General features: G+C 39.7%; 1 protein-coding gene and 1 long non-coding RNA gene across 2 annotated transcripts; both read left to right on the forward strand.

The window, feature by feature from the left end:
* Positions 1–33,488: 33,488 nt before the first annotated feature.
* Positions 33,489–105,535, forward strand: LOC311071474. The gene is made up of 3 exons (XR_014603859.1): positions 33,489–33,573; positions 35,924–36,082; positions 105,426–105,535. It is a non-coding gene; the product is annotated as an uncharacterized lncRNA (long non-coding RNA).
* Positions 58,307–95,776, forward strand: LOC311070380 (epidermal growth factor receptor-like). Its single transcript, XM_084094205.1, has 8 exons — positions 58,307–58,597; positions 91,362–91,513; positions 91,750–91,936; positions 92,094–92,213; positions 92,322–92,390; positions 93,855–93,973; positions 94,824–94,965; positions 95,331–95,776. The coding sequence occupies exons 1-8, from the start codon at positions 58,519–58,521 to the stop codon at positions 95,570–95,572; spliced, it is 1,110 nt and encodes a 369-aa protein (XP_083950331.1). The 5' UTR covers positions 58,307–58,518; the 3' UTR covers positions 95,573–95,776.
* Positions 105,536–144,179: the final 38,644 nt, after the last annotated feature.

Consider the following 144,179-nt stretch of genomic DNA (forward strand, 5'->3'; position numbering starts at 1 on the left):
CTATCTCTCTTGCCTATGAGTCATCTGACCTTCCGTGTCCTTTGGAGGTTAGAGCTCATTCTACTAGGAGTATGGCGACCTCTAAAGCCTTGTTATCTGGGGCCTCTTTTCAAGACGTCTGTGATGCGGCAGGCTGATCCTCACCGCTCACATTTGTCAGATTTTATAGCCTAGATCTGGACGCTACTCCAGGGTCTCAGGTTCTTAATGCTTGATGTATTAGTTCTGATCAGGCTGACACTCAGGTTCTTGAAATTATGGCGATTTGGGTATTCTCATTCCCAAAGCGTCATCGACGCATTGCGAGTTCCTCGATGGGGAACGTCTCGGTTACGACTGTAACCTTAGTTCCCCGAGAAGGGAACGAGACGATGCGTCGATGACGCTTTGGGAACGCCTCCTGCATGATTGCGTCTGAAGCATCTATGTCAACTAGTCCAATGGCAGGCGTGAGCGTCACAGGCAGGTGACATCATGACCAGGAAGGGATAAAAGCTAGTTTCGAAGCTAGTGCCGGTTGCACTGGATGTGCTTTTATTCTTTCCTGGTCATGACGTCACCTGCCTGTGACGCTCACGCCCGCCATTGGACTAGTTGACATAGATGCTTCAGACGCAATCACGCAGGAGGTGTTCCCAAAGCATCATCAACGCATCGTCTCGTTCCCTTCTCGGGGAACTAAGGTTACACTCGTAACCGAGATGTTTTATATGATCAGCACATGCTTCACTCTGCATGTGTTTATAGCTCTATGAACTGAACATGACATGATCAAGAGCTCTTCTTTATCAACCAACAAACATGACTTTCAGCATCATCTTCCTCTTGACTCTGGCAGCGTTTAGTTCAGGTTTGAATAATGATTTATGATTGTATTTCCCACCATCAGTGGAGTCCAGACTGAAGATACAGGAGATTATTACTGTCAGAGTTTACACTACATCAACAGTAAATATGTGTTCACACAGTGATAAAAAGTTGTACAAAAATCTGTTTATAAAGAGAATGAGTCAGTGTTTTAATATGATCATCATGTTTTAGTTGTAATATATGATTTCTGTCAATCAAACTGAACAGACTGCATTCAGTCACTTCTGCTGTCTGGACGTGATGCTTTCCATTTGAGACACAGGACCTTTTATAAATTAATTATGTATTAATTTTGATTTTCATAACATATTCATATATATTTACACCATAAATGTAATGATTATGTAACAATTAGTGTCAGAACAACTGATTCTTGATCTTGATCTTTTTTAGGATATTTTTATATAATAAAGTTTTTAATCCCCTATAAATGTAATGATCAGTTTGTCTGCGCTGCTTCACTAAAGCAGAAGTGAAAGTGTTCCAGTCCAGATCATGTAACCAATCAAAGAGTGAGACTGAAAAGCCCATTTGCATTGTCAGGGTGGAGTGATTGTGATCCTCTCAGAATAGAGCAGCTCTGTCTCCAGAGACCATGTTCAAACCCCAAGAGCTTTATTTGACATTTACTGCTACATCAACCTTCTGAAAAGCACCTGCATCTTCATCTGTTAGTTGAATGATGTTGTCAGACACAAAGTGAACTTGTTGAGAAGCTTTATTGAATGTTGCAGCAAACACAGCAGATTGAAAGATCACACACACACACACACACACACACACACACACACACACACACTCACACTCTCTTTCAGTATTGAGTTGTAAATCACTCCAGCTGCAGCACTAGACTCATGTGAATCCTGCCTGACACAGGACACTCAGATACGGCTCATCTTCAGGAGAGAAACATCAGCACTCAGAGCTCTTGTGGAACGAGACCTCATGAGGAGCTCCATCATGTGTTACTCTGCAGACGTACAGCTCTCCCTCTTCCCAGCGTGCTTTGCTGAGGGTCAGGACGCTACTGCGGCTGTAGCGGCCGTCCTGCTGGCTCTCTGCGCTGGTCAGAACCCCCTCGGTGACCTCTGACCCGTCCAGTGTCCAGCTCACCAGCGCCCCCTGTGGAGAGTAAGAGCTGAGCAGGCAGAGCAGTGCGGCTGAGTCTCCAGAGATCTGCAGAGAAGAGGGCGGCAGCAGAGACACTGAGGGCTTCACTGTGGGACCAGCTGCAGGAGACAAACACAACACATTCACACACACACAACACACTTTGTTTAAAGCTTTCATACATATTGCATTAGTATTTTTAATGCATTAATTATGCACTGATATATACATTAAAATGCATGTATGATCTCATAAATAAGTGTAACAGCAGTTATAACACATATTATCTATTATCAGGCCGATCTGACTGCTTTAATTCCAGCAATTATTCACTCTGAACATAAATATCTTACATTTTGAGATATTCACCTGAACTGAAAATGTAACTCAATTTCAAACAGAGTTAAAACACAATTGAATCATACAGAATGAACAAAACACTGAATTATAAGCACAACATGAGCAAAAGAGATTCAGTATCATTGACTGAACTACAGAAAGCAGCAACATTTACATTCTGATGTCAAATCTCTTTTTCCATGTATGATTTCTACAATAAAAGATTAACTAAATATGAACTTAGTGTAGAAATAAATGAAGGAAAAACAAACCTGTAATAAAGTGATTAAACTCATAGTGAGACAGTGTGGAAATATGTTTAGAGTTTTATTATTTTTTGTTGTTGAAAGGAATAATGCTATTCTTATAATAATATCATTGTTTTAGATTAAATAATTCTACAAAAATATCAGTAACACTTTATTAAAAGCCTTTATACATATTGCATTATAAAAGTATATGCATGTGTGATCTAAGGAATACATTGTAATATTATCTATTCATTGTTACACCTTTAGAAATTATAATACATTAAAACTCATGACAAACAACCAATTTCAGATGTAACAAGGAATTTGTAAATATTATAATACATTTTAACTTTGGTTACAATAAACTTTGGTTATGGTTATTTACTAAAATATAAAAGGCATTATGATCTACATTTGTGATACCTTTATAATGCATTATACATAAAGACTTTAAGTAAAGTATCACCACAATATCTAATAATCATTATTATTAATAATTGTTGTTCTTGTTTCAACTGTAAAACACTTTCTGAAATCAAAATTATATTTGTATTTAATATATAATTAAATAGACTTACATTTGATCACCAGTTTAGTTCCTCCACCGAATGTGTACCACAGTGATACAATCTAATGAAACGCTCGTACAAAAACCTCTATTCCACTCGAGTGAACACACACTCCAGCAGAGAGAGAGAAACAACACTTCAACACACTGATATTAGAAGATCCTCAGCTCTTCTCAACACTCACTCATTCAGATTTGACTAAATGCTTTCTGATATAACACTGTTTAAAGAAATATATTTGATGAGCTGTGACCTCTGAGGTGACCTTTGACCTCTTTGATCATGGATGATGTTGTGGAGTTTCTCATAATGATGCTTCTGTTCTTCATATGCAGATCAATCATCATGATTCACAGAAAAACCTGCAGCTTCAAATAAATGAATCAATAATTCTGAACATTTCAGATGCACATTGTTTAATATATAATGACCTGATTATGAGTCCTGATGAACTTCATGCATGTGGAAAATGTGGGAAAAAATAGACATCATGAAAATATTTCCCAGAGAGCAACATGTCAACATTGATTCAACTTTATTACTCTAAATATAGTAAAACTGATTTATTTAGTCAAGTCAAGTCAAGTCAAGTCAAGTCATCTTCATTTATATAGCGCTTTTAACAACGTAGATTGTTTCAAAGCAGCTTCACAGAGATAAGCGTATAATTTAAGGTATCAGAGATTGTTTTGGCTTTATAGCAGAGTTAAGTTATTTTCCATCTAAAGTTAGTTTTGATTGATTTGCTTCCGTCGCAACGATCATTTGTTATTAAATTAGGGGCCGCTAAGATGACACCATTCTCTCTACACAGACTTTAAACGCGAACCTGTGAGAAACGCTGATGGCGTTCACATGCGCATTTAGAACTGGTTCTATAGTTATGTGCATTTGAAAATACACAGGTTTGGAATTCCCTACAAGCCAAGCCTAAACAAAGTACTTGTCTTTCCTTATAAATTTTGATAAAGAATTTTATTTTATTTTGTTGCTTTGGGGTAGGAACGCGAAACAAATTTTCCCGACAACGCCTTATCTGTATAGTGGTAGAGGGATCCTCCATAGGGAGAGACTAGTTGGCACTTCAGCACTGCGTTGTCATCGGTCCAGGCGAAGGTCCTTCGTCAGATCTGGATACGGCCTGGATCCGGCAGGCTGCAGGAAAACCTCGGGATAAACACAGACACTAAAATTAGCGTAGATGCCATTCTTCTCATGATGTAACGAGTACATCAGGAGTTATGGGAAGTGTTCCCGGTTCCGGCTGACCTAATCTATGAAGCCTAACATTAAATTATAGAAGTCTATAATGTATTATGTGAAAGCTAGGTCAAAGAGATGTGTTTTTAGTCTAGCTTTGAACTGACAGAGTGTGTCTGCTTCCCGGACAATGGTAGGAAGACTGTTCCAAAGTTTTGGTGCTAAATAGGAAAAGGATCTACCGCCAGCAGTCGATTTTGATATTCTAGGTATTAGTATCTGGCCGGAATTTTGAGATCGCAATAAACGTGATGGACTATAATGCGTTAAGAGCTCGCTCAAGTACTCCGGAGCTAAACCATTTAGTGCTTTGTAAGTAATCAGCAATATTTTAAAATTGATGCGATGTTTAATAGGGAGCCAATGCAGTTTTGACAGAACTGGGCTAATATGGTCATACTTCCTGGTTCTGGTAAGAACTCGAGTTGCTGCGTTTTGAACCAGCTGTAGTTTGTTTATTAAGCGTGCAGGGCAACCACCCAGTAGAGCATTACAATAATCTAGCCTTGAGGTCATGAACGCATGAACTAATTGTTCAGCATTTGTCAATGAGAGCATATGGCGTAATTTAGATATATTTTTAAGATGGAAAAATGCGGTTTTACAGATACTAGACACGTGACTTTCAAATGAAAGATTGGTATCAAAGAGCACACCCAGGTTCCTAACCGACGACGAAGACTTAACAGAGCAGCCATCAAGTGTTAGACAGTATTCTAGGTTATTACGTGAGGAAGTTTTTTGTCCAATAATTAGAAACTCTGTTTTTTCAGAGTTAAGAAGTAGGAAATTACGAGTCATCCAATTTTTTATATCCGCTATGCATTCCGTTAATTTTGTGAATTGATAAGTTTCATTAGGTTTTGAAGAAATATACAGCTGAGTATCGTCAGCATAACAATGGAAGTTAATTCCATGCTTCCTAATGATATCTCCTAATGGTAGCATGTACAGAGTGAACAGCAGCGGTCCTAGTACTGAGCCTTGTGGTACGCCATACTGAACTTGTGATCGATGAGACATCTCATCATTTACTGCTACAAACTGATAACGGTCAGATAAGTATGATTTAAACCAGTGGTGCCCAATAGGTCGATCGCGATCTACCAGTCGATCGCAAAGACCATGCTGGTAGATCGCACATAATTTTAAAATATGCTTTTGTTAAATTTGTATAAAAATAAATATAGCATTGTCCTTCCTTCTTTTAGTGTTTGTATAACTTGCACTTGACGAATGAATTTTTACCAGGCGCGATTTTTGTTTATTTGGTTGTCATGACAACTAGCCTGCTTCTGCTTTCCAGCTCAAAAGCTTCGGAGAACAGAGCAGGAAAGCAGAAGCAGGCTAGTTGTCATGACAACCGAATAAACAAAAATCGCGCCTGGTAAAAAATTCATTCGTCAAAAATTCATTGGAATTTATGAATGAATGTCATTCATTCATTCATAAATTCCAACCATTTGAATATAAGCTGTTTGAAAATGATCAAAACACCGGTCCACCATGACTGATGACAATGTGGAGACCTGTTTGAGACTAGCTATCAGCAGCTTCTGCCCGGATTATATAAAACTGTCTGATTCCAGTCAGTGCAAGTCATCAGAATAAGGCAAAATGTTGTAGGTATTTTGAGTTTAGTGTTAAAATTGAATATCAACAATGAACATTTATTAATTTTTTTTTTCTTCTTAATTACAAGATTACATGCAGTACTACTACTGTAGTAGCAACAAGCATTTGAAGTGTTGGTTTTTTTTGTTTGTTTGTTTTGTTTTTATTAAACTGTGTTTTTTAGTTGGTAGTTGGTAGATCTCATTGTGTTGATCATTTTAAAAGTAGATCATCAAGCAAAAAAGTGTGGGCACCCCTGATTTAAACCATGCTAGTGCATTTCCCGTAATGCCAACATAATGTTCTAATCTATTTAAAATCTATGACCTGTCATGGCCGCCCATGTTGATGAGCGACAGCTGCAGCGGATAACTAAGCGGCTATTGGAGCGCGTGTTGAGAACGGGGATTTAAAAAGCGGCGTGTTGAAGAGGAGATCGGTGAAGCGGAGGGGCAGAACGGAGGCAGCGGGCAGCAGGCGAGAGAGAGGCCGAAGCGGAGGAGAGTGGCACTGTGAGAAAAAGTTCAGTGTGTGTGGCGGTCTGGTGTTCAGAGTGTGTGGCCGTTGGAGAAGAGAGAAGCGGCAGTTTGAAGAGGAGAGGTGCAGACAAGCAAGGCGGACTTGACCAAAATCGAGGTACGAGAAGACGAGAGGCAGAGGCGGCAGTTTGAAGACACGAGTGTGCTCTGAATTACGGATTATTGATCGAATTTGGTGTCTCCTTTTGAAAGTATCATCATAGTGGATCTGCCGGCCCGACGAGCTGAAGTGAAGGTACACTTTTCACTGTTAAGCGGTGTGTCATTGCAGTGTCTGACGATTGAAGTGAGCACGTGTGAAGATTTAAAGTGGTTTGATACATGCACGAGTATTTGAAAGCTTGATGTTACCAGCACTCTGAAGGCTCAGTCGGAGTTCGTCCAGCCCGGTAGGGAACCAAGAATTAATGTGAACATAGAGGACCTGAGATCCGCCACTGCATTCTGCCATTGCTGACCTGTGGGAAGAAGACTCAGTTGTTAACTGCTGGATTCTATACTCACCACTGTTGTTCTGTGAACATAGAGAAACTGCTATTCGCCACTGCATTCTGCCATTGCTGACCTGTGGGAAGAAAACTCAGTTGTTGACTGTTGGATTCTGAACTCACTATCGTTGTTCTGTGAACATAGAGAAGCTGCTAATTGCCACTGCTGCCTGTCATCGCTGTTCTGTGATAAGAAGGCTCAGTTGGTGACCGTGGGATTCTGTGCTTACCGCTGCTGTTTTGTGAATACAGAGAACCTGTTACCTGCCACTGCATTCTACCATCATTGCTCTGTGAGGGATCCCATTATCCGTCGCTGCATCCTAATTGCCGCGGTTCTGTGAAAGAGAGGTGACACTCAGTTTCTGATGCTGTCCTGTGAGAAGAGAAACCCCACCGTCCGCTGATCCCTGCCTGTGGCCTCCTGCGTCCTGCCCATTACTTACGTAGGCCTGCTGTCTGTCATCTGCAGGTCCTGGCCCCTGGACGAATCCGTCCCCCGTCCCTTCCTTCCTCCTTCTATTGTGGTCCTGTGAGCAGAGTTACCCAGCCCCCGCTATTCAAGGGCGTAACTTTGGGTCTACCATTGGGGGGGTTAAACTCGCGGCATATTTATTAATTAATTTATTTATTGAATAATTTTCTTGTGTAAAAGGTAACATGCTAATTTGCCGTTCCTGTATTAGAAATACATTGTGATACTTTTACTGATTTATGCTACTTAATGTAAATGCAGCTGTTCACTTGACTATGTATGCCATAATGACACAGTAGTTAAATTAAGTGTTTCTCAAACTTTCTCTGCCATTCCCCACTTCGGAGGTAGGAAAGGGTTCCGAGCCCCACCTGTCCCCAATCACCCCAACAAAATGTTAATAAAATAGGCTTTAAGTTTAACTCTTAAAATGTATTTTATTAACATCACATTTTAAAAACTTTCAAATAGAGAAAATGAAAGTGCAATTATATTATCACTTTGCATGAAATAAGACTCAAAAGTAGATAAAAAAAAAATGTGTGTTTGCATTTAGCCTCTGATAACATCAAATTCAGAAACTGAGAAAATACAAGTGTGGACTAACGTTAGCAGCTAACTTAGTTGTGCTTTGATTCATTTTGTCACTTTGCAAACTCCATGCAAAAAGAACAAAATAATAATAATAATAATAAAATTAAATAATAATAATATCAAATTGAGCCGGAGGTGGTAAATTCCTAATAATGTACGTATTTTTTTTTTAGGTATTTTAATAAGATAACGTTACCTAAAATACGCTGCGCATACAGCTCAACTAACGCGATCGTTATAAAGGTGTTTGAACAACAAAACACATCCACTTGCACATATTTGACAATCGGAATATCATATATATCCTGCTATAGCTAACAAATTTGTGAAATGTTGAATAAAAAAGGAAATAAAAGCAGATCATCAGTCATTCAGCGCTATTGTGGCTGCGGTGTGACAAGCAATGAATGACGCGTCTCCATGGTAACCATAAAGTGATACTACGATCAATAACGGTCGCCTTGAAAAACTTTTAAACTTACGTGTGTAAAGGTTAAGTAAGGCTTACATTTAAACGTGTCTTTGTTTTGTTTTGAGTGTATGGTCAATAAATAAAGGAATTAAAAAGTTGGGCACAAATCCTGTTTGTCGCGCCCCACTTGTCATGTCTCTATTCCCCACCAGTGGGCCGCGCCCGCGCCCCACACTTTGAGAAACGCTGAGCTAATATAGGGGTACCTCCGTTTGGTCAGGATTTTTCCTCTTTTTGTCTGGTGTTGACCAACAATGAAAAATCGTTGTCTGGCTGCCTTTCAGTGTCCTTTTCATCTTTCCATCCGTTAGCATGCTTCTCCAACCATTCATCCCAGCGACTGCGCAAAATAGTTAACAAACTTGGTAGAGAAAGCGGGTTGGGTAATACCAAGTAGTCGGTGCGGTGGGCGGGGGTACATTACAGATTTTTTTTAAATATGATACTATCTTTCTTGCTGGCAAATGCAATTAATAAAGAAAACGAACAAAAGTATTAATTCGGAATATTTCATATTTATTTTAATCTGAATGATGTGATGATATTGGGGGGGTTATATTAGCTGGATCTGATTTTTGAGGGGGTCATGATGACCCCCGTAACCCCCGTGCAAATTACGCGCATGCCGCTATTGCTTAAACGAAGGCATCCGTCCTTTAGTAAGTTAAACATTTGGTCACTGCTGAGTCAAATATCCAAATGTCAGTTTTATATATTATATTTCTGTTAGATAAACTATCCTGTGGTGCCAATAACGGTCTCCTCCAGCGGGCGTACAGTTCTCAGAGTAATGAGACATGTGACGCTCTGTCTCAACTGCCTGTATCCACTTTTATGTCCTAAACACTATTTCTGTTTTTTTTTAGCTTGTTTGCTGTACACCTTGTCACACAGCAGCTTTTAGGCATTTTTCTGTCTTTTGTTAGAAGCAAAGAAATGACAAGGAGGCGGCCTCTCGCAATGCAAAGTCAATGGAGACGTTTTGATTGTTTTCCTCCCGGGTGTGGGCGTGGCCTAAATACGCTCTGTCTCTATAGAGCTGGCAAGTCCCGCCCCTTCCGCTAACCCCGCTGGACCTCAAAGTTGAAAAATCGTCAATTCAAGTGAATGGGAGAAAATATTTATTTTCTGGACCCGTTTGAATTTTGCCATGAATGTGAACATATGTTGTCTGTGAATTTTTTATATAATCTTTCGTGTGAAGAATGCTACAATTTAGCGGGTAGAAGTTTGATACGGTTAGACTTTGTGTGAGAGCACTTTGTGGACTACAACTCTTCGCTGCTTTCGACACGTTTGAAACGTCACCACCACTCGCACATGGACACTAGCTCACGGATCCCGCTAAACATGGCTGTGTCTTTGGTGCACTTCATCGCCTTCTTTCAGGGAGAGAACAAAATCGTTGAGGTTGGCGAAACCACGGGTAAGTCAACTTTATGGGGTGACGTCACATAGGCGACATGTAGTCTTTCTCGTTATGTCTTTTCCACAACTGCTAGCCGAAGAATCATACCATATACTGTCAAACTCGTAACATTTAAGATTATATAAAAAATTCACAGACAACATATGTTCACATTCATGGCACAATTCAAACAGGACCAGAAAATAATTATTTTCTCCCATTCACTTGCATTGACGATTTTTCAACCTAGAGGTCCAGCGGGGTTTTACGGAAGGGGCGGGACTTACCAGCTCTTTCTCATCTCTTTCACTCTGCAGTCAGTCTCAGTGTCAGTGCTGTGGGGGAAGGGCGCGCGCGCGATCACAGTCAGTGCTGCTGTGGGGGAAGGGCACGCGCGCTCAAATCCGGCAATATCCAGGCATGGTAAACTCCTGTGTAATTTGATGTGTGCCGGATGTATGTGGGAGAAAGCGGTTCAGAGTAACACGGAACAGTATATTTCCAGACAAACCCGGAAACCTCACACATGCGGACATATACAGGAATCCGTGAAATTTCACGGACATATAGCAGTTCCGCATCACAATCCGTACACTAAATCTCGCTTCCGGGCATGTAAAAACGTCAGAGCAACCGTTAAGGGATTAGACCAATGAACTTTTGATGTGTCATTTACTAGGGGAGGGTCTTATCTTCGTTTCTTAGCTTTGATTGGTTTATTTTTGGTTTATTTTTGGCCTATGAAATGCTCGTAAATGGCGATTTGCTTGAGGCGGCGCTGTGTGGGGAACTATGTTACGCGTCACAAGATTCCGTACAGTCATGTTGGGAGCGTAACATGAAACCGTACAACGGGGCGTCATGATTTCGACGACGTGAAGGTATCGTTTCTATATAAATTTATGTGAATTACCTTAAAGGTCCCATGACATGAAATTGTCACTTTCTGAGGTTTTTTAACATTAATATGAGTTCCCCTAGCCTGTATATGGTCCCCAAGTTTCTAGAAATTTCAGTCGGTGTAAATCGAGCTTTTGCTATCTTTCTCTGCCTTTGAGAAAATGGAAGCTCAATCGCGCTGATCTTGAATCTCCTCTTTATGACGTCATAAGGAGAAAATGTTAACTCCCCTGTCTCTGCTTTGCCCGCCTAGAGAATATTTTTCGCCCATGAGAATATGCGCTAGGAAGTAGGAACGCGCGCGCGCGCGATTTTAGTTTGTCCACGAGAGATATCATGGCTTTTGAGCGAGCGAAGCATAATAATTGCTCAATAATTGGATGTAACTTACAAATGAACACCGAAGGGTCAATACAGAGCTGGGCTTGCTGAACGTCTGAAACTAATGTCTGGATCACTCTCTTTGGCTCAGCTACACACCTCGGACAAGTAAGTCAACTAATGATATAAGTGTGTTGCTTTACTGTTTATGGTTAACTAGATTGTTACACGTAGAATGTGGCTGTAACATTAGCTATGCAGCTATGCAGTTTATGTGTGTGCATACACACACTGTAACGCGAGTGTTGTACACTTCTCTGTTATGTGGATAACCGTTTTCCTGTTGGTTATATGGCGCGCGCGATATCCGCATTTCAAGATCGCAGAGCTTGATGTAATTGTAATAAGATAAATAAAGACGTTACAGATCTCTCATGAAAAGGCAACAGTAGGTTAGCGTTAGCTACATGATAATAACTGTAAACCATCCGAATAAAGTACCGTATCCAGACATAATATTTTAAACTAACCATTCGGAAACGTCCTGCTGGAGCCGCTGAGTTGCAACTTCTTCATCCGTTGCTTCTCCATCCGGATCAGATTCTGGGTCAAACTGAAATGCTCGAAAGACTGCGTGTCTTCGTGCCATTGCTATAACAGTTATCCAACGTAAACATGCATGGTACCGTTGCGCAAGATGGTCAAGGCCACACCCACCCTCCACCTTGCGCCGCCTTTCTCCTCCTCATTATCATTTAAAGCTACAGACACCGAAACGGCCTGTCTGAAGGAAGCTCATTCTGGGACTGGCTTGTAGTGGCTATAATTCTGCACCAAGGCTAAATTTTTGGAAAGGGATTTCAGATACAGTACTAGGGACCACTAAGGCCTATATTAAAGCCTACAAAAAGTAGCATGTCATGGGACCTTTAACTTTTGCTTACCGGTCAAATGTCGTCTTCAAAGGGCGTGGACTTCAACGATGCGTGAAGAAGATTAAAGAGGACAAAAACAGTTTCCAGAGGTATATATAACTTTATTTGACCTGGAAGTGATTCATTGTACATTTGATTCAAAGCGTCACTGTACGGATTCAGGTTACGGAAGAGCCGCTGTACGGATTGTGATGCGGAACTGCTACAGCTGAAACACTGCTGGGTGTGAGAGCCGCAAATGTGGAACTTCATCGCTGAGGAACCACGCAGATAACTGTGGTAACAAACCAAGCAGTTCTGTCGAACAGTACTTTTTCAAATTTAACACTGTTAAGTATGTGTATTTTTTTTTAATATAATAAACGGGCAGACAAGGACAATGCTATGATCAAAGATGCTCGTGTTTGTAGTGTTACTGTGTTATATGACAGTTATTGTGACAACAACGGTATAAGTTAGTTAAGCCCTGGTAAGTAAACAAATGTTTTCTGTAAACTGTAGACTAGTTTAATAGTTAGGTGAAGTTCGATATCTGGCATTAATTGTGACCTGTGTCATGCTACTTAGCAGACAGCAGTATCTATCTGAACCATAGACTGTAAAAAAAAAATAGATCTGAACAGATGTCGTCTATTTTTATTTTTTTTTAACGGATGAGATTCTGCAGGAATCCTGAAAAATTTGACTCCACAACTGGTGTGATTTTCACAGTCCACGACGCAACAAGTAGGCATTTTTTCTTGACGAGAAATTCTCTGGTTAACACACAATTCAATGGGATGGAATTAACTTTCTGACCCTGACATGCGAACTCACCGCACTGTAAACTTAGAATTTTCCTGTGACGTCAACCGTGAAGGGGTCTATAGCCTAAGTATAATAACAAAACATTTTGTACAGGAAGTAGCAGTAGCAGTTTTTGCAGAAAATGATGTCCTCATGTGAGGACAGTGGGTCTATGTGTCACGGTTCATAAATTCATTGTTTCCTTCGTGTCTCGTGTAACTGTTGTTCTGTGTGTGTGTGTGTGTGTGTGTGTGTGAGTGGGCGTGGCACTCATTCCGGAGGATCAGCGATCCAGCTGATCCCATTCATCACCCCAGCTGCAGCTCATTCAGTCTCCTATAAAACCTCACCGCATTCTCCTCTCATTGTCAGATCGTTGGTTGATGTCTCCCGTTTGTGATCCCAGTATTGTCGGCGTTCCTGTTTCCTGTTCCAGTTCCTGTTCTCTGTTCTTTGGATATCGTCTTCACTTGGGTTTCACGGTTACGGCACTTCACCACGGACCTCGCTGACCATCCAGTCCCTGTGTCACCAGCATCTCTCTCATCATCGGACTTTCACCTGTCACCTCATCGGACTTTCACTTGTTATATCTTCAATAAACCTGAGTTACTTGCATTCTGCTTCTGTCGTCTTGATTCACCATGACAGAACGATCTGACCACGCTATGGAAGCAGCAAGTAATCCTTCATCTCTGGAGACCTTTGTCAGCACCAGTATACATTGCATGGATCACCAAGAGAAAAACCTCAACGACACAGCTCGGGCAGTTCAAGCGCTGGTGACACAGGTGTCCGAGCTCACCCAGCAACTTCAGACCTTGCGTAATCCCACTGCGCCACCCACACCGCCCGTTCCCCCCACACCACCGGAGAACACCTCCCAGTCGGAGCCGCGCCTTCCTATACCTGAGGCCTATGCAGGTGAGCCAAGCTTTTGCAGAGCGTTTTTGACTCGCTGTTCGATGCATTTTTCCCTGCAGCCGAGAACCTTCGCCAATGAGTCAGCCAAGGTGGCTTTCGTTTTGACTCTCCTGACTGGGAAGGCAGCACTCTGGGGAACGGCGGTGTGGGAGAATCAAGACCCATGCTGCACCTCGTTCCAGACACTCTCCGCCGAAATGAAGAGGGTCTTCGACCGCGCCAGCACCGGGAGAGAGGCGGCTCGCATCCTAGCTGAGCTAAGACAAGGAGAGAGGTCAGTTTCTGACTATTCTATTGAGTTTCGTACATTGGCGGTAGAGTGTCATTGGAACGAGGAGGCGCAGTGGGACATGTTCCTGCATGGGCTGGCTGACCGCATCCAAAGGGAGATCTACGCCCTGGACCTGCCCACGTCTCTAAACGGACTTATAGAACTGGCACTTCGAGTAGACGCTCGGTTATCCCGTGTGGAGCGGAGAAGATTGCCTGGTCGAATGGCGGAAGGAGTAGAGCTTCCACGGTCCAGCGGCGGGGATGCGGTCAGCCCCGTCTACGATCACGAGCCCATGCAGGTGGGGCGGGCTCGGCTTACTCGGGAGGAGAAGGAAAGGCGGAGGTCCCAAGGACTTGGTCTTTACTGTGGAGCAGCTGGTCACCTTGCGTTCGGTTGTCCGGTAAAAGGGCAAGCCCGGCAGTAATTCTGAGGCTACTGTCGGGTGGGATCTCCGCCGAGAAGACCTCACCAACATCTACGCTCCTCCCAGTAAGACTGAGGTGGTCAGCTCACGAGCACGACGGACAAGCACTGGTGGATTCAGGGGCAGAAGGTAATTTTATGGACTGCACGTTTGCACATAAGTTTCAAGTCCCCTTATTACCACTCAACCGCAAGATAGAAGTCCGCGCACTCAATGGTCAAGATCTACCCAACATTTCACACACCACCGGACCCGTCACGCTCATCACATCTGGCAACCACATTGAGACCCTGTCATTTTACATTCTGGACTCCCCTCTTGCACCCATAGTTTTAGGACATCCCTGGCTCATCAAACATAATCCCAAGATAGACTGGCAGCAGCGCACGGTGTTGGAATGGAGTACTAAGTGTCATGAGTCTTGTCTTGTCTCTGCTTGTCCGTCTGTTTCTGTCTCTGTGTTTCAGGAGGAGGCAGGGGATTTATCTAACGTGCCCACGGAGTACCTGGACCTGAAGGAAGTGTTCAGTAAGTCTCGGGCTGCTTCTCTTCCTCCGCATCGTCCCTATGACTGTGCAATAGACTTACTGCCAGGTAAAGCTCCGCCTAAGGGCAAGTTATATTCGCTTTCTGTTCCGGAGAGGGGGGCCATGGAGAAATATATTTCTGATTCTCTGGCATCCGGGTTCATCCAGCCTTCCTCATCTCCAGCGGGGGCGGGGTTCTTTTTTGTGGGGAAGAAAGACGGTTCTCTGCGACCTTGTATTGATTACCGAGGGCTGAACAACATCACGGTAAAGAATACTTATCCTTTGCCGTTGATGTCTTCAGCCTTCGAGAGGTTGCAGGGAGCGTCCGTCTTCACTAAATTGGACTTACGTAATGCTTATCATTTGGTCCGCATCAGGAAGGGGGATGAGTGGAAGACTGCTTTTAACACCCCCAGGGGGCACTTTGAATACTTGGTCATGCCTTTCGGGCTGTCCAACTCCCCAGCAGTCTTCCAAGCACTCGTCAATGACGTGCTGCGAGATATGGTCGACCAGTTTCTATATGTCTACCTGTATGACATATTGATTTTTTCGTCTTCTCTCCAGGAACACGTGCAGCACGTCCGACGAGTGCTCCAGAGGTTGTTAGAGAATGGGCTTTTTGTCAAGGCGGAGAAATGCGATTTTCATGCACAGTCTGTTTCTTTTCTAGGGTACATTGTGTCGGCTGAGGGAATTCGGATGGATCCGGAGAAGGTTAAGGCTGTGGTGGAATGGCCAACTCCAGATTCCCGTAAGGCCCTTCAGCGGTTTCTGGGGTTCGCCAATTTCTACCGGCGGTTCATTCGCAATTTCAGCCAACTAGCCTCGCCTCTGACTCCCTTGACCTCCCCCAGAACTACGTTCAGGTGGTCAGACGCAGCTAAGGCTGCGTTTGCCAAACTCAAGAGTCGCTTTGTTTCGGCTCCCATCTTGATTACCCCTGATCCATCACGTCAGTTCGTGGTGGAGGTTGATGCGTCAGAGGTGGGGGTAGGTGCAGTGATCTCTCAGCGTTCTCCCTCAGACGATAGAATGCATCCGTGCGCGTTTTTGTCCCATCGTTTGTCTCCTGCCGAATGCAATTATGACATTGGTAACAGAGAATTGTTGGCGGTCAAGTTAGCATTGGAAGAATGGCGTCACTGGTTGGAAGGGTCGGGGGTACCTTTTATCGTCTGGACAGACCATAAGAATTTGGAATACATTAGAACTGCCAAAAGATTGAACTCCAGGCAGGCTCGGTGGGCACTTTTTTTCGGACGTTTTGACTTTACACTCTCGTACCGCCCGGGTTCCAAAAACATCAAACCCAATTCTTTATCGCGTATTTTTGATCGTTCCGAACGCCCGTCTACTCCCGAGTGCATTTTACCCGAGAATCTATTTGTCTCCACACTCGTATGGGAGGTCGAATCGAAGGTCAAAAGAGCCTTAGAAGGGGTAACGCCCCCGGTCGGTTGCCCACCGAACCGCTTATTTGTACCGGAGGGATTACGGTCCGACGTTATTCAGTGGGGGCATTGTTCCAATGTGACTTGTCTTCCAGGAGTTAATCGAACCAAGTTTGTGATCAAGCAACGATTCTGGTGGCCTCTCATGGCTCGTGATGTTCACAGTTTTGTTTTGGCTTGCTCAGTTTGCGCCACTGGTAAGACTTCCAATCGCTCCCCAGATGGGTTACTCCAACCGCTGCCTGTCCCTTCGAGACCCTGGTCCCATATTTCGCTAGATTTTATCACCGCCCTCCCACCCTCTCGGGGTAACACGGTAGTTTTGACCGTGGTGGACCGGTTCTCGAAGGCGACCCATTTCATCCCCTTGCCCAAATTACCTACAGCCAAGGAGACAGCGTTGGTCGTCGTTAATCACGTCTTTCGCTTACATGGCCTCCCGACAGACGTGGTTTCCGACAGGGGACCCCAATTTGTGTCCAAATTTTGGCGAGAATTTTGTAGATTGTTAGGGGCGACTGTAAGTCTGTCCTCAGGGTTTCATCCCCAGAGCAATGGACAAACTGAGAGAGCCAACCAAGATTTGGAGAGAACGTTGCGATGTTTGGTTTCCAAGAATCCTTCCTCGTGGAGTCAGCAATTGTCTATGGTGGAGTACGCACACAATACGTTACCAGTGTCGTCTACGGGCCTATCTCCGTTTGAGTGTAGTGTAGGTTACCAGCCACCTATATTTCCTAGTCTGGAATCCGAAGTCGCGGTTCCCTCTGCCCACGCATTTGTCCAGAGGTGTCGTCGCACCTGGACTAGAGCCTGTGAGACTCTACTCCAGGCGGGAGCGCGCACCAAGGCCAAAGCCGATCGCCACCGGTCTAGGCCTCCCGTATACGTCGTTGGTCAAAAAGTGTGGCTTTCTACTAAAAATATTCCGCTCCGCTCCGTTTCTAATAAACTTGCTCCTAAATTTATCGGCCCGTTTACTGTCACCAAGATCATTAGTCCGGTGGCAGTCCGCCTCAACCTCCCTCCAGTGTACAGGAGGATTCACCCCGTGTTTCATGTATCCAAAATTAAACCCGTGTTTTTTTCCCGTATTAATCCGCCAGCCCCGGTTCCCCCACCGCCGCGTCTCGTAGACGGGGAACCAACCTATTCGGTAGATCGTATTCTGGACAAGAGGCGGAGGGGACGCGGATTCCAGTACTTGGTGGACTGGGAAGGTTACGGTCCGGAGGCGAGAAGTTGGGTACCTGCCAGAGACATTCTGGATCACTCCCTTATTGATGATTACAATCGACAGGTAAGGGAGCCTAGGGACGCCAGGAGGCGTTCTTAGGGGAGGGGGTACTGTCACGGTTCATAAATTCATTGTTTCCTTCGTGTCTCGTGTAACTGTTGTTCTGTGTGTGTGTGTGTGTGTGTGTGAGTGGGCGTGGCACTCATTCCGGAGGATCAGCGATCCAGCTGATCCCATTCATCACCCCAGCTGCAGCTCATTCAGTCTCCTATAAAACCTCACCGCATTCTCCTCTCATTGTCAGATCGTTGGTTGATGTCTCCCGTTTGTGATCCCAGTATTGTCGGCGTTCCTGTTTCCTGTTCCAGTTCCTGTTCTCTGTTCTTTGGATATCGTCTTCACTTGGGTTTCACGGTTACGGCACTTCACCACGGACCTCGCTGACCATCCAGTCCCTGTGTCACCAGCATCTCTCTCATCATCGGACTTTCACCTGTCACCTCATCGGACTTTCACTTGTTATATCTTCAATAAACCTGAGTTACTTGCATTCTGCTTCTGTCGTCTTGATTCACCATGACACTATGATTTACCATATGATGTCCTCATTGTGAGGACATAGTACTAGCAATCAAAAAACAAACTTAAAGGGGTCATGAACTGGATTGTTTTATTATTTTATAATGTTCCCTGGGGTGCCCTTATAATGTTAGTATGATTTTGTATGAAATTAGTATGAAATTGTCATAATTTATAAATAAAAGCCATTTTTCCAAGCCTGATTTCTGCCTCAGATTTGAACGCTCCGTTTTAAGGGGCGTGTCTTCTGTGAGACTGCAGTGTAAACGCCCACTGCTGTGATTGGCTGACATGCTTGCAATGAAATAGCTAGTATTACAGGAACTCTCTCGAAAACTTTTACTACGTTTTTACTATTACAGCTATTGAGATTAACAAATCGTGAAAAGTATCGTTTAGCATTATATTTAAATCTATTCCATCACATGAAAGGTTGCAGCATGATGAGCACTGAGCAGATGACAGACAGTCTGTTGATCGCGTGAATAAAGATCTTATCATTGCAACGCAATTTTTGCACTCTCACAAATGCTTACACCAAATCACAATGCAAACACGATGTGAATACACAGTAAGAGCTTCGTTGTGTAGTGTAACAGTGTCATTATGTCATCACGAGTTTGGTAAGTGTCCAGATAAGCTCTCGCGGCTCGCGCTGTGCTGTTTGATTGACAGCTTGGGCGAAAGGGATCGTTCTTTGATCGCTTTCTGTAGGCTAGGCTATATAATTTAATAACAGTTTAAAAAAAGATTATTTTCATAATACTACGAGAAATTATGTGAAGTTGATCGTTTAGTCACTGATGCATAAACAGTATTGAACGATTTTAAGAGAAATATCTGAACTTGAATAATTACACCGAAATCACTGATCGCAGATCAGGCATTAGAATACACATGGTTACTTACATGTTGCTGGCAGATCCGTGTCGGGAAATTGTGATTGACTGATTTAATAAAGTTTAACCATGCTGGAATCCGAAGGAAGCTTATGACTGTCTTCTTCCACAAACTGGCGCTGCACAATATTTAGTAAACAGCATGTTTATTGCTTGGAAGTAGCTCGATCCGGTAAGCAATCATCATGTCGTCCTATGTTATTTAGCATGTTTGGGCGAATCGGTGGGCGGGGCTAAACAGGCCGTGTTGAAGTAGGCGTTGATCTTCTTTTGTGGAGGCGGTGTTTTATCCTCTTTGACGTCATAGTTCCCCACTTTGAAAAACGAGTCGTTTGCTGAGCCTGATGTCTATAAAAGCTTTTATTGGACTAACAAGGTAGTTTTCAGTTCTGAAACTTACAGGATATTATTATAGTATGATGATCTCTTATATGTCAAAAGCTCAAGGAAACTTTGATTTCTCAGTTCATCACCCCTTTAAATGGTTGTAATTCAAGAATGCTTTGGAATATAGACATATGGTTGGTCTTGTTTTTAAGAAGACAGATTATTGTAGAAGTGAAATAAATTATGAAAGTGAAACAGAAAAAAAGTTATATAAGTTTGAGTTTATGAAAATATAGAATGTAAAAATATAATTATTTATATTTTATATAAAATATATATATTATAAAATATATTTTACTCTAAAACTGCTAGAAAATTAAAGCCAAAAATCTAAACAAGTTGTGTTCCAAATTTTAGGTTGATATCTCAAAAAATGAGCTTTCAGTAAGATTTTATTTGGGCGCAGTACCAAACTTCTTCACTAGATGGACAGCCAGCTTCCTTACTGACCATAAGGGCGTCTCCATTTTCATACAACTTATGAAGTATACATCCTATTCAGAAGTAGTATGGGTGTTTTGGCAGTATTTGATTAGATTTCAACCTCTAATAAACATAAAAAGAGCACATATGTGCGTTATAGCTCGCTGCCGCATCACAAATCGAGAATCCATAATATTTTTCTTTATATTCTAAACATTTTCAGATCTTTTTTTCTCATAACATTTAATTAGTGTTATCTTTTGAACTCTTGGCATGAAAACAAACTGAGGTTTCTACCAATCTTTCATGATTTTTCATGTTTCTATTTCAAAATAAAGGCCTAATGAATATGAAATATTCTTGTTGCAAATTGATAAATTACTGCTCTTCTGTAATTTATTTTAAAGGGGTCCTATAATGGTACATGCACTTTTACAAGTTGATTGTACTGAAATGTGTGTTGGCAGTGCCTGTACACAACCATCATAAAATGATAAAAATCCATCCAGTCGTTTTTACCCTGTCTCAAATCAAGCCGTTCGATTGTGTGACGTCACACAATCGACGCCCCTCCCATGATGGGTGATTGACAGCAGCGTTTCAAACACAGACCCACCCTCGCTCGTGAGCAAGCTGTCTGTCATCATAGTGCATTGATATGCTGGAGCAGAATGGCGTCGTCTAAGCGATTGTGGCAGCAGCGGCTTGTCAATAGAGGGCGCTGGGGCGCCGCCCCCATCAAAATTCCAGAAATATACATGTATACAAAAATGATATAAAAATGAAATAAAAAATAAAATAGTTGACTCATACAATGTAAGTAGTAAGAGCCTCAGCATTTAATAAAAACTGGCTTTAATCGGTTAACTATTTTCTTTATTATGTTTTTCAATAAGTTTCATGAGAGAGGGACGCCGGACTAATAGGCCTATTTCACAAAATGGCGGCCGTGATCGGAAGTAGGGTAACGATACTTCCGGTCGCGCCACCGCCGCTCAAGAGCCCGCTACGATAGCCATTCGTTTTTTAAAATGGACTGTGAACAGCGCGTTTTCTCTCAGTCATTCACGTATTTGCCAAAAGTACATATATCAGATGTTGTTCGTTTTGTTGACAGTTTTCAGGGAGATGTGAAAAGATCAAAATTGGACAAAGGATACAAATTCTTTTTTGAGCAATTTATTTTTGATTACCAAGGTATGTTATATTTAAGATAGACAATTTACAGTTTATCTTTTGTTGATTTAATTAATCATTTCAAAGCGGTGTAATAAAATAAAATCAGTTTTAACCATGTGTGTATGTGTATTTGGACACTTCAGTCTCAAATATTATTGCAGGGACAGTGGTAATTAGGGCCAGATGTTATAGGTCATTAAGAAAGCGTGAGGAACCACATCAGCTTGAGGTAAATACATAACTTACTGGATTTAGCTAATGATGAATGGTATATTTTCTGATAACCAGATAAATTCTAATGTATTACTTGTCTCAGTACGATTCATTAAAATTGCATTACACTTGATGACTAATCTCACTTACTATATCTTTACCCACAAAATAAATAAATAAATTGAAATGATGTCTGATTGTATGTGTGATTTCTAGTAGCTTTTAAAAAAAAATTAAAAAAAAAAAAAAAATTAAATGTTATTTAGTCCAGGAGAGTGCAGAATTCATAATGAATTACACTAGATTATGGCTCATTTTCATGTTACCACCATGAATGAAACTAAGAATTGTACATCTTTCCAGTGAATTTAATTTAACTTAGCTGTTTTATCTAAACATGAAAATAATGAAATTAAGGCAAATAAATAACAATAAACAGATTTTAGACTAAAAACATTAATGCAGTAAGTGATATTACGTTTAAAAAAAAAATCATGTTGCAAAAACATATTTTAGTGTCTCTAGAGACCCCCCCAAAAAACAATGTACACCCTAAATGAACAACACACAAAGGTTAAATGAAGATGTGAAATATATGAGTCTTTCTATCACTTTCTTCAGATCACGCTTGAACCCAACTATCCACCTCAAATGGCAGCTTATACTTGTACTTGTGCTGCTGGAAGAAGTTTGTGCAACCACCTGGTAGCACTACTTTACCAGACAGCACATTACAGTACATTAGGAACCAAAAATGTTCCAGCTGCCCTTGCTTGCACAAGCAAACAGCAGACCTGGCATAGGCCACGCACCCAGGTAACAAAAAAAAAAAAAAAAAAAAACTAAACAGTTTTAATTTTGACAACAGCTAATAATAAATAAAAATGTATGTAAAGTGCATGATATGCAAATCAGATTACAATCAAGTGCAATATATACATGTTTTGTCAGGGCATCACTCCTGAACCAGTGGATGAGCTTGTAGTGCGCAAGCCAAAAGCCTCTGGTAGGAGCTGTGTGCAGTCTACTCTGTACAGAGCATATGGAGGTAATCTCCAAATACTAATAAATACATCTTCACATTAGATAAGAATTAACACACTGAAGCATGAACATTTTTGTTTAAGGACCTTTGCCTGACAAAGACATGATTGCTGGAGCAGCATCCCTCATCTCCTTTCGACCACAACCACTTATAGCCAAAATTATTGATGGAATGTCTGCTGTAAGCATGGTGTCCTCTAAATTTGGAGAGGTCCCAAAAGGTTCACTGCTGTCTTATCAGTGTCCAGCTGTGACACCAAAGGATGTGTTTATGCATCCATATGCTCCACAATTCCCCCCATTACCTGTCCGACAATACACACTTCCACAATTTCATTTTTTCCCTGGTAGCTGGGCTGAACTCCTGCATATGCAGAGTCTGGAGGTGACCCCTGAGATATCAGGCATCGTTGAGGAGGGAACAAGGGGTCAATCCAAAAGCCCACTCTGGTTTAGCATGCGTCGCCTCCGTCTTACAGCAAGCAAGTTCCATGAAGCTGCTCATGTCAGATCAGAGTCCACAGCAAAGACACTTGCTGGCCGGATCATTAAAGGTGCCCCCCAGACCAAAGCAATGCGTAGAGGAATGGAGCTTGAGCCAGAGGTTCTTCGCCGCTATGCTGAGACGTTTGAAGTTAACGTTCTTCCATGCGGCCTCATCATCCACCCCGATGCTCCACACCTCGGTGCCAGTCCAGATGGCAAAGTGGTGGACCCAAACGAAGAACCTCCCTATGGCCTAGTAGAGGTTAAGTGCCCTGATGTGAACGACATTGGAGAGGCATCACACACCAATATTATTGGGGGTCAAGCAAAACTAAAAAAAAAAAACACCTACCACTGGCAAATCCAGGGTCAGCTGATGGTCACTGGCTTAGCTTGGTGTGATCTGGTGACTGATACAAGGAGTGACTTCACCGTGGAGAGAGTATGGAGGGATGATGAGCTGATCCAAGAAATCAAGGCTAAAGCTGATGAATTCTACTTTGGTACATACATCCATGTTTTGCTAGGGCGAAAATAGTCAAGAAAGTGACCAACCAAAGACGTTTATATTATTCACAGTTATGCATGTTGTATGTTTCTAAGCTTAATGATAAATTTTATTTTAAAAATGTTTCCCAAGCCTGACAGAAATTGATAATGGATTGTTTTGCATGTGACAGCCACACAATATTTTATTATAAAATGACCAAGACAGACAAAATCAAGTAATTATATTTAAAATATACCTTCAGTCAGTTATTGCCCATTTGGATCGCACTTAGTCTGGAACCTCACCCTTGAGCATGCCAAACCCGTGGAAAAAGCACCAGAATGACTTACTCTTGGGATCAGGAACACACAAGCCTTTCCACCACGTCAAGGTGGCGATCCTTGGAAAGGACATTCACTCTGCATTCATTCTTATTACTACTCACTTTACCTTGCTGTCTTTTATGTCTTACTGCCGCTGCTGCTCTCGCTGTTTGTGTCACTCCTCCGTCCTTCCTGCTGCTGAGGCTGCTGCTGTACTTTCCTGGTAGCTCAGTGGCATAACACCTACACCATACATACCACAATCTCACCTCAACACGACCATACACACAACCATACACACAAATTTGAATTAATATTTAATTATTATCATTCAAAATGATTTAAGTTAATTTTATCTACACCACAAATTAAGCTAAGTACTTTATCGTCAGCCCCAAACTGCTGCCAAATACTTTATGTAGAACTCAGTGGCTCTGGTGCTGCTAACCTCAAAGTCTGAAGCCATGTGAACTTAACACTCTGACATTTTTCATTTGGGGTGACACTAGTGATCTTTGGGGTCTCCAGAGTCCCCAGGCAACAACATGTATTTTTATAACAGAATAATATTTTTTTTTGTTTTTTTTGTTTTTACAAAAAGTAATTTTACTCCGTTTATTAATGGTTTTACTCCATATTTGTGCAGTTTTTGGAGGATCTATGATATATATTATATATAAATAATTAAAAATGTTTTTTAAATAGGTTTTTATACAAAAACAGTTTATGTAAAATTTACTTTATAAAAGACTCAAATTTCTAAATTTCATTTATGGGGATAACATGGATAATTTTACATGGTTTTACAACCACAGTTATGTACAGTTATACTATATATTGAGAACAAAAACATGACACATGAACATCAAAATGCATTGAACTGAACAGCATTACAAATGAGCAAATAAAAAAGTAACTGTGTGTGTGTGTGTGTGTGTGTGTGTGTGTGTGTGTGTGTGTGTGTGTGTGTGTGTGTGAGAGTGTGTGTGAGTGAGTGAGTGTAAGAGTGTCCACATCACCGATGTGTCAGCATCACCAAATTTGGATGATGTTCCTGGCTGGCATGTTCACTCTTTCCAGTATTTTACCTCACCTTCAAAATCTAAAGGACCCTGGTAATTTGCCATCATGCAACAGCAGGACCACATCTGATTCACTGTGCCTGCCAAGGTGAGGGGAATTGGGCAATCCCAAATGTGGTACTCTTTTACCCGCCTTATTACGCGTTCCACAAGGATGCGGAGTCTGGCTATGGCCTGGGTTCTCTCTGTTTCCTCTCTGCTGAACTGGTCTCTGTGCTTGAAAGGGGGAATGATTAGTTTTGCCCCAACAACCTCCAATAGCTTTCCAATGAGAAAGCCCTTGTCTGCCATAACCTCATCACCTGGCTCCAGCAAGTCCAAGATTCCTGACTGCCTTGTCAACTCCTTATCAGAGATAGAGCCAGTGAACAACTTTGATGCAAATGTGATTGCACCACAGGGTGCAACGCCGATCAAAGCTTTGAAGGTGGTATGGCTCTTGTAGGTTGAAAATGTTTCAGAGTGAAGGGTAATTGCCTCTGGGCTCTCACATCTGAACTCTGTGCAGTCAATAATGACCCTCACATTTGGGCAGTACTGCTGAAATTTCACAGGCATTGTTCGATTCACCTGTTCACGGGTCATCCATATTTGAATGGATCCCAACACAAGGTACAAGTAGTTTGCCCATGTGATGATAATGCGACTCACGGTAGAAGTGCTCACTCCAAATAGCTCAGCTAATACTCTCTCTCTAAGGCCAACAGCGACCCGCAAGCAAAACATGAAGAACTCATCAATGAGTTGCATCTTACGCTGGGGGCTTGGCTTCACGACCTCTTTCTCTGCAGTGGAAATTTCAATCCTCTTGGCTTTGGACCAGTACACGATCTTGGATGCAGAGGGCTCAATAGATCTCCAGAAAACCATAAACATGTTTTTGGATGAGAACCTTGTGAAATACCTGAAGTCTTCATCAGATACACGCCATCTATCCAGCAAAGGTCGGGAGATGGTAAGCCTTGACACAAGTTCTTCCAGCTCCTTTATTTTTTCTAGTGCCTCATCAAGAGCACCTAATTAAAAAGAACAAAAGAAAACATTTTTTTTTTTTGGTGTTAAACATGACACTTTATCAATAGAGGAAAAAAAAAAATCATATTAATTTGGTAAATTGCTATTACATGTTTATGCAGTTATAGAACATCACTATTCTTTATTCACCCCAACAGCCTCACATACCATTTTTTATTTATTTTTTAGTTCAGTTTAATCAATTGTTCATATTGTCTCCATTGTTGCACATTTATTAATAACTAGAATTATCTTGGCTCATGTATGTCCCCTGTCAATGTGCACAAGTGTTCCTGGTGGGGTGTTCCCCAATTCTGCACATTTTGCATGACTCCTTAAATAAACACACGAAGAGTTTAAATTTGAACACGATAAGCTCAAAGTCACGACTTCAGAAGAGGGAAGTTAGTAAGGACGTTTCCGATAGAACGTAAAGGCAGCATCAAATTACCAGTAAGTTAATAGCTATATTTTAAATCGCGGTATTGGGTTGGACTCCGCAGCAGACCCTGCAAATAATTACATAAAACACATTCATCTTACTAACATGCTCCACTGTTAGCAAAACTGCTACTATATGCTAAAATAATTTTTGGATAACAACATGTTACACTCACCCGGGGGAGGGCGACTGTCGTAATCGTGCTCCTGCACCAGCAGCGCGACATCAGCACTCTCCATTTCTGCTTCCTCCTGTACACAACAGACACCTCTTTTTGCCGTCCGTGTCTGGCGTAATTGAACCTCTCCCCAGTTGTTCCATGTAAACCGGGAAGGCACGGCCTGCGGTGTAAGATAATTACGACCGGACTCTCTAACACGGACTTCATCCTCCGTGAAGTGCTTAGAACACAAAAAAGTGCTGCCTTTCCTGACTATAAACGTCGGCCCCTCCTCTCTTCGTATAGCCCAAATCCAACGCCTCTTCAACATATCGTCGCAAGGAAAACTGTGGAACGATAAATAAGGTTGTTTCTTTTTTGAATTGAAACAAAAAGGTGCGCAACAAGTCTGACTGCTTTTTGTCTCCGCCATTGTTCTCCGACTGCTACTGCTAGCGCTCTCACCGGAAAAGAGTTTACCCTACTTCCGGTCTCGGCGGCCATTTTTGTGAAATAGGCCTATTCTGGTTTTCATAGACTGAAGCGAATAAGCTCGTGGCGTGTCACGGCAGGTTACGCAATACTCGTTCCCTCTACTAGAGAGAACCGAGGTTACATTAGGTAACCGAGTACGTTCTCTTACGAGAGGTTCTCTCGTATTGCGTAAGTTGCTTACGCTACGGGAACCCCTTGTCAACGCCGTGCGCGCCGAGCATCCACTGCATGAGTCCCAGGGAAACCCGGGGAAAATAACATGCGAGAACAGGCGGCCAGCAACGCGGGCCAGCACATGTCATAAGCACTTCATAAGGGTACAGAGCGGCACTGCCTCTAAGACCAAGATTATTATAGCCAAAGTCAACAATGAAAATATAAAAGGTATTTTGCATGTTCTACACCAGGGGTGCCCACACTTTTTTGCTTGATGATCTACTTTTAAAATGACCAACACAATGAGATCTACCAACTACCAACTAAAAAACACAGTTTAATAAAAAAAAATAAAAAAAAACACTTCAAATGCTTGCTACTACAGTAGTAGTACTGCATGTAATCTTGTAATTAAGAAGAAAAAAAATAATAAATGTTCATTGTTGATATTCAATTTTAACACTAAACTCAAAATACCTACAACATTTTGCCTTATTCTGATGACTTGCACTGACTGGAATCAGACAGTTTTATATAATCCGGGCAGAAGCTGCTGATAGCTACTCAAACAGGTCTCCACATTGTCATCAGTCATGGTGGACCGGTGTTTTGATCATTTTCAAACAGTTTATATTCAAATGGTTGGAATTTATGAATGAATGAATGGCATTCATTCATAAATTCCAATTAATTTTTGACGAATGAATTTTTACCAGGCGCGATTTTTGTTTATTCGGTTGTCATGACAACTAGCCTGCTTCTGCTTTCCTGCTCTGTTCTCCGAAGCTCTTGAGCTGGAAAGCAGAAGCAGGCTAGTTGTCATGACAACCAAATAAACAAAAATCGCGCCTGGTAAAAATTCATTCGTCAAGTGCAAGTTATACAGAAACTAAAAGAAGGAAGGACAATGCTATATTTATTTTTATACAAATTTAACAAAAGCATATTTTAAAATTATGTGCGATCTACCAGCATTGTCTTTGCGATCGACTGGTAGATCGCGATCGACCTATTGGGCACCACTGTTCTACACAGTTAAGCATGTTTTCATATTCAAGGTCTGTTCTAAAAGTATCTGGACTGGTTATGAATCTAAGAGAATCTAAGGCTCTTGTCTGTAGGCTATATAGATTTCCTCCCATAGAGCATATTATAAAGAAAAAGCTTAAGGTCAATGGAGTAAGACGGTGATATTTAAACTCAGTAGCCAAAGTAGCCAATACACCTTAACGCACGTTAAGCATTTTATAATGGTTTTCTATGGGTGTTGTTCATAATCTGATGTAATCTGTTTGCCTCTATAAAGTATGCTTTATTAATAAGGTAGGCCTATATTGTGTACTAAATTTGGTGCTTCAGTATCACTCTCATTAAGCGTCTTAAATGGGGAAGAACGCTTGATTACGCTGCCGTTGTCTGTTTTAGCAGAATACTGCCATCTAGTGGTAGGAGGTTTTCTCAGACAGCTGTGTGTGGATCGTGCAACGCGAAACCCGTGAAATGAAAGTCTCAAAATCCAAATGAATCAAATAGGATCGACTCAGAAACGAGTCAATGAATGCACGCGTCACCACATCCACAAAGGCACATCTTACTTGTTGCATGCACAAATTCTGGCCAACATTAATACAAAATCGAGGTTTTGTATTAACAACTATGTCTCTATTTGTACAAAATGCTGCACATTCATGTGATTTTGGATTTTGCACACACAAGTTGTATTGTATTAGTTTGAATGTAGTGACGCACATTTGTGAATTTGTCAAATAGATGGGTAGTTGTGCACACATTAATAATTAGCACCAGGCCTATTCATTTGTAGTTGTTTGTGTGTGGGTTGTGAAATGCTTAAAAACCGTGAAAAGAAAGTCTCAAAATCCAAATGAATCAAATGAGATTGACTCAGAGAAGACGTCAATGAATGCACGAGTGTCACCTGATCCACACATGCACATCTTCTGTGTTGCATGCAGAAATTATGATACACTAATACAAAGGAAAACATTTGTATTCACAAAAATGTCTCTATTTGTACAAATTGCTTCACATTCATTCAATTTTGAATTTTGCACACGCAAGTTGAAAGGCATGGATAAAACATTTCTGCAACATGTATCAAGTTCATTGATAAGTGTGCTTGCACGTGTTAATCATTTTGATACAATATTCGTCCCATAGCGGTTCATCTAGTGGAAGTGTAGCAGTGATGATGGTCACATGACTGAATATGGACACAGAGATGGACGTTCATCTGCACATCCTCAGTGTCTCAGGAGTCACAATAAAAATACTAAATAAAGTCATGATTCTGTAACTCTAGTGTATATTAGTTTGTTATCAGCACAAGCTGTTGTAAATCCTGCCCACTTCTTTGCATTGTCAGCACATGCTTCAGTGCTCTGAGAGTGTTTATAGTGCTGTGAGTTTAACACTTCATGACTGAGAGCAGAACAGAACACACTCTTCATCATCACACAAGACTAAACTACAGCAATGAACACAATATACATCTTCATCTGGACTCTCACACTGTTTGCTCAAGGTTTGTGTAATGCAGTTTGTATAATGATTATTGTTTCTCTTGAAATGTTAAATAGTTTTATCATATACTGTACAGTATATCGTTATATATATCATTTCCATTTTTGTTTGTGTTTTCTTTCAGAGTGTAGAGGACAGATCACTGTAACTCAGAGTCCATCAATACCAGCAGTTCAACCAGGAGAAGAAGTCAGAATAAACTGTAAAACCAGCAGTAATGTGCATGTGTGGAGTGTTTATCATTTATTTGCCTGGTACTCACAGAAACCTGGAGAAGCTCCTAAACTCCTCATATATTATGCAACAAGCCGTTATACTGGAACTCCATCTAGATTCAGTGGCAGTGGATCTGGCAGTGATTTTACTCTGACCATCAGTGGAGTCCAGACTGAAGATACAGGAGATTATTACTGTCAGAGTTTTCACTATCCAAACAGTAAAGATGTGTACACACAGTGATAAAGAGTCGTACAAAAACCTCTGTCAGTCAGACGTCACAGTGACTGCACTGATACAGCTGAGAGAAACTGCAGCTGCTGATGGAGGATCACAAACTACACAATATCAAACCTTTCACAGACTTTATTCAATTATTATGATGTAAACATGTAATATAATAATATAATCTAATATCTCTTACTAAACTGGACTAAAATGTGGAGAAATGTGAGTGCTGCTTGTCCCTGTAAAACTTGCCACTACAATATTATCTATACAACTTAATCAAGTTTATTCAGACTAACTGAGTTTAGTTGGATTAACAGTGTTGTTCATCATTATGCACACTGTATATAATGAATCACTATATAAAGTCAGATGTCAGTGAGTATAAAACACTGAGAGTCCACAGTCTGAGCACAAGCGCTACTCTTCAGCACAAACCAAAAAAATAATAATAATCCTATGCTGACTTTTTTTTGATAAATGCGTTACACCAGCATAGAGACCCAGCGCAGACAATTAAGCACAACTATAATAATGGGCCGCCGATGTACGAGTTTTATGGGCCGTTTAGACAAAAAATAAATAAAACAAAGTGTGAGATGTATCGGCCCAAAAAGCACATCAGCCCAGCGGAGAAATGCCATGTCTAGTCCGTGTGGCAGACCCCAAATTTCATAAATTAGTATCATAAGAGGGCACCAATGTTGCTCTTTTTTATTTAACAGAGGGATATGCATGACAAAAATGCATGACAGCAATTCCAAAAATCACCAATTTTATGTATGACCCTCCCAAAATTTGGCGCATCAAGGAATTAAGGTCAGTTATTTCTTTAATTCATTATTTTTGGAACCAAAAAAATTATACTTGGTGATATCTAGGTTGGAATATTGTCAAAACTTACTTGTTTCAATAATATAGTTACTATGATTATTTTTATGCATAAAACGTAGTGGTGTACAGCTTTCACTCATTGTTTTAAACTGAAGACCAGTCTGTATGCTTCCATGTAACAGGTAAGAATGGATTTTGCAATGTTATATATTATACAATTATTGATTAATCTATTATCTATCAAGTCAATTCATTGTATGCAAATTACCATGGATAACTAAACAACAAGTGAAGTGAATCGGGGGCTACCAGACCGGGGGCTTTTGCTTTCGGTCGGGTGACAGAGCATCGGCGTTAGTATGGAGATACGTTAGCTACAGCGGAGCGTGCTAATCTCTCTGGTTAAGTCTGGGGAAACAGTAAACACACTACAAACACGCTCGGGTGGCTCAGATAGTCGTGCTGCACAGAAACTAAAGGATTATCCACTCTTTCAAACTGTCAATCATGCCCGTGTGCTTTGGGATGTTAAGTGCTGCAAACCAAAGGGAATATTAGGCGGACAGTTAAACATACGCAGCCTTATCCCTAAACGTGATCAGGTCTCTGCACTTCTCCTGGACTCAAACTTGGATTACCTCTGTTTAACAGAATCGTGGCTCCACAGTGACATTCCTACTAATATGATTGACATTGCTGGGTATCAGTGCTTTAGAAAGGACAGAATTACAGGCAAGGGGGGAGGAGTATTAATATATATATCAAAGACAAATTTAAATGTCATTTAATTGAACACCCCCCAGGAATGTTTAGCCCTAAATGTAACCCTATCGCCTTGTATGAATTTTAATATTTCTGTCCTCTATAATCCACCTTCTCATAATGTTAAGTTTTATGATGAATTAAATGTTATAGTTAAACAACTGAACTCTTACAGAGAGACAATATGGTATGGTGACTACAATATTAACTGGTCTGACAAAAACTGTAAACATAAACTCAAAGCACTTATGACAAAATTCAACTATCGACAAATGATTGTAGGACCCACAAGAATAACAAGGCAGACTAAGACCCTCATTGATTTGGCATTTACTAACAGACCTGAACAAATAACAAGGATTTATAATTTGATTACTGTACTCTCGGACCACAACATGACTTTGACTGTTAGGAAACTGACGAAGAAGCGCCTGCAGTACTTTGGTAAACCTGTTCATGAAAAAATGCAATTCACTATTCCTAAAAGTAGAATTGTGCAATTTGAAAGAGAGCTATGGTTTATAAAACCATAAACACAAACATAAATATTATGTTTATATTGTTTTAAATTGAAATAGTGAAGTATGTAAATTCTATTGTGTCTAAAAGCCCAACCAGGGACAGAAGTTGAAAATTAGCATTTGCTATAAACTTTTTATGCAGCACTTCAGTGACAAGCTTGCTTTGACACTATGTTTGTTTGCATTATCCCTGTCAAATAAATAAAATAAAATAAATAAATGCTAATTGCCCATGTACTGGTGCTTGAGATATCTTTATAATAGATGCACACTATATGCAGAAACACACATAAGCAGACATTTACTATATTACACTCCTGAAGGCAGACAATAAACATCAAAAAATTAAGGCTCAGGAAGAGAGATCTCCTCAAAAGAAACGGCCTAAAATTGAAAACAAGTGTTTAATACATTTTTAATTAAAATGTCCTTATTCTGTTTTTTTATTAATCAAATCAGAACTATTAAAATGTACAATGTCATGTCTTTGTTATTTACTATTCTATGTTGTTTTTGTTCTTTGTAATTTGTCAAACTCAAATGTAATCAATACTTTTTTTTCATTTAGTATGAACAAACAAATGCTGAAAGTGAGAACCTGTCTGAAGATCTTAGTCTTGAAGTCAGCATGCTTTCCCTGAATCCTGCAACAGAAAAGAAGGACCTAAGTTTTGTTCCTCTAAGTTCGACCTCAACATCAACTCCAACTACAGAGGAAGATGAAGACAATAGTAGATACAAAGATGGAAAATGGATTGTCAATGTGTCCAGTTTGATGGAGCTGTTTAGCAGATGCCATCATTGTGGAGCATCAGTCTTGTGGTAGCCTCATACGTGTTCAGTGGGAATGTTCCAATGGTCATCAAGGAACTTGTGTGATGAAATTCGAGGAATGCCAGCTAACAACCTTCTTGTGGCAGCGTGTACACTGTTCCCTGGGGCAACATATGCGGACATTGATGATTGGGCTACATTGCTCAACCTCCAACTACCAAAGAAAACACCCTTCTACGCTCTCCAGTCCTCTTATCTAATCCCTGTTGCAGATGTTATGTACAAGGAACAACAGGAGGAAATGTTGGAAGGCTTGCGGACGCAAAACATGCTGCAAAACGGTGTGCATTTGTCAGGGGACGGGAGATCTGACAGGTAAGTGTAAATCTAAACTGTGTATAAGTGAAACACATTGGAAACTATTTTAGCTTTGTCTTAAAAACATTTTTTATCGCTATTATTTTTGCAGCCCTGGATTCTCAGCAAAGTACTGTACATACAGTTTAATGGATGATTCAACCAGTCTGGTAGTCCACTACGAGTTGGTACAGGTCAGTGTATATGCAGATATTTTTACCAATTTATCGACATGGATATTTAACATGTTTTTAAATATTTGTTCACTTAAAATCTGTGTAGTATTATATATATAAATGATTGATGATATAATTATATAAATTAAAAATAAATGAATAAAGGTTACAGAAGCAGCAAGCTCTGTTGGCATGGAGCCCCTAGGCCAGGGGTGGGCAAACTTTTTGGCTCAAGGGCCACACTGGATTTCAAAATTTGACAGAGGGCCGGCCCAGTAGCAGATTATGAAACAAATCTCATGAAAGTGCGTATCTATATCACAAATTTTATTTCTCGTGCCATTAATACGCCAAAAATGGTTTTTTTTGCATGCATATGCTACGCACTGTAAACCGCTTGGTTAGGATTGGGGTGCGGAGTGCGTGCCTATTACACGCCATAAAGTGCGTATCATATGAATGCGAAAACTGCGTATCACTACAAATACAGTTCGTGGTATTCGCTTACTTTCATGAGATCGGGCTGAGCAAACACATTTACGTTGTGGCAACGTCTGTGCGAAATTCAACAATTGAGAGAGACATTATGACAATACATTTTTATGCTAGATATCCCCCATTTAGCATGTTATGTTTTGAGGTTAATTTTTAATTAGTCATTCTTTTCTAAGTGTACACTTGCAGGTGTTTTGTTTCTAATTTACTGTTAGGCCCATTAAATAATAATAAGGATAAACAATATTTAAAAAGTATATTCTTATTATTATTTAATGGGCCTAACAGTAAATTAGAAACAAAACACCTGCAAGTGTACACTTAGAAAAGTAAAAATGACAGAAGGTTACGTTAATTCAACTTTATTAAAACTGCATATGGCAATCAATTTGCACTTCCAAAAGTCATACATTTTTGAAAAAAAAAAAAACGAAGTAAATGAATATACAAATTTATTTTAAGAATAATAAAATAAAACATAAAAAGTAAAGGCAGATCAGAACATTTAATGAACAAAAACGGGTTCTGTACATGGCAGACATGGGAGCGTAATAAACGGTCGGTAAACGGAATCAGTCAGGATACATCCACAAATCCAGAGGAGCAAAGAAACTAAATAGCAGACAAAGGAAAAACTAAACAGGTGTGCATATGGCAAGCCGTTTTAACATTTAATCATTTTAACCGACTAGTCTCTATTTTCATGCTACTAGTACTTATTTTTTAGAAACTAGTATCTATTCCATTTAGTAGCCTACTAATACTTATTCATTAGCTACTAGTGCTTATTCTTTAGGTACTAGTACCTATTAAATAGATACTAGTACTTATTCATTAGAATAAGATAGCAACATGTCAACATTGATTCCAAAGACCATAATGGACTTTTTTTTCTTGTTTACTCTAAATATAGTAAAACTGATTTATTTAGTTCTTGATTTCTCATTGTTAACATGCTTTTAAAGGAACACTCCGACTTTTTGGGACTTTAGCTTATTCACAGTATCCCCCAGAGTTAGATAAGTCAATACTGTACATACCTTTTTCATTTCTGTGCATTCTGTAAGTGTTATTTGACGCACCCACCGCTAGCCTAGCTTAGCACAAAGACTGGATGTAAATGGATAATGGTAGCATACTAATCCCAATAATAATAATAATGCAAACATTTTCCTATTTACATGTTGTGATCTGTATAGTCACAGCGTGTACAAATAACAAGGCTATATGAGACAGAGACCATTTTTAATCGTATAAATACTGGGAACTATATTCTCACTAGGCGTAGGAGCACAGCTAACGTTACTTGGGCGGAGTGATTAGCGCAGCATAACTAGTGGTCCATCCAGTAGTTAAGAGCCTGAATTGTTTATAGTAACTCTGAAATTTAGTGCACATGAGTGAAAAAAATTACAGCACAGAAGAATGTCTATTTTTGCGTGAGATTTCTTTGTTGAGCGTGAGATTGAGGCTGAATGCGTGAGAGTTGGCAACCCTGTAACACTTACAGAACGCACAGAAATGAAAAAGGTATGTATGGACTTATCTAACTCTGGGGGATACTGTGAATAAGCTAAAGTCCCAAAAAGTCAGAGTGTTCCTTTAAAGGTGTAGCACAGAACTGAACTCAGAGAAACTGCTGCGTATGACATATGTTTAAAATGATCTACATTCATGATTCTCCAGACAAAACCTAGTGTCTTATCAGCCTGACAAACATAAACTAAAATATTTCACAATTAATAAATATGTGCAATTAATCACTAAATGGTTCAATAACATTATTCTGAAAGTAAAATCTTCTATGTAGAGTTTATGAGTGTGTTATCAGCACAAGCTGTTGTAAATCCTGCCCACTTCTTTGCATTGTCAGCACATGCTTCAGTGCTCTGAGAGTGTTTATAGTGCTGTGAGTTTAACACTTCATGACTGAGAGCAGAACAGAACACACTCTTCATCATCACACAAGACTAAACTACAGCAATGAACACAATCAACATCTTCATCTGGACTCTGACACTGTTTGCTCAAGGTTTGTGTAATACAGTTTTCACAATAATTATTAGTTCTCTTAAAATGTGAAATGTATTTATCATATACTGTATATCATTATATATATTATTTTCATTTTTGTTTGTGTTTTTTTTCAGAGTGTAGAGGACAGATCACTGTAACTCAGAGTCCATCAATACCAGCAGTTCAACCAGGAGAAGAAGTCAGAATAAACTGTAAAACCAGCAGTGATGTGGCTTTATATGGTGGTAATCAATATTACTTAGCCTGGTACTCACAGAAACCTGGAGAAGCTCCTAAACTCCTCATATATCGGACACTAAACCGTTATACTGGAACTCCATCTAGATTCAGTGGCAGTGGATCTGGCAGTGATTTTACTCTGACCATCAGTGGAGTCCAGACTGAAGATACAGGAGATTATTACTGTCAGAGTTATCACTGGATCAGTGGTAGTGGTTATGTGTTCACACAGTGATAAAGAGTCGTACAAAAACCTCTGTCAGTCAGACGTCACAGTGACTGCACTGATACAGCTGAGAGAAACTGCAGCTGCTGATGGAGGATCACAAAGTCAAGTCTCCTTTATTTATATAGCGTTTTATACAATAAAGATAGTTTCAAAGCAGCTTTACAGTGATAACAGGAAAATAATGCAACAAAGTTTGTTTCTTCTGTACAGCAGATCTAGAAGAAAATATCGTCCTAGTCCATCTGAAGTAAGTTCAGTGGTGGTTAACTTTTATTGTAAAACCATTATTAAAGGGATAAAGTTAAAAGTTAAGTTAAAGTATCATTTGTGTAATGCTCCTGTTGTTAGTGTTTTTTAGTTCAGTGTGTTATGAATGACATGTATGTTTTCTGAATGTGAATTGTTGCCAGTGTTATGGAGGAATGAGCTTATTTTGAGACATATACAGTATGAAGTGTTTTGTTGGTCTGAGTGAGATTAACTCTTTGGTCAAGATTCATGTTGGTAATGCAGACTGAATGAAGAGTTTTGAAAATGTGGCTTCAGTATTAAACAATGCTTGGTAGCAATTAAAAAAAAAAAAAAAACTCTAATCAAATAAACACTACCATGTTTTTATTAGGGTTACATGTCCTTGCTGAAGTTGTTTTTAAATGTTTGAAGGTGTTGTGCTGTTTTTTTTTTTTTTTTTCATCTTTCTTAGTTTCCATAAGATCATCTCTCAATGCAAATCAACCCAGTTATTAGGCTAACTGAAATAAAGCCATGCCAATCTCTAGGTATGGTGAAGTCTATGTGATGATGTGGGCTATTTTAATTCCAAAGGCCAAGGAAACTTTATCAGGATGCATAGTATCCTGGATCCATGAAGTAACTGGCCTTTAAAAATAAAAATCTTCCTGTCTCTATGGGAATTTAACATAGGGGTGTCCTGACTTATGCACCCTGTATTTTAAGGAAGAACATTTATTTATTTACGATACATTATTCATTCACAAAGAAAATTGGTGTCCTTAAAGGAACCGTATGTAAGATTGTGGCCAAAACTGGTACTGCATTCACTTTCAAATTACTGTAGAGTGGTATATCCCCTCCCCCTCCCCATTTTTTCACATTAATATTCATTATATGATAAGAATAGGATCTTTTCATTTTACTGACTTTATTACAGAATAAAGAATGAATGAGAAATGCAGCAATTAGTTTTTTTTCTATATCTTTACATATAGTAATTTACATGCAAAAAATAAAAGTCAGCAACGACAAATAACAACAACAACAAAGTCGTGAAGCAATAATAATTACAACAAAATATATAATTAAAAAATAATATTAAATCCACCAAACATGTTTAGTATATGGAAGCCCATTCCTGCCACATGAGAAAAAAAGTCATTATTATGAGATAAATATATATAAAAAAAAAAAAAATCTCATACTGAAAAATCTGAAAAATCTAAATTTTGACATACCAAGTCGAAATTATAACATACTATGTCGAAATGATGAGATTAAAAATAAATAAAAATAAATTATGACTTGCTGCTCATTGATCTGACACGACCCGACACAGGATGAATTGTGAACACAATGAGTATTTTAAACGTGGTTTTAGCTATTAATGATGAGATTATTGCCTTATAAGATGAACGGCATGGAGTAGCTCTGAGCAAACGCACTCTTGAAAGGATTTTAACAGTGTTGGGCAAGCTGGAAAATGTAGTGAGCTAAGCTAGCAGTTACTGTACAGTTAAATAAAGCTTCACCCTGGGAAATGTAGCAAGCTAAGATACAGCAATATGGCAAAAGTAGTTTACTACATCTAAGCTATTTTTTTTAAACGTAATTTTTATATTGAACCAACTTCACTCCAAGTCAATGCTATCTCAGTGATCAATAAAACTGTCAGTCAAACAGATAGGCAGGCATAATTCATCAGTTCAATTGTTTATTCAACAACTGTTCCAAACCAATTTGGCAAAAAAAAAACACACACCTAACTGTATAAAATCATGTAACTAAATAAAACCATAGCTATAATAACTACAACACAACCAGGTGTCGGGAGTGTGTGCATCTTTCCATCAAGTAAATTTCTCCCGTGTCAGCCCAAGGATTGGTGCGTGATGTCACCGTCCGGAGCAGAAAGTGGCGCTAATGCAAATCTGCTTTATCTTTTCCCACAATCCAAATTATTAATTTTTTTTTTCGTTTAGATTTTTCTGTATTCTGTTTTTTTTTTTTTTTTTGGACTCATATTTAAATGGTTAAATTAAATTAAAATCAAAATTTTTGTATTAAAGCTTGTCTAATTAATTGAAATCATGAAACTTATACAATTTAACAATAATTTATTAAAATGTTTAAATAAATTACATGTTTAGGGCACTATGAAATATGTTTTCTTGATTCCCTTTTAATGGTTTAATTACATTTTAATAACCAGTGATTTAAAATGTAATGATTTAAGCAAAATTTGCATTGATGTGCTAGGGCCTTTTGAGATAGGCCCTGTTAGCAGTAGATATGCCATTACATTAATTGACTACCACTCAAAATGGACCTCAGTTCCTGTCATCAGTTCAAACATTTCTTGCAGTTTCGAGCTGAGCGATGGACGAGCCTGGGACGTGTCTCATTTGGCACCACTAAATACAGATGTCACTCTGTCTGAACAATCAGCTTCTGCTCCACCACTGGAAAGTGTCGACACCCAAGCCGAGAGACATCGTTGTAGAAGGAAGCCAATGTGGTTCAAAGACTGTAACTTAGAGTCTCACAGTAAGCAAGAAGAAAGTAAAGGTCAACTAAAAGTGGAAAGAAAAAAAAAAACATTTATTGGTTAAATCTAAGTTGAACTGTATGGATGCACATATAAATGTTAATGTTAAACATTAGAGCATTGTTCTGCATTTGGTGAAACGTAATTGGGAAAAAAATAATCAATTCAGGAAACTTTGAAGTATCTGAAAAATACTGTTTTGTATCTGTGGTAATGTTCAGTGAAGCTGCAGCACAGATGTAATCAATTAAAGCCGGTGCACACTGTGAGATTTGGCCGTCTGAGACAAATTTAGCAAAACCTGAAATAATCCTCTGATCCAGGGACGTGCGGTCAGGGTAGGCAGGGTAGGCAGTGCCTCACCAAAGGAAATGTTGACATTACATTTATTAATTCCAAGAACTTAATTAATTCACTACATTATTAATTGCATTTATTTTATTCCAAATATTAATTTTTGTAACAAAAATGTTCAGGAATACACATATAATATACTCATTTTGCCATTGTTTGCTCCTAAAACCATTGTTTCATGCAGGAAATTCAAGGCCATGCCCATTGAGGCAGAGGTTAGCAGTGCCTCTTTGGTCCATAGAACGTAGTTTACGTAGGTTTGCGCATGCGCAGTCAGTTCTCATGCTGTCTTGAATTATCAACATTGAGGCAGAGACCGAGGCTGCTTCATGTCACGTGATCCACTCGCTCTCACTCAATCCGCGCTTCCCGATCTAGCGGCGCCTAGCGTTGGCTGTCAACAGGCCCGGGGTGGGTAATCGTGAGAATTCCCTTTTGGGCCGGTCGAGTATTTATTTATTTATTTTTTCACATTTGTCACGTTAGTTACAGGCTACACACGTTCGGACGTTCCGCATTCTGACACCGCAGCGCGCAGCCTCTGCATGGGTTGTACCATGTGAGGGAGTTCTCCCCTCTCCTCCTATTGAGTTGGTTGGGTCCATAGCCCGTCTTTTCCAAAACGTTTTCTCAGGTAGGCTACCGCGGCACCGCCGGCGCCTATACAGATAGCTGGGCCGGACCTACCGTGACGGTACGCGTCAGGGATGGATGGGAGGAAGAGGCCAGGAGGTATGGAAGCTTTGTTTCCGCCACAGAATAAAACATAATTGCGACTTTTTATCTCACAATTGCGAGTTTACATCTCGCAATTCTGTCATTATTTCTCAGAATTGCGTGAAATAAAGTCGCAATTGCGTGTTATAAAGTCAGAATTGCGAGATATAAAGTCAGAATTGTGTGAAATAAAGTCGCAATTGCATGTTATAAAGTCAGAATTGTGTGAAATAAAGTCGCAATTGCATGTTATAAAGTCAGAATTGCAAGATATAAAGTCAGAATTGTGTAAAATAAAGTCGCAATTGCTTCTAATAAAGTCTAAGTGAATTATTATTTAACCTTTACATTATTTGTTGAACCATGGCATTAATACAAACTAGTGACTAGGCTGCTTGTCGGTTCGCTGACACCGCGCCGCCTCCCTCTCTTAACGTTACTGTGTCCCGCACAAAACATTTGTTTGTTGTATAAGTCATAAGATAGATGTGTCCATTAATTTGATTATTAGATTTGATTGTGCATTAGCCTCACATATGACTGACTTTGCTGTATGCAGGCAGCGATGTGATGATGCCTGATATGAACTTGGGTTGCTACATTAACTGAATGAATATATGAACATATGCCACATTGATAGGTCACAGCCTACCCATGACAAGATTTCACCGCACGTTACTGCTCTGATCCTAGGATAAAATCTGAAGTCTTTGATAGTTAGCTTGACATGTTCACCGACAGCCTGTTTTTTAACACTAATATGCCAGAGCTAGCCAAACAAGAACTCAAAGAGACATACCGAAATCACCAATTCTATAACGTACTATTTGGCCAAAGATATGATGGAAAAGAAAGGCTTCAAGAAGCTTCTGAATGTACTAGACAAACACTCCCAAATCCCAGCAAATGCCTTCAGACTTCCTACTTCCCCGAGGACCACACGGGACAAAACATCTCCGCTGGCCTAAGGGATGCCCTGGATTCATGGGGTTGTGTCCAGAGCATCAGGTGACTATAACGACTGACAACGGGAGCAATATAAAGACGGCTGCAGAACTCAACTAATGGCAGAGGCTACAATGCTCTGGGCTCCTGCTGCACAATGCTGTTGGTAATTATTATATTCTTTGTAACTTTCATTACATGTATAAGGGATATACTGACATGATATTGTATAGATCTCAAAGCTGACACAATCATATATTTATTTTATACGATACATTTCAATAAAACTGTAAAGATAGACCCATTTAAATAAACCATTATTTCTGTTTCACTATTTGTTGCTATAACTTGTTTTAATAGATACAAAGTGCTAATACATGTATTATGTCAGTGTAATGACCAGTACTTACTCAAGTACTGTACTTACAAATGTACTTTATTTGAGTCTTTTCTTTTCATGCCACTTTCTACTTCACCACATTTCAGAGAGAAATATTATACTTTTTACTCCACAACATTCATCTGACAGTTTTAGTTACTTTTCAAATTTAGATTGTTGCACACAAAATATGATCATCATGTTTTAGGTGTAATATATGATCCTGTCAATCAAACTGAACAGACTGCATTCAGTCACTTCTGCTGTCTGGACGTGATGCTTTCCATTTGAGACACACAAACTTTTACATTCTTACACAATTACTGTCACAACGGCTGATTCTTGATTTGTGATCATGTATTATATTTTTAAAAACATTTTCATATACAGTATATTTACACCATCACCTATAAATGTAATGATTATGTAACAATTAGTGTCAGAACGGCTGATTCTTGATCTTGATCTTTTTTATGATATTTTTATATTTTAAACTTTTTAATCTCCTATAAATGATCAGTTTGTCTGCGCTGCTTCACTAAAGCAGAAGTGAAAGTGTTCCAGTCCAGATCATGTAACCAATCAGAGAGTGAGACTGAAAAGCCCATTTGCATTGTCAGGGTGGAGTGATTGTGATCCTCTCAGAATAGAGCAGCTCTGTCTCCAGAGACCATGTTCAAACCCCAAGAGCTTTATTTGACATTTACTGCTACATCAACCTTCTGAAAAGCACCTGCATCTTCATCTGTTAGTTGAATGATGTTGTCAGACACAAAGTGAACTTGTTGAGAAGCTTTATTGAATGTTGCAGCAAACACAGCAGATTGAAAGATCACACACACACACACACTCACACACACACACTCAGTTTCAGTATTGAGTTGTAAATCACTACAGCTGCAGCACTAGACTCATGTGAATCCTGCCTGACACAGGACACTCAGATACGGCTCATCTTCAGGAGAGAAACATCAGCACTCAGAGCTCTTGTGGAACGAGACCTCATGAGGAGCTCCATCATGTGTTACTCTGCAGACGTACAGCTCTCCCTCTTCCCAGCGTGCTTTGCTGAGGGTCAGGACGCTACTGCGGCTGTAGCGGCCGTCCTGCTGGCTCTCTGCGCTGGTCAGAACCCCCTCGGTGACCTCTGACCCGTCCAGTGTCCAGCTCACCAGCGCCCCCTGTGGAGAGTAAGAGCTGAGCAGGCAGAGCAGTGCGGCTGAGTCTCCAGAGATCTGCAGAGAAGAGGGCGGCAGCAGAGACACTGAGGGCTTCACTGTGGGACCAGCTGCAGGAGACAAACACAACACATTCACACACACACACACACACACACACACACACACACAATTACATTTTTAATGCATTAATTATTCATTGCTATATTCATTAAAATGCATGTATGATCTCATCAATAAGTGTAACAGCAGTTATAACACATATTATCTATTATCAGGCCGATCTGACTGCTTTAATTCCAGCAATTATTCTCTCTGAACATAAATATCTTAAATTTTGAGATATTCACCTGAACTGAAAATGTAACTCAATTTCAAACAGAGTTAAAACACAATTGAATCATACAGAATGAACAAAACACTGAATTATAAGCACAACATGAGCAAAAGAGATTCAGTATCATTGACTGAACTACAGAAAGCAGCAACATTTACATTCTGATGTCAAATCTCTTTTTTCCATGTATGATTTCTACAATAAAAGATGAACTAAATATGAACTCAGTGTAGAAATAAATGAAGGAAAAACAAACCTGTAATAAACTGATTAAACTCATAGTGAGACTCAGTGTGGAAATATGTTTAGAATTTTCTTTGTTGAAAGGAATAATGTTATTTTTATAATAATATCATTGTTTTAGATTAAATCATTATACAAAAATATCAGTAACACTTTAAAGCCTTTATACATATTGCATTATAAAAAGTATTTTTAATGCATTAATTATATATTGTTTTACACATTATGATGCATGTATGATCTCATCAATAATTGTAACCAAGGTTTTAACACATTATAATATTATCTATTCATTGTTATACCTCCAAAAAATTATAATACAATAAAACTCATGACAAACAACCAATTCTAGATGTAACAAGGAATTTGCAAATATTATAAGACATTTTAACTTTGGTTACAGTTCTTTATGAAAACATATATGACATTATAACATACGCTATTGATACCTTTATAATGCATTATACATAAAGGCTTCAAGTAAAGTTTCGCCACAATATCTAATAATCATTATTATTAATAAATGTTGTTCTTGTTTCCACTGTAAAACACTTTCTGAAATCTAAATTGTATTTTTTTATTAGGTGATTAAATAGACAGACTTACCGATCACCAGTTTAGTTCCTCCACCGAAAGTCCACCACAGTGATACAATCTAATGAAACGCTCGTACAAAAACCTCTATTCCACTCGAGTGAACACACACTCCAGCAGAGAGAGAGAAACAACACTTCAACACACTGATATTAGAAGATCCTCAGCTCTTCTCAACACTCACTCATTCAGATTTGACTAAATGCTTTCTGATATAACACTGTTTAAAGAAATATATTTGATGAGCTGTGACCTCTGAGGTGACCTTTGACCTCTTTGATCATGGATGATGTTGTGGAGTTTCTCATAATGATGCTTCTGTTCTTCATATGCAGATCAATCATCATGATTCACAGAAAAACCTGCAGCTTCAGACTTCAATCTTCAGTGAAAATCTCTTCAAATAATGAGTTTATTGAATATTAGAGCCAAAGTCAATAGAAAGTGTCAACAATGAAAATATAAAAGGTATTTTGCATGTTCTACACAGTCAAGCATGTTTTCATATTCAAGGTCTGTTCTAAAAGTATCTGGACTGGTTATGAATCTCCACACAAGATCATGAAACGTGAACAAGCTCTAATATGTCTCCATCTTTAACAGCCTGTTTCTTCTCCATTTGATGATTTCAGACACACATGAGGCTTCATGATAGATGGAGTGACACCATGAACTCTGATTAGAGATTCACAATCAGTCCTGATACTTTCTGAACAGACTCATGATTCATGATCTTACTTTAGTGATGGCGGTTCATCTAGTGGAAGTGTAGCAGTGATGATGGTCACATGACTGAATATGGACACAGAGATGGACGTTCATCTGCACATCCTCAGTGTCTCAGGAGTCACAATAAAAATACTAAATAAAGTCATGATTCTGTAACTCTAGTGTATATTAGTTTGTTATCAGCACAAGCTGTTGTAAATCCTGCCCACTTCTTTGCATTGTCAGCACATGCTTCAGTGCTCTGAGAGTGTTTATAGTGCTGTGAGTTTAACACTTCATGACTGAGAGCAGAACAGAACACACTCTTCATCATCACACAAGACTAAACTACAGCAATGAACACAATCAACATCTTCATCTGGACCATTGCACTGTTTATTCAAGGTTTGTGTAATACCATTTTTACAGTGATTAATAATTATCTTAAAATGTGAAATATATATGTTTATCATATACTGTATATCATTATATATAATTTGTGTTTGTGTTTTCCTTCAGAGTGTAGAGGACAGATCACTGTAACTCAGAGTCCATCAATAACAGCAGTTCAACCAGGAGAAGAAGTCAGAATAAACTGTAAAACCAGCAGTAATGTGTATTATTATAGTTCATATGGTCATTACTTAGCCTGGTACTCACAGAAACCTGGAGAAGCTCCTAAACTCCTCATATATTGGGCAACAACCCGTAATACTGGAACTCCATCTAGATTCAGTGGCAGTGGATCTGGCAGTGATTTTACTCTGACCATCAGTGGAGTCCAGACTGAAGATACAGGAGATTATTACTGTCAGAGTTTTCACTATCCAAACAGTGAACGTGTGTTCACACAGTGATAAAGAGTCGTACAAAAACCTCTGTCAGTCAGACGTCACAGTGACTGCACTGATACAGCTGAGAGAAACTGCAGCTGCTGATGGAGGATCACAAACTACACAATATCAAACCTTTCACAGACTTTATTCATTTATTATGATGTACTAAGTTAACATATAATCTAATATCTCTTACTAAACTGGACTAAAATGTGTAGAAAATGTGAGTGGTGCTTGTTGTTGTAAAACTTCTTGTTCTTGTAAAGCCACTGTAATAATTGCACTTCCATCCTTCACATCTTGATATTACTGAGTTCCCTCTGTCAGCGAGAGAGTTTTCCTGCACTTCATCTAGAAAGAGAAATGTCTCACTTCACATCAGAAGGCCTACTCTCTCATCCCTGCATAGAAAGACACACGTACGAATGAGACGCTAAAATTAAAATGATTAAAAGCACCATTTGTTAGGAAAATGTACTAATCACACTGATGCACATTATGACAGAAACGCTTCACAATGTTTTAAAACCATAAACAGGTCACGCAGGTACAGTTAGTCAGGGTCAGGTTGTGTTTCCGCTTGTTTTCTCCCGCTGCCAGAAGACGGTCTCCCGTGGATTTGTGGAAAGTTTTGATAAGATTTCGTGAAGATTCTGGACAAAGAGTGTTTTGACACCATGCAAGTAAATTTTTTTCATCAGTTTTTTTTCGGTTTCTGAGTTGGGTGTGTACGTCACCAAATCTAACTTTATATTCCCTTAATCACGGTCTTGATGGCTAAAACACCATTTTGAAACATGTCAGCAACTTCTAGCAACTGTTAGCTAGGCTTAAAATATGTTTTTCACAGTGGGTTAGATGTAGCTCAGTGTTACAACTAATCCACCAAGTGTACAACGATAATGAAATGAAAACAGGGAGCCACACAACTTTTCAGGTTTGAGTATTTATTTATTTATATATTTATTTTGCCACATTTAACTTTGTTGGACTTTCACAAACAATGTTGTAATTTAAATATCAAAGTATGATTTTTTCTCACATTGTTTTTTACTTTGCATTGATCACTTGTTTATTTATTAAGAATATAGCCTGTTTTTCATGCAATAAACCCTTTAAAATGTGATTTTAAGCTCATTTATATTATTATTACTGTTATTATTTTTATTAATAATAATTTTGCATGGAGCTGCCACACACAAATATAATGCAATTACAATATTTGATGATTTTATTTATTTATTGCAAAACTGTGCAGCCCTTTCCTATATCTCTATCCATGATATTGATCCATAATAGAAGGATGATTGGATGAGCGATAGATGTATGGATATATATCTATACAAACTATACAGATAAAATAGCACTGAATTATGTGTGTTACACACAAGTGTTCAACTAACCCTCTGTCTGTTACAATTAACCCCGCATATGGGGTAAGCTGAACATTTGCACTTCTGTCACTTTCAGTGCAACTGTATGAAAATGGAAGATCCTAGAAAAAAAAACATTAAATGTTCATTTGTAGCAGAGATGTGTGTGTTGCTTGTGTAAAAAAAAGAAAGAAAAAAGATGAATCTAACTTAATTATTTTTTTAATAATTGGGCCAAACCCAAAATGTGTTAGGTTGTGCCCCGCTCTCCCCTACTAAGAAAAGTACTGGGTAATATAAGGTACACTGTAAAAAATTCACCCGTAAATTTACAGTAAAATACTGGCAGCTGTGGTTCCAGCCATTTACCGTAATTTTACGGTTTCAACACTACTGTAATTTCACAGTAAAGTACTGGCAGCTGTGGTTCCAGCCATTTACCGTAATTCTAGTTTTTAATTTTATGTCTGTGCTTCACAAAGTACTGGCAGCTGTGGTTCCAGCTAAAAACAGGGGTGCAAACACATGTATGGTCAAAAAAGAGAGAGGTAATCGAAGCCCTCGTCCCGCGGCAAATATCCAGATACTACATTGCCACCATCCCCAACCCACCCCTATAGGCACATAGAATCAAATGAAATTTAGAAAAACTATCTTGCGCTTCTTCTTGCTTTACTGCTACTTCCTGAAAACAATTTCACCTGATGATTTGAATAGCTCTTTTTGTAAAGAATTAATAATTCTAGGATGATTGGGGTAATTGTGTAGGGTAGGCCTAGTGCATCTGCATAGAAACTAATAAACAAAATACAAATATAAATACAAATACAATAAAACACAAATACACAAGAAATAAAGCAGTGCTTTATGTTTTTCAGGTAAATTAACTGTATTAAGTATTAATACAGTTTATCTTTTGACAAAACGTGATTTTTCTCTTTCTCTTTTGTTGTTTGATTAACTTTGGTGACACAAACAGCTGCAGGTATATTGGGTGCTGTCCCTTTAAGACGAATGCACGTATCTAATACCGGTAATTTGACTGCGTTTTCGGGAAAACTCGTTGAGACGGACACTGGCTTATTTTTTCGTGCACATGTCTGTTCAAACACAAATAGATAAGAAAGAAAAGGGAATTCGGTGTTCACGAACTTCACGTGCTGTCTGCGACTGCGTGGCTCTGTGCGCCGACAGATCTACATTTGGATGTTAAACATAATATATATAGCCTGATACAGCAAAGACAACGTCGGCAGTATTGACGGCAAAATAGGCTACAGAATATTTCGTTCTGTAGGCCTATTGACAGGGGCAATATTTGAAAATCGATAATTAGGCCTATTTTTTACATTACAATTATATATGCATTTGTCAAAACCGAGAGACTTTCAAGCATCAAAATGTAATTTATTAATATGTATTTGTGCCTTCTATTTTGTCTGAAAACTTCCAACACTCTTGCGTGTCGCGTGAAAAATAGTCGTCGGTTGCGGTTCTATTTGCACGCGGTTTCGGCGCGGCTCGAGAAGTGTGTGTGTCACGCAGGCATTGTGCTTTAACACAAGCTCTAACCAGTTAACATGAGAGCTGACATAAAAACGGACACTCCACGCCACGCAGAGAGAAATGTGATGCAGTGGCAGATCCATCCAGAGTGAGACAGAAACACTAGTGGTCCACGCTTTCGCACATACTGCTGGTTTGGCGCGCATTCTGATTCGCTTATTTCCTATTTACTTGTTGGTGGACGCAATCCAGAATTACTGTTGGTTAAATTATAATCAGACCCTCTCAACCCCCCCCCCCCCGCGTGAAAAAAGCGGGAGGCGCCGAAAAGCGCGCTGTTTGCACCCCTGTAAAAAGCTAGAATATAAATACTGTTTTCTATTTACTCTATTGTCTGATATCTATTAACATCCCTATATTTACTCAATGGAAAAAAATAAGAAAATGTAGATTATGGTACAGTATTGTTTGCCATTCATTTAAAACAGCTAACAAGTTTTAACAATACATTAACAGTTCAGGAAAAAAAGTCACAGAAAATACATTGTAAAATTCAATGTGAGGAACCAGTAGGCAAACAAAGAAACCTTACACTCAACATATCACATCAGCATCCAGGCAAGAGAGGAATTCTGAATCTGAGAGGAAAATATTGAGAACCAATGGATGAAAAATCCTTGATAGAGGCAAAAAACTGCCAACACGTCCCACATCAGCTTTTGACACATCTGGTCTGAGAGGAAATCCAGATCTGAGAGGAAAGAAAATCAAGAAAATATTAGTGGTAAAATAAATCACATGACAAAAACTAGTGATCACATATTCTACGAACACTTTTAAAAGAGACATAAAATGATCATGTTATTGTACATAACTAATCTTAGAGATTATCGATACTTTACTAAACACATCTCATTAAACATTCACAGTGCTGCAGTAAGTGAACTTCTTGTTACTTAATGACCCACAAATGTTTTTTTGTTTGTTTTGTTTTTGTAATAGTTGTTCATGATTCGCTTGTTTGTTCTGAGCAGTTGAACTGTCCACTGTTCTTCAGAATAAAATCATCCCCCTGGCAGCCTATATAATAGCGGAGTCCTCTAACTAATGAGTAGTTCTCATTGTGAAAAGATGGCTGTTAAAACCATGCAGTCACTATTGTAAAGGGTTTAATTGTTCAGAATGTGCTGGAAAACCAAAGACTGTGCAAGACATGGTGGATTTTTCTGAAGAACATTGGGCAGTTTAACTGCTCAGATCAAACTCATGAACCACCATCACAAAACAAAAACAACATTTGTGGTTCATAGAGGTAACAATGTAGTCACTTACAAAATGTACATTTTTATTACACTGCACTGAGAGTGGCTAATGGGATGTTTAGTAAAGTCATGAAAGATTATAATTGTTTGTGTAGCTAGCTTAAACACTTTGTTTGTCTATTGAGAATGAGGAGATGTCGTCACGACACAGCGCCCCGCCCTCAGAGACCGCGTGATCCTCCCCTTTCCGCCATTTTGGGAGGATACCCGCCAGCGCCGTTCATTGTTTGTATTGGTAGTAGAGGAGGTTGTCGCACTATTTTAGAATGCCTGGAAAACACTGATGTGTAAAAAAACTGCTCCAGTGTCTCACACGATTGTCGTGGAAACCGTAGCAACCATGTGTTACAGTTTTTTCGTATTTTAAATTTTAAAAGTAAAAAAAAATAAAATAAATTGTTTGGCATTGGTAGTAAGTTTCTCCCTGTAAGGACCCTTTTCTTTTGCCGCATTCATCTCCATTTCTTCTTAATTTTCTCGTAATTTCTATTATAATTCCTCGAGCCGTCTTTCCTGCTCCGTCTCTGTATTGTTCTTGCACTGTTGCCCCTGGCAACCGATAGCGTATCCTCCCAAAATGGTGGATATAAATAGCGCAAGCTACCTATGAGTATGTCCTCATTCTCAATACATGTGACTGATGAAGACATTTTATGACCAATTAATGCAGAAAATCATCCAGTTCCAAAGGGTTCAGATACTTTCTTACCACTGAATATGAATGCAGTTAAGAGGTGTTGATTCTTTTAGGAAGCTGCACAAATGTGAGTGTCAGTGGGCATTTAAGTTTAGTTACCTAGACGAAGTTTCATTCGAAATCGATGAGGTTCTTCAGGAGAGAAGCAACTTTGGGATTGACAGTGGCAGACTTCTTGCTGACAAGTTTCCCAGTCTTCTTTGAAACCACCTTGCCTCTTTCAGGGTTTATCCCAACGAATCGTTTAAGGGTAATAAAAAAACCCACACCCACACACACATTAAAAAAGAAAACTTACAAAATCTACCTTTTATCAATTTAAAAATGGGATTAAATATAAATAATTAACCAATTTAAAGGGTACTATAAAAGGTGATAAAATACCTTTGAATGAATTCCAAGGTGTCACATGCCTCCTCTGGATACTGAAGACGTAGAACATTGCAAACATGGTTGCTATTGCAGTCAGGAATCTTGGTTGTATGCCCTCACAAACAACACGACCCTCTAGGGTAATCATCCAGCGTTCAGTACAGTTCTCTGCCCTCCCTGAAATGAATTTTATTTTATTTTTTTTATTTTAAATAACAGTTTACACAATATTCTCAATTTTCTGATTATTTACTCACTCTAAGGCCATCCAAGGAGTGTATGACTTTTTCTTTATCAGAACACTGTGGCGAGTGGGACAAGGTCGAGGGACGTGAGAGAATGGCGCAAAGACCGTTCATCATCAGCGTGATTACTGACGAGTGACACCTGCGCGACGCACCGGTCTCGTATCTCACACAGAGGAGTGGAAGCATTAAAGGAGTAGCGACGACAATGGAGATCGAGAGAGGAACAGGCCTGATTTTATGTTTGGTTTTGCTTCTGTTTTATGTGGCCAGCAGTCGTCCGTGAGGGGCTGCTGGCTTATACTTTCATTTTTGTATTGGTTTATTTATTTATTAATATATTTGAATGTTTGCTGGTTCCCGCCTTCTTCCCATAACAAAATCCAACATAAAATCAGGCCTGTTCCTCTCTCAATCTTCATTGTCGTCGCTCCTCCTTTTATGCTTCTGCTCCTCTGTGAGAGATATGAGACTGGTGCGTCACGCATGTGTCACTCATCAGTAATCACGCCACTGGTCTCGCGTCGTTCTCTCACGTCCCTCAACCTCGTCCTACTCGCCACATACACAAATACATTATTTTAAGGAAATTAGAGCTCTGTGTATGTATGCAACAGGTCCCATCCTTTTGACAATCCAAACAGCATATTAAGGCATGATTACAGTAATCCACACTATTTCCGTCCATCAGTTCATGTTTTCTAAGGTAAAATGATACATGTTGGTAAGAAACAAATTCATTATTAATATTTAATTATTAACTGTCCTGTTCAATCAAAACACAAATAATTTGTGGCGCTGTGTCAGATCACTCGCATCCATAACATAATATGGCACCAGTTCACTTGCATCGTATAAATCTGTAAAACAGCAGATATCATTCTAAAAATCTTGCTGTGTTCTAGTGAAAAAGAAAGTCAAATACTTCTTTGATGGCCTGAGGGTGAGTAAAATATCACATTTTTATTTTTGAATGAACCTTTCTTTCAAAAGTACTGCCTTTGCAACCAATCATTTATCCCATCTGCACTAGTTATGACATACCACATAGAATAAGATGAGGGCTGGCAGGTAGATTTGGCATCTTCTCTACATCAGCTGCAGTCGCAGAAACCTGAAAGAGAACAAACAAATTAGAATGATAGATAAATTAATTAATTTGATAAAATGAAACAAGAAACAAAAGATTTTAAAAACACTCACATCTGCATGTAATATCAGGCCACTTTCACTCTCATTGAAATGTGCCAGAAGAAGCTTGATGACCAGGTCTGCAATTTCAAGGTTCTCTGCCTGGGACAGGACATCCTTCATGTTTTTGTCTTTTGGTCTGCTTTTAAAGTACTCAGGAATGGTCTTTCCACATTCTTCCATTGACATCTCTAAAGTGTGCAGTATGTCAATTTCAGTAAGTAAGTGAAAATGGGCACAGATGGACCTCTGGTTAAAAAGGTAAGGCCACTGACACCTTATGTCCTCAACGGAAGGAGATGGTGTGGAATTTAAAAGCTGACGCTGCAGACAGAATGTTGTTTCCATCAGATTTTGTACTTCTAGTTTCTCAAATCCAGCAGTTCCCTCCTTGCTGTAAATGTCTTGTAGTCGCTGACGTTTTGCCTCTATGGTTTCCGTGGTTTCTTCTGGTGGGAGATGTGGCTGAAATCTCACACACCCGTAAGTGTCAGTGGGTCCTCGTTTGCATCCAGACCTTGTCATGGTTCTTCTCTGATGGCCAAAACTGCTCTCACGATTAAGATTTTCCACACGTGTCTTCACTTGCAGTAAGAGAGATGTATACCCTCCTGCTATTAAAGCACCATTTGGAAACTGGTCTGCAAAGCTGTTAGGGTACTGCCTAACAATATTTTGGCAGACTGTAATACATTGAGAGCGCGTGGGGTTAAGCTCATATTTGCGGATTTCGTCGACTAGGACTCTCACCATCTGGCGCCGTTCAGCAGGTTTGGGCCTCTTGCCTGCAGAAATAGCTGATTGGATCTCTGGTGGCATTCGGTCCCAAGGGACCTGGAAAGTTGTGGGCCATGTCTTGGAAATGGTTGGGGAAAATGACATGCAAGCTTGGCTGTCAGGTGCTGGACTTGAAAGAGGAGAGGATGAACTTGACTGACTGTAACTTGAACATGGGCTGGAGATGGCTTGTAGGTCTAGAGTAATCACTTCAGTTTCTGATAAAAGTACAGAGAATTAACATTATTTATAAACTAATGATGATACCATGTACAGTGTCACTATTTTGTCTCAAAAACTATTTTTACATTTATTTACACATTCATGTAAACTAAAATTTTACTTGGCAAAAAAACATTAAAAGGACCTCGTATAAAAAACTGTATTTTAATCCTTACTGTCTGTAATATTTACATTTGTATGGGCAGGTAACGCTCATTAATTTTATAAGCTTAAAATGTCTTAGCTACATTACCTGATTTAAAAACTTGAGCTGAATAACTGGCAAGAGATCTTGAAGGTCATCTTTCTGAACATACTGCAAATCATTTTTGCTTTCTAGCCCAGAGCTCTGAAGTTTGGAGAGGATCTGTTGCAGAACATCTGAGGATAGGTTAGGCAATACCTGCAAAATGATGTCTTTAACCTCATTACTCCAGTCAGACATTGCTCTATAGAAAGAGAAAAGAGTGATGAAGAATTAGTACAGGCATGCCACACACTCTGTACTCAGGCAATGGGTAATAATCTAACAGATTCTCGTGTTTTACACAGCACGCTCTCTCGGCTGGCGTAATACTGTAAACACCCATGTTAGGAACCAGTACAGCCCGATATTCCTGGGTAACAAAATGTACAGATGAACCCTGATGAACAAGAACTAATTTGATCTGTCCAACCACAAGCTCTTCATCATCTGAGTCTCTGATCAAAACAAACATGTTTTTTTTGTATTTTGAACCTCTCAGTGTAATATCATTGGCAACCTCAGTGTTTACAGCCTCAAAATTCATATGCAAAACTGCCGTTCTGATCTCCTCACTGTATTCAGTAGAATAAAATTCTGTGCTTTTTTCAAGAACAATATCTGGTGGAAAGAAGTTGGCAGCATATAGGTATGCCTGAAGAAGCTGATGTTTCTCTGAAAGCGTTCGAAAAAGATTCTTGAAGTTATGCGATTTCCGAGCACACTGCTTGAAATATGTATGTTTGCTTTCAAATCTTAGCGTCCACAAACGGATTAAAGGGCCAAAGTGGAAAATCAGTTCAGGATAATGAGTAATGTAGTGGTGCTTTGGTTTCAGTGTGTGATTTGGAAATGCTTTACATCTAGTGTCCAGGTACTCATTAATCAAAACTTCTAGGTAGGCTATCTGCCCTGCAGAAATAGCTGGTGCACATATAAGCTCAACTATTTGTCGAAGCTGTAACACCAGCTGCCACACCTCATTTTCAGCTGGACTTTCAATCTTATCTCCAATCAAAACTGGAAGCATCCTAAGTAAACACCAGTTTTGCACTGCATGACCAGACAGTTTATCCCCCCCTGGAGAAAGCTCAGCAGGTTTGTCATTAGCATCACAACCAAAGTATGAGAACTGACTTATTCTGCGATTTAAATCCTGGTAAGTGAACTGCTTATCCACAGTCACAAGGTGTTTTATGTATAATGCTACATCACATGATGCAACACCTTCAAACATGTCATGGCCAAAGACAAGGTGGTAATCCAGGTTGGCATACATGAAAGTAACTTAGACTATTGAACAAAGAGTCAAATTTGATTCCTTCAACTGGACCTGAATCAGAATCCCTCTCAGCATGCTCTCTATATGAAACAACAGTGCGTTTAGTACCTTTGGATAGAGGATCTTTTTGAAAGGTCTCTCTGTCAATGTTGCAATATCTGCAAAAATGAACACTCTTGGAGAAATTCTCTACAAATCCACCTATACAGTGTGAGCCCAGGTTGTCCCCACAAATTGCAGTTAACGTTCCCAGGAACACTTGTCCGTCGGGCAAAGTAACACCACTTATCTCTTATCTTTAAGGTCTTTGATGAGGGGCTGGAAGATTTTTTCTTGCCCGAAAAACTTAAAATCTTGTTCTCTGCAAATCAGAACAAGTTGCATCTGGTCAATGCTTGACCTATGATGCGGAGGAATGTCTGTAAGGGTGGCGTATACCAGGGTTTCCGTTGTCCGGTAATTACCGGACATTGGCCGAAAAAAAAAATGAAATGTCCGACAAAATTAAATCTCTCCGGTCAAATTGTCCGATTAAAATTGCCTAATAATCCCACCCCCCTAACACAATCTGAATTTGAGAATACGCCTAAAATGTATAAGAAAATATACACCGACCTTTGGCTATGTTATAAAGGAACAGGCTCTACCGTTTGAAAGTTATTAAACATTATTACATGGCTTGGTTGAATTCCAATGTGGAATGCGGTCTGTTATTTCTTGATATCAGACGCTGCGAAGCACTAGCGGCGCCAGGATTTTGATTGTAGGTGGGCCTCCAGAAAACTGGATAAACCAGTTAAAATAAGCCAAAAATAAATAAAAACGGGTTCCCCTTCATCTCCGTTTCAGCGCTTTTCTGGGCACTGAGGACAGTGACTAGTAGCCTACCTGAATTTAATGCTTAAAAAAAAGGATTTTTTTTGTTGCTTTTTTAATACAATTACAATTTCATTGAATTTATTCTTCAATAAAATTATAGGCCTATTATTTTTAGTTTATTAACAGCAACAACAGTTGTAAAGATGAAGTTGACGATCGCCATCTCCGTAGTGAACGCGCCTATAGACAGAAATGCACATCATGGATTACATAATCAGAGAGTAGCCTATTTCTTTTCGTTTTAAATTGTTAAAAAGGCATTTCAAGCTTTCTTAAGATATATTTCATGTCTGTGAGGCCTACGCTGAGTTTCGTTAAATTAGGATGAGATGCGCTCCTGTTTACGAGCAATGCAAGTGACCGCGCGGGCGCCTGCATGATTAGGCCTATCTTCTGCTATATTTGCTGCTTATTTATTAATTACAGGCAATTGGTTGATAAAAAAATTATTAAAATTAAGATACAATTAATACAAAACGAAATTCACTTCAAAAAAGTCTTTCTACAAAACAAAACTTAATTAAGTGGTCAAAATCATGTCTGACCCGCTCCATGTCTCTCGATATTGCGCATCCTACTCGTGCGGTTCACTTTTCATAATCCACATAAATTAAAAAATAACATTATAATATTTTAACAAATATTAAACTAAATGAGCTTATTTAATGGCTACAACACGTATAGTAGCTAGACATAGACTCTCTATTTGTACAAATTGCTGCACATTCATTTTATTCTGAATTTTGCACACATAAGTTGAAAGGCATTTGTTTGTGCATGCATAGCAAAACATATCTGCAACATTTATCAAGTTCACTGATAATTATGCGTGCATTTATTAATTATTATCTTAATGAATAATGAAAGGACGAAGCATATAAACTGCGTTGTTTGTTTAGAATGGAATGGATCGCAAATAGATCCGAATGAAGAAACATACATAACCATAGTAGAAAATGGGTCTCGAGTGTTCCTGCAGAGGGGGGGTTCTCGCTGCAGAATCGGATCAAGACGAAGAAGCAAAGTCGCCTTGCGGAGAACAAGGTTACGCGGCTTATGCGCATTGCAGGTTGTGGAGAGACACTGGGAAGATCGCTTGAGTAAAAACAGTAGGCTTCAGATATTTTATGTGGGGAAGGGGGATTGGTTTGTTAAACTATGAATGTGAAACCCTAGTAAAAACAATTGGCGTTGATTGACGCCAATCGGACGTTCATGTTTTTCCGTTTTTTTATTTGAAAGTTAGGCTAATAAACATGTTGCATTCGGCCTGATTATGTCATTTTTTAAGTTACATAGCCTTCCTCCAGTTTTCCTCAACTTGACTAATTAAGAGGCGATATTTGACCGGCATATCATTAAAATGTTCGGAAAACGAAACCTCTGCCCACCACAGCATTTAACACTGTACTCACAGTCTCTTAATATAATATGAAATAATTACCTGAAACAACATGACATGGGGAGGTGGTTGAAAATATATTTGTCATGATGTAAACTAAAATGAACTAAACTAACCAAACCAGTACAGTGTTAAATGCCGTAGCGGGGACCAGTGTCAGTTTTTGACAAAATATCTGGCTAAATCAAGTTGTAAAAGTATTAAATCTTACTTACTCAGATATTCGGAGATGAAACTCTAGATCAGACTGGTAACAGTTAGCACTTTAACGAACTGTAAGCTGAAACAGAACGAACACACACACGTACAACAGTATTATATTAATTATGTTTATTAAACGGGAAGTTCCAATCCTTGATTCTGATTGGTCAATAGTTTACGGTCAGGGACTATTTATTCCAGCGGAAGGAAGGCTTCTAGTGATTTTACTTCATAAAAGTTGCATAGAGACATGTTTTTCGGCTTTAATAGTTGTATTGTGTGGTAACCGTTTTATAAAAGCAATAAGGTAACGTTACTCGAGACAAGTGCTGTATCGTGATCACGGCTGAAGGGGTTGCAGGCACTCCGCGAACCCTTTAGCCGTGACTTATTCACGATACAGCACTTGTCTCGAGTAACGTTACCTTAACATATTACATGGGGTGGTGGAACTATCAAAATGAAACTAAAATCGACACAAACTATAACTTTATACTAGACATTCCGTGAAAAAGGTAACTTGTTAGGTAACGTTAGGCCTAACATGATAATTTCTCGCCTGATATTTTACTGGAAAGGGGAGAAAATATGTGCTCAGGGTTTGATAAAAATACAGACAGCTAACGTAGCTAACGTTAATGTTAAATCACATTAAATCACCACACCTCCCAGAGAGAAATAATTCCATCCAAAAAAAGCTTTTTACTCAGTTATTAATTACCAAAACCATTTTTACTCAAATCTCCGCCAAATCTAATGACCATTTGCTAACTAAGTTATGGTTTGACACAATCATTTCAGAAATAAAATCATCGGTATGTTGTACAGTATGAACGGTAATGTTAAGTTACATGTTAAGTAAGTTAAATGTACAAATAAAGCATATTTGAACTATTCTTACCATGTTCCGTGTTTGTTGACTCGACCTGCCGTTGTAGGTTTTCCACAGTGCGGGATTCAGTGATAATGGCGACAGTTGAAATAGGCGCGTTTGTTCAGCGGGTCCGCCCAGCGTCTGTAGCGAGCCCGCGAGTTGACAGTGCGCTGTCAGGAGGCGGGGCATATTCTGTGCGCATGATCGAATTGAGTCTGAAAGAACAGCGGACCCAGAGCGGACCTAGCGGCTTGAGGGCGGATCAGCCCCGGAGTCTATTGCTATCAGGGTATGGAGTGAAGTCTGAGAGGTTTGAAACATAAATGGCAGGACCAACTGAGCTGGGATTGATTTTTACCTTTCTGCTCTCAGGGAGCCTCTGTGCGACGCCGGAAAAGAAAGGTAGGAGACACTCAGTATTATTAAACGACTTGTTGTGTAAGATTAAACCTTCATCTTTGAATGCTCTCCGGTAGATCTATGGGATCGTCGCACATACCTTCAGAGATGTGCGTGCGCTTAGAGGAACCTCAGTCAGTCAGCGTGGGAACAGAGGAAGTTTGTGTTCACTGTCCCACAGAGAACTTACTCTTGGACTCGATTAGTCTTTTAAATTACGTTTTTATTGAACGTGACATTTACAGACAATAATACTCCTGGAGGAACCTGGGGTTGAGTCTAGTTCACACAGGGATCAGCCCAAATGTTAAGGCTCTATAACCCCACCCCATACTTTTAATAAGGTTGTGATTTCTTTGCGTTCATTAGTGAACTGGCGTGATTTATATACAGTAGTTGAGGCGAAGAGAAGAGGATATTGCCTTGAACTACTTCTTCACTATAGATTAAACAGCTGTAATAATACTCTAAAATGTGCTTCATGTGGCAAATTGACAGGTTTTATCTCAACATTTACTACATTATTTCTTTTCCATCTTTTTTTTTTTTTTTTTTTAATTCAAAGTGGCTGAAAAACTCCAGTGAACAGCAGCAGGTTATGAATTTTGAATGAAATTTAGTTTTTAATTTTAGTGTGTTGACTTTTTTTTATTTTTTATTGAATGCCAGTAGTTGTTACCTGAAGGATTTCTACCTGATCCAACCCTGAAAATGACTTTTGTCGGTTTAACAAAATGTAGTCAGGTAAGTTCAGTCATAATAAACATTATATTTGACTTCATATCACATGAAGCTTCATTAGGTTTTCTAAAATGCGTGCTAATGTGCTGGTCCACCACATTTTCTTTGATGTGAATCCAATTAACTAAAGCCATTTATTTAATCTATGATGTTAGTGTTAGAGTTTGTCACATTTATTCGATTTGTTTAAAGTGTGTTTATATGTCACTCTGCATATTATTTAGACGGTCTCAGGGGTGTCCTGTGTGTAAACACATGGCTCTGCCAATACTGACAGATGGGACACAAATCACTTTATTACAGTCTGCTTCCTCATTAGGACTCATTCAGGTTTACAGTCACGGTGCCAAGAGAGGAATCTCCTCCCTTTATTATAAGTTCTGTTTTGACAGTCATCAGTGACGTTACCTTTTCATGCAGATTTTGGTTTAAAATCTCCATTTTTCCTGTATTCTTTCTGAAAGCCTCGCCACATAGGTGTGAATGTCTACGCCATTACCAAAGCAACCCATGCGGATACCGGTAGATTGGTTATATCTGGACTCGTGAATCTTATTTGATCACTTGCAAATTATAGTGTGGACATTCTGCCTGAACAGATCTGACTCGAGAAAAAATCTGATTCCTAAAGTCTGAACACAACACAGCACTGTTATTGAATCGATTTGAATCAACTTTGAACAGACTTGAGCTGAATAATGACACTATCATTGCTGAGTTGAACTAATTTCATAATTGATGAACTTTGCAACACTGACAGTTATTGAACTGTATTGAAACAACACTGAACTATATTAAGCAGAATAATGACACAATTTTCTTCCGCTGCTTTATAGCTGAAATTGAACAACTTTAACACACATTTCCTGTTTATTAATATGAAGCTGTGAAGCTTTGAAAATGTGTAAAAAATATGAAGGTGCTTTGAATAAAGCACTATATAAAAGTGACTTCATTTACATTTCTTTTTCGTGTGATCTGTCCTTTTTTCAGTTCCTTGTAAAAACATTCAGAATTTAAAAAGTCTGCAGGATAAATGTTTAACAGTATATAATCACAAAAACATGCAATGCATCTTTTGATTGACACTTTTAGTGTGTCGATTACATGTACGAGACGGTCCGATTGTGTGTCTTCATCGAAGAGTCAGCTTGTTGAGTCAGGCTTCATCTAATCATTTGCAAGTTGCTTGTGTTTGTGAGCCAAAAGACAGATCTCCTAAATATTTCAAAACAGCTAAACAAAACAGTCCTCGTGTGCTGTACCCTTCCTTATGCAGTCGCTGGCATGTTGCGTAAGGCGTGCTCAGGAACTTTCCAGAGTATCAGTGAATAAGAGCATGATCGTCAAGAGTGTCCATTAAAGGGATAGTTCACTCAAAGATGAAACGTCTATCGTCATCTACTCATCCTCATGCCATTCCAAACCTGTATGACTTTCTTTTGTAGACGTCAACAGGAGGTCATTCTTTCCATTCACTCATAATGAATGAGGAGTTTTCGAAATTCAAACAAGATGCAAAAATGCCATAAAAATATCAGAAAATAAGTTTATAGTTTTGCATTTTTAATTGAGTTTTTATTTTTTAGCATCATTATCAAATTTCCTATAAATTTCAGTTTAGTTTTAGTTAGTTTCATTAATGGTTTTGTTAGTTTTAGTTTAGTTTTTATTTCGTGAACACATTTCTATTTAGTTTTTATATATTTCGTTTTGGCTTTAGTAATTATAGTTTAGCAGAGTTAACAGAACACTTCCAGTTAAAGACATTTCATTTCAGCAAAGTTTAATGTTTGCAGTTTACAGTTAACTTAAGTTGTGAAAACGTCTCAGGTTACGACTGTAACCTATGTTCCCTGAGAACAGGGAACGAGACACTACGTCAGAATGACGCTATGGGGAACGCCTCAGGCGTGACAGGTGTCTGAAATCAAATATCATCTCACAGCAATCATGCTGACCGGCGACAGCCCGTGAATCATTAGCGTGAATGATTAACGTGCAACCTGCAAGTATAAAAGGGGCGCTTTGCAAACATGACAACATCCTATCGTCTGAAGGGACTGTTGCAGGCAGGCCCCGAGGCATGGCAGGAAGACGTAGTGTCTCGTTCCCTGTTCTCAGGGAACATAGGTTACAGTCGTAACCTGAGACGTTCCCTTTCGAAAGGGAACTCTACACTACGTCAGAATGACGCTATGGGGAACGATATACCAACGCCACCATGCTAAGGGGAGTGCATGCCAAAAGGCAGTGACAACTGTCAGAACCGGCAATTCAAATGAACGCTAGTACCACTCACCCCCAGGTCACACTGAGCTGTCAGTGACAGCACTCCCTACGGTCATAGCCCAAGCTAAATGACACCACAGAAAACCTCCATAAACATAGTTTAGTGAAAGGTCTACCTGGGCCTGCTCAAGGGCCAAGGACCACAACTTCAACTTCTTAGAAGGGGTCCCTTCTAGGGAATGTGGCTAGGGAACCTGAGGAACCCCAGCCAGTCACTATTCAGGGGAACGTGCCGCCTGAAACGCCACCAGGCAGGCCTGACCCGGTGTCACTATATAAGACACTCCAGTCTGGCCACTTCCTGTCTGTCCGAAGACAGAGCCTCTGGACACTTGCCTTTAGGAAGGCATCCAACCCGAGGGACTGTGAAGCAGGCAGTGAACCACTCGGACCGGATCTCAGAGACGGGATATCCTGGAGAGTATGACTCAGCATAGTGCTTTACAACCCTTGCCAGCGAGGGGAGTTTCTCTACTCAATCCACGGATCAACTCAGTGTTTGTGTTTCAAAACACTGAGGAGGCCTGTGAGGGCCTAAGGGCTGATCTAACTGGGAGGCCTCAAGAGAGGCCTACGACCGACTGACCAGACTCAGGAGACCACATACTCATACTGACCCTCAGTGAGGGGAGGAGCATTAGATCTACCTGGTAGGCAACCAGGCTGTAGCAGGAAAAAGAGGTTCCAGGAGGGAACCCATAGCAGAGAATAAAAACTTGAGTCGAGCCAGGGCGCAAGCTCACCTTCGCTAGCTGCCTGATAAGGTCTGCTAAACTGAAAGTAAGCGGCCACTAGCTTACAAAAACCCAGCACCACTGTGAAACTACTCTCAGGGAGACCTGGAGAGGCCTTACTACCTGACAACCACAGTATGTGGGAGCTCACTTTCAGAGAGGCCTGGTGAAGCCTACTATCTGATAGCCACAGAACGTGGGAGCTCACTTTCAGAGAGGCCTGGGGAGGCCTACTACCTGACAACCACAGTATGTGGGAGCTCACCTTCAGAGAGGCCTGGTGAAGCCTACTATCTGATAACCACAAAACGTGAGAGCTCACTTTCAGGGAGGCCTGAAGAGGCCTACTACCTTAAAGACCATGCTAAGTGGAAACGCACAGTAAGTGGGAGCTAACCCTCCAGGGAGGCCTGGTAAGGCCTACTACATGACAACCACAGTATGTGGGAGCTCGACTTCAGGGAGGCCTAGTGAGGCCTACTACCTGATAACCACAGTGCATGGGAGTTCACTTACAAAGAGGCCTAGAGAGGCCTGCTACATGACAACCACAAAACGTGGGAGCTCAACTTAAGGGAGGCCTAGTGAGGCCTACTACCTGATAACCACAGTGCATGGGAGTTCACTTACAGAGAGGCCTGGAGAGGCCTACTACCTGACAACCACAGTATGTGGGAGCTCACCTTCAGAGAGGCTTGGTGAAGCCTACTATCTGATAACCACAGAACGTGGAAGCTCACTTTCAGAGAGGCCTGGAGAGGCCTACTACCTGACAACCACAGTATGTGGGAGCTCACCTTCAGAGAGGCCTGATGAAGCCTACTATCTGATAACCACAGAACGTGGAAGCTCACTTTCAGAGAGGCCTGGAGAGGCCTACTACCTGACAACCACAGTATGTGGGAGCTCTCCTTCAGAGAGGCCTGGTGAAGCCTACTATCTGATAACCACAGAACGTGGGAGCTCAAGAAAAACCACATTAAGTGGAAACTCAAAGTATGATGGAACTCAACTCCAGGGAAGCCTGGTGAGGCCTACTACCAGAGAACCATGACATGAAGGAGCTTACTTTCAGGGAGGCCTGGAGAGGCCTACTACCTGAAAACCACAGCTGACAGTGGGCCAGACTGGCAGTCCAGTTGACTGTCTATGGGGCTTTGCCTTCAGGGAGGCCTTATGAGGCCTACTACCTGATAGTTCAACCTCAGGGCCACTTAGTACCACAGTATGAGGGATTCAGCCCTCAGGGAGGCCTAGTAAAGCCTACTACCTGATCCCCACAAAAAAAAAAAAATGTGGGAGCCCATCTTCAGGGAGGCCTGAAGAGGCCTACTTCCTGAAACGGTCTAATCAGCTGGATGTGTACTGCTGCTGGGGACTCGCCTAACAGGGAGGCCCGGTCGAGCCTACTAGCTGATAGCGAGTCTTTCTGCTACTTTAATGAACACTGCTGGAACCATACTAATAAAAAACTTTACTAAAGTTTTGACCTAGTGTATGCTCCACAATGTTGTGACCCACCTCCGAGGAGGCCTGTTAAGACCTACTACTCGGTAGTGAGTCTTCTGCCCGAACTACCAGGGCCAACCAACGAAGGTGAGCTGGCCTAGGAGCCCTATCTTAGGGGCTACCCGGTCAAGGAGGCCTGCTGGGGCCTACTACCTAACTGTGCAGCCTTCAAGGCAGAAAAACTGTTACTACAGCGCTTACAGCATCCTGGTACCTAACCACATCGCCAAAGGCAGTGTACTCAGCACAAAGCAAAACCCTCATAGCAGGGGAGTACAACATACGCCACTCTGCCTAGTGGAGGCCCCATTTCAAGGGCCTACCTACTAAATGCATGGGCGTCAGCTCATGGCAATGCCCTGGCTTCAAGGGAGCGGAGTTCAAATACCAGAATGAAATGTAGTTAGAACTCCCTGCTCAACCGGAGCCATCGTGGTGTGAGGTAGATAATACAGAGCTGAGAATGGATTACTCAAAACTACCCCGCGTTTAGTGGGGGAGTCACACCATATGCCCCTGAAATGTTAGACAGGGAGCGGGCCTGCAAGTGGCTCCAAAGGGTAACAGGGATTTGTCCTGTGCCCAGCCTGGGGAAGCGGGGCTTGCTTGCAAGCCAACCAACCTTCACCCCTCGTTCGAGTGGTTCAGCTCAACGGGCTGAGTGGAGCCAGCTCTAGAGGCCTAATCCAAGTAGCTCTGTTCGGCAGGGTCTGGCAAACTATCACATCGCAGAGCGAAAGACAGCCTAACCCTGCCTGAAGGATCATACCTCAACTACCACCCTGCATTACTCTACCACCCCTGAATGCAGTGAAAGGGGCGGGCCTTGGCCAACAACTCCCATTTAAGGGAGGAGGCTGAAATCTAGGGGAGGAAGCCTAACACATAATGAATGTGGCAGCTATACTTAGCAGAACGCCTCCAACATCCCAAACCTAGCCTAGGCCAGCTACAGAGGCGGCCCGGGTTAGGGCCGACCTACAAGCATAGATCTACCTGAGAGCTCGGAGGAGCCACAGCCTACTTGATTGAGAGGCTGTAAAACACTCACCTACTGACACCTTACAGAGCTCAGGGGAGCGAAGTACTCAGGATACCAATGTCACAAACCAATAGGTAAGACATAAGATCTATCTGAAGCGCCAGCGTCAGTCTAAACCTAAAGCAAAAAAGTTCTTTTTTTTTTTTTTTTAGGAAGACCAACTACTCTACCCCAGGGTGGCTAACAGCCCTGCGGCTAAAAAGAAATGAGCGGTGGCCCACCACGCATAAAAAATGTTATGACAGGAAGGCCATCACATACTCAAAACGGAAGCCAATTTTCCTTGAGCTTCTCGTTAGATCGTTCCAGCCACCAACTGGGGAGGCTTCAGGGCCCTGAAGTCTCCATACTTTACCTTTTTATTCTAAGAATGACCCCTAGGTCTATACAGGGAACAAAGCTTCTGTAGAGAGATACAAATAAGTGTTAGTTATACACACAAATTCTCCAAAAACCAAAAAAGTTCACCTGCGGCGTGCGGAGTGAAGACTTCACCAGAAAGGTCTCAACGAACCTGGGGTCCACCACTTTTACATGCCTAAAAGAGGCACTCACATCAACCAGTTGCTACGGCGGGCCATCAGAACATAGTTCTCATCATAGGCCCAACCCCAGGACTGGTGTAACGCAAACGCCTGGGGAGTAAAGAAGAGGGAGAGGGCCGGTAGAAAAAGCCCTCCAGGGAGGTCATACCCTTACTTCCGCTGAGCGCTGCTCCGCTTGCGCTGAATGACCTCCCTTAAGTCCCTCTTCTTGCGGGAGGCTCGCCTTCTCTGCGTCCTACTCCTCCCTGGAGGGGGCGCATGAGAGGCAACACTAGACCTCTGGCCCTGTCTATGGTCCTCGGACCAAGACGGACCAGGTCCTCCCGCCTGCCTGGGCCGGGGCCCGGATCTCAGCGGTATACAAGTTTTAAATGCGGCTGAGCGCGCCTTCGCCTCCCTAAACTTTCCAACCACCGCCTCAACGGAGGTGCCGAAAAGTTTAGTGGGCGAAACTGGTGAATCAAGGAGAAGGGCCTTTTCCTTCTCCCCGATATCAGCCAAGTTGAGCCACAGATGCCTCTCCGTGGCCACCATCGCCGCCATCGACCGGCCGATCGCGGCAGCAGTCTGTTTAGTGGCCCGGAGAGACAAATCTGTGGTCCGGCGCAACTCAGCGACCGCCTCAGGGGACAGCCCCGTCCCCTGGTCGAGATCCCGCAGCAGATCAGCTTGGTAGGCTTGGAGCACTGCCATGGTGTGAAGGGCAGCACCAGCCTGACCTGCTGCCATGTACGCTCTGCCATTCAAGCGAGCCGTGACTTTAAGAGGCTTGGATGGCAGAGTCGGAGCTTTTAGTGTCGACGCCCGCCCAGATACGAGATAGTTCGCAAACGTCTCGTCAATGGGCGGCATCGACACATAACCATACTCCCCGATCCCCTCAACATCAGCGAAATTACCCCGCTGATGTCGATGAATACGGGCCGAGTATGGTTTCTCCCATGCCCTCTCGATCTCAGAATGAAGATCCGGAAGGAATGGGAGGCTCCGTTGAGCTGGTGGTCTATGTTCAGGGAGAAATCGATCATCTAACCGGCCGCGAGCGATCTCTCCCTGAGCGCGCCGCCATGGCAACTGAAGCTTGTCAGTGGCGCGCTCCATAACTTCCACCAACTCAGCGTACATGGGGCAGGATGGCTGACGAGGTTGAGGATCTGATTCATCCTCCTCAGCCATCTCTTGCCCAGCCTGAAGAGCACTCGCTGCAGTATCAGTAGGAGAATCTTCTCCGTCATCCACCTGCAGCTCACTCTCGTCAGCCGATGACTCGTCCGAGAGGTGAACAACCCTCTCGAGACTGTCAGCGAGCTCCATCTGGGAGCCCCATGAAGCGCGTCGCCGCTCTGCCTCGGCACGAGCGGGACCCGATCCGCGAGGACCAGATGCTGAACTCTCTCCCCTCGAGAAGAGAGCCAGACGAGAGCGGAGCGTTCTCATAGGAAAACACTCACAGTTTGCACAGGATGCTCCCTCGAGAGCATCCCGTGCGTGCTCTTCACCCAGACAGTACACGCACATCTCGTGAGTGTCACCCGGCGACAAATATCTTGGGCACGGGTCAACACATTTGACAAATTTCTTAGGACTTGCCTTGGACGTCCGTTTCATTTCCTTGCTGGAGTAGACGTTTTTAATTACAGACAAAAACAGTCCCTGAAGACGAAAAGATGTTGTCATGTTTGCAAAGCGCCCCTTTTATACTTGCAGGTTGCACGTTAATCATTCACGCTAATGATTCACGGGCTGTCGCCGGTCAGCATGATTGCTGTGAGATGATATTTGATTTCAGACACCTGTCACGCCTGAGGCGTTCCCCATAGCGTCATTCTGACGTAGTGTAGAGTTCCCTTTCGAAAGGGAACCTCTTAATAATAAAAATAAAACAGTTGTTTGAGGATGAACAAAGAACCAAACAAATGCAACTAAAAAGTAAAAATTATTAATTCATACTCATTCATATTAAAAATCAAATCTTCTTAAACGTGGTGTATAAGAAAAAAAAAAAAATATGCGTATGATTATTCTTTAAGGTTATTTCAATGATTAATCCTTTCAAACATTATTCTTGTATTGATACATTTATGCTTTTTGTCTATTGCATCGTTTAAAATCATATAGTTATACTCATAGTATAGGCCTACTTCTACAAATGTAGCCTCTATGTCTATTTCTGGGCTAGACATTAACTAACATTAAAAAAGATTAACAAATACAGTATCAAATGTATTGCTCATGGCTAGTTCATGTTTATACATTAACTAATGTTAACAAATGAAACTTATTGTAAAGTGTTACCCATTATTCTTCTGGCACAATCACTTTAGCAAAATATCCCACCCCTCACTGTTACGTCCATGGTTGCACTTAAAATCACATGGTCTAAAACACAATTGTCATCATGTTTTGCCAGAAGGACAGCAATTGTGAGTAAATTTTCAGTCATCTTTGCAGGAATGCAATATGAAGACTGTACAAAGGAGCATTTCTCTTTAGCAACACTATGAAAGTATATAGCAAGCAATTACAATGCCGGTATAACCATATATCTGTGTACGATATGCGTCACATGACCAAACGTGTCATCGTTTTCAAATACCGCTGTTTTCACAGTCAACACTGCAACGCGTAAACGTCGCTTGTAAATGCATCCACGTGGCAGAGCTCCGTCTTCGTGGACAAAAACTATGTGGATGAAAGTTCAAAACAGAGAGATAAAGATGTGTTTTTTCATCAAGATTTCATCAATTATTTTACGTTTATCCAGGTTTAACTCTCCATTTGTTCATCTCAGGTCTCTCTCATTTACTGAAAATTCAGATTTTTCTCCTGGAACTGTTAAACATGAAGGTCAAACCTGGATTTGTTTTGCGCTCTTGTGCCCCAGGCATCAAACCATTCAGATTTCTCTGGAAAACACTCTGATATCCTTGCCAATGCTGAGATCTTATAAAATTTAACAAAGAAAAAGACCATTTGCATAATTATAGACTCGCCTAATGTTCAAAACACAGATTGTACATAACTCCATGTTCCTCAGGTCTGCCAATTCAGCTTATTATGATAAATGGTCTTTTTGATTTGTCATGTAGCCGATAACAAAAGCATGATAATCCGATTGTCCTCTATCGCAGTCACATATCCTTCTTGAAAAGCCATCATTTTCAGTTCTTCCACTAATGGCTGGAGACCATCAGTGTTCTCCGTTGGGATCATGAATTGTTTAGCCAGTGATCTTGGGAAACACATCAACCCTGTATTTCCCCCTAATTGTGAGATGAATTTGAGATGTGATACTGCTCTTCTTTCCCATTACCCTCCTCCCCCGCCTCAGGACGTTCCAAGATGGAGGACCGTTGCGTTAAACCGCCCGTCAGGCATCATTTCATCGCGTTGTCATGCTGGAACATCTTGGTCCCGTTAATTGACATCATGGGAACAGTGTTTGGCACTGGATTGTTGGTCTCATGCGACTTTAACAGCTCTTTCTCTCTGTCTCTGACTCTAACAATTTCTCAGCAAATAAAAAATCATTGCAAAGGAATGCTTTGAGCCCGCAGCCTTTCTGTAGTTCAACAGGTTGGTGGCGCTAGCGACACCAAAGGTTGAGTTAACTGTAGTTTTGGCGAATTCAAAATGCTTTCCATAATTTTGAGAAAAGAACAAGAGAAAACGTTTAAACTTTTCATTTTACAGTTTTCATCATCATGAGCACTCAGCAACAATTAGTCCCATTGTCCCAATCTCAGACGGCTAGACAACAGCACTTTTTCATGTGGATTAGTTTTACGATCTCTTTATGAACTTTTTGAAGTGTCAAAGTGATAGCATGTCAATGGAGGGACAGGAATCTCTCAGATTTCATTAAAAAATATCTTAATTTGTGTTCTGAAGATTGACGGAAGTTAGGGGTGGGCGGTACACCGGTGTCATAGTCATCACCGGTGTGACATTGCGCCACGACATGGATTTTCTAATACCGTCAATACCGTAATAAATCAATTATGTTCCTTGAACGGCTGCATTTACATTAGGGCTGTAGTCAACCAAAGAAATGCTTAGTCGACCAAAGTCCTGTCCTGCACAACGATTAGTCGACTAAAAAAATAAAAAATAAAAAATAAAAATAAAAAAAAGACGCGATGTTTTGCATTTTGATTGAACATTTATTAAACAATTGTCAGAGCATTTATAAAACAACAACGAAAAAACGTTTTTGTTTTTGTTTTATTGACACCTGGGATCCCCCGCGAAACGGTTCTCATTCGCGCTTGAATAAGGCCGGCGACACACTGGCTGCTGGCGTGAGAGTCTCAGCTGCGTTGGGTGTCTGTTTTTATTTCGGCTCCCATGTTAAAAGGTTGGAGTTTGCACACTGCCTGCGTGAGACACGCGTCTCAGGCGCGGCTCGAGCCACGCGGAAAACGCGTGCATGCTAGAAATAGAACCGACGCCTGAGTGTTCCTGCAACAAGAGTGTTCTCTGGCTAGAGCGCAGAACAGCGGAGTTTGTATGAACCGAAGTGCATGCCTGAGCTTGTATTGCTGCTGTTGCTTTGACATTGTGGAAAATAGAATAAACAAAATGTATTAGACTTTTTACCCGTTATTATCAATCTAAATTAATCTCGTTTTTAATTTAGGCAAACTTAATTTCGTTTTTTCTTTATTTAAATTTCGTTTTTCTTTATTTAAATTTTGTTTTTTCTTTATTTAAATTTCGTTTTTCTTTATTTAAATTCCGTTTTTCTTTATTTAAATTTCATTTTTTCTGTATTTAAATTTCGTTTTTTTCTTTATTTAAATTTCGTTTTTCTTTATTTAAATTTCGTTTTTCTTTATTTAAATTTCGTTTTTTCTTTATTTAAATTTAGTTTTTCTTTAGGCCTATTTAAATTTCGTTTTTCTTTATTTAAATTTCGTTTTTCTTTATTTAAATTTCATTTTTTCTGTATTTAAATTTCGTTTTTTTCTTTATTTAAATTTCGTTTTTCTTTATTTAAATTTCGTTTTTCTTTATTTAAATCTACCCTTTACTGTGTCAGTAATTTGTTAGTCAGAAAAATATTAGACTACCTTAAAAGTATTGCTTAATTAACAGACTGTGTGCGTTTTATATCACTAGTGCAGTGTCCGTTCTCGGAGAATATAGCCGCCCTGCTCGCGTGAGGTGCGCCGCTTCCCGCTCGCGCTGTTCTGTAGTTTACTATTAATTCTGAACGTGTCGCGTCTCGCGTGTCTGTCTATATTGCACCAAATGCGACACTGCACTCCCTTGTGAAGTCGATTGGATGAACGGTTCTCGAAATAATCAAAATGCAAACGGACAGACAGACACATAGAGATTACTACCTATATTCCTTACTGAGCACGAAGCAGCAGTGCAGCCAGCCACAGGTGCGGTTCCCGAGTGTTCTACGTGGTGCGCTAAACTGTGGCGCTGTTACAAAATAGCCTAAATTAAAGCATTTAAAGTTGTGGATAAAACATAGGCTAATTATATTTAGAATACAGTAATATATAACTGCTTATAAAGGAATAAATATCAAGGAGTAAATCAATGAAAATTTCTTTATTGGTGAAAAAAAAAAGTTATACCGTGATATTATACCGTCACCGTTCAAAAGATGAAAAATACCGTGATATTAATTTTAGGTCATATCGCCCACCCCTAACGGAAGTCAAGTTCGGAACGACATGAGAGTGAGTAAATGATGACAATTTTCAGTTTTGGGTGAACTATCCCTTTAAGGTTTTTAAATCACCAAAAAAAAACAGATTCCATGGGATAATTTGTACTTTTTAAATGATTATACATCTCTACATAAATATAGTGTCAAATGGACAGTTTTTTTTTCTCAGGGACAATCTGATTTCTCGATTCATTTGCAAGAGCTTTGCTTGCTGCCTACAAATGCTTATTTTTGAAAATCCATTGACACAAGCCTCCACCTACTGATAGGCCACTCACTCCACGTGCCTCTCAATAATGTTTATTCTATTTCCGCATTATTGTTTAGACTATAAAATGAGTTGCAGAATGCCTTGAAACCTCACAATCTCTTCACCATCCTGATTTGCTGTCCGATTGTCCTCATCTGTCGCCGAGCTCCCACACTGTTTGCACACGCTTTGCATGACCCAGTGATCGGTTTTGCAGACGGCCGGCTGTAATTTCTCTCAGCAAAACCTAATGCCCAGCGTCAATTTCCTGTCTTTAATATCTGCATACTTCCCCCTCCACCTCTGCTAAGTTTTCATCATCCGTCCTGAACGCTCTGTCAAGAGTTACCAGAGCCCACTCACGGCTCCATATTGAGTTCCCGGGAGGGCGATTGTAAAAAACTGTCCGTTACTAAGGGGCCTTCGGCACGTGAAGGCTGGTTGTTTCTGGGTCTTGGTGCCTCTCCCCAGTGATTGGCTTTTCCCAGAATCACATCTGCTGAAGCGGTTGGAGTTTCAAGAGCTGCGGAGAAAGTCAAACGAGCAGACCTCCTGCTTTGATAAACTGTTGAGCAGTTTCCTAAAACTGGCGAAGAAGTCAGTGCCTCATTTTGCTGGAGTGACTCTCTCTCTTTGGCAGAGAACAATGAGGGTTTTCTTCAAGCAGTTTTTGAATGTTTCTCCATATGACCGCTATAAAGGAAAGAGCTGTGTGACAGAAGTGTCATGTTTTTGAGTTCCTTTGTCGTTCACAGTCGTGTGGCGGCTCTGACAGTTTGATTGTGAGATGATTGCTAATTCTGTGACGTTTGCCAGCTCACGGGAAGTCTATGTTTGGAAACATTGAACCTGCACGTCATGGAGTTTATAGTATTTCCATTATTGAGTGAGCCACTGTGATGGAAAGAAACCTTGGAATCCAGGCTGGAAAAAATAAATGTTCCTTGTCGTTCTTGACATCTCAGTAGGGTGTGGCTTCATGTGAGAAGCTGCCGTTTCTGCAAATCCCACATCATTCCTCATCACATTTAATTGACCAATAGAAAAGACCACTGTGTAATTCCTTTTATTTATTCCAAGGTAGGGAAAGGGAACAGAATCTTGTTTAAAACTAATTGCCAAGTGCCAAGTTCTTAGAAATGGTATATGTGTGTGTGTGTGTGTGTGTGTGTGTGTATACATCTCTCTGTATATCTCATATGTATATAACTATCACACACAGGTGAAACTCGAAAAATTTGAATATCGTGCAAAAGTGATAATTTTGATGATTATGGCTTACAGCTTATGAAAACCCCAAATTCAAAATCTCAGAAAATTTGAATATTACCTGAAATCAAAAAGGATTTTAAATACAGAAATGTCGGCCCTCTGAAAAGTATAATCATGCATATGTATATAGTTATATATACTAAATATATTAGTTTCACCTTTTAATTTGAATTACTGAAATGCACGAACTTTTGCACGATTTTCAAATTTTTCGAGTTTCACCTGTATAGGATTTATTTATTACCAAACAAACGATTAATTATTTTTTAATTAATGAAAGAAAAAAAAACACACACAAAAAAAACATTTAACTATCCTAAATAGGTAAACTTGTCTGATATTTCAAGAGACAACTTGGATTTGGTGACAATTTTTTAAATATTAATAATATTTTAACAAAATTAAGAAAAAAAAATATTAGGCTACTTAAGTTTTCAATTTCAAAAACACCATTATAAATTTATTTTAAATTATTTTATTATTTATATATTTTATTATATATATATATATATATATATATATATATATATATATATATATATATATATACTACAGGGCCGTTGAATGCTTGAATCTGATTGGTTGAAGAACGTTCTAAGGTGTGCATTATTTTCAGGGAAACGCACAGCTAAAGTAGTTCCAGGCAGGTCTTGACCGCATTACAGTTCAATAATAGAAAAAAAAAAGAATGAACGAATTCATTAAAACGATTTGAATTAATACATAAATAATAATATTGATGCACATGCTTTTCTGTCTCATTATTGCAACATCTCTCTCTAATAATTGCATTAATAACTGCATAAAGCCGGGGACACACTTTAAGACCGGTTATGAATGTAATTTGATACTTATGACTGATCATCATGCCCAAACGCGTGTTCAGCGCGTTCAGTCTGTGTTCAGAGTCGGTGTTTAAAATCTGCTGCAGTCGATGAAAACAGTCAGAATGTGTCAGCTAGTCGTGTGTCCCAGCATTAGTCTGCTATCAGTGGCTCAAACCTCCGTTACTAACTCTAAAATGACGTTTTGGAATTAGCAACGGAGGCATGGGATTACATGCGTAAGAAATTAGTCCTACATACAAGAGCATTTTAATGACAAAAACTTTACAAACGTCTTGAAATACATAATCTGAACAATGTTTTGAGGTGTGGTAACTGTAGTATAAGCGAAATAATTGACTTCAGGCCGTTGAATTATTAGAAAAATAATAATTTTTCCGCTTCGCGTCGTGACCGCATTACCACCTCGGGTGTGCATTATTTTTCTAATAATTCAACGGCCTGTCGTCAATTATTCCTTACATATATATTTATTTATTTATTTATTTATTTTGGATATAAGGACATTTGTCCATATTGATCAAAATGAAATATCGAAATTGATATCAAAATGATCAAAAATAAAACAATGCTTATAATAGGTGTATCCATGCCACTGTATTGATTTAATTAATCGAGCTGGTCAAAATTACAGCATCACGGCATTGACTGTGTGGTGCGTCACACTGGCATTCATTTGCGGTTATATTTCATTCACTATTGGAAATCACTGTGGTGTGATATTGGAGGGAACACGTTGTCCAGGATTTTGACAGAAGCAATAACACGGCAAACAGAGCCTGTACTGTGTAAAGCGTAAAACATTTACTTAAATATTTGATCAAACAGTGCCAGTTGTCCTATAGCAATATAACACTGCTTATGAACCCTTCGCTTCTGATTTCTAGTGTCTCGTGTATGTGTATTAGACGGACAATCTGGGAGGATGCAGAACAGTTGTTGTTTTTAGAATTATTCTTAGTCGTCCAGGTGCTTGTTCTCAGATCCTTTGAATTGAAAAGTGCTGTTTCCATTTATTATTCCATGAGGTGTATATTTAGCAAATCTTAAAGAAAAAAAAAAAAAGAAAACGGTAAAGGAAAACATTGAGAAACAGGATGACAGTTTTAGGCCAAGAGCTCCTGACACACATACGCTGAAATGCACACTAATGCAAGAACGCGCAGAAAAAAAAAAACGCTGTTTATTGAGCCTGTAACATATTCGTGGTTGACAGTGGCCCATTTTGAAGTCTGGAACAGTCTTTTATCCTAAAATGTTTTTCAAAAAAGCCAATTGAAATCTCAGCATGTCAGCTGTACTGTCTGCATAGTCAGTGAATTGCTGACTAAACAAAGATGTCAAGAAAGATGTTTTTTTTTTTTGTTTTTTTTTTTAAGCAAAGGCAACCATTTTGATTCACCTCTTTCCAAACCTGACCACATCGGACCGGCCTTTCAAACCATAATTTATAACTTATGTTCAGAAAAAATTTAATTTGAGGCAGAGCTTGTAAGGAAATCTCCCTCAGCCAAAGTGAAACATTCAGCTCTCAATAACCTCCTGTGTCTTCATGGATGATCAGGTTTCAAAATAACACTTGATCCGAACAGGCAGCAGATGCCCTGGGATAGGTGATATGGCTATCAGTGACACTCCCTCTACACACTTCTGTTGTGAGAACACAGTATAGGACATGGTGTGAAAATATAGTAGACATGTACGAAGTGAATTGTAGTGGATCTCTTTGTTTACCTGCTTTGTTTAGTGTATTGTTGCTCTCGGGTGAATGGCCACCGAGGCAGAATACAAACACCTTCGGACACAAAAACTTTGCTTTATTTTATTTATTGCCATTTTGCCTTTATTTTATAGGACAGTGGAAAACTGAAAGGAAAGTGGAGGAAGAATGGGGTCAGGACATAACCCAGGCCAAGGTTGAACTCAGGATCCCACTGCGATACAAACTGGTTGAGAGTTTACGTCTATTTTTAGGTCTTTTAGGGTGTGTTTACAATTGTCAGGTTTGGTTCGATAAAAACGAACCCTGGTGTGATTGCTCTGTTAGTGCGGTTCATTTGAATAAGTGTGAACGCTGCCATCTGAACCCTAGTGGCATCAAACAAGCGGATGGGTCTCGGTCCACTTCTAAACCAACTCTGGTGTGGTTCGGATGAAATATGAACACAACACCGAACAAAGACATGTAAACTAACCAAAAACAGGATGTGATGTTACAAGATGTGACCCTAAAGAGGACAGAATGCTCAAGCAAACCTGTTTTTTCACAACGTTGCCCATTACAGTTTGGTTCAGGCATCAGAACCACATCTTCTTGCTGCAGATCTTCATTTGTGTATAAAGTCCTTTACACATTTCATAAACTCTTCATGAGATCTCAGCTAGTACAAATACTGTGATATACACATACAACGAGCGAGTTAAACCCAGTACAGCATTGGTTTAGATGTTCGGCAAGTACCGTCACAAAATATACTTAATAAAAGCTGTTTGTTTGTTCTTTAGATTCAGTCTTAAAAATGACAGTGTGAACGCTAAGCGAACTAAGAACTAAATGTATAATTTTCTTTTTTGGTCCTGATCAAAAGAACCAAGAAAACCGAACAACCAGTGTGAACACACTCTTAAAGTACTTTTTTCTTCTTCTTTAAAATGATATATTTATGTTTTCATTGCAGTGTAATATTCGGACTTTACTATACAGTAGGTTTAGGGTTTGGTTTAGTGTTAAGCTACTTGTAACTATGCATAATTTATTAACTTTTTCTAATAAAGAGTTACCAAACATTTTAAGCTTGACTGATAACATTTGCAGACATTTTATAGAAAATTATTTAGATTCACGTTGTAAAAACAAACAAAAAACAAATTGCACTAATGGGAGTCACAATATTAAAATTGGTTAAAATCATTTTCTGCGGTAATCGATAGTATTCCACGAATGTTTTTGGATTTATAATGTTGACTTGTATTTAACATGGAAAATTCCTTTATAATCGATGCATTTCCAACTAACAATGGTAAAAATGTCTATGCTAATAAATAAATAGATGGATTTTGCATCCCAATCATAATTAAGTGTCATTTATCTTGGCAAACATCAAGAATTAGAAAATCTTCTTGAGTCAAATGCATCCTATCTCAGTAAACTTGGACTTCAGTGATATGCATCTCGGATGCAGGCCCTGCTGGATGTGGTTTTCCCAGCCCTAGGCTCTCTGCCGCTGAGACTTGTGAGAACAGCTCAACTTTTTCCTCTCTTTCATTCTTTCCTACTCCCTTTTAATTCACCGAAGTCTTCTACTGTTCAGTGCAACGGAACCAATTCATCACCGTGCAGCACATCCTCATGTTGACATATTCATATCTGCGATCGCTGTGTTATTTGCTCACTTTGCCGAAGGCATTTTTGGCTAAACCTCTTCAGATGTGCATTAGGGATATTAGATGCTCTGACAAAACTGACATGGAAACCTCCACAGGCATGTTTTCACATGAATGCTTTCAAAACTGAAGAAATTCAGGTGTGATTGCAATAAAAGCAAGTGTATGGCTCATTTAGAGTTTACTGGGATCTGTTGTCTTGCTTCATATCCACTTGGACGTTTTTGACTCATGTTATGATAGCCTGATGATTTAGCCTTGGTTTCTGCAAACCGTATCTCTTGATTTCATTTATATCGCACGGACCAGTGTCTTTTTAGTCAGACTGTGTTTGTTTGGTCTAGAGGTGCGTTATGGTAGTCCCAAAAGCGAGACTGCATGTCTCGCCTGCAAGGTCTCGCAGCAAGTGTTGATTTGCAAAGTGGATCTAATCCCAGACGTCCCACTATTCTTTAGATAATTCTTCGGTTAATTTGACCAATATCCTCCAAGCAGAACAGCAACTCCTCGTAATGAATGAGGCAATGCATGCCATAGTGTTTGGGGAAACATTAGTGCCTGCAAATGTAATCATAGAACCATTACATGAGATGAGATTCTTGTGAAGTACCACTTCAGGGCTGAAAAATTTGAAACTTTTGTGTTAAAAGTCTTTTTAGTGGCAAAACAACACATGTCCTTAGTGTTAATTTCATTAATGAAAAAAATATGACGAAAAATGTTTGTTGATTACCTTTTGACCATGACTAAAACAAAACGATGAGATGACAACGACATCACTGGACTAACTTTATCAACATGCAATATTGTTGCAGAAAAAAAGAAATACTTTACCAAAATCTCTCTATATTTTCTTCAACAAAGAAGAGCAGAACAAATATTATAGACTGTGTATTTTTTTTTTTTTTTTTTTTTTAAAGCCTCCACCAGCGTTCATGCTCGAGGTTGCCAGATATCAAGAGTTTAAATCCCCTAATCAAAGCCTTTTCTCTTAAAATGATACATTTTTCTGCCATGTGTTTATTGATGTATGTTGGAGTTTAACAATCTCTATTCATTCAGATATTCTGCTCAAAATAAAGTGTTATACACAGCCAGTCTGTGGTCGTTCACGAGTCATTTGCGCTGTTTGCTGCAACTAAATCGGCCATCAAACATTCAGAAGAGCTGCACGACTCTGGATAAATGGAGAATCACAAATTTTTAGTTTTTATTTCAAACAGAGATCACGATTCTCTCATGAATTTGAACAGATAACTAAACAAAATAACATGTAATTTACTAAAGGCTCTGACAAAATGTTAATTGCTGCAGTCTTTTCAATATATTTAATCTAAATTAATGATTTAAAAAAATCAGTTTGAATGAATGATTCAATGACTCGTAAACACTTATTCAGCATTTTTGAACGATTCTCTTTAACAAATAATTCAATGACAAATACATTTTCTAACAGTCACTTGTCGCCACCTACTGGTGTAACGATGTAATTGATACAATCGTTATTTGAATTGCTTTGAGATTACTTTCAAAAGGTGATTTCCTCTACTTTGATCTATACTGTAGATAATATGCATATTTTGTAACACAGAAATGATTATTCTGTGTGATTGAAAAGACTGTTTGTGAAGCTTTTTCATACTTATACATGACAACTGCTCTCCCTGGCTCAACTGCAGCGCAAACACAGATATGAATTTTCGCTGCAATTGTACTTGGAAAAGGTTTAATAGACATATAGCCGAATCACTGTCATTTAAGAATAATATTGCATGGGTGTTTGAATCGAGATCGTGATTTTATTTAAATGGTTAATTGTACAGCTCTACTTCTCAGTGATAAACTGTAATAAATCCAAGCATAGATCTCAATCATATTGTTTGCGATTGTGATTGCGGAATAAATGCGACCTCTATATCTTTTAATATAAAAACATTAACGTTTGGTATTACTATTAGGAATTTGGGAAGTTTTTAGCTTTGGAGATAAACTTTTGAGTTTTACCAGTTTTCATAATGGAGAGAATATGGGTTTGTGCTTATAGGTAAAAGTGCAATAAATTGACAACCATCATGCTCAATAATCAAGATTTTGAGCTAAATTAATTGTGATCATCATACCATTATGCTTTTTTAATTTGATTTTGAATGACTAAAACTAGAATAACGAGACTAAAAAAAGAATTAATGATCAAGTAAAGCTGTTAAAAACTAAAAAAGACATTTGACAGTACCAAGACAAACACAAAATGTACTAAATTAAATTAACACTAATACCAAGACTTGCCCTGTAACCTCAACACATAATTATGGCGTCTGCAAATTCAGAATATGAGACAAATAGGAAGTGACAGATAGTGGAAACAAACTAGTCTATTTTCATGTCAAATAATGATCTTGCAATTGACCATGCTTGAGTCACAAACAGACTTCAACATTCAGCATGCCAAACACAACAATGGTAGCTATACTAAATCAAGAGTAAATCTAAAGTAAATGATCAAGTAAATGATCAAGTAAATGATCAAGTAAATGATCAAGTAAGTGATCAAGTAAATGATCAAGTAAGTGATCAAGTAAATGTAAGTACTGTAACTACGCGTTTGTCAGTACAAAATACCATTCCTATTTCACTTTACTTTGTTTTTTACGTCAATTTACAATTGGTTTGCATGCTTTTTTTTAAGTAAGTCTAACTAGATTTGTTACGTTTGTTACTCCCAACACTGAAACCTACGTACTGTTGTAAAGTTTTCTTCCATCGAAGCAGAGACCAGTGAGACAGTTGGGATCGCGTTCAACAGAAGTTATTCTTTATTGAGAACTCCGCTGTATGCGGCTGTAGAAACTTCCAACATGATCTAACTGAGGGAACTTTACATGGTATCTTATAGGCATTTTAGGAGGAGGGACTTTGGGGGTGGAGACAAATACAAACAAAGCATGTAAATGAGTAAGGTAACACCCTAGACTGAGCTTGTTACCAGTATCAGTCTAATCAGCATACCTATAGAAATGCTGATACTGGCAAGGAACTCCTGTTCCAAGGGCCATCACAGAGCCATTAAAGACAAAACAGGCGTCTTGGGGCTACTGGCTCGAGCCATTAAAAAAAGTCAATCAACCTAACGATTCAACGTCTGGGCTCCGAAAGGTGAGAATCTGTGTGATCTGACTCATTTAACTTACACTGGTAAAACTCAATAAGCTTAATTTATACCTCAAATGCTAAAATCAGTATTCTTCACCGTGATGTCATATCTGAAATATATTCTTAAATTTGTAACCCTTCAGTCCCCCGTTTGAGAGTTCTTAAAAACTCTCACAAAAATACAAATTTAGACACATAAAGTTCATTCTTGTAACTGGTGTAAGTTACAGGCACATATAACTTGCTCTGTGTTGTTCATCTGTAATTGCATGCTGACACAGAAACAAACATGCAATTTAGGGTCCGTGAATTTTTCTCTGCGTTGTGTTTTTTTTCATTTTCTCTTGTGATAGTTCATTCAGCAGTGGGTCTGGTTGTCTTCTTGAGGTTGGGGCTTCATACGCAGATGTGACGGTCGTTGCATATGGATCTCGGAAACGCCATCAAGTTTTATCTGCACACTGTAAGACAGAAAACAGAAAAACAGAGAGCAGTATTTCTTCAAAACACTACGGTTGTAGCAGTTTAAACACTATGGTTCTATCGTTTTCAGAGTCTACTGTTGTCGTTTCATTCTTTCCCTATTTCTTAATTTATTTGACACCTATGGACCAGTGAGGTAAGGATGGACTAATGGTTGGGAAGGGCCTATAAGGGAATCTTCACCACAGGGTTGGCCCCCGAAAGCCTGTTGCTTCCAGTTCTTCCTGGGCTCCTCACTGTCCGTGTCCTATTCTGTCCCTGTGTTGTGTACACACTGTACAGTGTGTGAGAAAATTGGCACATTTCCATTCTCCAGTGAAACATCAGTCCTAGTAGACATCATTAACAGAGGATGGTTGTCTGACTGCAATATTCTGTGGCATAACATTTAAGGCTGTGAGTATACTGAATGTCCCCCAAACAAAGGCTGAGACAGTCACTTTCCTTTTGTTCTATTAAACAAAAATAAGTCTTTCATCTTTGTTGTAAGTTACTGGGGAAATTAAGCACTCACAGCCTAAATGGTTAACACCGTATCAAGTTGCCCCACGAGTTTAACGAGGAGGGGAGGGGCTGCTTCAGAATATCAAGCAGGCTAAGCAGAAGCTGATTAACCTTGTTAACTTCTTTAAAGTTCTTTTTGCTTTTCCTACACTCATTCATCCAATGGCCAGGTTTACCACAGTAATTACAGCTGCCCTCTCTCTTAGGACATTTGCGTTTCTGTTTCTCTGAATTGACCTTAAAGGATGCTGCTGCAATTCTTACTCTCTCTTTAACATTAGAGTCTCTTTCCCAAATAGCTAACCTGTCCAAGTTGTTTTGCAGGGTTCTACTGGACCAAGTTAATTTTAAGTAAGGCAATGCATTTTTATGTTCTGACATAAGACCCTGAAACCATGCCCTAACTAGGGGACCATTATCACCTAACACCTTCTCTGGAGTGTCAGCGATTCCGCTGTAAGCGGCAGCGGTCTGGCAAAATCTTTCTGTGTACTCACAAACAGTTTCCCCCTTCTTCTGTACACAATTGGTAATTTTCGACCAATCGATTTTGGGTCCTAAGATATTCTTTAGGATTTTCAAAACACCTTCTCTCAAATCGCCTTTACTGACATGTTGCAGTTCGGAAGTAACAGCAGACTCAAAATTGTTGAATTCAGATTCAGTTAGAATTTGTGACATCAGCTGTGTGACTTCCAGCAACGACATGTCGTAAAGATGCATTTTACTGAACAATGCTCTTCTAAATTCAGAAAAATTTGTGCGTGCTGAGGGTAAACTCTGGGAGAGTCTATCTATATCCTTAGGACATAAAGATGTTTTGGCAACCGTTTGTATTTGGACAGCAGAAGAGTTTGGAGTAACACTTTTAGTTCCCTGAGATCTTCTCCTAGCCCCACAAACCTGCACTGAATCTACAGGCTGATCAGTTACTGATTGGATGGCTACATTTGTTTCAAAGACAGCTTTTAAGTCAGGATAATTGTTATCAGGCTGACTAACTTCTTCCACATCAGTTTTTTCTGCATCTTTGTTGCGGTTTACTTTCTTAGTCAACGAAGATATTCTAGCACGGAGCTCTTTGATCTGTTTCTCTAGCTCGGAGTTGCGCTTAGACTGTTCTGTAGCTAGGGTTAAACCAAATTCTCTGTGACAACAGATAAAACTTTTCACACTGTTCTTGCGAATACTTTCTCCTAGTACCTTCTTACAATCTTCAATTGACCAAACTTTGCCTGGATCAATGGCAAATTTCTTTGTTAAATTCAATCTGACTTTCTCAGTCAGGATTGAGTCCATGTGCTCTGATAACAAAGACTTAAACTCATTGTCTGTCCATAAAGGGGTAATCTGTCTAGTACTTTTCCTAAACATTTTGTGAATTTCTGTTACCACAAACAAACACACACAAAAAAAAAAACTTCTCTCTACTGTCTTACCAACAGAGGGTACAATCTTATCAGCACATGACGCTAAATTTCTCTAGCTCACAGATAGGTCTTTTCTAAGAAGAGCATACACACAATATTAACATGTAACTGTTAATCTTCCCTGCCAACAACAAGGGATAAATTTCATCTCTAAAAGAAAAACTTTTTTTAGAGGCTTATCTTTAGTTAACCAAACTCTACAGCTGTTTGTTAACTTCTTCTCTGAACGGCGCAGAGGAAAAACACATTTGTACTGGTCTGCATTGGTTCTTTGAATGGAGTGTAACTCACCGAATCGTTGGTTGTACAGAAAAAAATTCGTCTGGAACTCAGTCAGCTTTGTTGAGATCTTTGAGCTTGAAGTTTCAGGATTCAGTCTGGAACTCAGTCAGGCATTGAGATCTTTTTGGAGCTTGAAGTTTTCACTCTGGAGGAAGCTGGAAAGATTCAGTCTGGCAATCTTTGTCAGATCTTTTGTTGAGCTTGAAGTTTCAAGATTCAGTTCTTTGAGCTTAAAATTCTTTGAGTTTCCTTCTCCATCCGGGTCACAAGGCACCATCTGTTGTAACGTTTTCTTTCATCGAAGCAGAGACCAGTGAGACAGTTGGGATCGCGTTCAACAGAAGTTATTCTTTATTGAGAACTCCGCTGTATGCGGCTGTAGAAACTTCCAACATGATCTAACTGAGGGAACTTTACATGGTATCTTATAGGCATTTTAGGAGGAGGGACTTTGGGGGTGGAGACAAATTCAAACAAAGCATGTAAATGAGTAAGGTAACACCCTAGACTGAGCTTGTTACCAGTATCAGTCTAATCAGCATACCTATAGAAATGCTGATACTGGCCAGGAACTTCTGTTCCAAGGGCCATCACAGAGCCATTAAAGACAAAACAGGCGTCTTGGGGCTACTGGCTCGAGCCATTAAAGAAAGTCAATCAACCTAACGATTCAACGTCTGGGCTCCGAAAGGTGAGAATCTGTGTGATCTGACTCATTTAACTTACACTGGTAAAACTCAATAAGCTTAATTTATACCTCAAATGCTAAAATCAGTATTCTTCACCGTGATGTCATATCTGAAATATATTCTTAAATTTGTAACCCTTTAGTACTTGTGTGCAACAGAGGAAGAAGCTTTACAGCGAGTGAAATGAAATCAACACAGTATCACTTTCTGGTAATAAAGCCAATAATGCATTTAAAGTACACTCTGTGAAATAAAATACATGGCTCTTCTGTGGGTGTTTTGCATCTGGCTCAGTTCAAACACGTGTCTTTCTTCCCAGTTCTCTCAATTTCGCCCTTTCCATCCCTCTTTCTTGCTCCCTCAGCCCTCCCCAGAGGCCACTATAGCATCTGGGTTTGGAGTAACACAATGACCGACCCCATACAAGGAACTTCCTGAAATGTCAGAAGGGCTTTTTTTTTGGTTTCTCTGCTTTATTACTTTTTTCAAATGGTAGTGTTGTTGGTTTTTTGAGTGTGTGAGTGTGTCTCTGTTTGTTCCATCTTCTTCCTGTGTGTTCTTCAAGTCCCTGATCTGGAACACCCCCTCATTTCCACAGTTTTGAGTCTAAATCCCACTCATTGGATCCACTCCCGGATGGAATCCAGAATTTAGCTTCAAAGACACAGAATTCATTATTGTCATCTACACCCTGAGAATCTTTCATTGTGTTTTGATGCTATCTTTGTTTACATTGCGCCATATGTAGCGGAATACACCTCCTCTCCTCAGCCTCAAACAATTCTGTCCTAGCAGGAGAGGGAAGTGTGGGCTTAATGCACAGGAAGACCTGAGGAAATGCTTTATTTTCCTCATTAAAACTGGAAGTGGTCCTGAGAGGTTTAAACTGCTCTTGAAACCTAAAGCCTTGAGCTCTAGATCCAAGAAGGATGATTCAGAGACTTCAAAATTACTTTACAAAAACATCTGCCTTTATTCTTGCAAGAAAAAAAATACGCATGTGTTCATTTTTGTGCAATCCATCTTCCAGACGGACAAATGAAACTTTCAACCAAAGTGGGGATAAACTTGGGGTCACGTAATGAAATTTGGAAAATAATCATCTAAATGAATGTTATCTTAATATGTTATTTTATACAGGGAGTTCCTAATTTAACCTGTTATTTTTGGTGTAAATGTTTATTAAAAAAAAATATATATATATATATATACAATAAAAATATATTTTAAAAATGAATACATTTTATTATAAAACAATGATCATATTTTTAATTTTTGTTTTCTCACCTTCGTGTGATTAATTGTTATTAGTTTTATTAATAAATTGGCATATCATATAAAAAAAAAAAAAAAAAAAAAACGACTTATACCGACTGCATGTTCAATGTTGCAATGTTCAGTTGAATGCCACACTAAAAAAGGCCAGTGTGTTCTCTGAATAAAAGACATCATTTTAATTTGATGTTACAGGTGCCTCCAAAGAATAAATAATGACATATAATTACATTAGAAATAATCTATCATTGCTGTTTCCTCATAACAGTGGATTTATTTTCATGTAACTCAATTACATGATTTGAACAGCTAATGCCATTCCAGGTAATGACACTGCATTAACGGAAAATGATCTGTTCCATTTAGTCTATTTTATGTTGTCTTAGAAATGATTTTAGTAAAAAAATATTATTATTGTCTGTAAAAAAAAAAAAAAAAACATATTATTATATTGTCTTAAAGCTACATTCAGTAGTTTGGTGCAAATTTAAAGCCACCATAAAGTCACAATTGACAATTCTTGTTTTTTTATGGAATATTGCAGTATGGATTATAAATGATTTATCCATACACGTCAAAAAAAGAAAATCATGTTCTCTCGTAATCTTGAATCAAAATAACTTCCCCTCCCTCTTGCAGCTCATCTCTTCTCTTCTTTGATGATGTGTTTACTGGCATGAGGGCGGGGCAACCAGTCACTCACATAAGATCGACCAATAACAAACCACAACCATCCAGTCAATTTCCCATGGACAAAATCAAGTCCTGCCCAACATTTTTTCTTGTTCAAGAAGCCGTTTTACCTCACAACAGGAAACAAAAGACTATCGCAGCTTTTATTTCATGCCACCTACTTCCGGCGAGATTCTGAAGTGTACATCTGATTGACACTTTACTATTCTAGGTCACTATTAGTAGGTCACATGACAGTAACAACATGGTGGATATACAGTAGTACGTTAAAATTTCATTCATACTAACCAAATGTAGTACCTATGCGATTTCTCTGTTTTTAATCAGCCATTGAGGAAGGGGGATATAATCTCAGATGACAGCTGCCATTTTTAAGCAGGAATTGTCTCATACTAACCACCCAAACAAGCCTTTTCTGAAGAATTTTGTAGTAACATGCTAAAGAAACAAAACACGCTCACACCCTCTTCAAGAAAGATCATTTATAATGCGTGAGTAGACAGTAAATTACATTTTCTTCCGTATATTGCAACAAAATGTACATGACTAATGTTCTTCTTGGTGTTAACCCTGTATGGATGCATGGGAACACTTAACACACATAATAAAGGACGTCCAGCACACCTACAGCCAGGGGCAAAAAGTAACACTCAAACAGTTACGTCATATGCAGAGAGGAACAGTATACCTACTGAAGTTTAGCCAGCCTAGGTAAAGCCTCACCTTAATATGGCACTGGGCCAGAAGGATTGCGAGAAGGAAGTGAGCTAACAACAAAACAAGTGACGTTACCTCTGGTCATAATTTCTTCATCACATGATAAGTATCATCTATGTAAATGGTAAACATCCTACTGTCTCATAGAGTCATGTGTTTTATGCAACATCCAGTGAAACCAACCAAAGTCATCTGCTCTAGAAAGCCTTCATTCTGCATGGGACTGACCATATCGGCCATCCTAGATAACACTGTCAAAGACACTGTTTATGAATTTATCTTGTCCGGTGTGTAGGCGATAGGTTGATGGCTTTACTCTGCGCTATGAAACGCACTGTTGCACTCATTGCAATGAGAGTATAGCAGAGCACAGGGAACCTGTTGTCTCACCCTCAGTTTTTCCTACTGAACTGTTTCTTATAACAGAGGCCCTCTTCTGTTCTTCAGAACTACTTGCCTTTCGTCCTTTTGTAACATTATAATAGTCTTTACTGTCAGCATCCTTGCTGTCTGTATTAATTAATTAATGCTTGTAAAATCTTGATCGGAGCATCCATATAAATAATGCTACATGATAAAAAGTATCAGCCGATACTGCTTCTTATCGGTATCAGCCGATACTGCTTCTTATCCAACATGACATCATGACTTTGCGTAAACATACACGCCACTTTCAAGTCAAGTGACGTGTTATCTATACGCATTTTGAGCTATCCGCGTGTATGTTCACGCCGAAACGAACCGTCATCTTCCGCGTGCATGTCTACGCCGTTAAATGTCCGAACGAAACGGAGCAAAATGTATATCTACATCTGGGGATCGATATTTTTTTTCCTAGGATGGTAGGGGAAGACTCATAAATGGTATTAACCCCAGTGACGGGTAGGTTTAGGGACGGAGTTGGGGTAGGTCATATATACAGTAATGAGATCAGTCTGTCTTATCGGTATCAGCCGATACTGGTTCTTTTCGGTATCAGTCGATTCTGCTTTTTGTGATTGGTATCAGCCGATTCTGGTTCTTATCGGTATCAGTCTATTCTGCTTCTTGTGATTGGTATCAGCCGATACTGGTTCATTTCGGTATCAGTCTATTCTGCTTCTTGTGATTGGTATCAGCCGATACTGCTTCTTATCGGTATCAGCCGATACTGTTTCCTGTGATTGGTATCAGCCGATACTGGTTCTTTTCGGTATCAGTCTATTCTGCTTCTTGTGATTGGTATCAGCCGATACTGGTTCATTTCGGTATCAGTCTATTCTGCTTCTTGTGATTGGTATCAGCCGATTCTGGTTCTTATCGGTATCAACCGATACTGCTTCTTATCGGTATCAGCCGATACTGCTTCTTTTCGGTATCAGCCGATATTTTTTTTTATCGGTATCAACCGATACTGTTTCCTGTGATCGGTATCAGCCGATACTGGTTCTTTTCGGTATCAGTCGATTCTGCTTTTTGTGATTGGTATCAGCCGATACTGGTTCTTATCGGTATCAGCCGATTCTGCTTCTTATCAGTATCAACCGATACTGCTTCTTATCGGTATCAGCCGATACTGCTTCTTTTTGGTATCAGCCGATATTGCTTTTTATCGGTATCAACCGATACTGCTTCTTATCGGTATCAGCCGATACTGCTTCTTATCAGTATCAGCCGATACTGCTTCTTATCGGTATCAGCCGATACTGCTTCTTATCAGTATCAGCCGATACTGCTTCTTATCGGTATCAGCCGATACTGCTTCTTATCAGTATCAACCGATACTGCTTCTTATCGGTATCAACCGATACTGCTTCTTATCGGTATCAGCCGATACTGCTTCTTTTCGGTATCAGCCGATATTGCTTTTTATCGGTATCAGCCGATACGGTTTCCTGTGATTGGTATCAGCCGATACTGTTTCCTGTGATCGGTATCAGCCGATACTGGTTCTTATCGGTATCAGCCGATTCTGGTTCTTATCGGTATCAGTCGATTCTGCTTTTTGTGATTGGTATCAGCCGATACTGGTTCTTATCGGTATCAGCCGATTCTGGTTCTTATCGGTATCAGTCGATTCTGCTTTTTGTGATTGGTATCAGCCGATTTTGGTTCTTATCGGTATCAGTCGATTCTGCTTTTTGTGATTGGTATCAGCAGATACTGGTTCTTATCGGTATCAGTCTATTCTGCTTCTTGTGATTGGTACACGTTAAAGAATGCGACCCAACAATAGCGAGTATCCTCCATGATAAATCTCACCTGCTACGTCAACACCTCATCTCACGGTACAATACTAGTTTTGCTAAGAAGACTTGAAGGAGGGGTTTCTGTAAATGTGTTGTGCAGTTCATCCATTCAGTGTTCATAGAGAGAGGCTTTTTGCACTTGTGTGACTATAAAGCTCCATTATTCAGCTCCTGGTCTCAAGCTGGCTCCTATAAACTGTCTCAACATACATGTATCTTGAAAGTGGAGTCTAGCTTATCCTAAAACTAGAAACAACTTTGACCTGAGGCTAGTTGAGTTGTTTGGCCTCTCTGTTATCTAAGCCTATTAAAGAACTGACCCCCACACAACAACCCTTTCTACCACTGACATTGCACAATATATGCCTAACTAATGCAGTGGTTCTCAACTGGTTTTGGTTCAGGACCCAGAGTTGACCTTGAACATCATGTGGTGACCCAGCACAGCACCAAAAGGTCTTTAAAATCCACATTGAAAGTATTAAAATCACCATGAACTTCACATTATAATGTGAATAATAATATGTTTTAATCACATTTTGAATCACAATTTTAATTAGTTTTTTTTTTCTCCATCAAATCATGAAGCCATGGTCTAAGCTACCAAATAATAGATGAGTTTGCACTAAAATACCATACAGTTTGCTGTTTATTTTATATTAATATAGTTTGTTTTGCTTTGCACAATTGTTTAACATTGTTTTACCCTGCAGTTTGTTACCTTAAAGGGATAGTTCACCCAGAAAGTAATTCTGAAAGTCATTTACTCACCCTCAATTATGAATTTCTTTCTTCTGCTGAACACAAAAGAAGATATTTTGAAGAATGTTGGTAACCAGACAGTTGACTGGCCCCATAGTATTTTATTTCCATACTATGGAAGTCAATGGGGTACATCAACTGTCTGGTTATTAACATTCTTCAAAATATCTTCTTTTGTGTTGAGCAGAAGAAAGTAGTTCATGCTTGATGGTGAGTATTACATAATTTTCATTTTTAAACAGAAAATTTCATTTAAATTTTATTTCATTTACTCAACCTCAATAGATCTTCTTTTATTTCCCAAAAGATGACAGAATTTTTTTTGGTAAACTAGGCTTGCGACCCATTTGTACGTCCCCACCACCACAATTGAAGACCACTGCAATTTAGTATTGTATAGTGATGGAAATATTGAGGATAAAGTAATGAAAGAATTACGGAGAAAGAAGAGAAAGGACTGTAGCAGAACAGACCAGAAGGCATGAACACATCACTGTTGATTCATTGTTTTGTATTTGTATTGAGGTTACTTTTTTCTTTCATATTTGTCTTATCTAACGTTTGAATGCTAATTTCTTTCAAATGAGTGGGAATTCCCATCACCCTTTCCAGCTAATCAAGTGATGTCTTAGGAAGTCACTTTTGAAATAACTGGATCTGTCTTCTGTTGCACAATAACTTAATTATTACTTATGCAGTAATGCAATTATTCACAATTTTACAGTCTGATGCATCTATTAGCGGAAACTGCCAAGATGTTGGTCTCATAGGGGATATCTTGTGGTGCAAAATAGGGGTTGTTGATACAAATTTTGTCATTAATCATTGACGCCTCACAGTTTTATCTGTTTTGATTGCTACTTTTTTCATAATGGTGTCTCTGCAGCAATATAGACCAGAATGAGTAAATGTAGTAGTTATTTTTTCCCAGATGAGTGTGTGAGAAAGAGTAAGTTCTCGTAGCATTCATACGAGCTCTCTCTTTGCCACAAGCACTATTTATCTTGGCCCACCGCAGTCTTTCCTTTGCCGCTCAGAGCACTTAAAACAAACGCCCACCTACACTGAATTCTGATTGGTTCATTAGCTGCAAAAGACACCTACGTGCCTCAGATTGGCTCCGGCTCTAGCATTTACATTCACAGATGATTTATTACAATCATTTTAGTCTTTTATTTGTATTTAATAAAGATTTTTGAAATGGCTTGGCCAGAGCCTAGACTTAAATTCAAGTGAAAACCTGTGGTTTGACCTGCAAATTGCAGTCTACAGACACACTCCATCTAATTTGTGTAATTGGAACAAATTTGCATTGCAAAATGGGCTAAAATTCCACAAATGTGAAATAAACAAGAAGGCTCAAGACTGTGATTGATGTTAAAGGGCTGTGTATAAAGCTTTTTATGCTCAAGCAAGACTGTATTTGATTAAAAAAAAAATGCAGGAAAAAACAGTAATATTGTGAAATATTATTACAAATAAAATAACTGTTTTTGACAGTTAATGTTTTCAAAATATATATATATATATATATATACTTAATTCCTTTGATGGCAAAGCTGATGCCAATTTGGTGCTCAAGAATATCATATACATAATTCACCCACTATATTGCTAAATGTACCTTATTTTTCATATAAACAGACAAATATACCAGTATGGCTTCTCTTGAGACTCCTCTGCTTCAGAGCGGTCATAGTTAATGATATGCTAAAGCTCGCCCTGTACGTTGATGCGATTGGTTGAAAGGGAGTTTGCGACATAAGAAAAACTGGAGATTTCAAACCTCATTTTTGAGACCGTCTTTATACTCAGCTTATGAATTTGCACATGGTTTAAAAATGTCACAGACATATAAACAACATTAAAAACTTTTATATATTTGAGGAAACTGTGATAGATGTGTTTAAAGAATTATTTGATAAATAGAAAGTAAAAAAAAAAACAGCATTTATTTTGAAATAGAAATATTTTGTAACATAGCCTAATAAAAGTCACGTATGATCAATTTAATGCATCTTTGCTCAATATCTTACTGACCCCATGTCTTACTGTATTATTGAATGAATAAAACTGATTACAATGTGTTTGAAATTATGTTCAAAAATAATTTGGTTGGGAGGTTTTAAACAAATTGCAAAAAGAAACCAAAAGCATTTTTGCTTCTACTGGAATTTGAGTTTTATTATGCTTTTTTCCATGAAGGCCCCAGTGGATTGAATTGTTCTTTCTTTCTCTCTGTGTGTTTAAGTGTGTCAGGGAGCGAACAACAAACTGGCCCTTCTGGGAACAGTGGATGAACATTATCAGATCCTGGTAAAAATGTACAGCAACTGCACCGTGGTTCTGGAAAACCTGGAAATCACATATCTGACTGAAAAACACGACTTGTCTTTTCTCAGGGTATGGTATATATATATCTGTTTACAGACACTACGTTCAGTGCTATTTTACTGTTATCTTACTGTTTGGTTATTGTAAGTCATCTATATACATCTATATCTAATACTATATTTATTATATTTTGTATTTCATGACAGATGCCTCAACGATATTTAAATTATGCAGTATAACAACTCTTTATATAGTATTAGTGATGGATGTTAGTGAGCTTTATGTGTAATGTTTCTGATTTTTAGAGCATCCAAGAAGTTGGTGGGTATGTTCTTATTGGGATCAACTCAGCTCCCAGCATTCCCCTTGAGAATCTGCGCATCATTCGTGGCCACTCCCTTTATGAAGACAGATTTGCCTTGACCGTCCTACTAAACTCCGACTACAGCATCGGACAAGGCGTGAACCAGTTACCACTGACTAGCTTAACTGGTATGTGGTTATATAAAAGTGTTCTTTTCTTCCAAATGAGAATAACACATGCTTCTAACTGACCTGTGTGTCTTTCGCACATTTGTTTTGTAGAGGGAATAACATTCATTAATCTCCATGCCTAGTGCTGAAAGTTATATTTGGAAAACAATAATAGACCTAAAATTTACCAGTAACAGTTATTTATGTAATGTGGAGACCATCCAGTGGACTGATATTCTGAACATGGAGACCCAGCCTACAATCCTAAAGCCGGCACCAAACTTGGCTAGAGACTGTAAGTCCCTCAAGATTATTATTATTTTTTTTTAAATATACACGCATATTAAATGGTACTAATTAATTTTGCACGTTGATTAAGAATGTTCTACTCTACCTCCCGCAGGTGAGAAGTGTGACCTGAGCTGTCCCAATGGTTCCTGTTGGGGCCCTGGCCCTCAAAACTGCCAAACAAGTAAGTGGTCCTAAAAACTACTCGAGTAACTGAATCTGAATGTTTTTCCTACTTTCAGGCTTTTTAGTAAATTTGTGAAAACATTCTATGTAGAAGTGTTTAAAAAAACACAACAACAACAACAACAAAAACACAGAAACCTGTTAAAAGCTAGAGACTGGGAACACAGATACTTTACACTACTATTCAAAAGTTTGGCTCTGAAAACAGTTTATTTGAAGATTCAGTCTCTATAAACACTGCCTTTCTGATAGCCTACTCTGCTCTGATTGGTCAGTTGACTCAGTCTGTTGTGATTGGTCTACTCTCCTCTGATTGGTCAGATAGCTCAGTCGGTTGTGATTGGTCTACTCTCCTCTGATTGGTCAGATAGCTCAGTCTGTTGTGATTGGTCTACTCTCCTCTGATTGGTCAGTTGACTCAGTCTGTTGTGATTGGTGTACTCTGCTCTGATTGGTCAGATAGCTCAGTCTGTTGTGATTGGTCTACTCTCCTCTGATTGGTCAGATAGCTCAGTCGGTTGTGATTGGTCTACTCTCCTCTGATTGGTCAGATAGCTCAGTCTGCTGTGATTGGTCTACTCTCCTCTGATTGGTCAGTTGACTCAGTCTGTTGTGATTGGTGTACTCTGCTCTGATTGGTCAGATAGCTCAGTCTGTTGTGATTGGTCTACTCTCCTCTGATTGGTCAGATAGCTCAGTCTGTTGTGATTGGTCTACTCTGCTCTGATTGGTCAGATAGCTCAGTCTGTTGTGATTGGTCTACTCTCCTCTGATTGGTCAGATAGCTCAGTCTGTTGTGATTGGTCTACTCTCCTCTGATTGGTCAGTTGACTCAGTCTGTTGTGATTGGTCAACTCTGCTCTGATGGTCAGATGGCCCAGTCTGTTGTGATTGGACAACTCTCCTCTGATTGCTCTGATTGGTCAGATAGCTCAGTCTGTTGTGATTGGTCTACTCTGCTCTGATTGGTCAGTTGACTCAGTCTGTTGTGATTGGTCTACTCTGCTCTGATTGATCAGATGGCCCAGTCTGTTGTGATTGGTCCACTCCACTCTGCTCTGATTGGTCAGATGACCCAGTCTGTTGTGATTGGTCACTTACATCTCATGTCAGAATTTTTTTTGTAATTGTAATTATTGTGAGAATATGGCTAAAACTGATACATTTATGGATGTTTTCAGTAATAATAGGTTATGGTTATCGGTTATCTTAAACTTGGGTTATCTTGTTTCATGCTGTACTGGTTAGTAATGCACAATACCACTGCAAAATACAGTGAATTGACAGTTTTTGGATTTCTGTAAGGATTTCTGCTTTTTGAGTAGTTTTTTTTTTTTTTTAAATGCTCCTCTTTAGTTTGTGTAGTTGATCCCTGACTTATATTTCACGACTGCCGACGAACATTACTTGACCCCTACTTGTCTGTTAGCATCTCTGAAGTTTCTTCTCTCTCTGAATCTAGTGACTAAGGTGATCTGTGCGGAGCAGTGCTCGGGCAGGTGTAAGGGACACACACCTATGGACTGCTGCAATGAACATTGTGCTGCTGGCTGCACTGGACCCAAACCAACCGACTGCCTGGTGAGAAACACATGTGCAGATGCGTTAGATTCATTTCCCAACCATTCATTGTTTGCTCATTTACCACATACTGTATGCTATATGTGAACGTAAATACAGTTAGTTAATTAGGTTAGGTATTTATGAACTGAACTAGTGTGAATAACAATAGCAGTATGAATCAACATTTGAGAAATTCACAGCCACTTGAATGTGTTAATAAAAACTAAAATAACCGTTTTCTATTTGAATATTAAAATGCATTTTATTCCTGTGATCAAAGCTGACTTTTCAGCATCATTTCTTCAGTCTTCAGTGTCACATGATCCTTCAGAAGTCATTCAAATATAATGATTTGCTGCTCAAGAAACATTTCCTGTTATTATCAATGTTGAAAACAGTTGCTATACTGCTGCTATAGAATCTATAGAAATCTTTGGTACAGTCCTGTTTCGCATGTACATACTATGTACTTCTTATAAGTTACCTTAAATTACCAGTACTTTCTTGGGGAAGTACACTGCCAGTACACTATAGTACACATACTGTAAAATATAGTGCAACCACATCTTTTGTAACATTTTAAATCTTGTTACTATCACTTTTGATAAAAAGCATGCTTGCTGAATAATCAAAATATTCATTTTTTTGTTAAAAACTTTTGAACTATAGTGTACTATATAGCATATAAGCCTCTGAAAAAAAGGTTTGACAAGAAACCTTTTAGAAGTGATCTAGCGGCTGGAAACATTTGTTACAGTGAAACATTCATTACCAATGAAGTGCACAGCTGCAGTAAATGTAACCTCAAGGGCAATGAAGATGATTTCGGACTAGTTGCCTCATGGGAAATGCGGTTTGTTTTCTGCAGGCCTGTAAGGACTTCCAGGATGAAGGGACATGCAAGGACGCATGTCCACAGCTCATGCTTTACGACCCTAACACCCACCAGATCGCTCTCAACCCTGACGGGAAATACAGCTTTGGGGCAACTTGTGTCAAGAAATGCCCACGTAAGGCCAGGCTGAGACACGAATCTTCGAAAACTGCTATTTATTTTATTTTATATTTTTACTTGAAACACACAATCAGATTCTAATTATTTCTTTCATGCAAATTCAAAGCTGTTAGGTCTTGAATTCTTGCATTCTGCAGATTAATGTTTTAGGTGTTCAGGGTTAAAATCTAAACAACACAATCCAGGTAAAGAGAATCACTCTGGTGTGGATCGTGAGCCTGCAACTCAAACTCTGGTTTCTGAATAACATCTCAGAAAGCAGGATAACTATGACAGAATGATTTGACGCATTACGATTGTGTTGCTGGTTGGTTGTGGTTAACGAATCTGGAATGACTGATGGTTTGATGTTTTTCTCAGGTAACTATGTCGTGACAGACCATGGGGCATGTGTGAGAACATGCAGCCCTGGCACCTATGAGGTGGATGAGGGTGGAGTTCGGAAGTGTAAGAAGTGTGATGGCCTGTGTCCAAAAGGTACAGTTGAGACTGCCGGTCAGGTCGGCAACAAGATGGGTTTTTTTTTAGTGGAAAGATTGTTTGTCTGTTTGTTTTCTCTCTCTATTTTTTCTAGTTTGACAAACACATTAGTCTTGTTTTAGTTGCATTTACAACTGTATTCTAATATAATTTAAAATATATAATTAAAACTATGTAGAAGGCATAAAAACGACAATCCATTGCAGTGTCTGTTAGTGATCTGTCCTTACATAGTATTGCACATCAACTATTGTAACTAAGCTTTTCCAACAACACAGACAACATATAGCCATGATATGTTGTATTTCAATAAAATAAAATAAAAAACACACACTTATGTGTGTGTGTGTGTGTACACTATTGTTCAAAGGTTTGGGGCTCTTTTAAACCAGTTCACCAGACCGAGCCAGTAATCAGAGATGAGCTCCTGTCCACTCTCTCCCATACACTCACAGAGGCGTCTCATCTCAGAGGGACATCTCTCTTCTTCACTGCAGCGGCACTTGGGTCCTAGTTAATACAACAATAATGAATCAGTTATTTGTGTTGGTAAATTCACTCCAACCCTGTAATGCCATCATTACTGTGGGTCTGTATTAGTCTATCTTCATTATTCATTATAATATAATAATAGTAATAACAATTGAGACTATTTAGAAAAAAAAAACTGTCTAATTAACAAACAAAAAAAACACCCAGATAATCAAGATAATTGAAAATCAAACTACTCAATTGATTAATATTGTACCTTTTAACTTTGTAACCACTTTAGCCCCGCCTGTATCAGCTCCATCAACAAGTTATCGATGCGTTGACCAGTGTCTCCTCTTGGCACTGAAGAGCTCGAGGAGCTTTGGGCTGTGCTTGTCCAGCTGTGACAGAAACGTCCAGGGGAACCACAGTACATCTCCAGAACTCCTCGTTCACCTGTAAGACAGCAAATGTTTGACTGTTATTTAAGGGGGTTTAAAGATTAGCAACATTTGAACTTTATGCAAAGCAAAAAAGTGAATCTACTACCTCATGTCCAAGTCACAATTTCCAAAAAGTTCTCAGAAGTGAGTAGTGTCAGGAAAAACTGAATGATAAGTCACTTAACTGGAATGGTTGGAAGAGGGCAGGCCATCTTTCCTTAAATTCTGCCACACCAGGAGACTTGGCAACACTTCCTTCAGTGGCACATTAATCTCCAACCGACGATAATCACTCAGCTAGCTGTGGCTTCGTGTGTGTCTGTGCGTCTGTGTGTCCGTGCGTCTGTGTGTCCGTGAGTCCACTGCCAAACTCTGTCGAAGCCAAGACAATGCTTTTGAAGAAGTTACAAACACCTCTGAAACATTGAACTATCACACACAGACAGCATTACTTATTCAACACACACACAAACTGTCTAACAAACTGTTTAACGAACTGTTTGAGATATTCGCACATTCAAAGTTGGCGGTCACAAAAGTTTGTAGGAAACAGAGCGATACTTTTTTACCAGATGGTGCCATTTTTTCAGGTTTGGCCTATAAAGCAAATACTCACTTTATTCCTGTTTTCTGCTTCAGCATATTAATGAGCCAGTTGGATAAATTATGCAGCGATAATTGTGTGGGTGTGTTGGTATGGATGTCAGAGTGAGGTTTGTATGTGTGTAATAAAAAAATTGTGTTTGTGTGTGTGCTTGTAATATTTGAGAGAGAAAAAAAAAAATCCAGGACTGCGCCCAAACGTATCGGTTACCAAACGTAACCTCTGTTCTCTCTAGAAGAGGGAACGAGTATTGCATAAGTAGCTTACGCTGCGGGAAAGTCATCTTTTTTTGAGCCAAAAAATTATCCTTAATTTTTATTAATCTTGTCAACGCAGTGCGGCAGCATGCAGACCTAGAGCAGGCATACTAGCGTGCCCATTGGCTGCCCTGCGGCAACTGCAGCAGCCTATCGCTGAGCCCTTGACGTCACGTCCAATGAGCGCGCTTGGCGCGCTTCACGTGTCACAGCCTGTGAAAAGGGGTGTGGCTTAGCGTATATAAGCAAGGCTCAGAGGTTGCTTCACCAGTGTTGCCAATTTAGCGCCTTTGTCGCTATTTTTAGCGACTTTTCAGACCCCTTTAGCGACATTTTTTCAAAAAAGCGACTAGCGACAAATCTAGCTACTTTTTGGACAAACCTCAGTAACCTCCAAATGTTGCCAGCACAGTCCTGCGAGCGCGAGGTTTGCGTTCTCCCTGCCGTCACACACCTCTCTCTGCGTCTGCCCTGTTCAGTGAATGGCTGAGGGCAGCAGAACGAAACAGACGTGAATGAGCAGTGTTGTTTCCACGGACTTATCCACTTATCTTTTGTTTTATATTTAAAGATTTTAATTTTACCATTTTATTTTATTACTTGTGCTTATCACTTGTAATACTCACTATCACATGCTTTAGTTCACCCAGTTTCCGAACTCTCTCAATTCAGATAATTTTACACATATAAAAAATAGTCATTCAACAGCTGTATTGTCTGACAAAAAAAAATATAGTACATGAGAACAGCTTTATTGGACATTCGGCTATATTATATTATAGTATGTAATATTAAAATACAGTATGTGAGCATGATTTTAACGAGAAAAAACATTAGGCAGGCAGAACGCAAGTATGCCGCGATGACGTCATGAATATGCTAATTGACGTATGACGTCATCTAGCGACTTTTAGCGACTTTTAGGGGAGGCGTTAGCTACTTTTTCTTTGAAAATAGTTGGCAACACTGTGTTTCACTGATTTCTGTCTCTTCAGCGAAGCTCTCTGCATCGCTGGACTCTGAGGAAGCCGCCGCCGTCGAATCAAGCGACCAGCACGCCGAGGATTCAGCCTGAGGAAGCCGGTCGTCTTCGCCGCCTTCAGCCACCCCTGCCTGCTTCGCTATCCGGCGATTATATCCTTTACTTGCTCTGTGTTTTTTGTGTGTTTGTGTGCTCGCCCCGCGTCACACTTCATCTAAAAGAGCTCAAGGCGTTTGTTGCAAAATGCCTCGCAAAAAGTGTAACGTACACCTCTGTTTCACAGCAGAGATGATCTGCTTCACTCCGAGTGAAATCTCATTACATCAAGTACATGATATGACACGATACAAACCTATGCCTGTATCAAATCAAATATATCAGTCAGGATACAAACCTATGCCTGTATCAAATCAAATATATCAGTCATGATACAAACCTGTGCCTGTATCAAATCAAATATATTAATGTGTTTCAAGTGTTTTTCTCTTTTTACTCAATGATTTTTGAAAAAGATTTGTGATTTTTTTATTGCTCTCTGAGTATTATATCATGATGATTTTCTCTATGATTCTGTACCATTGTTGCAGAAAAAAATGTTTTGGGGCTGTAGGATTACAAATTTAAGAATATGTTTTAGATCTGCTGATCCTACTTCCTACATAACATCACATAAAAAAACTAAGGTGAACTATACTGTATTGGGCATTCAAGGTGAGCATGAGGGCATCCATTTACTGATGAGATTTAACAGTTTCCTGTGAAGGGGTTTTGTTAGTCTTTGATCTTTCTACTAAGAGTTGAACTATGTGTGAATGTTACATAGTACAAAAGGCCCACTCATATCAAAAAGTATACTGTATCTCTCCTCATGGTGGGATATCAAGAGGAAGGCCCACCTCTCTATTGTTTCCTGTATCTGAGTAATCTTAAGATAACTATTCCTCTACCTCTTACTTTATCTCTTACTTTAAATGTTCAAAGTTACCTTTTTCCTTTTGACTTAACATCCCAATAAAAGGCTGTCCTAACTTACTCCTTCTGTACTGCTAACCAGACTTTTTGAAAAACATGAATTACCTTTATCATGTACTGTAACTATTGCTTTCTTAGTTGTCTTCTCTCATTCACTATTTCTTTATTTCTTGCAGCTGTTTAGACTTAATTGATTAAAACCTGTCCACCTTCTTTCTATCAATGATTCTAAATAATTCAGCACCATGTTTACAGTATACATAATCTCTCCCATCTTTTAAAATTATTTACCACTGTTTCAGCCCATCTAACACTATCATCAGGTCTCTACTGTCTGTCTCCCAGGTCATAACCTAAAGATATTATCACATAAGTCAGTATACCTTCATGTTGATGTAGGTCAGCAATGGTTTCTTCACTGGTTGGGTAAAAAAACAGTTTGGACCAAGTATTTAAATCAAAGACTAAATACAATTATAAATTTGATATGAGAAGTACTTATAAACTACATTTAAAACTGAATTTGACCTTCAGGATTGATCTCAATGTCATCCAGCCCTTTCCCTTGCAGGTCAGACAGTCTTCCTTTGTCCATTGCTATCAACAGTTTGCTAACTTTTGCAAGCTGCAGGGTATTCTCTGGAAGCCGACAGAATTCCCTGTGGACCCGTATATCATGTCCTAGAAAGGTAGCAAGTTGATCCATTTCATTTTCTTTTAAGTTTAGTACTGTTGACAAATTGGCAACTTGTTTCCTCAATCTTGTTGAGGTGAGTGACTCTGGGTTTTTTGCACCACATCGTTTTGAATACTTGCGGAAGCAGTCGGAGCCTCTGTAATGGGAAAGCACACGTGGGCGTGCAAACAAGTACACATTCTCTGTGTGGACTTGACACTCATTGCTGTTTTTAATGAGGAGGTCCATTGCAGTGATCATGTCAGGTGTGAGAAGCACGGGCACCATTCGTGACCTTTTACCTCGAATCTCAACTCTGTTAAAGTACTTTGCAACATTCCTCTCACACACACGCACGGTGGACACTCCGTGCAACGTATATTTTTGTGCCAAATACTAGGGGGGTTCAGGGGACACCGGATGACTTTTATGGGAACTATTGATACTTTGAGATACATATATTTCACTGTTTACATTATAGCATATTACAATACAGCCTATAAGGTCAAAAGAAAACTAATTTATAATGAAAAAAGTAGCCTAAATCTACACAAGACTAAACCAGATATGGCTGAAATATATAGGCTATCATGATCATTTTGCCAACAATTATGTAGAACAGGGATAGGCAACTCCGGTCCTGGAGGGCCACTGTCCTGCAGAGTTTAGCTTCAGCCCTGATAAAAACTCACCTGCCTGTATCTATCTAGTAATCCTGAAAACACTGATTGCCTTGTTCAGCTGTGTTTAATTAGGGTTGTAGCTAAACTCTGCAGGACAGTGGCCCTCCAGGACCGGAGCTGCCTATCCCTGATGTAGAACCATGGATTTCTTCAGTTTATAACATGTTTTGTTTATAACTTAAACCAACATAAAATAAAAATGTTGACTACATTATTCAGTATAGGCCTACTTGATGATAATATGTAGCCTGCCCCCTAACAGTCCTCTGGGCATATGTACAAAATAGTGAATTATGTGATACGCCTACTGATATTGATGCTGATTGAAGAGGTTACAACTTGAAGGTTGTTGATATTTCAGTTCCAAAGAGAATCAAATTACATCGCTCCCTCTGTAGGTTCTACACCTCTCCTCCTAAAATAAATGCTAGGTCCTAACTGTTATAGGCTACTGTGCCAGGATTGTGTAGGCTAGGCTATATCACTAGTTCACTAAAATAACTAGACTTCAATACATAATAGAGGCATAAAACAATATCTGTACACAACCGGCAGGCGTGAATAACTTAAAGGTCACATATTGTCAAAATCGAAATTTCCTGGCTTTTATCATCATAATGAAGGTCTAGGCACTATGTACTTACCGTCTAAGTGTCAACACTGTCGATCGTCAGACAAACACACACTGCCTGCATTTAGATCAGGTTTAGAAGATGTGGCTGAAAACGAGCCGTTTTGACTTCCTGCATTTTGTGACGCCACAAACGGCTGAGCTCCTCCTTCAGTCACACACACTACAGCTTGTTACCTGTGGCTGCCCTGCTCATGCGTCTTTCCAATCAGCAAATCAGAAGAAAGGTTCGTGAACATTAATTAGATAGACCAAAAGCGAGCTGTTTTTAGCAGAGCTGCTGAGAGAGGAGCTGCAAAACGATATTTACCTGGTGTTTGATACTTACAACTGCAAATACCCCTAGCATTTGATAGATCTAACTACCCCTCAAAACATTAAAAATTATCTTAATTTTCATAAAATATTTATTTTTTACCTACTTCAAACACATTTATTGCCCATGTCAGCTTCTGCTTATCAGTTTACATGGTTTAACTTCTAGGGAAGTAGATCCCTGTCCATTACTGTGGAGATTTTAGCTTTCTTTTACTACAACAGTATAACTTAGAAGACAGGAATGCTGACTCTTTGTGTGTTCAGTCGTCATGTCCTCATTTTGCTTTAGGCTGTGAAAGATTGAACTGTGTTTCAGACGACGTCCTGATATTGTGTGTTTCCACGTTTAGAGTGTGTGTGTTTAACAATGTCCTCATAGTGTGGGTAACAGATATTGTACAGTTTTAGATATTTCCATAGAGTCTTGAATGAAAAGCCCAGGTCCACATTAGCTATTTTTACTACAATTTGTGTTCCTTAAATGCAAAGTTGACGCAGCCCTTGACTTCAGCAATGAGTCTCAGCCCAAAGGTGATGATGATAGAGTGGGGGTGGGAGTTCTTTGAACTGAAATAGGTCGGATCATTAGTTTCTTATAGTATATATGTTTCAATATGATCATCATGTTTAAGGTGTAATATATGATCCCTGTCAATCAAACTGAACAGACTGCATTCAGTCACTTCTGCTGTCTGGACGTGATGCTTTCCATTTGAGACACAGAAACATTTACATTCTTGATTTGTGATCATGTTTTTATATGATTTATTATGCCATTTTAATATATAAGTTAATTATCTCATAAATAAATGTAATGATCAGTTTGTCTGCGCTGCTTCACTAAAGCAGAAGTGAAAGTGTTCCAGTCCAGATCATGTAACCAATCAAAGAGTGAGACTGAAAAGCCCATTTGCATTGTCAGGGTGGAGTGATTGTGATCCTCTCAGAATAGAGCAGCTCTGTCTCCAGAGACCATGTTCAAACCCCAAGAGCTTTATTTGACATTTACTGCTACATCAACCTTCTGAAAAGCACCTGCATCTTCATCTGTTAGTTGAATGATGTTGTCAGACACAAAGTGAACTTGTTGAGAAGCTTTATTGAATGTTGCAGCAAACACAGCAGATCGAAAGATCACACACACACACACACACACACACACTCAGTTTCAGTATTGAGTTGTAAATCACTACAGCTGCAGCACTAGACTCATGTGAATCCTGCCTGACACAGGACACTCAGATACGGCTCATCTTCAGGAGAGAAACATCAGCACTCAGAGCTCTTGTGGAACGAGACCTCATGAGGAGCTCCATCATGTGTTACTCTGCAGACGTACAGCTCTCCCTCTTCCCAGCGTGCTTTGCTGAGGGTCAGGACGCTACTGCGGCTGTAGCGGCCGTCCTGCTGGCTCTCTGCGCTGGTCAGAACCCCCTCGGTGACCTCTGACCCGTCCAGTGTCCAGCTCACCAGCGCCCCCTGTGGAGAGTAAGAGCTGAGCAGGCAGAGCAGTGCGGCTGAGTCTCCAGAGATCTGCAGAGAAGAGGGCGGCAGCAGAGACACTGAGGGCTTCACTGTGGGACCAGCTGCAGGAGACAAACACAACACATTCACACACACACACACACACACTGCACTGCACATTCACAGCAGAGGAATAATGCTGCTCTAGTTTTAGATTCAATCATTATAAAACAATATCAGTAACAGTTTATTTAAAGCTTTCATACATATTGCATTATAAAAGTATTTTTAATGTATTAATTATGCACTGCTATAAACATTAAAATGCACGTATGATCTAATCAATAAGTGTAACAGCAGTTATAACACATATTATCTATTATCAGGCCGATCTGACTGCTTTAATTCCAGCAATTATTCACTCTGAACATAAATATCTTACATTTTGAGATATTCGCCTGAACTGAAAATGTAACTCAATTTCAAACAGAGTTAAAACACAATTGAATCACACAGAATGAACAAAACACTGAATTATAAGCACAACATGAGCAAAAGAGATTCAGTATCATTGACTGAACTACAGAAAGTAGCAACATTTACATTCTGATGTCAAATCTCTTTTTTCCATGTATGATTTCTACAATAAAAGATGAACTAAATATGAACTCAGTGTAGAAATAAATGAAGGAAAAACAAACCTGTAATAAACTGATTAAACTCATAGTGAGACACAGTGTGGAAATATGTTTAGAATTTTATTTCATTTTTTTTATTATTATTATTTTTTGTTGAAAGAAATAATGCTATTCTTATAATAATATCATTGTTTTAGATTAAATAATTATACAAAAATATCAGTGACACTTTAAAGCCTTTATACATATTGCATTATAAAAAGTATTTTTAATGCATTAATTATATATTGTTTTACATTTACATTGTTACACCTCCAAAAAATTATAATGCATTAAAAACTATGACAATAAACCACCAATTCTAGATGTAACAATGAATTTGCAAATATTATAAAACATTTTGACTTTGGTTACAGTTATTTATGAAAACATATATGACATTATAACATACGCTATTGATACCTTTATAATGCATTATACATTAAGGCTTTAAGTAAAGTGTCACCACAATATCTAATAATCATTATTATTAATAAATGTTGTTCTTGTTTCCACTGTAAAACACTTTCTGAAATCTAAATTGTATTTTTTTATTAGGTGATTAAATAGACAGACTTACCGATCACCAGTTTAGTTCCTCCACCGAAAGTCCACCACAGTGATACAATCTAATGAAACGCTCGTACAAAAACCTCTATTCCACTCGAGTGAACACACACTCCAACAGAGAGAGAGAAACAACACTTCAACACACTGATATTAGAAGATCCTCAGCTCTTCTCAACACTCACTCATTCAGATTTGACTAAATGCTTTCTGATATAACACTGTTTAAAGAAATATATTTGATGAGCTGTGACCTCTGAGGTGACCTTTGACCTCTTTGATCATGGATGATGTTGTGGAGTTTCTCATAATGATGCTTCTGTTCTTCATATGCAGATCAATCATCATGATTCACAGAAAAACCTGCAGCTTCAGACTTCAATCTTCAGTGAAAATCTCTTCAAATAATGAGTTTATTGAATATTAGAGCCAAAGTCAATAGAAAGTGTCAACAATGAAAATATAAAAGGTATTTTGCATGTTCTACACAGTCAAGCATGTTTTCATATTCAAGGTCTGTTCTAAAAGTATCTGGACTGGTTATGAATCTCCACACAAGATCATGAAACGTGAACAAGCTCTAATATGTCTCCATCTTTAACAGCCTGTTTCTTCTCCATTTGATGATTTCAGACACACATGAGGCTTCATGATAGATGGAGTGACACCATGAACTCTGATTAGAGATTCACAATCAGTCCTGATACTTTCTGAACAGACTCATGATTCATGATCTTACTTTAGTGATGGCGGTTCATCTAGTGGAAGTGTAGCAGTGATGATGGTCACATGACTGAATATGGACACAGAGATGGACGTTCATCTGCACATCCTCAGTGTCTCAGGAGTCACAATAAAAATACAAAATAAAGTCATGATTCTGTAACTCTAGTGTATATTAGTTTGTTATCAGCACAAGCTGTTGTAAATCCTGCCCACTTCTTTGCATTGTCAGCACATGCTTCAGTGCTCTGAGAGTGTTTATAGTGCTGTGAGTTTAACACTTCATGACTGAGAGCAGAACACAATCTTCATCATCACACAAGACTAAACTACAGCAATGAACACAATCAACATCTTCATCTGGACCATTGCACTGTTTATTCAAGGTTTGTGTAATACAATTTGTACAACAATTTTATATATATATATATATATATATATATATCATACACTGTAGGCTATATCATAATATCTATAATTTTAGTTTTTGTTTGTGTTTTCTTTCAGAGTGTAGAGGACAGATCACTGTAACTCAGAGTCCATCAATACCATCAGTTCAACCAGGAGAAGAAGTCAGAATAAACTGTAAAACCAGCAGTGATGTGGCTTTATATAGTGGTAATCAATATTTCTTAGCCTGGTACTCACAGAAACCTGGAGAAGCTCCTAAACTCCTCATATATGCAGCAACATACCGTAGTACTGGAACTCCATCTAGTGTGGATATAGTAGTGTGGATATAAGTGGGGATATAGTAGTGTGGATATAGTAGTGTGGATATAGTAGTGTGGATATAGTAGTGGGGATATAGTAGTGGGGATATAGTAGTGTGGATATAGTAGTGTGGATATAGTAGTGTGGATATAGTAGTGTGGATATAGTAGTGTTGATATAGTAGTGTGGATATAGTAGTGTGGATGGCTGTGCCAGGCTAGTTCTCTTACGAGAGGTTCTCTCGTACTGCGTAATAGCTTACGCTAGGGGAAAACCTCTTTTCCACGAGATATTGAAGCCAAAAATTATCCTTAATTTTTATATAATGTAAAACGCGTTGCGGCAGCATGCAGACATGGGCGAGTCAGCTCGCGCGCCCATTGGCTGCTCTGCGGCAACTGCACCAGCCTATCGAGAGCAGGCTCTCATGACGTCAGAACCAATGAGGGCGCTTCGCGCCCACTACGTCATGTCCCGCCGAAACGGGTGGGGCTTGTGGCTATAAATACGAGCCCCTGAGGCTGGTTCACCGATTTTTCATCTCTTCAGCAAAGCTCACGCATCGCTGGATCCCGAGAGGAAGAAGCCGCGCCGTCTGATAAGCCTTCTGCGGGACGAGCCTCTGCATCTGAAGCTGCTGATCGATTATCTCGCTGCCTTCAGTCGCCGTTCCTGCTCACGCTCTCCGGCGTACATATCCTTTTCTCTGCTACTGTGTTTTGTGTATGTGTGTGTTCGCCGCCGCGACACACACTCTCTTTGTACTAAAAGAGCCGGCGTCTTTTTCAAGACAGCCTTTTCCTGGTAAGGATCACGCAGCTCTCGCGCTCGCTGACGGCGCTGCCCTCAGCGAGGTGATGCCTATGGTGACTCTGAGGACTCGCCTGGCATCCTTCTCCGAGACTGCACCTCCGCCCGCCGCGGTACCGCGCCGTAAAAAGCGCCGTGCTCAGCGGGTCCTGAAACCTCCCCCAGCCCACAAAGCTCGCCGGTGCGCCCGCCTGCTTCACCTGCTTCTCTGAGTCTCTTCCTGATGGACAGCGGTCGCCGCGTGCCGCCGCTTCCGTCGTGGATATAGACCAAGAAGCCACGTCTGTGGGGGGTGATATCTGCTCTTCCTCTGTTCGAGCCGCGTAAACTGCGCCGTTCACAGGGGATGTCAGGAGCGGACGGTCACGGGGCTAGCTTTCTCTCTCCCTCTGTTCGAGCCGCGCAAACTGCGCCGCTCACAAAGGAGGCGGGAAGCGGACGGTCGGGGTTAGTTTTTCTTTACGTTACAAGAAAGCAACCCTGTCCCTGCGCCCCATTCACGCGTCACTCGCCGGCGAAATGAGAGAAGAGTGTTTTTAGTCCCGCTGAGGCCGGATTAACCTTTCTCACACATTTCTCAGTCCCCTCTTCAGGCGACTGGAAATATCAATATTGCAGCAAACGAGCCTGTTAATACACGCACGCCTGCAAACAAACGCCGTGCTAACTGAAAGCTTTTGTGTTCGCTCCTGTGGCTCAGTGGCGGAAACTTAAGTTTTTCGCACGAGAGACCCGTGTTCGAATCCCGGGTCTACCGGCAGATAAAATTATGCCGTCAATGCTTCGCTCTGTCAGTTCCCTGAAAGGCGACTGCAGATGTGTATTTTGCAGCCAACGAGCGCGTTGTACAACCCGCTCGCCTGCACCCAGACACCGTTTCTATGGTGCGTCGCTGGCGAAATGAGAAAAGAGAGTGCTTTTAGTCCCGCTGAGGCTGGACCAGCCTCCTTTTTCTCAGACATTTCTCATTCCCCTCTGAAGTTCAGGCGACTGGAAATGTCAATATTGCAGTAAACGAGCCTGTTAATACACGCATGCCTGCAAACAAATGCCGAAGAAAACATGTTGACGCTCTTTATATGCACGTGCTAACTGAAAGCTTTTGTGTACGCCCCTGTGGCTCAGTGGCGGAAACTTAGGCTTTCGCACGAGAGACCCGTGTTCGAATCCCGGGTCTACCGGCAGATAAAATTATGCCGTCAACGCTTTCTTTCTGTCAGTTCCCATAAAAGGCGACTGCAGATGTGTATTTTGCAGCAGTGAACAAGTCGGTAACACAACCCGCTCGCCTGCACCCAAACGCTGTTTCTATGGCAACACAAAGTATTCCTAGCCAGTCTAGGTAAACGACGGTGTTCTAGTCCCGCTGTGGCCGGTCTCCCACCAAAACTTCTCGCTCGTTCAGTTCCAGTAAATGCGACTGTTCCAGTGTTATTCTGCAGTGAACAAGTCGGTAACACAGCCCGCTTGACTGCACACAAACGCCGTTTTTACGGCGACCCAGATAAATCCCATAAAGAGTGTATTTTCTGGTATTCCGGCCACAGCCGATGGTGTTATGCGTGTAGTAAAAATGCCCACTGCCCAGTGCCCATTCCTACACACAAGCACGGCCCGCCACACACGGCCCGCACAAATAAAATCGACTCAGGTCGATTGTGCATCAAATGTAGTGATTGTGCCCACATCTCAGTGCCCGCAAACACTACACACTGCATGTCTCACGGTTTCTGTAAAAACGAAACCGACACACATACAGTCTGCACAAACAGACGGTGTTTCCAGCGTTATGAATGGGTCCGTTTCCCCGCGCCCTCATCCGCTCACAGACATGAAAAGCCCCACGGGGTTTGCCCCGCTCATTTTCTCCCAGCACGCTGCCGGGGAAAAACTGAGCGCGGACAGCCTGCCCGCTGTGGTCAGCGCGCCTCCAGTCTCGCACGCCGCAAGCGCGGCGCTCATAGTACAGCACACCAATGCTCGCTGCTCGCCACTAGATCGCGATCAGAGCCCGAATCTCATTCTACTCCTTGCCACCCACGCGAACGCTTGGGCAGAGCTCCTCGGGGTTTCAGAGTGGGTGCTGAACACTATAGAAAGAGGCTATTCGCTACAATTCGCTCGACGCCCGCAGCGCCACACGGCGCGAGTCGAAACTACGGTGGAGAAGGAAGTAGCACATCTACTTCGAGCCGAAATAGCGAATTTACTGAGCAAAGGGGCCATAGAACCCTTATCACAGGCTCAGAGCGAAGGGGGCATGTACAGCAGATATTTTCTGGTACCCAAAAAAGACGGGGGTCTCAGACCCATTCTAGATCTAAGACGGCTGAACAAAGCGCTTCTGAAACGACAGTTCAGAATGCTCACGACCAGGAAAATCCTCTCGCAAATTCGCCAAGGGGACTGGTTCATGTCGATAGATCTGAAGGACGCCTATTTTCAGATACAAATAGCGTCACGTCACAGGCGATTTTTGAGATTCGCCTTCGAGGGCCAGGCATATCAATACACAGTCCTTCCGTTTGGCCTGTCTCTAGCACCTCGTACATTCACGAAGTGCATGGACGCAGCGCTCGCACCCCTCAAGCTTCGAGGCATACGAGTGCTGAACTACTTGGACGATTGGCTCGTTCTAGCTCGATCACAGTCAGAGCTCATAGAACACAAGACGATCACCTCGAGCATTTAGGTCTCAGAGTCAACTGGGCGAAGAGTTCACTGTCTCCCAGTCAGAAAATATCTTTTCTGGGCACAGAGCTGGACTCGCTGTCTATGACAGCCCAACTGTCGCCGCAGCGCAGACTGAGTATTCAGCGCATGGCGAAAACTTTCCACCACGGTGCTTTAGTCCCGCTCAAAAAGTTTCAGAGGATGCTGGGTCTCATGGCTTCAGCATCTTCAGTGCTTCAGCTCGGCCTGCTTCGCATGCGCCCGCTGCAGTACTGGTTGAAAGCGCGCGCGCCGCACCGAGCGTGGACCTTCGGTCTTTGCGTCTCAAGGTCGATCAGAAATGCATTTCAGCTCTGAAACCCTGGACAGCGACCGATTGGTACCGGTCAGGTGTAGACCTGGGGACTTCCTCGAGTGTGAAGGATGTGTCTACGGACGCCTCAACCTCGGGGTGGGGAGCGCTGCTCGAGGGCAGACCGTTCTTCGGCCAGTGGTCGGATCGGGAAAAGCTCCTACACATAAACTGCTTGGAATTGATTGCAGTCGACAAAGCGCTGAGGCGTTTTTGTCCCCAGATAAAAGGACACCACGTCTTGGTCCGCTCGGACAACATGTCGGTGGTGGCCTATATAAATCATCAGGGAGGTGTCAGATCCAGAACCCTTTACAGGCTGACGGAACGCCTCCTGATTTGGGCTCAGCACAATTTGCGTTCGCTGAGAGCAGCGCATGTGCCCGGCCAACTGAACATCGGACCAGACAGACTGTCCAGGAACAACATTCCGGCAGGAGAATGGTCTTTACACCCACAGACAGTCGAACTGCTATGGGAAACATTCGGCAGAGCGGAAATAGACCTATTTGCGTCTCAAGAGAACGCTCACTGTCGGGAGTTTTTCTCCAAGAACAGGGATGCGCTGGCCCACGTCTGGCCACGCCGCCCGCTTTATGCTTTTCCCCCCATCGCGCTCCTACCTCAAGTGTTAGAGCGGATCAGGGAGAACGGATGCTCGGTGCTACTTGTGGCTCCATTTTGGACAAACCAAACATGGTTTCCAGTCCTGATGCAGCTGGCGAGTACCGCCCCGTGGCCGATACCGGCGAGGAAGGATCTCCTCTCGCAGGCCAACGGCTCGATCTGGCATCCTCACCCAGAGCTATGGTCCCTACACATGTGGGCCATCAACGGGTACCCGTTAACCTCCCAGCGGGAGTATTAAACACGATCACGGAGGCTAGAGCTCCATCTACTAGACGGCTCTATTCCTCAAAATGGTCTGTGTTCACTGGCTGGTGCACAGCTCGTGGCACTTCACCCTCAGACTGCGGGGTGTCAGACATCCTTTCGTTTCTACAAGAGCTTCTGGATAAGGGCAGAGCCCCATCCACGCTCAAAGTCTATGTGGCAGCCATAGCGGCGTTCGCTGAACCAGCGCTTGGTCAGTCACTAGGAAGGAACGATCTGGTCATTCGCTTCCTTAGAGGAGCTAAGAGGTTAAACCCTCCCAGACCTCCCTCAGTTCCCGTTTGGGACCTTTCCACGGTTCTGGAAGCCATGAAAGGCGCCCCATTCGAGCCTATCCAGTCAATAGACCTAAAACACTTGTCTCTTAAAACAGTGTTTCTCTTGGCTCTCGCTTCAGTGAAGCGCATAGGGGACTTAAAAGCACTCTCGGTGAGCGCGACGTGTATGGAATTTGGGCCTAATGACTCGAGAGTCATACTCAAACCAAAGCACGGGTATGTTCCTAAATCCCTCAACACACCGTTCAGAGCACAGGTGATTTCCCTGTCGGCCCTGCCGGTATCCGAGGAGGAGGGGGACGCAGGCTTCCTTTGCCCAGTTAGGGCGTTAAGAGCCTATGTATCTCGCTCATCTGTTTTCAGACAGACAGAGCAGCTCTTTGTTTTGTTCAGCGGACGTTCTAAGGGACTAGCGGCGACAAAACAGAGCTTATCCAGATGGATAGTTGATGCTATTGCACTAGCCTATACATCTCAGGGCCTTCAGTGCCCGTTAGGTGTCAAAGCGCACTCCACAAGAGGCATGGCCTCGTCGTGGGCTTGGTCTAGTGGGATTGCCTTGCAAGATATCTGTATGGCGGCAGGCTGGGCCTCCCCGTCTACATTTATAAGGTTGTATAACCTAGAGGTTCCCGCTTTGCAAGCTAAATTGCTCTCGGTCTAAATTTCCAGTGTCATCTGCCCGACGCTGTCGGCTCAGAGTACTGAGACTGTAGAAGCATCGATCTCTGATTGTCTATACTTTTCGCGGGCAGAATGTAAGTCCCCTCGTTATTATCAGTTCAGGCCGACTTCGTCCTGGCTGTATGGAACACATTATATATTATGCTCCCACCAGAGCTTTATATTACAGGAATGATGCTATTCTAGCCCCTCTTCCTAGATTCTCTGTGAATCCACTGTGATTATGCACTGTATGAGCCCTGGGCACCTGCCCGTGGGACTTTAGTGTTGTATCTCTAGCTTGCACGGCGTTTTACACTGTGTTCCCCTAGCGTAAGCTATTACACAGTACGAGAGAACCTCTCGTAAGAGAACGTACTCGGTTACTAACGTAACCTCGGTTCTCTCTAGAGAGGGAACGAGTACTGCGTATCTTGCCGTGCATGCATCACGCTCCGGTTCGCTTCGGCGATGAAAAACCGGTGAACCAGCCTCAGGGGCTCGTATTTATAGCCACAAGCCCCACCCGTTTCGGCGGGACATGACGTAGTGGGCGCGAAGCGCCCTCATTGGTTCTGACGTCATGAGAGCCTGCTCTCGATAGGCTGGTGCAGTTGCCGCAGAGCAGCCAATGGGCGCGCGAGCTGACTCGCCCATGTCTGCATGCTGCCGCAACGCGTTTTACATTATATAAAAATTAAGGATAATTTTTGGCTTCAATATCTCGTGGAAAAGAGGTTTTCCCCTAGCGTAAGCTATTACGCAGTACTCGTTCCCTCTCTAGAGAGAACCGAGGTTACGTTAGTAACCGAGTACGTTATCTCTACTACACAATAAGGCCTGCTGTTGGTCATTTTGGTCTGGGTCATACAATTATAGCTGACCCGGCCCCGGCCCCCCCATCACAGTCAGGAACGATAATGTGGCCCCCAGTGAAAAAAGTTTGGTGACCCCTGCTCTACACTCATGATTCTCCAGTCATTTCAGTGGCCTAGAAATATCTTCATTGGTCCCTCTTAATGGTGTCCATCATGTTGAGATCACATGACCAGCTGAATTTATCTTACTTTATCTTGGTAGCAAGATTATCATATTATCAGAAACATTCTCTTGATGTAAATGAAACTGCATGACAGTGAATAGATTATTTCTATAGCGGCTCTGAAAACTGAAAATGTTCCATCCACACTGATAGATGTCAATATAAAGAACCCTAGTGAGTAACCTATCAGCCTGCCAAACATAAAATATTTCACAATTAATCACTAAATGGTTCAATAACATTATTCTGAAAGTAAAATCTTCTATGTAGAAAGTTTATTAGTTTGTTATCAGCACAAGCTGTTGTAAATCCTGCCCACTTCTTTGCATTGTCAGCACATGCTTCAGTGCTCTGAGAGTGTTTATAGTGCTGTGAGTTTAACACTTCATGACTGAGAGCAGAACAGAACACAATCTTCATCATCACACAAGACTAAACTACAGCAATGAACACAATCAACATCTTCATCTGGACCATTGCACTGTTTATTCAAGGTTTGTGTAATACAGTTTTTATATCTTATATCTTTTATATTTTATATCTTTTATATCTTATCTTAAAATGTGAAATATGTATGTTTATATATTATTATTATCATATTATATATATATATATTTTTTTTTTTTCAGAGTGTAGAGGACAATATACTGTAACTCAGAGTCCATCAATACCAGCAGTTCAACCAGGAGAAGAAGTCAGAATAAACTGTAAAACCAGCAGTGATGTGTATTATCATAGTTCATATGGTCATTACTTACACTGGTACTCACAGAAACCTGGAGAAGCTCCTAAACTCCTCATATATTTGACAACAACCCGTTATACTGGAACTCCATCTAGATTCAGTGGCAGTGGATCTGGCAGTGATTTTACTCTGACCATCAGTGGAGTCCAGACTGAAGATACAGGATATTATTACTGTCAGAGTTTCCACTGGCCGGGCCATTATAAAGATGTGTTCACACAGTGATAAAGAGTCGTACAAAAACCTCTGTCAGTCAGACGTCACAGTGACTGCACTGATACAGCTGAGAGAAACTGCAGCTGCTGATGGAGGATCACAAACTACACAATATCAAACCTTTCACACACTTTATTCATTTATTAGGATGTAAGTAAACATGTAATATAATAATATAATCTAATATCTCGGTAACACTTTAGAATAAGGTTCCTTCGTTAATTAATAACTACACAGGAACAAATGAGTAACACAATATTAACAATCTAGTAACTAATATTAACTAACAAGAAACTCTGATTAATGAATTAGTAAGTAATAGTACACAGATGAAAGTGTTAGTTCACTATTAACTAATCAATAAATACTGTTTTTTTAATGCTTCCCAGAGAACTACTGAAAAAGTTTCATAATTCATGCAAAACTAATCAATAACTAATGCAGGACAAATGTCTAGAACTACATACAAATTTTAACTGCTATTGTAAACAATGTGTGTGTGTGTGTGTGTGTGTGTGTGTGTGTGTGTGTGTGTGTGTATCTTGTGAATGATTAGAAGATTCTACACCTTAGGATTAGCTTTTCATTAGTTACTACTGTAAGAATCATGGTCACTAACTAATAATGACGCAAGTGTTACTGCATACTTCTATGGGAATTACTAATTATTTGGATCCGTATTATAAAGTGAGGATCATGGTAACTAACTAGTTACTGAAGTCATTTTAAGCTTTTGAGGTTTTTGGTGAAGTTTTAGATAGTAATTCCGATAGAATTTATGTAGTAACACTTGAGTCATTACTAGTTAGTTACCATGATTCTTACCGAAGTTACTAATCCAATCCTGAAAAGCCAATCATTAAAGTGTAGAATCTTCTAATCATTGACAAGATATTCACACACACACACACACACACACATTCTCACACACACACACACACACACACACACACACACACACACACACACACACACACACACACATTTATGAGCTAGATACTTATTGCTATATGACAGCATAGGCTAATTATTGACAGCTTTCTCAAATCATAAGTCTGCTATTATGCTATTAAATATTGATAAAGTAAATAACCTTTAGCATAGCAGTTAAAATGTTAATGTAGTTCTAGACATTTGTCCTGCATTAGTTATTGATTAGTATTGATTAGTTTTTAACCACAACATTCAATAACAGAAACAACTCTAAATGTCCAAGTTAGTTTGTTATCAGCACAAGCTGTTGTAAATCCTGCCCACTTCTTTGCATTGTCAGCACATGCTTCAGTGCTCTGAGAGTGTTTATAGTGCTGTGAGTTTAACACTTCATGACTGAGAGCAGAACACAATCTTCATCATCACACAAGACTAAACTACAGCAATGAACACAATCTACATCTTCATCTGGACCATTGCACTGTTAATTCAAGGTTTGTGTAATACGGTTTTTACAATGATTATTAGTTCTCTTAAAATGTTAAATGTATATATTTATCATATACTGTATATCATCATATATATTTTTATTTTTGTTTGTGTTTTCTTTCAGAGTGTAGAGGACAGATCACTGTAACTCAGAGTCCATCAATACCAGCAGTTCAACCAGGAGAAGAAATCAGAATAAACTGTAAAACCAGCAGTGATGTGTATTTGTATAGTGGTGTTTATCATGAGTTAGCCTGGTACTCACAGAAACCTGGAGAAGCTCCTAAACTCCTCATATATGCAGCAACATACCGTTTTACTGGAACTCCATCTAGATTCAGTGGCAGTGGATCTGGCAGAGAGTTCTGCACTCTCTCTGTCCGTGAACTCCAATTTGAAACGCGTTCGAAAATGATCTGTAACTCCGCGAAAATTCAGTCAAACAGGCAAATATACCCACGGGCATAAAGCTTGAGATCTCATCTTTTAAATGAAGTAATTTATATAAAAAACAAATATTCTCATCTTCTGTAATCTGTATGAAAAGAGAGTGATTCCAGTCGAGCTCATTACGAGCTCATTCACTTTAATTCGTTCACGCCTACTCACGGAGCGTGCTATTCACAAGATAATGTGTTAAAGAGCAACTTGCAGGTTAGAAGACCCAACAAGTCAATGTATAGAAAAATAATGTAGGAACTAGATTTTCTTTAAAAAAAAATTATAAATATGCTACAGTGGCTTCTGGAGTCGTTTTTGTGAGAAAATTTTACTTCCGCATCTGAAAATGGGCGTGACGGGCGAGAGTCGTGACGTAGCACGAGGGAGAGCGGTCGATTCAAACAACAGGGAAATATGGATTGCAATGACATTTCGGACGCTGAGGAAATTGTTTACGGACCACAGCCATACAATTATGAGCCTGCTAGGCTGCCAAGAGAGCAGGGACAGGCCAGGATTAATGTTAGACAGAACATATTGGAACTTACAATAACAGAAACTAAGCTTTGATCAGGCGTTTGTCATGCTCATTAATATCCGCCCAGACTAACGTTACGTGATATAACTTAGCAGTTTCTCATGGAGAGACAGAGAGATATTTATTCCTGATACATTTTTTGTTCCATAGGTGCTTGTGTGGGAAATGCGAGGCAATGTTTACAGCTGAGGAAAGTCAGTGTTGCAGGGAGGTGGATGCATACTGGGCCTTAGTGGAAAATGCCAAACTTTCCATGGTTGCAGTTAGTGTTACTACAGTAAAGCCATGGTGAATGTTGCTGATCTATGGACACTGGATAGTTCGTTCATTCATTGCACAATGTTTATTCCTGGTTTTCACGTCAGCGCTGTTTGATCCGTTAATAACGGAGAAATGTGAATATTTCTCACTAGATCTCGCAGCGATGTTATTACTTCAGTGGCGAATTCTTTATTTACTGGATCTCGCAGTTAGGCTACAGTGTTGCTTGATCAGGCTCGCGCTGCACTGGTCCAAACTGATAAACGGTCCACACAAACACAATAACGAGTAACTGTTAGCTCAGTTTCGTTCCGCTTACATTGCGTTTGCCAGTTGATGTTGTGCTCGCGCCTACATCCAGCGGGAGAACCCGAAGATGCGTGCACTGAAGGAACCGCACTAGCTCTGAGTCTCACCCGGTTCTTACTTCGGTATCCCATGTTGAACTCCTTCATATCGCCGGGACGATAATCCTCCGATCTGAAGTGAACGCTACACACGACCGCGTTTTCCGAAGCCGACGCGGAAGAGAAATCCCGTCTCTTCACCTGCACAACCCGCACCCAGGCACGAAAGATAGCACCGTCCTTTTTCCTGTTAGGAAACCGGTGGACTCGATGTCCTGACAGGCTGGAGTTTTTGCAAGCTCCACAAACACATAAATTTACCATGACGATGATAAATTGAAATACAAAAACTACTGAAAACACACTGTCTCACGACCGCTCTTACTGAATACCAACCCACTCTGCACTGAGCTGCGGCAGAGCACAGCACACGTCTCCCTCGTGTGACGTAAAATGACGCGATGTTGAAAAAAAAGCGGTTTGTACGAGCAGTCAAAGAAACGCTCACTTTATCTACTAAATTGGTGTCATTATGTCGTTTTAAAACATTTTAAATCCTGCATTATCTTTTCATATGGTATTTTCATACACGGTTATATATTCATTTAGATTTTTTTTTTACCTGCAAGTTGCTCTTTAAGCCGTCTATGCAAAACAGGTAAACGCCCCCAAGCAAATGCATTAAACGCTTCAAGTTTCATCATTCAGCAGCACAACTTTTGAGCAAAATGAGAAATAAGCGTTTTATTTCAAAATTGGTGATTTTCGTTTTTTTGCAGAATTTGTTAGTTGAGATCACGAAGAAGCCTCTCCATGTTTGAGATAGCAGTATTGGTATATTTAAAAGCGTACATTGAGTTTGAAATCGGCTTGTTTTTCAGAGATTCTAGCACGCAGTAGGGGCGTGTCATTGTCGGTGTGTATTTCCATACTGAATAAGCCGGCGTGACTACTTATTATGCAGCGCTCTGGCCGGCTCTATCTGATTTCAAAATTCAATGAAGATGGATGCCAATAACATTACGTTGTCCAGCAATCGATTTAAATAGTAGGTTACATGGGGTTTAATTTGTCGTTAAATGAGATGTAGCCTAATACATGTTGTCAGTGCCAATACATAGATCCGCCTATTTGACTAATGTGTATCTTAATGGTCCAGTGGTAGAGCTTTCGCCAGCTGTGTCAGAGGGTCTGAGTTCGAATCTGTCCTCGTATAGGTTTTTTTTTTCTCGTATAGTTTTTTTTTCTCTCATCAAAACGATTATGTTCATCAGTGGTTGTATATCAAGCAGGGACACGCAAACGTTTGCATTATGTTTTGTGGTTTCACCAGAACGAATAGAGAGTATCCGCAATGCAACGGATTGAAGCGCGCGTCGAGTGAAGACAGTGCGGTGTGTGCGCGAGCCACACGAGAAAACACCATATCTGCGCCACTGATTGCAGCGGCAACGAGCACTTTGATCACTTGATTTAAAAAAAAAAATATACATTTCAGCACAAGTATCTTACTTAAAAAACGAACGAAATGAATGTTCTGCCAGTTAACTGGAGATGTTTTATTTATTTGTAGAATTGGTACATTCGTGTCGCGAGATGTTTTAAAAAGTGGTGGGAACATGTCCCATCCGTCCCACCCGCAAATTATGCCTATGCCTATTTCCATAGTTTATTGTTTATTATTTATCATTAGCAAAAGTTTGTTTCATGTTGCACGAGTAGGCTACACCGAAGAAAATTCCTAGTCTGTGAAACCTTTCTTTGACAATGGCAATAAAATCTATTCTGATTCTGATTCATACTTGGATTCATAGCCTACTCATACATATATATATATATATTATATTTCACATAGCACATCCTGTTTTTGATTTGAACATTGTCTAGAGTTTATCTTATTTTTTATTCAGTGTACACAAGAGTTGTCTTTACAGTTTTATCGGTAGATTCCTTTTGTTTATTTATCGCTCACAATTGCTTTGGTTATAGCCGACTGATTATTTTTTTATTTTGCTCACATTTAATTTGCTTAGAGCAACATTTAGAATTTAGAACATTTAGTTCCTCCACACAGAGGAATTACAATAAAACAGATTGAAAAACAAAACCTTTGAATGTCCTCTCATTCTTTCTTCAGGCTGCCTCACTTGATGGCCCATTAGCAATTGGGGGGGTGTCTATGTCACCCCCCTGGTCTGAATCTCATTAATATTGATAGGCCATAACCCCTCCCATGCATAAACCTCTTCTGACAAAAAAACTGTCTTACAATGTTTAAATCAATGTATTGTTTTATGAGAACGTTTAGGCAGGATGATTTTCACATCATTTTGAAGCCAGAACTCGAAGGGACAACATCCATTAGTCAAAAGTCTTGTGGACACATATTTATTATGAGTTTTGTGGTCTTATTTCAGCAACTTTCATTTTTATTTTTTTCAATAACCACGCATAAACATTATTCTCTTAAAAATACAAACATACCTGTTACTTACATATTATGGTAGCCCCGTTTGTGCTATATAGAGTGAATTTACACTTTTGCCATTAACATGTTTATAAATAACTGAAAAAAGCACAAATGTCAGGGCATGTCAAAACATCCCAAGGGCCCCAAAAACACCTTGGTCCCCAGAGGGTTAACTAAAGATATCCTCTAAAAAGTTTGCTTTTAGAGATGAAAGATGTCCTCTGCCAGGCAGGGAAGATTAGCATTACATGTTAATATTGTTTTATCCTCTTGCTAGAGTTTTATCCTCTGTAAAGTTGGTGAAGATTTATCCTCTGCTTTATCAGGGACGGTTAGCATCATGTGCTAATATTTTGTATCCTTTGCTTTAGGCAGAGAAGGATTAGCGTAAATTGCTAATATTTTGTATCCTTTGCTTTAGGCAGAGAAGGATTAGCTTTACGGGCTAGTTATTTCTGTTTATCCTCTGTTCTTGTCAGCAGGGAAGTTAAGTGTGAAGTGTTGGTAAATTGGAAAGTTTACAAGTGTACCTTCTGTTGATCAGATGAGTTTTTAGTGTTTGTTTGTGTGGTAACAAAGAAACTCACAAAATGGTTAGAAGGAATGCTAGGCTGATTCCCACAACTGAGAAAGCTGGACTAGCTACACCTTTATGGACAGACAGTGAATTCAAGTCTTTGTTAGGAGAACAAATGGACCTAATAGTCACTGAGTCAGTCAGATTGAATTTAACAAAGAAATTTGGCATTCACCCAGAAAAAGTATGGTCAATTGAAGATTGTAAAAAGATACTAGGAGCAAGTATTTGCAAGAACAATGTGAAAGCCACTATCTGTTGTCACAGAGAATTTAGCTTATCCATTGCACAAGAACAAGCTCAGTGTATTGCTAAGTTAAAATAACAGAACAAACAATTGCACACTCAAGTGTCCTCTCTCAAGCAAAAGATGGGCCATAAGGCCTCATCCAAATGTGACTCAGAAAACCCACAGTCAAATGAAAGCTATCCTGATTTACAGTCTTTTGATAGAATAGAGGACAATGTCAATGCTGGATTGATGAAAGATGTAAATGCAGTTGAAGTGTGTGGAGTAAGACAAAAGGCTCAGAATAGGGGAAAAGGGGTTGATCCAGTTCCATCTGTGAGATGGAAGATGACTGTGGCATGTGGGTGTATTGCTTGAGGATGTTGATACCTGTTGATGACAATGAGAAACAGACAAGAGCCATGGATTAGTCCCTAATCTGCACTTTTTTTTTTTATTACCAATTTTATTAGGGCCACCCAGTGTGAGTCCTATGTGCCTTTCTCTGTTTTCTGTTTCTGGATGAGCCGCTGGAGTCGCAGCTGTGACACTGTGTATTTCTTCTCTCAAACATTTGTCAATACAGCTTATACAAACTAAGAGACTGTGTGAATTGAAGTGGACTGAAGTGGAAAAAGTATTACTGAAAAAGTGTTTTGTGCTGTAGCGTGGCTACGGTGAAAGCGCTGTGTGCGCGCCTTTTGTTTTTGTACATTGTTTTGAGTGAATTAAAATAAGCAAATGGCGGACCCCGAGTTCTCCAGCCTGAGATCGGAATTCCGATCTATCGAGGCTCTACTGGAGGACGCTGTCCTTCGACAATCACTGCTCCTCTCCCGTCTGGAAACGCTGCAGCGAGAAATTCCACTAGGATCTAACATTTCAACGCCGTTTGATTCTAATAGTTTGACTGCTCATACATCCTCTACCTGGTCCTCTGTGGTGAAAAAGAGAAATTGCTTAGCTTTACCTCTGTTTGCTCCCGAGGACGATGATTTCTCCATCCCGGTCAGCAATTTCTTTGCACCGCTCCAGCCACTCCAGCCAGATGACCAACTAGAGCAACCTATTACTGTGCAAATGCAGCTTGGCCCGGAAGTGCAGCATGAAGAAATTAAGTTATCAAGTCCCGTTAAAAGGACTGCTGGCCCTTGTCATAGGAGAAGGAAACTTGACATCTCTCCTTCTTCTTCTTCCCCTTCCTCTGTTAAAATCCGAAAACGTTGCCGTCGCCGTTCTCCCTCTAATATTTCCGGCCTCGAGAATGCCTTTCTCATGAAACACTATCCGGGAGAAAAATCGGCTTCTATACATGATGCTTCCTTGTCAAACGCTCCGATGATGACTGATGACGTCATACACCTGGGTTCCCCTTCAATGTTTCCAAACCCGGTGGCAATCATCTCCAGGGAGACTACACTGCCCTCTGGCCTTCTAGAGCCAAAATCTCCTGTTACCTGTACTCTTCCTGCCAATCTTGCTGTGTTCTCATGTAAAGACACTCTCCACAACTTCTCTTACTTGGGGACTCAATAGTTAAAGAAATTAGACTTCCAGAAGCCATCACATACTCACTTAGTGATGGTAAGGTCAGTGATTTTGTCCTTCTTTTACCAAAACTTCTTGATCTTCATCCTTCTGTAAAATCAGTCATTGTACATGCTGGGGCAAATGATGTAATGGATAGGCAGTCAGCAAAACTGTACCAAGATTTTGAGAACCTCTGTTTTAAAGCTGACTCCCTAGGTAAACAACTCATCATATCAGGTCCCATTCCATTGCCCTCTAGGGGATGTGAGTTTTTTAGCCGTCTTTTTGGATTGCACATATGGTTAACATTTTTTGAATTGCTGCTGGTTTTAATTTCATTTGGAATTTTGATTATTTTTGGACTAGACATGATCTGTTTGGAAGAAATGGCCTTCATCCAAATAGAGAAGGAGTCAAAAAATTGACTTTTATCCTTTTAAATTACATGGCCTTTGGTATACATTGACAGTTTTTACAGCTAGACACTCTCCCTGTGCTCTCAGATACTTTGCAATCTATAAGTTATGAATGTCCTGCTGGAAACGAAAATGAAAATCCTTTATGTCTCCGTCCATCCACTCAGTTTGTGCCATCTAATGCTAGCGTCCCAAATTGGCCTATCCCAGTAATAATAAGTGATAGGAGAAATCGATTACATCCAGCCTATGGGGTAAATCTGGCAAATCTTCAGAGAGTAACTAAACAAACTCAGATTTCTAAAGCAGATCATATCACCATAGTGAAATTTGCTCTTTTAAATATCAGATCTTTACCTAATAAGTCCTTCTTAATTAATGATCTCATTTGTGCATATAACCTTGATTTCTTAATTCTAACCGAAACTGGGTTAGACCTAGCAAATAATGTGTCTACCCTTATTGAATCAGCCCCTCCTAATTATAATTTTCTAAGTGCCATTCGTTCAAACAAAAAAGGAGGTGGAATAGCCACAATTTTTAATTCATCTTTTGAATGCAAACAGTTATCTTTTGGCGAATTTGTTTCTTTTGAGTATTTAAGTGGAATTATTAAGGGTTCTCCTCAAATTCTGTTACTGATCATCTACAGACCACCAAAGCACTCCCCTAGAGTTTTTCTTGATGAACTAGGTGAACTATTTTCTTTTATTTGTTTAGAGTTTGACTGTTTTAATATCTGGGGATTTCAATTTGCACGTTGACAATCCAGATAACAACTATGTTAGTGAACTACTTTCACTGCTTAACACATTTAACCTAACTCAACATGTACAGGTAAAAACACATTCCCTTGGTGACACACTTGACCTGGTGATCACAAGGGGGATTGATATTTCTGTGACTGTAAAGGATTTAGCATTATCTGATCATTCCTGCATTTTCTTTGATGTTTCCATGTCTCCTCATAAGTCTAACACCTCTGTGATGATAGAAAAAAGAATTATTAATGATCACACCAATGCTCTCTTTGAACAAGTTTTTCATTCTAAATTTTTGAGCCACACATCAAAATCAGTAGATGATTTGATGGATCATTTTAATTCACAAATGATAGATATTATGGATGATATAGCACCATTAACCCCTTGACGCCTGAATTTATTTACAATTAAATAAAAAAAAATATTATGTGTGTTTCTGGCTCCAAGCTGATGCTAAATTAAGTTGAGATTGTTAATTTGTCTATACCATATAGAATAGATATAAATTTAGGTATGTTGCAAATTAGCGACAACAGGCATTTAGGGTAATTTTTTTTACAAAATGGTAAAATTAATAAAACACATTTTCCCATCTCAGGTATGTAGATTTTATTCATGGCACAAAGTTGTTAGAACTTATAAACTATAATTGACAAATTAATGAATCTTGACAACAGCAAGAAACAAAACACTCTCCTATTCCCTAACATTGACAGTAGTTTTTATACATTCCATGTTACACTCTGTTTAACTCTTTCCTTGTTTCTCCAATGCATACATTATATATTCTTATAGTGTTATATCCTAACATGCTATTTTTTGTAAAAAAAAAAAATATATATATATATTTTTTTTTTGGCTGAAACCATCTAAATACAGCATTATTATATGTAGCCATTATAGCCCAATCCAGCCGTTATGGACAAATGTCGCGAATTTGCTACAAACAGAAATCTACAAAGTACGTAAAAAATATTCGTCACATGAATTCTATATGAATAACATAGCTATAGAGGCAATCAATAAGCTGGTACATATTTTTATCTTAGCACAACTTAACTCATTTTGGGCAATTTCTCCACATTTGCGCCCTTGATATGCGGATTTTGCAAACCAAAATATTAGCTTCCGTGAACCGGATGTAGTTCCCACTCCGACCGCTCCTACGAGAAACCAGTGCGTGCAAAAGGTTCCTAGGTATGTATCGAATGTGCACAAACAGGCATTGGGGGAAAACACACGCTATCTCGCCTGCAGTCTGAATGGAAGGGGTTTGTTGCAAATTCGCGACAGTCAGCGTTAAGGGGTTAAAACTCAAGAAAGTTAATAAAAAACAGAAAGCCCCATGGAAGCTTAATTTAACAGTGAAGCTCTTGAAGAGAGAATGTAGGAGGACAGAAAGACAGTGGCGTAAAACCAAACTCCCAGTACACTATAATATTTACAAGGAAAAGCTTAAAAACTTCAACACTGAAACTGGTAAAGCAAGACAGTTGTTCTTTTCTAACATTATCAACCAAAATCTAAATAACGCTCGTGTTCTTTTCTCGACAGTGGAAAAACTGACAACCCCCCCTCAAAAACTACAACTTGAATTCATCTCGACCATAAAGTGTAATGAGTTTGCGTTCTTTTTCAAATCCAAAATTGATCAAATTAGATTGAATATAATACATCAAAAGCATACTACTATGCAATCAGAACAAACAACTACAGGAACATTAAACAGGATGGCTAATTTCAGTTTGATCGATACTGAAACACTTAATAAAACAGTACAAAGCCTCACCTCTTCCACTTGTACACTAGATACCCTACCCACCACCTTTTTAAAATCTGTTTTCATATTCTAGCACCAGAATTGCTTAACATTATGAATTCATCTTTACAAATGGGTTCATTTCCTAAATCCCTAAGACTGCGGTTATAAAACCATTTCTCAAAAATAATAACTTGGATACATCCATATTAAGCAACTATAGGCCCATTTCAAACCTACCGTTTATTGGCAAAATTATTGAAAAAATTGTTTTTAATCAACTTACATCTTTTTTAAAACTTAACAACTGCCTAGACGATTTTCAGTCAGGTTTCCGGACTCACCATAGAAACAGCTCTTGCTAAAGTCACAAGTGACATCCGGCTAAATACAGACGCAGGCAAGGCATCCATCTTAGTATTATTGGATCTCAGTGCGGCTTTCGATACTGTTGACCATTACATATTGCTTCATCGACTGGAACATTGGGTTGGCTTCACCGGTGTTGTGATCAGCTGGCTAAAATCGTATCTTTGTGACAGGAGTTTTATTGTTAAAATTGGAAATTGTTCCTCAACACTAACATCTTTGACCTGTGGAGTTCCCCAGGGCTCAATTTTGGGTCCACTGTTATTCAATCTTTATATGCTACCACTTGGTAAAATCATAAAGAAAAATTCAATCTCTTACCATAGTTATGCTGATGATACACACATTTATTTACCTCTAATGCCTAATGACCCACATTGAAACTCTCTGTCAGTGCATTGAAGAAATAGATACTTGGATGTCACAGAACTTTCTCCAACTTAATAAAAATAAAACTGAGGTTATCGTTTTTGGAAGAAATGAGGAAAGATGTAAAATCTCTACCCTGCTAGAAACAAAGGGTTTAGTAGCAAAGGAAGTGGTAAGAAGCCTTGGTGTCCTAATAGATAATAATCTAAATTTTAATAATCACATAAAAACAATCACAAAATCAGCGTATTTTCATCTTAAAAATATTAATAAGCTTAAAAGATTAATGTCTAAGGAGGATCTTGAAAAGATCATACATGCTTTTATTTCGAGTAGAATTGATTATTGTAATGTGCTTTTAACAGGACTCCCTAAAAATAATTTAAAACCGCTTCAAATGGTACAGAATAGTGCAGCCAGAATCCTTACTAAAACCAAAAGAATAGATCATATTACTCCAATCTTAAAGTCCTTACACTGGCTACCAATTAGATATAGGATTAATTTTAAGGCACTCTTATTAGTTTTTAAGTCAATAAAGGGGTTGGGACCAAAATATCTTTGTGATATGTTTACAACATAAACAGCTTCTACTAAAACCTATTGTCAAAACAAAACAAGGGGAATCTGCTTTTAACTATTTTGGCGTTCATCTCTGGAACCAGCTTCCAGAAAACATTAAAAACGCTCCAACTATCACAATTTTTAAAACTAGATTAAAGACCAAACTTTTTTCAGATGCTTTTTACCGTTAATGTGTGAACAAATAAATATATTTATTTATTTATTTTGTTGGTGTCTTATATATTGTAAAATTGTATGTAGTTTCATATTGTTATTTTTATTTTTTACATTTTTGTGTGAAGCGCATTGCATTGCTGCTGTGTATGAAATGCGCTATACAAATAAATTGCTTTGCCTTGCCTATCTGTAACCCCCATACAAGCAGTCAACACAGCTTTAGGTCCTAAAGATGTAGAGAGACTATCCCAGAGCTTACCCTCAGTCCGCACAATTTTTTCTGAATTTAGAAGAGCAGTAAAATGCGTCTCTATGACATGTCGTTGGCAGAAGTTACACAGCTGATATCACAAATTCTAACTGAATCTGAATTCAACAGTTTTGAGTCTGCTGTTACGTCTGAACTACAACATGCCAGTAAAGGCGATTTGAGAGAAAGTGTTTTGAAAATCCTGAAGAATATTTTAGGACCCAAAATAAATTGGTCTAGAGTTACTAGCTGTGTACAAGAGAAAGAAGAAACTGTGAATGAATATACTGAGAGGTTTTGTCAGGCAGCCGTAACTTACAGTGGAATAGTGGATGATTCCGAAAGTGTGCTAGCTGACAAAGGAGCTCTAATCCGAATTTGGGCAGATGGTCTTGTAGCTGAGTACAGAACAGCCTTGCCATTCCTTGATATTACGTGGGCTAAAAGAACTCTCAGAAGTAACCTAGAAAGTTTAGCTATTTGGGAAAGAGACTCTGATGTCAAGGCAAGAGTAAAAATTGCAGCAGCCTCTTTTAAGGTCAACTCAGAGAATGAATAGAAACGCAAACGTCCTAAGAGAGAGGGCAGCTGTAATTACTGTGATAAACCTGGCCATTGGATGAAAGAGTGTAGGAAAAACAAAAAGAACTTTAAAGAAGTTAACAAGGTTACTCAGCTTCAGCTCAGCTTGCTTGATACTCTGAAGCAGCCCCTCCCCTCCTCGTTAAACTCGTGAGGCAGCTTGATAATGTGTTAACCATTTAGGCTGTGAGTGCTTAATTTCCCCAGAAACAACAACAAAGATGAAAGACTGATTTTTGTTTAATAGAAAAGACTCACAGCCGTAAATGTTATACCACAGAAATATTCCAGTCAGACCCCCATGCTCTATTATGATGTCTATTATGACTGATGTTTCACTGGAGAATGGAAATGTGCCAATTTTTCTCACACTGTACAGTGTGCACACAACACAGGGACAGAATAGGACACACAGACCAGTGCGGAGCCCATGGAAGAATCGAAGTGCAACAGGCCTCGGGAGTCAGCCATGTGGTGAAGATTTCCTCATAGGTTTCCCCCTCAGTAGTTTATCCCCACCTCACTGGTCCATAGGTGTCAAATCAATTAAGAAATAGGGAAAGAATGAAACAACAACAGCAGACTCTAAAAACCATACAACCCTAGTGTTTGAAGAAATACTGCTCTGTTTTCTGTTTTCTTTCTTACTCTGTGCAGATAAACACTTGTCCGAGATCCATATGCAACGACTGTCTCACCTGCATATGAAGCCACAACCTCAAGAAGACAACTAGACCCACTGCTGAACGAACTATCCCAAAAGAAAAAGAAAAAATACACAACGCAGAGACTCATCTACGGGAACGTCAGTCATCCATCAGAGAACTTGAACAAAATACAACAAGACATTCTTGATCTTTACACCAGATGACTGAAGATAACTTTTCATGGTTCGGAAACCTGGTAGTATCAAATGTGTCAACCACGTCCAGCACAAGGAAATAACAGTTTTCAACCAGAAAAGACTATTACTCGTAAGGACTTCACGGACCCTAATTGCATGTTTTGTTTCTGTGTCAGCATGCAATTACAGATGAACAACACAGATCATGCTATGTGCCTGTAACTATCACACGTTACAAGAATGAAATTGCTATGTGCCTGTAACTTACACAAGTTACAAGAATGAACTTTTAAGTGTCTAAATTTGTATTTTGTGAGAGTTATTAGAACTCTCAAAGGGTGAAATGTTGTATTACAAATTTATTAAATGTTTAATTTAGGTTGCAACAGTAAAAGTTGAGTACATTGAAGTTAGATTCTGCTCAGCAAAGTGCAATTCCTGTTTTCTCCATTGTAAGTTAAATGAGTCAGATCACTGGGACTCTCACCTTTTGTTCTGCAAATGGCTTTCGGAGCCCAAATGGCTCTTGGAGCCCCAGCCCCAGACGCTGAATAGTTAGGCTGATTGGATTAGCATATATGCGTTTGAATAGTTATGCTGATTGGATTGAGACTGGTAACACGCTGGAGTCTAGTGCGGTTCCTTAACCCTCTGGGGTCGACAAACGCGCCGGCGCGTTTTGCTGGATTTTCTTCACATTGTAGCACTATAAACTTAAATTTCTCCGTCATTTATGGACATACAGAAAAAAGAAATATAAAAAAAGAATTGTGATATTTCTACTTGTATGTGTCCACTTACAATCAAATCAAAACATTGTGCTTTTGAAAAATAAAGAAAATAAACAGGGTGTGCGTTCTGCCTCTCCGTCGCGGTGAACTTTTTTTTCTTGAGCACGTCTATAAACTGAAACAAAACTCAGCGAATACTTGCACACATTTATGAGCCATATACCTTTATAAACATTTAAGTGTGTACTTTTAAATGATCGGATTCAAACTGAAAACAAATGTTCTCTGTTTAAGTAATTTGTATAAAACCAACAAGATGTCCAGCTTCTCAAACGCTTCCTAATTATTTTTTATTTGAACACGCCCACTCGTGCAAAAGATATTCACATGCAAATCTCCACATGGAACGCGAACGCGCTCATTACCTCAAAAACAAAGCACGAAAAAACTTCACAAGTCTCTGCTTTTCGTCGAGTTTGAAAGACGTGCCGTGAGCTTACATTGGATTTACCTCAGAAGAAGAAGAAAGCGATTTGAAGACAAGAAAGATGTAAGGTAAGAAATTCTTACATATTAGTTTGTTATTGTTGCATAAATTTCACATTGCAGTTGAACTGTTGCTAGATATATGGTGAATATTATAATATATAATATTTAGACCCGTGTTTACTGTTACTGTGTTTGTGGATATCTACTCAAACGTAGATATGTATATGGTAACCATAATGTTTTATATTTGAGCGCGATCGCGTTTGAATGCATCATATTTTGGATCGTGATCACGTTTGAATGTATCATATTTTGCAGCGCGATCGCGTTTGAAAAGCAAAACGCACCAAACGGCTTCATGTTTTTACTATTATCTCATTTCATATCATCATAACGAATGGAAACATTTGAAGTAACATGATAATCAATATATTTTTCTCTAGCTTAGTTGTTACTGAAATATTTTGGAAGATTTATACTGCTATAGGTTATTGTTATTATTATTTTATCCAGCACTGCGCATAGCCTATGCCTACAAGGCACAACAAACCTGGTGTTCATTATATTATATATTGTTGGAAACATTTATGTGTGTGTGTGTGTGTGTGTATTCTGTGAATTTTAAAAAGCAATTTTAACCAGAAAAATCTAACATTTATTCCCAAAATCGTGCAGGCCTTTCTCTTGATATCAGTATGTTCACTTTTTTTTTCTTTCAGGGACCAGATGCCACTGAGTCCTGCTGACTTCAACATTCACGAGTCTCTGTACATGAACATGGTAAAGTGAAAATCAAACACCTTGGAAATGAAAGGTATGTACAATGTTTTTAGGAATGGCACAAAGGTCTCTGTCTTTGGATCATTGTTTTCAATGAGTGCTTTTTTGTCATTTGTTGTGTATCTTTGGATTATGTTGTGTTGTAAATAAATCCAAAAAATCTAAAAGCCATTCTTTTTTAAATCTCCTCATTCTTTGTGTAAGGTTGCTCAGAATGAGAGGGCCTGATAGCTCCTAATAGGGTCGTTAGGGAGTGTCTTTGTCTTTGTCAGGTGTGAAAAGCTTACATATTAATGAGCTTGCGCATAAAGCTTTTTTACACAAAACACGTCGTAAAATTTTTAAATCAATATATTGTCTTCTCTGAATGAGCAGTCAGGGTGATTTTCACATAGTTTTAGAGCAAATATTCGAGGCTACGTGATACAATTTTCAAAAGTCTTGTGAAGAAATAATCAGTATGTGTTTCATGGCCTTATTTCAGTGAGAATTATTTTTTCTATTTTCACAAACCACGCATAAATGTAATTATCTCAAAACTACAAACTTTTACATACATGCTGCTGATATATTATTGTAGCAGAGTTTGTGCTGAATACAGTGTAATCAGACTTTAGCCATGAAAATGTCACAAGTAACAGAATGTCAGAGCATGTCAGAACACCTCCGGGCCCAGAAAACAGCTCAGACCCCAGAGGGTTAAACACTAGAGATGCACCGAATACAATTTTCTGGGCCGATTCCGATTTCCGATTTTTCATTAAGTTTGACCTGCCGATACCGATTGTAGCTGATTCCGATTTCATTTTTTCTAACCACTTTACAGCACACACAAATATTTATTTTATATCTTTTCTGTAATAGAACATTTTACAATTTGCATAGTTCACACACATCTAAAGTGCAGTGTTATGGAAGAACCATTTCCTTTTCACATTCAATATCCAATATTTTTTTATATATGTATTTAACAAACTAAACGTCTGTATGAAAACAGGGAATGGCAATAAAATAATATATAAATAAAAAATAAAATAATATAGCCTTGCAGTATAAAGATATTTCTCAAAGCACACACACACAGGCCTATTGCAATCATTTGTACAAACTGAATAATAAAACAAGTTTAAATGGGTACATTTTCTATAAATATTAGTCTTCGTTTTCTTTTCTGAGATAGCCTACTCTTGTTCTTGTTAAAACACGCAAAGTCTGTGCATTTTGGGCACTTTTTTGGTGAAACCCTATTTAGGCTATTTTGTCCATCAAAAGTGTGCTTTCCCTTTAATTGAGCGTGAGCAGTGCAGCAAATGGACTCGGCGCCAGACAGTCTCAGCTCAGACTGAAGATACAGGAGATTATTACTGTCAGAGTGCACACTGGATCAACAGTCGTACAAAAACCTCTGTCAGTCAGACGTCACAGTGACTGCACTGATACAGCTGAGAGAAACTGCAGCTGCTGATGGAGGATCACAAACTACACAATATCAAACCTTTCACAGACTTTATTATTTTATTATGATGTACTAAGTAAACATACAATCTTATATCTCTTACTAAACTGGACTAAAATGTGTAAATAATGTGAGTGGTGCTTGTTCTTGTAAAACTTCTTGTTCTTGTAAAGCCACTACAATGTAATAATTGCAATAGCCTATGCTGTCTCCTAGAGAACTATTTATCAAGTGAATCATTTTAAAGAAATGGATGTTTAAATGCAGTTGTCGGGACCTCACTCGTCCTGTGGCCAATTTTCAGGCTCTGGACTGGCATTGAATCACTGGAGTCATGGAGACTACTGGAACATATTGAGTCATCAGCCATCCAAATACCATATACACATTTTATTATTGAACCTACCTCTCAAAAAAAAAATTTTTTGTGTGTGTGTGTGTGTGTGTGTGTGAAGATTCTACACTTTAGGATTGGCTTTTCATTAGTAACTACTGTAAGAATCATGGTAATTAACTAGTAATGACTACAGTGTTACTACATACTTCTAAAGACATTTTCTAAAAGATGTAAAAGTTCACCAAACATCTCAAGCGCTTGAAATGACTTTAATATTTGGTTGCACAAATCATGACTAGAAAAATTGCTTTAAAAATGATGCATGAAACAAGTAACTTTTATAAACATTTATACATTTTATAATTATTTATTAAACGTCTGGTACCATTTCCGTTTAATGTAACAGCTTCACATAAACATAAAACCATGTGATGCCTGAACTGGAAAAAACAATTTATTGCCTTCCAGCATACGGTATTTAATTGCTGTAATGCCTTCTACTGTCTTTCAGAAGACGACCTAGAGGACCATCTGTGTGCTTGTGTCCCAGCCAGTAAGTCAATAAAAGACAAATGTTCTTCTAGAAGCTGCTCTGTCCTATTTCCTCAGTCGCCAAATCTGTCTTTTGTAGGTTAACCAAGCTCTTTCAATATGTTGCGTGTGTCCACCATGGTTTGGATCAACAACAGTGTAACCCAGACTTGATAGAGCTCTGTAGGGTCTCCACTCGTCGCTGAAATGGTTGACTGCCCACCCTCGACATACTTTAAAAGAGCCGTTGCTCTGTGACAGTCACATGTCCACAATGGACAGAGGAGGGAAGCGGTCTGGGTGCAGAACAGAAAACTTAAACAAGAAAATGAAAACCAATGCCTTAAAATGAGGACATCAATGTCCAAGTGGATAAAAAGAGATTGGTAAGTGTTACGCAATTGTGTAATTTCGCATTAAAATGTTTTGATATTGTATATTGTTTGTATTCGCCGTTATTGTTTCTGTGTGTGTGTGTTTTTTGTGTTATTGCAGTGTGTTGTGCGCAGGATCCTCTGATCAGCTGACGGACGGCTCCACCCCTTTAACTGGCGTGGGTTTAAAACTACAGCCTCCGCTCTCTGAAGTTGAGCTGTTGTGATTCTGGTCGCACTTCTCCTGTCTCCTCTCCAGCCGTCAGACCAGTATTGTCCTTGATTTAGATTGTTAGCTTTTCTTATTTTCAGTGGTGTTTTGTAGGGTTGACCTGTCCTTTTCTTTTGAAATCACGTTCGTTCTGTTTTTGATAGTGTATTGAGGGTAATTTGCTGGATTTTGATTTGGATACTTTGAGGGAAGTTAGTTTGATATTTTGTTTATTATCTGTTTTGTTTGTTATTTTAGGCCTTGGGTCTTTTTGAAGATTATACACCTACTGGTTTCTGTTACTCGGAAAATACTTATCTTATCTTAATAAAACGGTTATTGTTTTTCTTTAATTGTGTACTCTTTTGCAGCACAATAACAATAATAAAAACATACAAGAATCGACAAAGCCCTGCTGGAACCGGACTGGACAACCAGACTCTAACGTCATACATGAGCCACTCTTTGGTTCGGTAACAACCAGGGCTGGGTTTCCCGAAACCTTCTTAACGCTACGTCGTTCTTAAGTTACACCTTAAGCTGTACCTTATCGTTAATACGTGTTTCCCGAAACCTTCTTAACTCTACGTCGTTCTTAAATTACACCTTGTACCGTATCGTTAATACGTGTTTCCCGAAATGTTCTTAGTTAAGTATACCTTCTGTAAGTCACACTTTCGTAAGGTTGGTCTGGACCGCTCTTAGCTTTACCTTATCACTGTTGCAGGTCTATATGAATATAATTCAGAAGTTTTAATACACACAGACAGTGTTCAATTAGGCTAATTCAAGTGTTTTCATGCAAAGAGTAAAATTGTCATTACACTGATTGTTGTAAGAATTTTAATTATATTATTATATATAATAAAATTGTATACATTTATTTTAATTAAAGAGCGCTTTTAAAGGCCAGTGAAAGCATAGGCTACTGTCAGTTAAGTCCTATTCGGACGCTAATATTGTTTCTCATGGGCTCGTACGGTATTTTAAACATTTACAGGGGTAAGTCTGTGATTTTAGTGCCGTCCGAATCCATAATATCAGTGTTTTTTCTCACCCAACCTGCGTAAAAATCCCTGGCCAAATTAGTACCTACTGTTTTTTGACAAACAGGTCGTGTGGTGATTTAACTGCCGTCTGAATCCACATCTCTGAGTTTACAAGAAGAGATTCAAAATCCACTGTTTAAATCCTTTTTGATCACTGCTGAGCACCGTACGTTAGATGTACACTTTTATTACTGAAATGCTTGAAAGTATTTACAAGAACTATATTTCATCGCAGCTCCACCTCAGCGAACAAAAATGGGAAAGAGAAGAAAGCACATAAAAATTTTGAATGGTTATTATGGCAGCAATATATGAAACAATTTTAAAATATGTAGGCAATGCTATTATAGGCTATTATAGTTTGGATTATTTTTTATAATATCCCATGAGTCCTAGTAAATGTAATTTCAACTATTTCTAAAGTGCTTTTTTTATAAAGAACACCACTTTCTCACATAAACAGCCCCTGCACGAGAGAATAATTGATTCATTGATATCAACAAATTCAGCAGCATCGCACAGACAGCACCGGGTAACGTCGCACGTAAGAAGGTATATCTTAAGCGGCTTCCTAAGGTATAGTTCGGGGAACACACCTAAAAATGGTATACCTTCAGTTAAGTTATACCTTAAGAGTCTTCGTAGCGCGCTAAGAGACAACGTTATCGGGAAACTCAGCCCAGATCCAGCCAGTCTTCCACCTGTCACTCAGGCATTAAAGCTGCTGTCGGTTAATTTGATGAACTTTCTCCTCGACTTTTGTCGATAAGACTTTGCTGTTTTATAATTACGTGGCCTTCTTTTAGGCTACTTTACAAACATGATGTTAGAAACTATTAGATGTGGTGTGAGTAAATGACCTCATCCAGATGTATTTTAATAATTCCAGAAGCATTGACTTGCTTGTGATGGAGAGTGTTGATTAGAACCAGTCATTTGAAACAATTAAACGTTTTTCTTTTTTGTTTTGCTTTTGTTTCTTTTGAAAATAACGGTGCATATAAAATTACATCAGTAATTTACTGGGGTGCGTTCTCCGATAACGTTGTCTCTTAGCGCGCTACGAAGACTCAAAAGGTACACCTTAACTACAGGTATACCTTTCCTACGTGTGTTCTCCGAACTATACCTTAGGATGTTGCTTAAGGTAAACCTTCTTAAGTTCGACCTTAGCAGGTGCTGTCCATGGTGGAGGTGCTGAATAGGTTGATATCGATGCCTCGATGATCGATTGTGCGCTCTTTCCTTCACAGCGATATAGGTAAAGTATTGAGAAAACAATGTTATTTATAAAGAAGCGTTTTAGAAATAGTACAAACATTTTACTATGCATTTATCGGGGCTCATTGAAATATGTACATGCAGAAATAAATATGAGTATGTGTTTATAATTTAGCAAGTGTGCAATCCCAAACCCTCACGGCCATAAGTGTGTTAATGTTCTCCACAACGTATGCTGATTATCCACCAGCCGTATCACATTATTGGCGTAAATCGCTCATTTGTGTAATTGGATGATTTCCTCAATAAAAGCGCAAACATGAGAGACATACCGACATTCACTATGTCGGGAAAAAAAGTCCGCAAAAAGAGATCGGCCAGCTTCACTGCTGCCGAAATGTCTATACTGCTGGATGAGGTGGAACACCACAAAGGTGTATTATTCGCTAGTTTCCGCACAACGGTCTCAAAAAAAAAAAAAAAGAACTCTGGGAAAGCATAGCCATGAAATTGGCAGCGTCTGGTTCCTGCCCATTGAGACAGTGGGACGTGATCCGTAAAAAATGGCACGATTTTGCCAGCGCTGCCAAAGCGAGAGGCGCAGCAGTCCGGAGAGACCGGGAAAGAACTGGTGGGGGACCCAGCTCTGTGCCTGCACTCAGTCGCGATGAGGAAAGGGCCCTGGCAATCCTCGGAGAAGCGGCCTCACAGGGTATCTCAGGGGGGATTGATCTGAGAGCAGGTGTGGATACATTGCCGCAGAGCACTTCATCTTTACCTCCTCGACCCAACACACCCTCTTCCCCTGCCAGCAGTGACAGCGCTTCTTCAGCACCGGCGTCACCACACCTGTCCGCACCTTCACTACCATTGACTGAGGTAGCCCAGCACCAGCAATCCGGCTCCAGAAGGCGTCCTTTAATCCGATGCGACTGCAGTGATGAGCTGGTGAAGCTAGAAAAAGAGAAGCTACAACTTCTGCGGGGAATCGAGCAAGGGCTACAAGAGGCAAACGACATCGCCCGAGCCACGCTGGAGGTGGAAAAGGCAAAGGTTCATATTATGGAAAAGCAGTATGCACAGAGGCACAGTTTGTCCGAGGCACAGTTTCAAAGGCCATCAATTTCCGTTCCAATAATACTCCCAGATCAAGGTAAGGTTTTATGATGTTTGGTACAGTGTTGTGTTGTTTTTAATCTAACTATTCTTTTACGTTACAGGTGAACCATCGCCGACCCAGTAACAGGCTTATTCACATTTTTCTGTTTTCTGTGGTGTGCCTTTTCAAATTTACTTTCAAAAGTATTTTCAAATAAAACACGATTAAAAGCAAAACTGTTGTCATCAATGTTGGGTTTGCAGATCATCTTTAAAGGAAATATCCTTTTCCATCTCATGAAAGTGTGTGTAAGAAGTTTACATTACTTTTAATTGGGGTGTTTTTAGGCATGCAAAAAGCAACTTATGAGTGACACTTTTCCCCAAGTATATAATATACCCGTATCCACATCAATTTTCACTACGAGGTTAATGCTGTGTATTTTGTATTATTTTTTTTTATATATATATATATATGCATGCAAAGCCAATTGTAAGTACAAATAGCACACATTCTATAGTAGGTACACAGCGCAAGGAGATCGGGTAGCCTAGGTATTGTGACACCACCTTTTGAAGTACTAAAGTAAAAAAATAAGGTGATTGGGGTTTCAGCATTTAAGTGAAATGGTATGGGAATAGGTGACAAATGAACTGTGTGCACAACTTAAATTTATTAGAGAAACACACAAATAAAGGAGGAACCTGAGTGGTCGATTTAAACAAATAAATTGCTTGAAAAAATATTAACCAAAAATAGAGTGAATCATTTGGTGCCTCGTTTGCACACCAGCAGCGTGTAGGGCATCTCGTAATTCAGGTGGGTTGTGGAAACCTGCTTCCTCTTCCTCCTCTTCTTCCACCTCTTCTGGCAAAGCTGCACCTCCAGTAACTGCAATGTTGTGTAGCATGGCTGTAGCTACTACTACTGCACAACATCTTTGTGGCTTCAGACGCAACCCTCCAGCAGATTTATGAAGGCAACGGAAACGCATCTTCCAGCACCCAATCGCGCGCTCCACCAAGTTGCGGGTACGAGCATGTGCAGCGTTGTAACTGTGCTCAGACTGCGTGGTGGGGTTGGTGACTGGATTAAGAAGGTATGTTCTTAGGGGGTAGCCGCTGTCTCCTAAAAAAATGCTCTGCCCAAAAACTCTTCTTTCTGCGTCTTGACCCACCGCTGAATTGGCCCACACAAAGCTGTCGTGTGTGCTACCAGGCCACTTTGCCACTACGTCTGTAATCACTCCCCTGTGATCAACTACCACTTGGACATTGATAGCCGCGAAGCCCTTGCGACAAATGAAGGCCTGGTCGAGTGCTGATGGGTTGGAGATGTGAATAAGTGTCCCGTCCACAAGGCCAATTACTCGCGGGATACCCGCAATGGCATGGAAGCCTTGATGTGTCTCCATCACTTCGTGCATTGTGAAAGGCATACGTATGTAATCAGTGGCGTGGCGAAGCAGTACGTTTGTGACTGAGTGAACGCACAGCCACACTGAGGTCTTACTCAGCCCATATCCATCCCCAACAACCTCCAGAAAACTCCCCACGGCATAAAAACGAAGAGCCGCCAGCAGCTGAATTTCGGGGTTGAGGGGGTAGCTCCGTCGAGTTTGTCTTGACAAATCTGGGCCAACAAGATGCAAGAGCTGCAGAATTTGCTCCCGTGGCAGGCGAATTTTTTTTACAATGGTCTCTTCTGACATGGTAGTCAGTGGACTAAAGTGTTCTCTTATAAAGTAGTTGACATACACTAACTGGCTCCGCGGACGGCGCCGTCTTTGATTTAAAACAAGTACTCGCTGTCTCGCTGCCATAGCTATAAAGTTTGTGTAAACTCATCTTTCTTTATATAGACTCCTAAGCCTTTTCTGTCAAATGGTTCGCCAGCTGATGTGCCTTAGGATAGTAATTAAAAAAGCTAACAACCATTAGTGTATGGAAACTTTATTAATGAAAACGCTTCCATACACTGGGTGTAGGCTATAACAACTTAAGTATTTTATGTGTAAAATTTTAAAGTAAAGTAGAAATGTAATTTTAATACTAAATCAGATTTTATATTAAATGTTCATATAAAATTTTCTATGTGTAATTAAACTGCGATGTAAAAAAGCTTTTTGCGTAGTGGTGGCCACTAGCGGTATGAACCGTCAGCAGCGATAAGGTATAGCTAAGAGCGCTCCAGACCAACCTTACGAACGTATGACTTACAGAAGGTATACTTAACTAAGAAGGTTTCGGAAACCACGTATTAACGATAAGGTACTTCTTAAGGTACAACTTAAGAACGACGTAGCGTTAAGGTAGCTTCGGAGAACGCACCCCTGATTAGCAAATAAAATCATGAACATGGCTGTTTATAAAAAATAAAAAATAAAGATATATCTTAAAGACCTTATTTATCATATCTTTTAGTTTTTAATACTTTAATGCTTTAATCACAAAAATATATGTTTGGTAGTTTTTAACCACTATTTCATAGTGTATATACTGTATATGCAAGTAGTTTCATAGGCTACTGAACATTGACATTGTAGTATAACAGTAACATAATGGTACATTTACTCAGCAATGAAGATGGAGAGGACAATGAAGAGCAGGTGAAAGAGAATAACAAAGCAGGTCAAAAGAACAGGTAGGAATGGACCACACAGGATTTTATGACTAAATATATCAGATTGCAGATAAGAGTATTTCAGACTTAAGGTATAAATATTGTGAAATATCTGGTCCATTCACTCATCCATGAAGAAGAACAGCACAGAGAGAAAACAAATGAGTCAAGAGCAGGTGAAGAGAACAGGAACTGTCACTCAAGATATTTGGACTTAAAGGGGTCATGACATACTTTTTTTATATGTTCTCTGAGGCACACTTATAATGCAAGTACAGTTTTTGTGCACCAGAAACTCATAATATTGTAAAATAATATAATTGTTCACCCTGTCTCTGACTGAAAAAGTCTGTTTATGATAGCAGGCATCTGTCTTTCTAAAGACATGTAAATGTATTTTGGCTCTTGTCATTACATAATGACCTTTTATTTATCAAAACATCAAGTAAAATTGGATTCCTCATGTCATGACCACTTTAAACAATATTAAGAAACATTACAAATTAGGGATTGCTTTTTTTTTCTGGTCCACTTACTCAGCGATGAAGATGGGGAGGACAGCAAAGATATGATAGAAAATGAGTTCAGAGCAGGTGAAGAGAACAGGTAGGAATGGACCAGGATTTTATGACTTATATCAATGACAATATCAATATTCATTACTGATTAAGGTATTGCAGAGGTATACATTTTGTGAAACATCAGTTTTGTTTTCTCAGTGGTGAAGATGAAGAGCACAGAGAGAAAGTAAATGTCTCTAGAGCAGGTCAAGAGAACAGGTGGGACTGGCCACACAGGATATTATGAATTACAGAACATTACAGATTAGGGTTGTAGACTTAGTTATTGGTTTGTCTTGTAAAAATCCAGCGTATGGAAAGATGGAGAGCCACGCCCTCAAAATGACATCAGAGGAGAGGAGATAGATATAACAGGAGAATGCAGAGATGCAACAGAGGAGGTAACAGAGGAAAGACCTTCCTCAGAGGACCCATCAGACTGGCCTGCACCCCATCAAATTATATATCAGAGAAGAGTAACAGGCACTTCTCTAAAGCTTATTGTTATTGCTTATTATCAAATGGGGAGAGAATTGAGCGAGATAATAAATCAAATAAAGTGTATTGCTTTGCATGTAAATTATTTGGTGGAGCCAAAGCATGTGACAAACGGCTTGTGTTGGGATACAACGACTGGCAATGTCTATCAAAACCCTACAGCATCATGAAACAAGTAACCATCATATAGACCAGGGGTCGGCAAGTAACTTTGGCCGCGGGCCAATATTTTTTTTAGCCAGTAGATGGCGGGCCAGCTACACAGAGTAGGCCTATGGATACAAATTAAATACTCTTATATAGGCCTATAATCGCGGAATATGATGGGTCCGTCACCGTCCATGGATCATTCGTTCAATCGTTTTTTCAAATTAAAACCAAAAATAAAAAGATGAAAAACGACTTGTTTTTCCATTATTTAGTTCCTGAACTAAATTGAAAAAACGAATAATGACGGGTTTTCTGATTTTCTGATTGTGCTCAGATCAAAAATAGAAAAAATTAATTACTGGATTAGACAAATTTTTATTTAGATTTTGAATTTTGAATTTAACACCTTAGGCATCTATATCAAGGAAATCATTTTAAACAGATCAAGTAGGCTACTATTGTGGTAACAGATTACAGCCATTTTAATAAAGGTGTGAATAGTGCCTCATTCGCTTACAGTCCGACTTATGAACTTTATTCCTTTTTTTATTATTATTATTTATTCGGGACACACACATACACGCCTAAGGTTTAAGGAGGTCTGTGCGGGACTGTTTTTTTCCGTCCCGCTCCCACAAGGTTCTATTCAGCAACCGCTTAAAATACACTCGGTGTTCACCCGCTTTATTTCCCGACCTGACGGTCCGCAACATTTAGATCTCGTTTCCAGAATCTCACATTCAAATGTCTCTAACGGAAAGAAGGAGATTAAGTAGCCTATAACAATTATAAATGCTATACAAAAATTGTGTTTGTGTCAATATAAATATTATTTTAACATTGTACACTCTAAAAACTCCTGGGTTATTTCTTCAACCCATTTTCTGGGTTATTTGTGTTGGGTTAAAATTATGGGTTATTTTTTCAGAGAGTAACCATTTTCTGGGTTATAGGGCTAATATTTTGACCCATATCATGGGTTGTTTGGGTTTCTGGGTTATTTTTCAAAGAGTAACCCATGTTCTGGGTTATAAGGTTGGCTTTCTCTCTCTCGCCCGCCCGCCCGCAGTTGTTCTGGAATTTTCTCACAACAGTCGTTTGAAATAACCGTCGCTTCGCGCTCGATCCGTTTTGGCCTGTGCTTCATCGGTGCAACTTCATCTATATTCAAGGTAAGAGAGTATTTTCAGTGTTGATGTAATGTAAACTTTTCTGTGTCCATGTCCCTGTTGCTAGTTTAGCACCATTTGCTAAAAAAAAATACGTTGCTACGTTGAGACTAGCGTTAGCCGTGGTAATTCTGTGGTTGGCATGTAGCCGCGGCTATCAGAACAACTCGAGGTAACGTTATCGCACACCGGACGCGATTTTGAACACGGTCCTGAGCCGTTGCTGGGTGCCGCGGACAGACGCCGGATGGCGCCGCCGGTGTGTACACTCATAGAGAATAATGTGTTCGCGGCGCTTCTCATCCGGTGTGTGAGCCCATAGCCGCGGCTACAGAGCGATGAGGCAACACAATAGTTGAGTTATGTTTACCAGCTGCGCCGTGCTTATCATAATACAGTGCTCTACTGGCTGAAGTAACGTTAGTGAGAGTTAAAGAAGCGGGTCAAGTCTTCAAATTGTTGCTATGTTTTCTCCAGGTCATTTTGAATGGACAGTTTTGTCGCTAATAAGCTAACTGAGTGGCTGCTGTCTGAGCTGACAGAGAATTTTAGAGGTGAGCATTTTACTCTTATTGCCCTTATATCATCTCTCTCTACCTTTTTTTTTTTTTTAATAAGACTTAAATGTGTCAGTGCAAGATTTTGTGAAAGTCACAACTTCTTCGACAGTGGGGTATGCACAACCCTAAAAGATTCTTGTGCCTTGTCTTTAAGCTGTTATGCATAAGAATGGGCCAGATATTCACATTTGCATTGATGTCATTACACTTTTTAATGAAAGAAAAGATGGACAGACTGTCATTCACACAAAATGGGTAATGTTAATGCTGCAAAAGAACCACATTAGTTAACTAGCAATTTGGGCCACATAAGAAAAGAAAAAAAAACTTGATAATGAAAGAGTGTCTGGTGAGGGGTTCACAATTGTCTCAACTTATTAACAATACTCATGTTGTCTTGTTTTCTGTCTTTCAGATGAAGACATAGATGTGGAGGCATTTCTTGTGCCCAAAGTTGGCCCCAGGCTTAAATTCCTGAGCCTCTTCAGAGAATTTTTATTTTTTTATTTTTTTTATTTTATATATTGTTATTACAGTGTGACCTAAAATAAATAGGAAAACAAACATGTCCAAGTGTGTGTTTTTTTCATATAGATTTTAATTTAATGCAATAAAAATGTAAAAGTGCTTGAAGTGTGTAATATAATGTAAAACAAAGTTTTATTTTCTGAAATAAGGCATACTGGGATAGTAACCCAACTCCTGGGTTAAAAAAGGATCAACTAATTTTTGGGTTATTTCTACCCAGATGTTGGGTTTTTTAAACCCAACATTTGGGTCAGGTATGTAACCCAGAATTTGGGTCAAAAAGAATAACCCAAATTTCTGAGTTGAAATAACCCATAAATAAGTTGGTCCCTTTTTAACCCAAGAATTGGGTAAAAAAATAACCCATTATGGGTTATTTTTGACCCAGGAGTTTTTAGAGTGTACTGTCAGCAGAGAAAAAAATGCCACAGGAAAAAATTTATGAAATATAAATAACATAAATTAAATAGGACAAAGCCTATCACTCAAATTTCTAAGCAACATAAACGAAAACCATATTGCCCTACTGACAAATGAAGTAGGCTATTTTCTGCCAAACTATTTCAAACATCCTTGCAAAAAAATAATGTTGTTGACTGACAATGGTTTCAGTACCAAACAGCTCCTCAGAGCTAGGTGTACAGGTGGTCAGAATTAAGTGCGTATACGCTGTCAAAAGATGTTGGGAGTGGGCTATTAATAGTTTAACAATTGTCAGTCAGACCGCCCGCTCCGTCCAAAGTACACCAGAGTTCTGACCGCTATCGTCTTTTGACGCGCGAATGGACACAAAGTGGTCAAGCGTATAACTAGACGCTGCAGGCGCGAATTTGACACGCTATTCGCATCCGGTGTGAACGCACAGTTATCCTTTAAAATGTAATCCCGCGCCGCATGATTCCCTATGGGCGTTTCACACAGTATGCGGCGGTGAAATTGCCGCGCGACTACGGCTTTTCTCAAGTAATGGAAGAGTTTTGTGCAGCATTTAGGACTTCCAAAATAATCCTGGCGGGCCGCCAGTTGTCGTTCCCTGATATAGATGCTTACCTTTCATGGAAAGAATTGGCAACTTGCTTGGGAAGAACAATTGACAGTGAATTGCAAAAGAAAAGTGATTGCAGCAGAAAAGTCCCGCTGGAAAAATGTATTGACAAGAGTGACTGACTGCATTATTTTTTTAGCTGAAAGAAACTTGGCCCTGAGAGGGAAGAAAGAACAATTGGGGAACGCTAAAAATGGCAATTTCCTTGGCTTAATTTAGCATCTAAGACAAACATCTTCCAAAAAAGTGATATCTTATCTGTCGTGGTGTACTCAAAATAAGTTTTTGCAGTCTATATCTGCATGCATTGTCAGCAAAATCTGTACACTCATAACAAATATTTTGCTGTTGAAATTGACTGCACTCCTGACACTTCAAAACAGGAGCAGGCCTCTGTTATAATAAGATATGTCCACACAGATGAAGTGTGCAGGAATCATTTGTTGGTTTCACTGCTGTGAAGGACACAACTGGTCAGGGCCTAGCAGAGAAACTGATTGAAGTGATTGAGAAGAATTTAGGATTGGAGTTAAGGAATTGTCTTGCGCTTTCAGCTTGGGGGAGCTCCTGATGGCTTGGAAAAGCTTGAAAAAGTGTCTAAAGATGGTAACATTACATCAGAGGCTAAATCACTATCCAAAGAAATTGTGCGCATGGAATTTCTTGATTTCTTGTGTGTTTGTCAATTTGGTATGACATTTTGTCTGAGATCACACATGTAAGCAAGGCACTACAAGCAGCAGATGTGTCTTTGGACACAGCCATTATGCTGGTCAGTTCTCTGAAAGACTTCTTGGTTCAGTACAGACAGGAGGGATTTCAGAAATCCATGTCCATAGCAAACAGAATTGCAACTGAATTGAATGCTTGCACAGAGTTCAGGAGAAAAAATGATGAAGCTGTTATTTCAGATGAAATAAGGGCTACACTAATAGACCATGTCGTGAACCATGGTCTCTCATTGAGAGAGGCAGGGTTGAGGGTGCAACCCAATCTGCAAAGATCCACAGTGGCATCTGTAATGCGAATGTTCCATCATACAAACAGGTGAGAGTTACATCCTTACAGTAAATGAAAACATTACAGGAATTTATTTTGTATTGCAACTATAGAATATTTACACAGATATATATTTATATATATTTATTTATATATATATCATATATATATATATGATATATATTTAAAATATATAAATATATTTTTACAACAGGACCCAAAGGCTGCCCCCAACAGGAGGAAAAATATTTTCAGATGCGCAGGAAAATGCTATTGTTGACATGGTTGTTGTCAACAATGCAATAAAACTGCGGGAGATTCAAGATAGAGTGCTGGCTGATAATGACATATTTGAAAATGTTAATTCTGTCAGCACAACAACTATTGCTCGAGTCCTACAGAAACACCAAGTTACAATGAAACAGTTATACACTGTACCGTTCGAGAGAAACAGTGAACGGGTAAAAGAGCAAAGATACCAATATGTCCAGGTAAGACGTCTGAGGTTACATACACAGCTATAAAAAATATTTACAGTAAAAAAAACCACTAGCAT

This window comes from Abramis brama, assembly GCF_963993115.1.
Source record: "Abramis brama genome assembly, chromosome: 20".
Lineage (NCBI taxonomy): Eukaryota > Metazoa > Chordata > Actinopteri > Cypriniformes > Leuciscidae > Abramis > Abramis brama.

Coding starts and splice junctions, on each gene's coding strand:
- LOC311070380 (XM_084094205.1), top strand. CDS start 58,519: ATGGCAGGACCAACTGAGCTGGGATTGATTTTTACCTTTCTGCTCTCA. Junction 58,598..91,361: donor TGCGACGCCGGAAAAGAAAG/GTAGGAGACACT, acceptor TGTGTGTTTAAG/TGTGTCAGGGAGCGAACAAC. Junction 91,937..92,093: donor ACCACTGACTAGCTTAACTG/GTATGTGGTTAT, acceptor AAACAATAATAG/ACCTAAAATTTACCAGTAAC.